This window comes from Bombyx mandarina, chromosome 16 (genome assembly GCF_030267445.1).
Source record: "Bombyx mandarina strain Sakado chromosome 16, ASM3026744v2".
Taxonomy (NCBI): Eukaryota; Metazoa; Arthropoda; class Insecta; order Lepidoptera; family Bombycidae; genus Bombyx; species Bombyx mandarina.
This window is the reverse complement of record NC_143222.1, coordinates 4,292,076-4,436,254: the sequence shown is the minus strand read 5'-3', so window position 1 is coordinate 4,436,254 and position 144,179 is coordinate 4,292,076. Positions and strand designations below refer to the sequence as shown.

The 144,179-nt window shown below is 40.9% G+C and overlaps 4 protein-coding genes across 5 annotated transcripts in view; 2 read left to right on the top strand and 2 right to left on the bottom strand.

The window, feature by feature from the left end:
• Window positions 1-5,816, top strand: part of Orco (odorant receptor co-receptor) — a 12,911-nt gene extending 7,095 nt beyond the window's left edge. Inside the window, exons 9-11 of the mRNA XM_089733955.1 lie at window positions 1,937-2,041; window positions 2,752-2,907; window positions 3,664-5,816. Coding sequence (XP_089590081.1) covers window positions 1,937-2,041; window positions 2,752-2,907; window positions 3,664-3,714 — 312 coding nt within the window. The 3' untranslated portion in view covers window positions 3,715-5,816. The remainder of the gene's footprint in view (window positions 1-1,936; window positions 2,042-2,751; window positions 2,908-3,663) is intronic.
• Window positions 5,817-39,732: 33,916 nt separating this feature from the next.
• On the bottom strand, window positions 39,733-44,329 carry LOC149501241 (uncharacterized). The gene is made up of 2 exons (XM_089733936.1): window positions 43,556-44,329; window positions 39,733-42,468 (listed from the first exon to the last, which is right to left on the bottom strand). Exons 1-2 carry the CDS (start codon window positions 44,327-44,329, stop codon window positions 39,733-39,735), a joined length of 3,510 nt encoding a protein of 1,169 aa, XP_089590062.1.
• Window positions 44,330-60,701: 16,372 nt separating this feature from the next.
• Window positions 60,702-143,598, bottom strand: LOC114252816 (ras-like protein family member 10B). Of its 2 annotated transcripts, XM_028187471.2 has the most exons (4): window positions 143,246-143,598; window positions 138,480-138,557; window positions 76,944-77,092; window positions 60,702-63,966 (listed from the first exon to the last, which is right to left on the bottom strand). In XM_028187471.2, the coding sequence occupies exons 2-4, from the start codon at window positions 138,547-138,549 to the stop codon at window positions 63,340-63,342; spliced, it is 846 nt and encodes a 281-aa protein (XP_028043272.1). In that variant the 5' UTR covers window positions 138,550-138,557; window positions 143,246-143,598; the 3' UTR covers window positions 60,702-63,339. The 2 variants fall into 2 exon arrangements, with proteins under 2 accessions (XP_028043272.1, XP_089589996.1); XM_089733870.1 differs by lacking the exons at window positions 138,480-138,557; window positions 143,246-143,598 and adding an exon at window positions 84,137-84,686.
• On the top strand, window positions 95,208-105,137 carry LOC114252817 (chymotrypsin-2). The gene is made up of 5 exons (XM_089733871.1): window positions 95,208-95,358; window positions 97,237-97,393; window positions 97,919-98,165; window positions 101,278-101,415; window positions 102,617-105,137. The coding sequence occupies exons 1-5, from the start codon at window positions 95,298-95,300 to the stop codon at window positions 102,761-102,763; spliced, it is 750 nt and encodes a 249-aa protein (XP_089589997.1). The 5' UTR covers window positions 95,208-95,297; the 3' UTR covers window positions 102,764-105,137.
• Window positions 143,599-144,179: the final 581 nt, after the last annotated feature.

Here is a 144,179-nt window from a genome sequence, read left to right as displayed (position 1 = left end):
GGGCAGAGCCAAGCCGCTGCCTACCGCTTAATACTCTCCATAAGCCTCGTTTGAAGAAGGACATGTCATAGCGCTCGGGAAACACCGTGGAGGGGAACTCATTCCATAGCCGGATGGTACGTGGCAAAAAAGATCTCTGGAAACGCACTGTGGATGACCGCAGTGGCTCCAGGTAGTATGGATGAACTCTACTCCGGTGGCGGGCGGTGCGATGGTAAAAACGAGATGCTGGTATCATCTCGAACAATTCCTCAGAGCACTCCCCATGGAACATACGGTACAAAATACAGAGGGAACCGAAGTCCCTCCGCAGACCCAGAGCTGCTGTCGTCAGCTGTCGTTCCACGACGACAGCTGACGACGTCCGTGACTACAAAAATTTTGAGTCATTCAAAAGGCCGGAAATAATAAAATGGACCAACGATGGAGTACAAACAAAAAATATACAATTCATTAACGAATATCAGCGACAAGAGTGTCTCTAGGACCCGAAACATCTACAGTAAAAAATCAAAATTATCTACACTCATTCGAAAATAGTTTTTATATTATAGCTTTCAGGATCTTCATCTGCTAATTCAGAGACTAAATTCATTGCACCTAAATGCCTTCTTGTTAACCATCCTCGAATCCACTAACGTATTTTTTTAAATTTATTATATAATTTTTTAACTACATTGAATATAGCAAAATATAGCTTTGATGCTGATGACGCCATGGTTACTGCGATACTGTGGATTTCGCGACACTAATTTTTTAACGAAATTACTTTCGCATGTACCGTATACTTTCGTGAAACTGAGTTCAACATGTATGACACTAATTTCGTAATATAAATTCAGCATTATAAACGCGTAAAATTAGTTTTAATTTTAATTACTTATGAGCTTATGAAACAAATCCTGTGTAAGTGCAATCGCCTAGCAAGGACAATAAAGACACTTTAGACAGCCGATATCCAGGCCCAGATATCTATAGATAAACTACACTATTATTAAATTGCAAGCGGTGCTTTGCAATGGACAATAGTGGATAGAAAAATGATTTAAAATTTCCTGAAGTATGGAAGTACCAAAAATATTTGTCCAGTCCCTCAAACGGTCAGATTAGAAAAAGAAGAACTTAATACTGAAAAATGTTATTCACGCATCGGGGACCTTTAAACAACAAGCGAATATCATTGAAGTTCATAAATCATTCATTAAAATTTAAATAATTATTTATTACTTATTTAATGATTTATTCGAATCGATACCACTTTATATGATAACTAGCGGCACGCTCCGGCTCCGCTCGGCCTTTAACAAAACTTTCAACGATGTTTTATTTTTTTAAATAAAATAACCCTTATTGCGGCATAACTATAATAGTTAGACAAAAATGCTGTCGCGACTCTTTTTGTGAATAATAATGTGTTCTACAAAGTCGTAGTACATTATTTTATTCTATCATTAATATTTTTCGCAGGGCACGCGATGTAAAGAATATTTTAGGTATTTTTTTACTCCTTGGGTTACATTATTGGAGTTTTAGTAAGGATCCCTAATTTTTTCAAAAAAAATTATAGCCTATGTCACTTGGGAATAGTGTAGCTTTCAAACAGTTAATGAACTTTTCAAATCGGTCCAGTAGTTTCGGAGCCTATTCAATACAAACAAACAAACATATCTTTACTCTTTATAATATTAGTATAGATATTTCGCAACAATAGCAAGATAATTTACCAGAGAATATAATTTTCATTATTATGTTGTTACCTAAATGCAAATGTTCAAAGATTTTAATACGATTCTTTATCTATATATCCTGATTCGGTAATAGTAAAGAATGTAGTCATAACTTCATTGAGTCAGTCGACATACCTATTTTTTTATAGATTTTTTATTTATGTCGTATCTGAATAAGATTTAATTTAACCAAACATTTTGATTTACAGATAAACGGTATAAACGTGTATGCATTCAGCACGATCGGATATCTTGTTTATACTCTTGGACAAGTGTTCCATTTCTGCATTTTTGGTAACAGACTTATTGAGGAGGTGAGATTTTATGTTGGTTCTATTCTTATAAACACTTAAAGGACTCATCACTACATAGTATAAAACAAAGTCGCTTTCACTGTCCCTATATCCCTATGTATGCTTAAATGTTTAAAACTACGCAACGGATTTTGATGCGGTTTTTTTAATAGATAGTGTGATTGAAGAGGAAGGTTTATATGTATAATAACATTCATTAAATAGTGGAGAAATCAATAATAAATTACAGTTTCCGAAGTGAAGCGAGGGCGGGTCGCTAGTTCTCTATAAGACAACGTATAACAATTGTCTTACTCTTCAAATCGAAGTGCATGCTTCGTGTCAGAATTAAACAAAGAGAAGACGTTTACAACCTTGCTCAATGAGCTTTTTCAGTAATATAATGACGTATTTGGCTGTAAATGTAGTAATGTGTTTAATAATGTTACATTTTTATGTAATTTTTTTTTCTAATATCATACAATGAACCGCTTGTTTAATACACGCAGTCGGTACCTGTAATTGTTTTAGTATTTAGTGTGAAATCAATGTTTATGTTGCTTGTAATGTTGTGTGCTGACGTATAGTATGTTCGTACTCACTAAATAAAATAAACTGGATAGTGGTGTTTATCTCAGTCTTTTCACAACATTCCATACCACCATTAACCATTGATTGAAGTACCTACTATTTGTAGAGCTGCCATTTATTTAGAGTTCTTTTGATAACAGAGCTCATCGGTTATGGAGGCCGCCTACTCGTGTCAGTGGTACGATGGTTCCGAGGAGGCGAAGACGTTCGTGCAGATCGTTTGCCAACAATGCCAGAAAGCGATGACGATCTCTGGAGCGAAATTCTTCAATGTTTCACTGGATTTGTTCGCTTCGGTAAGGGCTTTATTACCTTTCGCGACGAGCTACGATTCCTGGACACAAGCAAGCCCATTAAGTAGACCATGCTGTAACAGTAAATTTTGTAGAGGGTGGTTCATTCTGGAAGTACTATTGGTCTCATACATCACTGTGTTATCTATTTCGGCCACGAATCAATCATGTTCCCGTTTGATGGGTGGAATATACCTTATCTAAACATCAGCCCGCTGAGTTTCTCGTCGGTTCTTTGTTTTATTTATTGCTTAGATGGGTGGACGAGCTCACAGCCCACCTGGTGTTAAGTGGTTAGTGGAGCCCATAGACATCTACAACGTAAATGCGCCACCCACCCTGAGACATAAGTTCTAAGGTCTCAATATAGTTACAGCGGCTGCCCCATCCTTCAAATCGAAACGCATTCCTGCTTTTGCTGCTAACATGATTCTTATCCACATTTGTTGTCTAGAAGAGATAAAGCATACACTCTCTAGTGGCTTCATTCTTCCCAAATTATATTGTATTATGGAGGGATATATGGATCACAACATTTTAACTGCCACTAACCCGACCCTTTGACTGGTGGTAGATTATATACTTTTTATACCCGGGTTGGTACTACTACTGTACCTGTCTCGGCCGCGAAACATTAATTAATTAAGACAGACTGTAAGAGCATCGAAATTTTTACCTTGTGCCTAGGTAAACGATAATCTATAGGTATGCAAATAAAACATTATGTTGCCTAAATATTATTTTTTTCAATTGTCGCAGGTGCTGGGCGCTGTTGTCACATACTTCATGGTGTTGATCCAACTGAAGTAGACGTAGTCCTTAATTTCTGTTGCTAATCACGAATTCATATTTCAATTCCCACTTATATCGTAACTACCCACTAATTTAGAAACTTTAATCGAAGTTGTAGCGTGGGCGGTATTTTGCTAATCTCGATCAAAAACTGGGCGCGTATCGCTATTCGCCGTCTTCATATTTCCTATGAGAGATTACGATGGTGCCCCTGAATTTTTAAGGTTTGATTATAAGGTTATTATTTAATTAATCATATTCCACAAACAATCAATTAAATCTTTAAAATTTTTTAAATATCCTTTTGTACTCAATTTGATGTCGCAATTATAAAAGTTTAATTTTCTGTTATGTTTTTTTTTTAATAAGCACACAATACTATTTAAAATTCTATTCGATACACGTATTTTCCATTTTCTTCTCTCTAAAAACATTTTTTTGCTTATGTAATTTCATTACAAGGATTCAGTCAACATGTTTCGTTCGTGTTGTGATTTGACAGCGCCTAAAGTGAAACGCGGCTGCGGAGAAATTGGAAGAATAGCTTTTAATAAAACATTCAAGCCATTCTGAATGGAAGAGATAATTAAAAATACGTACGTATAAAATTTAAAAGGTTCTAACCTGGACCGATCTTGCCTTAGTTTTTTCAATTTACTAATTGAGAGGCATAGTTTATATTGATTGGATCGCAATTCATTTGACAAACCAAAGCTCTATGTTAAGCTGTCGGGCTCGCTGTATTTTCCAATCCCAAGCATAGCTTACATTTACTAACATTTTACATATAAGCTTGCTACTAACGACTTTATTTAAGCTCTATGTTCTGAAAAAATAAATCTATTTGAATTTGTTTGTTTGTTGTATTTTCTTCAGTTATTGCGAGTCGTAGATGTAACTAAATAAAAAAAATATATCTACTTTTACGATGGTGACTTCTCACGAATGTTGTCCGTGCCCAAATAACTGTGAAGTATTAGGAACGTCAGAAATTACGTAATGGCTATAAAAAACGCGAGATAATCCGTAAAGGTAGTTCAAATTATGTTTGTAGATTTACGATTTTTTCTCAAAAAATATGTCTCCAATACACTTAAAGGGGTTGAATTTAAAGAAGCAATTTTAGGAACTTCAGAACGATTCAAATTTTAATTCAATTAATTTATTTACGAATATTATCAAAATATGGAAGCATGTTGGTGCTAGAAATAAATATTTTTATGTCTAAATGCTTTGCCTTAGATTGTTTAACATGAAAAACTAGATAATACTTTTTTTCCTACCTATGCTGATAGCCTTGAGAGGCTATTTCAGCTTCTCCTTGACGTGTCGGTGAGCTCACGGGGCTCAAACCGGAATGCTACTAACACTGGCTTTAGCAAGAGCAGTACTTCGCAGAATCTACCACCGGATCGGAAATGCGACACATTGAAAAGATCCGGCGAGAAACTCAGTGGGCTGTATCTATGGGTTAATTTACTCGTCGAGCCCTTTGTCGCAAGCGACGGGATCGGCGAGGACGGTGACTGGTGCTTGAGGTTAGATAATACGTTTGTATGGACCAAACGAAAATGTACTGACTGACCTTACAGAGTACTGACAAAGATTCAAGTTATTTTTTAAACGCTTGGGCGCTTCTTGTAAAAGTATTTTAGAAAACTATTCCTGAGAATTTCTATCTTTGTGAATGATTTTTTTTCCCTACCTATCCTCATAGCCTTAAGAGGCTATTTCAGCTTCACCCTAACATGTGTAGGTGAGCTCACGAGGTTCAAACCGGAGTGTTGCTAAAACCCTAGCAAGAGCAGTGCTTCGCAGAATCTACCACCGCATCGGAAATGCGACCCACTGAGAAGATCCGGCGAGAAACTCAGTGGGCTGTGTCTATGGATTAAAAGTGAATGATACTGTCTGATAAGCGGTGTCAGTTAGCTTGAATTCGACTTCTGCAATTATTATGTCCGCATATTTGTATTCTTGAATTGCTTCTGTAAAATAAGTTTATATTATGTATTATGCACCCTGCAATTTTATTTTAGAATAGCTATGAATTTATTTACTTTTAAATGATAGTTCATAAGCAACTAAACTTTGTTGTATTAAAACATTTTTTAAGAATTTCTCGTTGTTTTATATGATACAATCGGCAACCTGTGTTTTTGTTTAGAATAATAAGAGTAGATCTTACATGTTTGTTACCTTCAACGATAGTTGAGTACTTGAGATAGCCAAAGCGTGTTCGAATTTCACTAGTCTCTAAAAATGAATTGCTGTTCGTTAGTCTCGCTAAAGCTCGAGAATGGCTGGACCGATTTGGCTAATTTTGGTTTAGAATTATTCGTGGAAGTCCAGAGAAGGTTTAAAAGGTAAAAAAAAAACAAAATGTGTGCAATTCACACGTGGTAGAAGTGAAACCTTCCAAAATTAAAATACAATTATCCTAAACGTCTTAAGTATATGTAAAATTTTGTCATTAGTAAATAATTGTAAGGTAGCGCCCTCTGTGAATTGATATTTTAATTTCACGTATAATCCTAAATTAAAATTCACTACAAGAGCTTTTATACACACGTTAGTATTAAAAAATCTCACAGATAGCGCTGTATTAAATAGTATGTATATTTCTGTCTCATTCTTTCATTCTGGCTTCATCCTACACATTTTTGTATTTGTGTCTCTTACCTGTCGTTTTTTCCGTTGCATCCGGTTTGAAATCACAACGATTCTAAAGAAGTTTTCACTTCAAAAATATGAAAATGCTCAGAATTAAATAAAAATAACAATTTTGTTTGTCCTTTGATGTGTCCCCTTGATGTGTCTTTTATTTATCGATTGAGGCACTGCGAAGTCTGCCGGGTCAGCTATTTAAATATAAAACAGAATCCGTTATGTTTGACGTGTTTGTATGAAGTAATAATATGGCTGAGTATTCACAATGATGCTTCAAATCGAAACCTATCATTTACTTCGAGGCCCAAATTCTTCAAGTCGCACACTTTACAGGGACCCCGAATGTTTCTAAGGGTGTGACGTCATCCATACTAACGTCACTATCATCACCGATATGGCGGAATGGAAAAAATCCTTATATTGTTTTAGTAGGCAGACGAGAATATTATCCACTGGATGATCCAATGGTCAGCTTTGCTAATGGACGTCAGCAATACAGCCAAGCCACCACCCACTGCTGGGTACTCGTTTAAAGAATAAGTGTGTGCTTAGTAATTAATACTTTTTTTTTACAGCCCACCTGGTGTTAAGTTGGTTACTGGAGCCCATAGACATCTACAACGTAAATGCGCCACCCACCTTGAGATATAAGCTCTAAGGTCTCAGTGTAGTTACAACGGCTGCCCCACCCTTCAAACCGAAACGCATTACTGCTTCACGGCAGAAATAGGCAGGGTGGTCGTACCCACCCGCGCGGACTCACGAGAGGTCCTACCACCAGTCGAGACGACTACCGGTCAGCGAGACGACTACCGGTCAGCAGCCGTCCTGGTTGTGGCTGCAGTGGCAACTGTGGTAAGACGAATAAAGAGACTCGGCCTCGAGGTGGCCCTCCAAAAATCCGAAGCAGTGTGCTTCCACTCAGCTCGGAAAGGGCCACCTCAAGGCGCGAATCTCGTAGTCGGGGGTGTCACCATTGCTGTCCAGCCGAAGCTCAAGTATTTGGGCCTCGTGCTGGACAGCAAATGGAGATTCGACCACCATTTTAAGGCGCTGGTTCCGAGGCTCATGGGGGCGGCAGGTGCGCTGACCCGTCTTCTTCCCAACGTCGGAGGATGCAGCGCCGGTACTCGGCGACTGTACCTTGGGGTGGTGCGCAGTATGGCCCTGTACGGTGCTCCCGTGTGGTCGCCCGCACTCTCCGCGAGAAACGCGGCTCTGCTGCATAGAGCTCAGCGGGCGCTTGCGGTGAGGGTCATCAGGGGGTACCGCACCATCTCTCAAGATGTGGCCTGCGCTCTCGCCGGATCCCTACCCTGGGACCTCGAGGCCGAAATCTTGGCTGCGGTATATCGGCGTAAGGCGCAGGCCTTGAGTCGGAGGCGGTCGCCCGACCCGTCGGCTGTCGGTCGGTGGAAGCGTGCTGCGCGTCATGTAGCATACGCTAAGTGGAGAGAGCGATTGCTGAAAGAACTTGGCCAAACTTCGGCCACCCGCCGGCGCACCCTCGGGGCCCTGGTGCCCGTGCTGGAGGCATGGTCGGATCGGCGTCACGGCGTACTCTCCTTTCACCTTGCGCAGGTCCTCTCGGGACATGGCTGTTTCGGGAGGTACCTGTGGAAGGTCTGCAGGAGAGAGCCACACCCGGGCTGCCACCAGTGCGGGCACCCGGACGATGACGCGCAGCACGCGCTCGAAACGTGCCCGCGTTGGGAGCACTCGCGGCGAGATCTCGTCGCGGTGCTGGGGAGAAACCTCTCCCTGCGGGCTGTCGTCGCCCGCATGTTAGAGGATCAGGGCTCGTGGGAGGCCATGGCCAGGTTTTGTGACCTGGTAATGGCGTCCCGTGAGGCTGAGGAGCGTGAAAGGGAGTGGGATCCCTCTTCAGCACCTCAGCGCAGAAGGCGGGATGGCCGGCGCGGGCGTGAAGCTCCCGCTCAGCCCCCGTAGGGACTATCAGGTGGCGGGTGCGGGGGCGCCCTGTACTCGACTGTCGGTCCAGTGGTGGGGCGGTGCAAGGTGGCTCCTGTGCGCCGCCCACGGTGTATCTCCCGAAATGACGTCCTTCGGGATTATCCCGGAGATGAAATCCCGTCTTATCATCAGGACGGGTACCGGCGAAGGCAGACTTTCGGCGCGCACTGCGGTACCGTATGTCTGGTGTAGCCGGTGTGGTGGAGCTCGATGGGGTTTAGTCGGTAGTCGTTCTGCGGGGCAAGTGCTTCGCGCGCCTTTTTCAAGGCGTAGTCTCTTGCGAGGAATAACTCTTCCTCTCAGGAGGCGCCGGAGTCCGACATAACACGGTTCGTTACCCCCCCGGACCGGGTATCCGTAAATGGATTCCCCAGCGTTAAAAAAAAAAAAAAAAAAAGGTCCTACCACCAGTAAATGTTAATGGTGGTAGAGCATGTTATGAAAAAATTCAGATAAGCACCACTGTCCAGTTTATTTTATTTAGTGGGTACGAACACACCATACGTCAGCACATTACAAGTAACTTATACATTGATCTCACACTAAATGCTAAAACAATGTATTAAACAAACGGTTTATTGTATGATACTAGACAAATATTAAATGAAAATGTAACATTATTATACATTACTACATTTACTATCAAATACGTTATTATATAACTGAAAAAGCCAATGAGCAAGGTTATACACGTCGCATCTTTCTTTAATTCTCCTTCAAAGCATGCTCTTCGACTTGAGGAGTAAGACAGTTGTTATACGTTGTCTTATAGAGAACTAGCGACCCGTCCTCGCTTCGCTTCGGAAACTGTAATTTATTATTGATTTCTCCACTATTTAATTAATGTTATTATACATATAAACCTTCCTCTTCAATCACTCTATCTATTAAAAAAAACCGCATCAAAATCCGTTGCGTAGTTTTAAACATTTAAGCATACATAGGTATACAGGGACAGAGAAAGCGACTTTGTTTTATACTATGTAGTGATGAGTCCTTTAAGTGTATATAAGAATAGAACCAACATAAAAGCTCACCTCCTCAATAAGTCTGTTACCAAAAATGCAGAAATGGAACACTTGTCCAAGAGTATAAACAAGATATCCGATCGTGCTGAATGCGCGCTATCTACCCGCGCGGACTCACAAGAGGTCCTACCACCAGTGATTACGTAAATTATAATTTTGCGGGTTTGATTTTTATTACACGATGTTATTCCTTCACCGTGGAAGTCAATCGTGAAAATTTGTTGAGTACGTATTTCATTAGAAAAATTGGTGCCCGCCTGCGGGATTCGAACACCGGTGCATCGCTCAACACGAATGCGCAGCGTCTTATCCTTTAGGCCACGACGACATCATATTTCGACGCCGAATATCCGCCCACACATCTTATTTGTGTGTAATCAAGAACACGGCGAAACGAGTCGCGCGTTGATAATAATGTATACGATTAATTACAGCATTACAAAAACTTATTACTTACGTCATCGTGAGCGTACAGTTGCGTTGAAAATTACGACGCAGCTGCGTCGAGATAGTCATCGGTTTAAGCAGTTACCAAAGTTTATTTTTTAATTTATCATAGTCATCCTTGAGATATAAGGTCGAAACTGTAGGCAGCGGCTTGGCTCTGCCCATATCATTGTTGAAGTCCATGGGCGACGGTAACCATTCCACACAAAAAAAAACATGAGTTAGAACTCAGAGTTAGAACTCATGTTTTTTTTTCATCTGAGTTCTATTGTAAAACAGCTGCTTCATCCTTCAAACAGGAACGCATTACTGTTTCCCGGCAGAAATAGGCCACTAGACTCTTAATGACACCCTTGAAGACCGCGACAGGATTTTTTTTTATTCCCTAATCGTTTCAGAAGTTTCTATTTCAGACGTTTCCCGACTATTTTATTTTGAAGGAAGGATTCTGTAATCCTTCCTTGGTGGCCCGAAGGCTTCTCCAGTTTCTCCAGGACAGGTGGGCGAGCAAAGGCGCAGCCAGGAATCCCGACTATTGATGTCGTCGCGCACTTTATAAAAACACTTTGATTTTTCAATAAAAAAAATCGTTCTTCACGAAGTTTTTTTCTAAACTATTGGTATATTATTCAACGTTAGCACACATCTACGCGACTGTACCAGTCGAACTAATGTACTATTTTCAGAATTACAGTAATTAATTGTTATCGGATGCGTAATCGCCGGGTTTCATTCAGAGCCTGGATTTGGTTTAATGTTTTATTTATAACTTGTAATTTGTTATGTTATTAACAGATGGACTGATTAATAACTTTTATTTTGCAGCATCTGTTTAATAGGACTTTCGGTGTAGCGGTCCAATGTGCGCCTAATAATTATGTTTGTAACATAAATTGAGGTGCTCGCAATTATTTATGATTAAGTTATTGAAATAACAATGTATAGTTTAAACGCCATGGCGGTTGCCAAAAGTGGCAATGCCTATGATGGGGTCAGCAACTAATACTATACCCCGTATTTTTCTGCGAAGCAGTAATCCGTCCGATTAAAATAGCAGTTTTTTTTATTGCGCTTGCTGATGTTCAGTGGTTACCGTCGCCCATAGACTTCAGCAATGCCAGGGGTAAAGCCAAGCTGCTGCCTACCAGTAAGTTATACCATAATACAGTACAATGATTTTTTTTTAATTTCTTTGAATGAAAAACCATCTCGAAAAATAGGTTAGCGTATGAAATTGAAATTAAAGTAAAATACCACGTAATATATATTTGAACTTTGTTCTCAAATGTCGTCATAATTGGCGTAATTCTAATAGATACTTTAGCTTATATTTTTGTATACTCTGTGTACGACTCGTTTTTTTTTTTTTCGATTTTATTGATGACCTCAAAACCCTATTCTAATTTCAATGCATGAAGATACTCATGACTTGAGTACTTTATTTATAAATGCGGAGTATAATAATCCGAACATGTTCTCAGAGATACAGATTTACTGGTGGTAGGACCTCTTGTGAGTCCGCACGGGTAGGTACCACCGCCCCGCCTATTTCTGCCGTGAAGCAGTAATGCGTTTCGGTTTGAAGGGTGGGTCAGCCGTTGTGACTATACTGAGACCTTAGAACTATATCTCAAGGTGTGTGGTGCATTTACGTTGTAGATGTCTATGGGCTCCAGTGACCACTTAACACCAGGTGGGCTGTGAGCTCGTCCACACATCTAAGCAATAAAAAAAAAAGATATACCTCAGTTGTAGAAAAACGAGAAATAATTTATTAACTGAACGGGTGACATTGATGAAAGGATGAAAGGAGTAGGTACACAGATTAATTTTTTTTGAGGCAACTGCTCCGTTTTCATTATGCCACTGACGATTTGAACACCTTGAACAGCTATTTTGAATTAATTATTATAAAGCAACTACAATGACTATTTAAAAACATTTAAATTAGTTTCTTAGATTAGTAAAAAAAATTTTAAAAACACAACTTTAATATTATAAATACAGCATTGAAGCTTTGACCTCATGTGTTAATGGGTAGTGCTAATATCACTTTAATATTCTAAGGGTTCCGATAATTATAATTATATACAACAATGCAAATCGTCTAGTGTAAAATCTGGAGATTGAACATTAAAATGTTAACTCTAGTTCAATAATTAGAAGATAAACAAGAATTTCAGCCAATCTAATAGAATTGTTGTCTAAATATTAATTCGTTTTCATACTATAACCGGCCCCGTTTAATTAAGGCAAATCAAAATGGATTCGCGCCCAAACGTAAATTAAACTTTTCGGAGCAATCAATTCGCTTCATTAACCCTCGCTCGAACTGCACAAGACATTTAGAAGTTTAAATTAAAGCAAAGTGGCAATCTTGTTCACGGAACTGAGCCTATTTTAAAATTAAAGTGAGGTAGCTAAAATGAGTCGACTAGTATCAAAGCCGGCAATGTGACTTTTGGACAATGACTGGTAAATCAGAAAAACGAATTATTGACTTTGTATTCCATTGGCAGTCACAAAACTCTTCTGAACGACATCTTAGATAAATAACAGGTTAAGTATTAACCTTTATTTAATGCAGGCTTTGAACCATATTCTTTGAAGGAGACAATTATATTCAAATCAATCTGTATTGACATATCAATAACATTTTTTTGTCCAAATGCACAGATTGCCACCTTTGATAATAGACGACTCAAATATAGGTTTTCTTTAAATCTGTTCTATATGTATATGGAATTCATCCGGGCTCTAAATCGGCCAATAAAATGTAATGTATTTATTTACTGTTCAGTCTATCGCTTAAATACTACAGTCATCTGTTGCGTAAGGGGAGATTTTACCGAAAAATTAACTTTAGAAGAACGAAGGTATCTGATATAGAAGGATTTCAAGATTGAATCGGCAGTAGGCAGGGCACATTGCTCGTAGAATAGATGGTCTTTGGAGCCGAAAAGTTCTCGAATAGCAGCCGCGTACCGGAAAGTGCAGCGTGGGTAGGCCCTCCTATGTAAAGCTTGCGGGGATCTGTTGGATGCAGATTGCGCAAGAACGGTTATTGTGGCAAGCTTTATGTCCAGCAGCGGACATGGCAAAAAAAGTTCAACAATACAGCGCAAAATCATTCAAGACATGCAGCTTAACTTACAGCCAGAACCCGCTGAGTTTCTCGCCGGATCTTCTCAGTGGCTCGCGATTCTAATCCAGTAGTATATTCAGCGAAGCACTGTTCTTGCTAGGGCTAGTGTTAGCAATTTTCTCAGGCTGAACCCTTTGAGCTCGCATGTTGACCGAGAAGCCAGAAGAGTCCCTAAAGGCAGCCATAAAAATGATACCCTTCGAACGCAACCAAATAACTTCAGTCTCTACATCACATCAACAGTGTATCTTCACTCAGTTAGCATCAGTTAACATCAGTTAACATCAGACCATAGTGGACAATTTGTGTCTTTTGAATCTAATATCAATTCTAAAGATAAAAATACTCTTGTGATAAAAAACGAATTGAGAAGTTTAGAAATAATATTAAGCAAGAACATTCAGAAATTATTTATAACCAAAACCCAAATTTGTCATACCAGAATATGTTTGAGAGAATCAATTTGGTCTTTACTGATGTATTTATTCCTAAAATTGTAACATTAAAAAACAAAACAGTGTTCAGCGAGTGGGCTACCACCGGAGTGTACAAAAGTAGAAAAAAGTTATATGATCTGTACTCTGAAAAAGCCTATAATAATGATGAAACATTTCATCAATATGTCAGGAACTATTCAAAAGTATTTAGAAAAGTTTGTTTAGCGGCAAAATCTTTACATTTAAGTGATTTAATAAAAAATGCCCCTGACAAGATAAAGATGACTTGGAACATCATTGGTAGAGAAAGTGGAAAAGTCAGAAATAGCCACCAAGAATTCTCATTAAAAATAGATGATAAATTGGTAACTAGTCATGAAGATGTGGCTAATGCTTTTGAAAAGTTTTTCTCTGACATTCCAGTTTCAACTACCACTTCTCTAAATTCATCCCCCACAGCAGCTGAAATATTATTGCATAACCATGTCAACAAATGTAATGAAATTTTTAAATTTAAGAAAATTAATTCGAGCAATATTCCTATTTATCAGGACGGATACAAACAGTAGATGTGAAAGGTCTTCAGGCACCTTGTTGAAAATGGGTGTACCTCAGGGTTCCATTTTGGGTCCTTTTTTATTTCTAATAATATATATAAACGATTTACCTAGTTTTATTGAATCCCGACACGAGGTCGTATTATTCGCAGATGATACATCTTTATTATTTAAAATTAAACGACAATTACAAGTCTATGACGAAGTGAATGATGCGATTTCGTGTGTGGTTCATTGGTTCCGTATCAATAACCTATTATTGAATAGTAAGAAAACTAAATGTATTAAATTTACTTTAAAATGTATTAAACCATCTTTAAATGTGAGACAAGTGGATAGTGATGTAATTGTTTCTGAGGAATCATTGGAGCTTGTTGAGTCAACCGTATTTCTTGGTATAACAGTGGACTCCAAACTGCAGTGGGGACCTCATATTCATAAATTGGCGAGTAAGCTCAGCTCTGCAGCATACGCAGTAAAAAAAATTAGAATGTCAACAATGTAACAAGAATGTAACAAACGCGGACACGGCTCGTTTAGTTTACTTTAGTTACTTCCACAGTGTCATGTCCTATGGAATTTTGCTATGGGGCAATGCGGCCTATGTAGAAATGATATTTATTCTGCAGAAAAGAGCTATACGTGCTATTTATAACATGCACTCAAGGGAATCCCTGAGGGAGAAATTTAAAGAAATTAAAGTTCTCACTATGCCATCTCAGTACATTTTTGAAAATTTGATGTATGTTCGTAAACATATTGAGGAGTTTCCTAAAAAGTCGGACATACATAATAGAAATACTAGGAACAAACACAAGCTTGTTGTGCCGATGAGTAGGTTACATAAGATACGAAATTCATTCGGGTGTTTGTCTGTGCGCCTGTACAACAAAATCCCAAAGATGTTCAGAACCTACATATACATAGGTTTAAGAATTCAAATTCAAATTCAAAATCATTTATTTCAACTTAGATGTCAGTATGACACACTTGTTGAATGTCAAAATACAAATAACAATGTTAACTCTACCACCGGTTCCAAAAAAAGCCACAGTCCTGAGAAGAACCGGCGAAACAAACTCAGCGGGCTTTTTTTTCTTTTTGTTTTTTCTCAAATATTTTCTTTTTTTTAAATAAATAGAAATATTCACAATAAAAGAAAAAACAAGTCTAAAAAAATAATAATAATAATGAAAAATGAAAAGGCCAGAAGTGAGCGCCTCATTCCCACGTAGTGCCATCTAGTAAGTAATCCTTAACTTTATAATATGCCTTGTTGCACAAACGTTCCTTAACAGTTTTCTTAAATCTATGAACAGGTAGTAGTTGAACGTTTAGTGGGATCTTGTTGCAAAGCTGTACACCCAGCCCCCTAAAAGAGTTGCTTATTTTCTTAATTCGAGCCGCCGGCAACGCAAGCCTATGTTTGTTCCTAGTGTTCACATTGTGCAAATCGCAGACTCTGGGGAATTCTTCAATGTTTTTACGCACGTACAATAAATTTTCAAAAATGTATTGGGACGCTAAAGTTAGAATTTTGATTTCCTTAAACTTGTCCCTCAAGGATTCCCTCGGGTGCATATTATAAATAGCACGAATAGCCCTCTTCTGCAGGATGAAAATCGTTTCGACATCGGCAGCATTGCTATAAAACTATTAAAGAACATCTGTGCAATAAAGCTTACTATAAAGTCAATTATTATCTAGAAGATTGCACAAAGTGGGAATGAGTTACTCGCTCCGGCCATTTCAATATTGCAGTAATTGTTACCTTATAATACTCATTGTAAAAAATTCATATTTAAAAAATAAACTAATATTAAAAAATTAATAAATAATAATTTCTTATTAAAAAAAAAAAAAGACATGCCCGCTGAGTTTCTTGCCAATTCTTCTCAGGACGGAGGCTAGTTCTTGTGAATTGGCGGTAGTTCTTTTGACGTTCAACAAGTATGTACTTTCATTTATGTTGAATAAATTTTTTTTGATTTGATTTGATTTCATTTGACTGCCGACCTTAGCGGCTAACGAATCGTCTCCACACAAGCTATTAATAGCAGTGGTACCAAGCAGACCGGCAACGCAACTTCGAGCAGTCCATCGCAGTTGTCATCACCCCCTTTTTTTAAATTGTCATCGCGCGGTTTGCGCATATGCCACTGACAAAAGCAGGGAAACGTTTATCACGATTTAAAAGGTCATTACTCACGGAATTGGAAAATGATCAGATAGGATTACTATGATAGTATAGATATAAGGATTTATAATTTCAAATTATTATTTAACAGGAAAATCGATAAAGCTGCATATATATCAGAATTAGAACATGAAAGAAGAGATCTGATAAAAGTAAAAAATGGAACACAGATGGAGACAAAATGATTATAAAAGGAAAGAACGTCATTCAAAGGGCAGCCAAGGAAAACATGATTAAGACCACCAACATCCCCACAAAGACACAAATCTAAATCAATTATATTAAACCTGGCCAAATGTACAGGTGTGCACACATGACCCAATCTCATTCGAATAATTGATGAAGTAACTTGTTCACCAAACCTCAGAGATGAAAACCATGGCTTACTAGGATATTAGGTTGCAAAGATTTAAAAAAAATCCCCGGATTTTCCCGCTAGTTTTCCAAGCTTCATCCCAAGTTTCTTTGAGATAGAGCCTAGGCAGCGTAGTCAAATCATAGCAGTAATTAATGTGTAAGGATGAATGTCACCGCACACCACAGCCTCATTAGCCAGACGATCAGCTAAAACATTACCAACAATACCCGCGTGTTCTGGAATCCAGGCAAACATCACGACATATCCTCTTGAAACACAATTATGTAAAGCAGTTCTAATATATCGTCCTTCTTGATTCAGAAGCACGCACGCCATTGTTCTATGTCACCGCTACAGCATTGTCAAAGGCAAGTTTCAACAGGGCCTCTACTATACTACTATGCTCGTGGAGATTATAGAATGGGGATCGCAGCGTATAAAATAAAATTTCCACTGTTCCAAAATCTTCTGTTAAATAATAATAATTAAAAATTAACTACCACTTATTACGCTTTGTTAATTTTTTAACCGTATTTACCATCTTCTTTTTCTCTGTAATTCTCTTTTCCATTTCTTTCCGTTTTGTCTCACTCACATATTAACGCTTCGTTCCACACTATTTTCATATGTTCCGTTCTTACCAGTCCTACACTTGCATTCTCTGCTTGTAATAAAATTAAAATTAATATTGCAACGTTTATACGGAATGACAATTTTTTTTTAATTAATTTATTCTTGTCATCTTAAAAATTGTATTCCGAATAAAAGCTTAAAATACATGGAATATTTGGAGTGAGGCACCAAAATGAGACTTTTATTCTCGCGTTTCGTTTTCCTCGATTCCGAACGAAAAGATTTGTTACAACACAAATTATTATATTCGGAGAATGTTTCTTAAATAAATATGTAGTTTCAACAAAAGTAATATTTTTCGTGCAGTTCTTCCTAGCGTGAAATATAGCAATATTCAATTTTTTCCACAGTAAACATTTATTTTGTTACATTATTATATCGAAAAGAGTAATGAAGATATATTCGTTCGTATTATTAGATTACTTTTCGTATCCGTGTAAGAGTTGCCACGGTAAATACGGCCGTGTTCATTGAGTTGCCATAAGCCAAATCTTAGAGATCGTTCAGTTTTGTAATGTAGTAACATTTTATTTATCTTTTTGTGCTTGATATAATAGTTTTCGTCGTCACGGATGACTATTTATGGTGATGGTGTTATAGGTTGATATTGTGAACACAATGACCAGAGTAACTGTAAATTATTCGGAACGTCAGAAATTATAGAATGCAAATAAAAATGCGGGCACTGGCCTTTCCCATATTCCTGGAGCGGAGACATGGTGCATGAAAAGCCGCGATGGCAAAAAGACCGATGCCTTTGAAATGTGGGTGTGGCGGAGGATGCTTGCTACGAATACCGTGGACTGCCATGAGAACTAACTAGTCCATTCTAAAGCAGCTAAACATCCGAAAAAGGCTCTCTTCCATCTGCCGGGAACGTGTTATGAGCTTCTTCGGACACATCATGCGGTCTCCCAAACATGAATTAGAGAAGCTCATAATTGCGGGTCGCATAGAGGGCAAGCGCGCCGTGGGCAGAACACCAGCCAGATGGTCAGATCTAGTAAGAGAAGCACTTGGTGGTAGTCTGTACCATGCGGCCCATGCCACCCATGATCGAACACTGTGGAGGAACGTCACATATGGTCACGATCCTCAGCAGTGAGCGAACGATATAGAATATAATAACAATACGCCAATAAACCGTAAAAATAGTGTTAATTATGTCTTCGACTTGCGAATACCAGAAAAAATACTCTCTTGATACTTTTAAGTTCGATAAAGATTAATAAACAAACACACCGTCTCTTCAGTTATACAAGATAGAACTTGTGTAATAATATATCGTTTTTTTTAATCTAAATTCACGAAAATAAATAAAATAACGAAAAAAACGTAAAAAGCGTGTTAATATTATCGATAAATAAAAAAATGCGTTTTTTTTTCTTCTTTTTATAAAAAGCTATTTTGTGTGCGGGACCGCATTTGTCAGGTAAGCAGCACGTGACATCCGACAGAGACACATTAGGGAGTGTTCACCGATAAATTTAAGTCACCTTTAGTCAGAAACTGCGAAGGTAGAAAAAAACAGAGTAACGAATGGCCTGTGCGAATTTCGGTCAGCGCGAATTGTGTTTTCATGCCGATTCATTTGTTTTATGAAGCTAGATCGGAACTTTAAATGTTTTAAACATAAATAACAATGGTGTCCATTATACTATTGTAGGTTTGTCAGAGGTTGGATCATAAGTTCTTGTTGTAATTATTACTGTCATTCTGATTACATAAATGCCAGATAATTTTTGTAACTGTACAGATTGGCAGACGAAGACCGCGCGACAATAAACTGTTGTCTCTATCATCAAAATGTCTTTATCAAGTTGAAAAAAAAAAACACTTTTTGTGATTTAAATACAAAGCGTTGCACTTATAATTTTCTACATCAAAGTTAAACTAAAATATTAATACATACCTAGGCGGCACTTCGGCGGCAAAATTTCGGGAATTAACGAAGTGACACAACATTACTATTTAAAAATATATTTATTGCTTTTCGAAGTATTCTCCGCGAAATTTTACACATATTCCATACGATGGAACCAATCAATGAAGCAACCATTCCATTCGGAAGTTGGGGTCTCCAAAATGGCCGTTTTGTAGGCGTCCACAGCTTCTTCAGGTGATGAAAATCTCTGTCCACGCAATTTATTCTTTATTTTAGGGAAAGTATAGAAATCATTAGGGCTTAGGTCGGGGCTGTACGGCGGATGGTCTAATAATTCTATGTTTTCTTGCTCTATAAACTCTTTTGTTCTGTGCGCGGTGTGAGAACTCGCATTGTCGTGATGGAGGATGATGCGGCGGTTGCAGTTCTCTTTACGGAGTTCAGAAACGACCTGTGGCAAACAAATGCTAGCATACCATTCTGCATTAGCCGTTGTTTGTCCCTCAAGAGGAATAGTCGTAACATGGCCGGTTTTGGAGACAAACGTGGCCGACATTTTTTTTGCAACACTCCGGGAACGAACAATTTTTGTTGGCTTTAACTCATTTTCGAACACCCAAACTCGTGACTGGTTTTTTGTTTCGGGTTCGTACGCGTATTTCCAGGATTCGTCACCTGATACAATGTTGTATACAGCATTTGAGGATCCTGCGTGGAATCTTTCGAGAGTTCTGATGCACCAAGTAACGCGAGCCGCTTTTTGCTCTTCACAGAGCGAATGCGGTATCCATCGGGAAAACAACTTTTTTACACCTAATTGTTCATGCAAGATTATTTGTATTTGACTCATGCCAATGTCTAAAGTTTCCTGAATTTCGCGGTATGTCACATGTCGATCTTCCTCAATCAGCTTACGCACAGCATCAACGTTTTCTTGGGTGACTGCAGTTTTTGGACGACCTTGACGGGGATCATCACTGAGCTTGACACGTCCACGTTGAAACTCAGCAAACCAGCGATAAATTGTGGTTTTGGATGGGGCTTCATCACAAAATGCAGAAATCATCCGGTCAACACACTGTTTTTGTGTTAAACCACTTTGAAAGTCATAATAAATCCAATTTCTCAACGACTTTCAATTCCATTTTCTCAACGACTAAACAAGTTTGACAAAACCTCGTGACAAGACCGAGAATCTTTTTTTAAATAAATAAATGGTATTCGATTTTTAAAACCAAGGAGTTTTCAATTAAAAAGATTTTAATATGACAGGAACAGTGGAAATATTCCATTCCCGATACTTTTAGTGCAGCCCTCGTATTTGGATATACAAATTTCGTAAATGTTATCACAATATTAAATGATTGTGTACAAGAAGATCGACATTCAATCAGATTTCGTTAGTTCGAATATAAATAATTTTATTCAGAAACGCTCATGTAAGAAAATAGGGTATTAAATACATATCGACGAAAAGAATTACTAATATATTCTAAAAATCAATAATTGACAAAAACTACCTAAGCTATTGACTAGCAGAAAATGACTTGCTTCAGACACAAAGAGATGTTGATCGATGCTAAACACGTGCCTAGTTTGCCTGTCAGGCACTTTATTTGTAGTGAGACACCGGACTCGTCGAACTCGGCAGAGTTCGACGTGCAACCTAACCCGTACATCAGCCCGCTGAGTTTCTCACCAAATTATCTCAACGGGTCACGATCACGATCGAGTAGTTGATGCATTGGCGAAGCAGCTGCCCATGAGTTGTTAGGTCTCCTTTGGAGGCGCTCGGGCAACTGTTAGCAAATCCCATCCCTCGTGGCTGAGCCTTTGCTCGCCCAACTGTCCTGGTGAAATTGGAAAGGTGTTCGGAAAACCAGTTATCGTACCTCCTTAATAAAAGTGTGACACGTTGTAAGCCCGGATCGGTATGTATACTCTGGTAATTTTTGTCACCAAGCAATGATCATAAACGATTTTAAAGAAGAGGACATGACAGATGTTGTTATTTGCTTGTGTTTCAAAGAGAGCATTGACATTTGCGTTTTGTGATCGGCTAGATATTGAGTCTGGGCTTGTTTTTTATACTGGGCGCCGTTGTTAGCTGTCGGGTATATGCGGGTCACCACTACCAACTTGTGATGTAATATGAAATGCTGAATTTAAATATTTGTATCTGATGATATAATGAAAACCCGTTGTTTTCTGTTACAAGACTTTATTTTATATTTGTACAATAGTTTGTTTAGAGATGTTTAGTTTCGTATTTTTGGTAAATTAAAATGAAGTACATATGTAAAGAAGCAAAAAACTTGTTTGAATTGAATGAAGTAGGTAGGTAAAGTAGCGGGAATTATTCCCTCGTAAAAGTTTTTTAAGAGACAGATTATATTTAAATTACAGAATAGTTAGCTTAATATAGATTATAGACGACACGCAGATACGGCAAAGGCGTTAACAATATTCAACACAAAAAACTATGCGACATGTTGTGTGTTCGCGTCAGCTGTATGTCACGATATAATCCGTACTATACAAATACTTACCTGGCCGAATCAATCCGAAGCAATCATCGTGGAGGGCCTGCGAGCGTTATATTAAACGCCACCCGCACTCGAACGAATGTCATGATCAAACAAACGACTTAATCAAATATTTTGTGCGGTCGTTTGTGTGTGTCCAACCATTAGTGTTTCCATCCCGTTTTAATTAGTGTAACTTTATGGTTTTGACGTACCAGTTTGAAGGACGCGACAGGAGTTTAAACAGGAGTTTAATGTAGGCAGCGGCTTGGCTCTGCCCCTGGCATTGCTGAAGTCCATGGGCGACGGTAACCACTCACCATCAGGTGGGCCGTATACTCGTCTGCCCACAAGGGCAATAAAAAAAAACAATAAAATTGGCAAACAAATACAAGAGACCAATAGACAATGGCCTCTTGCCAATGCCATATCATGACCGACACTAAGTTTAAAATAAATACGAAGAGAGTTTGATTACGAATGATACTAAATTATTATTATTATTTTTTTATTTCTTTCTAGGCAGACCTGCATATGGTCCACTTGAAGGTTAGTGTTTCATGGACATTAGCAATGCCAGGGGCAGAGCTAAGCTGCTGCCTACCGTTTAATACTCTCCACAAGCTTCGCTTGAAGAAGGACATGTCTTTTTCTTCCTACCTATTCTAGTGACTTCGAGGGGTTATTTTAGATTCACCGAACAAGTAGGTGAGCTCACGGGGCTCAAATTGGGAGTGTTGCTAACACTGGTCCTAGCAAGAGCAGTGCTTCGCAGAATATACCACCGGATCGGAAACGCGACCCACTAAGGAGATCCGGCGAGAAACTCAGTGGGCTGTTTCTTTGGGTTAGTTTACTCGTCGAGTTCTTCGTCGCAAGCAACGAGTTTGGCGACACCGTCCGGTGTGGTAAAAGCACTGTTAATGGTTTGGGAGGATCCGTAATCACGTGTTTAGGTCTAAGGACATGTGATAGTGTTCGGAAACAACGTGGAGGGGAGTTCATTCCAAATTCGGATGGTACGTGGCAAAAAAGGTCTCTGAAAACGCACTGCGGATGAACGCAGTGGCTCCAGGTAGGTAAACACGTAAAACAAACAAACAAACCAAAAAAAATAGTAAATTCAGCAACGCAATTCGTTCCAGAACGTAAATCAATAAAAATGAGTATTGAAAAAGAGAAACACGAATACAAATGTATATCGAACAATAATGTTTTGGATTAAAAAAGTTTTTTCATTAAAATATCGGCTGGCCCGAACATGCTCTCAGCAGCAACTGCGTCAATATATTATACGCTAACCGAACTCAATTTCACTGACCGACGTATCGATAAATACTTCATGAACAGATTAAATATTTCGATGTGTAATCAAAATTTAAATTTGATTCACCAGTCCAATGGAATTTATGGACACAGGGACTTTTATTGAAATGTAGATTGTGTTCTCGCATCTTAATAGCTTCTGCTACTCGGCTGCGTCTTTATCATCTACTTTGCTTCACCTCAAGCATCGGTCACCGTCCTCGCCGAACCCGTCGCTTGCGACGAAGGGCTCGACGAGTAAATTAACTCATAGACACAGACCACTGAGTTTCTTGCCGGATCTTCTCAGTGGGTCGTGATTCTGATCCGGTGGCAGATTCTGTGAAGCACTGCTCTTGCTATGGCCAGTGTTAGCAACACTCCCGGTTTGAGCCCCATGAGCTCACTTACACGTCAAGGAGAAGCTGAAATAAACTCTCAAGGCTATCAGCATAGGTAGGGAAAAAAAAACTTTGCTTCACTGCATTTTTATTTTTCATACTCTTCTCTTATTTCCTTTTCTCATTAATTACCTCGAGTATTAATGGTACATTGAGGGGGTTGTGAACTCCTTTGGGTCGGATCCACTATCCTGCCCATATCTGCTTCGATTTTTACGATCTCTATCACACTATGTCCATAATATACTATAACAATAATATGTATTATGTCTTTTATTGTTTTGATTTTATATCTTTTGAAAATTTGTCCTATATGTGTTCCTAAACCGTTGATTCCATTGTGATGAAATTCGGTACGATTCTTTTAGGGACCCTAGGAAAAGTGTTTATCATAGTACCATCAAATAATGGTATGTGGCACACGAGTTGTTTCATAATCATAACGTGACGTGGATTTCACTACTCATGTATTAAAAATATTCTGCATCATGCTATTAATGCGACTAAAATTTTATTTGCCTGACTTTGGAGTCAACGTGATTATCATAGAATGTAAAGAATATTACGTAATAATACCGTACTTATTTTCCAGAAGCATGTTCCTTCAGTAACGAACACAAAGCCAACATAAGCTCAGAAAATATTAACTCTTTACACAGTAATTTAAAGGGTTTCTCAGAGAGGCTCCTACGAAACCTTACGCAGGCTTGGAGCGGAAGGCGTTATTAAATTGGGTCTGGGAATTTACGCTACATTACCTTTAACCAAATAAACTAATCCCTTAGGAGCTAGAAAGGTAAATAAAATGAATAAAGCGCTAAGGTTTGCTTAACGTTTTTGGGCCAAACAAAGTTTCGTAATTATGTTTCTCGTGAAAAATCTCGTTAAGAGTGTTCGGGAATTCATATACTGGTGGTTTCGGTTTGAAGGGTGGAGCAGCTGTCGTAACTATAGTTAAGACCTTAGAACTTATATCTCAAGGTGGGTGGCGCATTTACGTTGTGGATGTCTACCGGCTCCAGTAACCACTTAAAATCAGGTGGGCTGTGAGCTCGTCCACCCATCTAAGCAATAAATAAAAAAAGAAAAGATGGAAGAATGTAGTGCTGAAAGGCAAGAGAAATAGGGAGAGAGATATTAAGATGTTAAACTATTCTATTTAGGCTATTGGCACTCTAATTATTACGTTGATTGGGGTGATATGATAACATAACTAGGGGTATGTGGATATATTATACAATATAGTTATATTTCTATTAATTCAGAACTGTAGCTTCTAGTAGCCTGATATCAGTGTTCCTAATAATAAAAATGAAAGTAAGCTTAATCAAAAATCTACGTCAATACCTGCTATGTTAAGACATTGTAAAATTTGTAAAGCAGAGGGTCTTCTTTGAAATAGAGGATTATTCCCAAAGATGATGTACTTATTTAAAAGCTGATCTCGCAACAAGAAATTCTCATCTGAAGAATCTCTAAATGAAGCAATGGAATCTGAACGATCGCTTTGGGCATGGAAACATACGAATATACAAAATTTTGGTTCTACTACAGAAACACTTGAACTTAAAGCAGTGGCGTACCTAGAACTTTTGCCGCCCGGGGCGATCTCCAGTCTGCCGCTCTTTCTATTATAAGTCAATCAAATAGTGGTTTTTATAAATTAATACACATAAATAAATTATTAAGTTATTTAATCAATATTAATTAATACACAGAGTAAATTTTTTAGACTTATTTGTATGCACTCGTAAACATATTTATATAATATCTACTCTTCTAGCTTTCATACTAGAAAAATAGTGTATAATGCCAAGTCCATCTCAACTGGTAGTTTACACGGGCATATGAGCGGTGCAATTTATCAATCCAAATACAATTCTTCAAAACGGACTGAGAATATTTATCTATTTGCGAGTTCTGAAATTGTAACTTCGTCAGTATTTTTGTTTTGTCTCGTTTAGATTTTGTTGTTTGAAAAAGATAGTTCTTATGCCGGCGCCCTAATGCTTTGCAGACCTAGCAGACCGCCTTCCGCCGGCCCTGCTTTTCAAAAGAAAAGTCGATGAATAAAAAAATATTGATATATTACTTCAAAGTAATCATATAAACTTTTCAAAAGAAATGACATTTATAAACTGATATTAAAAAAATTTAGTAAGGAAAAATTGCCGAACAAAATCGAAAAGATACTTTTACGAATTCAAAGAATTTTGATGAATACAATAAAATCAAATTATTACCTTGTTCTTGAATTCAAAACTTACACTAATATGCATTTATATACATCATCATTATCCTGCCCTTCTCCCAGTCACCTGGGGTCGGCGCAACATGTTTTCTCCTTCCATACTCTTCTATCATATACCATTTCTTCGCTCACTCCCCTCCTACCCATATCGTCTTTCACACAATCCATCCATTTCTTCTTAGGTCTACCTCTTCCTCTAAATCCTTCCACATTCATAGTTAACACTCTCTTAACAACCTCATTTTCATTCCGTCTCATCACATGTCCATACCATCCCAAACGTGCACTCCTCAGCTTCTCTGTCACAAGTGCCACTTTCAGACTTCCTCTAACATATTCATTCCGTATTCTATCCATTCTCGTTACTCCACACATCCATCGCAACATTCGCATCTCTGCTGCATGCAATCGCCTTTCATCCGCCACTTTCGTTGTCCAACAAGCTGATCCATACAAGACGGCAGGCCTTATTAAGGTCTTATATATCTTCCCTTTTAGGGGAAGAGGGATGTGCGAGTCACATATGGTGCCCGTGACCTGCCGCCATTTCATCCATCCTGCGTCAATTCTGTGCCTCACAGTACGATCCAGTTCACCGTCGCTTTGGATAACAGACCCTAGGTATCGGAAGTCTTGACATACTGGCAAAGGTGTTCCGTCGAGGAAAATGGGTGTAAAATTGGAGAGACCATCAAAATCACAGAACAGATGTTCGGTTTTCGATCTGCTGATTTTTAGGCCAACACTCTCCAACTTGCATCGCCATTTCTCCAGTATGTTTTGGACCTCGAGCCCGTTTTCTCCGACGAGCACTATGTCATCGGCAAACAGCATACACCAAGGGGGCTCTTCCTGTATCTCCGATGTCAAGGCATCCATCACAAGCAGGAAGAGATAGGGACTTAGTGCAGACCCTTGGTGTAAGCCCACTGCCACATTGAACTCGTCGGAATTCCCCGCGGCGGTTCGTACATACGTCCTGGCTCGACTGTACATGGCACAGATTAACCTCACATACTTACCAGGTATACCTTTCTCATTCAATGCCCACCACAAAACTGCTCTAGGTACTCGGTCGTACGCTTTTTCTAGATCAACGAATACCATATGCAGATTCCTGTGCACGTCGCGATGTTTTTCGCACACTTGGCGTAGTGCAAATATGGCGTCCGTTGTCCCGCGACCAGGCATGAACCCGAACTGGTTTTGGGTGATCTCACTTTCATCTCGCAATCGCTTTTCTATCACTTTCTCCCAAACTTTCATACTATGAGACATAAGCTTTATTCCCCGATAGCTGCCACAGTCTTGCACATCCCCTTTATTTTTGTATATGGGCACCAGCGTACTGATGCTCCATTCCGTAGGGATCACTTCTTCTTGCAGCAGTTTATTGAAGAATAAAGTCAGCCACTTATACCCGTCTTCTCCCAGTATCTTCCATACTTCCACTGGTATACCGTCTGGTCCTTCCGATTTTCCGCTTTTCATACTTCTCACTGCTTCTCTAACTTCATACATACTAATCTCATTCACAAGTCCGACGTTCTCTGGCTTCCTATTAATCACTCTATTCCAGTCGTTCTCCTCATTCATTAATTTTTCAAAATATATATATAATATGCATTTATATACACCGATGAATAATATTCGAAATCATATAGTTAATCATAATTTATATAAATCAAATATTAAACTTATAATAATCATAATAATCATTTATTATTCAAGAAAGATAATAAAAATAAATATGAAATGAATAAATTGCTTTATACAACTAAAAGTAAATGCTAAAATGCCGCCCCAGGGTAAGTGCCGCCCGGTGCGGACCGCACCCACCGCCCCCCCTTAGGTACGCCACTGACTTAAAGACACATCTAGATGGGAAGACATGGTCGGAAATTTTGTGAACCTCTAGGATAGATTGATTAACTCGTTTTAAAATTTACTTTGTTTAAATCAATATCTAAAAATAGAATGATAACTATTTTTGAAATATACAGCGCAGAACTGGGACGGTTAAAATTTGGAATCATATATTCCTGAGCGCTTTGTTATCGATGCGCACTGCAGTAAAGTTTACTTTTAACCAAATGAAACATTTCTGTTCATATCTTGTATATATTATATAATATCGTGTCATAAAAATTACACCCGCTAAATTATAATTTACGTAATTACTGATGGTAGGACCTCTTGTAAGTCTGCGCGGATAGGTACCGCCTGCCTATTTCTGCCGTGAAGCAGTAATGCGTTTCGGTTTGAAGGGTGAGACAGCCGTTGTACTGTTTAAACTGAGACATTAAGACTCCAGGCCCTCCCGACTAGGCGCGTCAATACCCCCGCCCCCGCCGTTCGCCCGATCACGATGTTCGACCAGCCCATACCGTGGGCCCCGAAGGTCAAATACTTAGGCGTCACCCTCGACAGTAGGATGACATTCCGCCCCCACATTAAGACGGTACGCGACCGTGCCGCCTTCATTCTAGGACGTCTCTACCCGATGATATGTAGGCGAAGTAAAATGTCCCTTAGAAATAAGGTGACACTCTACAAAACTTGCATACGCCCCGTCATGACCTATGCAAGTGTAGTGTTCGCTCACGCGGCCCGTATACACTTAAAATCCTTCCAAATCATTCAATCCCGTTTTTGCAGGATAGCCGTCGGAGCCCCGTGGTTCGTCAGGAACGTCGACCTCCATGACGACCTGGACTTAGAGTCCATCAGTAAGTATCTACAGTCGGCGTCCATGCGCCACTTCGATAAAGCGGCACGACACGAGAACCCTCTCATCGTGGCCGCCGGTAACTACATTCCCGATCCTGCGGACAGAATGGAAAGCAGTCGACGTCGCCCAAAACACGTCATCTCGGATCCTCCCGATCCACTAACGGTGCTTTTAGGTACTTCAAGCACCGGTCACCGTTCTCGTCGAACCCGTCGCTTGCGACGAAGGGCTCGACGAGTAAATTAACTCTCAGACACAGCCCACTGAGTTTCTCGCCGGATCTTCTCAGTGGGTCGCGTTTCCGATCCGGTGGTAGATTCTGCGAAGCACGGCTCTTGCTAGGGTTCGTGTTAGCAACATCGTCAGGTTGAGCCCCGTGAGCTCACCTACTAAAGTTAGGGTTACGCTGACATAGCCTCTCAAGGCTATCAGCTTAGGTAGGAAAAAAAAAAAAAAAAAAAAAAGACTCCAGGTGCGCCGTGAGCGCGTAAAACCATCTAAGCAATAAAACAAAAACAAAAAACAAACTTTTTCGTCTTAAGCTGCAGACTATGTCTGTGTTGAGATAAAACTTTATATAGCACGGTCTCAATTCACCTACTTTTTCCTCACTCGAACTGTATGTTACATGTTTGATGTTGTTGAGATAATAATAAACTAGTTCGGTCATTGCGAAGTTGATCATGTTTTTTTTTTTTTTTTCCGGGCCGGGGGCCGAACCTCCTACGAGGTCCCCGCGCCCAGGGGGCGCGCGGGGTATGTGAGACTCAACGATCTGCAGGTGTTGAGAGCAGAAGTCGACGACTTTTGAAGTCGTCGTGGCCTAAAGGATAAGACGTCCGGTGTATTCGTATCGAGCGATGCACCGGTGTTCGAATCCCGCTGGCGGGTACCAATTTTTCTAATGAAATACGTACTCAGCAAATGTTCACGATTGACTTCCACGGTGAAGGAATAACATCGTGCAATAAAAATCAAACCCGCAAAATTATAATTTGCGTAATTACTGGTGGTAGGACCTCTTGTGAGTCCGCACGGGTAGGTACCACCGCCCCGCCTATTTCTTCCGTGAAGCAGTAATGCATTTCGGTTTGAAGGGTGGGGCAGCCGTTGTGACTATACTGAGACCTTAGAACTATATCTCAAGGTGTGTGGCGCATTTACGTTTGTAGATGTCTATGGGCTCCAGTAACCACTTAACACCAGGTGGGCTAGGAGCTCGTCCACACATCTAAGCAATAAAAAAAAAATGAAAGAAGAAGATCGCGGGCCCAAGGATTTTAGGGCCCACCCACTAAACGACTCCCCTGCACTCTTACACCGGACGTCCAATCTCCGTCCGGAGTCAGAACCCGGTCAGAGTAGGGGGGGTTACCGCGGTCGTCAACACTACAACCAGACACGCGGCGCCACCCCGAGGACGCCCGACCGACGGGTCGTCGAGGCGATAGTCGACGACCGACGACGTCGGTCTCCGCGGTACGGAAGTTGATCAAGTATATCAAATTTAAATTTTTAGACAGGAGTTTTTCTAAGCAGATTAACGAACAAGATTCACATTTTTTACCGCTCATTTGATATTGCTTTTTCTTCGACACTAGTCTAGTTTTCTTTTGAAAATTAGCATGTGTCGTAGATAGAAGTTTGAGGAAGGAATTAGGAATTAGAAAAGTGAAGACCTAACACTATGCAGTCGACACTTACGCGATGTAATTCTTTGATCCAAACGTATATCGAAAATCTGTAGTGCATAAATAAAAATTACACAAAAAAAACACTTTTGTTTCTTTACTATGAACAGGAATTTAATGTGAAGATATTCTCAATATCGCACCAGCTTATGAGGTATGAGACTGTTTGACATTTAGAGGAGGTTCTAATCGACTATTTGGCGGGAACGCGAAGAGTCAAGTTGTGTGATTTGTTTTATTTTGTCTATTTAGTGTTTCTTCAGGCTTAAATGTGTAATAACAGTGGCTTATTAACTGTTTAATATCTGTGAAAGTGTACAAATGTGGGAAAATGAAACAAAGCCGCTGGACATAACTTCTTGGGATCCTCCAAAAAGTCCACTGAAAAAATCTCAGTAATTTTTTTTTTATTGCCCTTGTAGGCAGACGAGCATACGGCCCACCTGATGGTGAGTGGTTACCGTCGCCCATGGACTTCAGCAATACCAGGGGCAGAGCCAAGCCGCTGCCTACCAAATGACTACCATTTTACTGAGATTACATTTCATCTCATATCATCACATCTCATTTCATTTAATTTCATCCCAATTGATTAATGTTTTAAATTAATAAACTTCATTTCATTTTATTTCACCCCATATTATCATTTTTCATAAATATAAGAATTGAAATTAAAATAAGACATGACTTAAAGGTCTTAGTTACCAGGTCATAAAATGCCTTGAAAAAAAAAAGGTTCTAAACGCCGCAGTCTATCGTGAAATATCGGTCCTTATATTCGAGTCGCTCGGATGTCATTAAAATATTTACAGCCGACTGGAGGCGTTTTCTAATGAAATAGCAGATTCATCACTAGATCGGGGATTTTGGAAAATTCGGAACACCTTGCAGAAGTTAGCCATCGATTTATTTGAGAAGTTTTTTTTTGCCTTGATAAGCATGCGGTTTACCAAATGGTGTAATACCTGAGGCATAGCGAAACTACCGACTACCTCATGATCATTATTAAGGAAAGTTCATTAGATAATAGCTCCCCTGCACACTGGACACTAAATATCTTAACGCTATAACGTGTATTCTAATAGTACCGTAGTTAGGATCTCATTAACCATAGAGCCACTTTTCACTGGTTGTAGTACCTCTTGTGAGTCCGCGCGGGTAGGTGAGCAATAAAAAAAATAAGTTGCATGGCTTCTTGGACTTTTTATTATTATTTTTTTATTGCTTAGATGGGTGGACGTGCTCACAGCCCACCTGGTGTTCAGTGGTCACTGGAGCCCATAGACATCTACAACGTAAATGCGCCACCTACCTTGAGATATAAGTTCTAAGGTCTCATGCATAGTTACAACGGCTGCTCGCCCTTCAAACCGAAACGCATTACTGTTTCACGGCAGAAATAGGCAGGGTGGCGGTACCTACCCGTGCGGACTCACAAGAGGCCCTACAACCAGTAATTACGCAATTTATAATTTTGCGGGTTTGATTTTTACTACACGATGTTATTCCTTCACTGTGGAAGTCAATCGTGAACATTTGTTGAGTACGTATTTCATTAGAAAAATTGGTACCCGCCTGCGGGATTCGAACATCGTTGCGTCGCTAGATACGAATGCACCGGACGTCTTATCTTTTAGGCCACGACGACTGATGCTTTAATCGGAGCTTCAACTTTTCAGACGTACCACGGATCAATGACCCTAGAATGATTATGTTAGTTTAGCTTAATGCTCAACATAGTTTGCTAATGTAAAGCTACTAAAGCGTATAGACGCCCCAAAACGAATACAGCTTTGAGACATAAAGTCGAAGATTCAATTTTATTTAACATAAAGTATATAACATTCAACGATAAATATAAATACCCTATAACTTTGATCCTCAAGTAGCCTGTGAAAAAGTTTTATGTGTCATAATAAGTACCGGGTGTATTCGAATAATGATGTTATTATATCGAGGTTCGTATCTTAAGGTAGCTGCTAGTATTTCTAAGTATATATGGGCGTAAACGCCACTATTGACAATGATTAACATGATATATGGTTTGGTTTATTTTATAGTATTATTTATTTATTATTAGTAAGATAACGCAAAACCGCACGGCAGGTCAAAAATGCGGTGGACCGACCAAATTAAAACTACAGTAGAATGTCCTCGAGCAGGCAAAGATGGCGGGACATCGTGAGATGCATCGAGTCTGCCCCTTCCAACTGGTCTAAGAGCCCGTGGGCGGCTACCTGTATGTATCTGACCAGACCTGAATTTTTGTACATTGAGACCCCTACACCTACCATGCATGAGGTGGGGACTCACTAAACTCAAAGTGGTGGACGCGCCGAGCACTCAGGTAAGACTAGTATCGATTTTTTACGAATTTTAAATCCATTTGACCGCGTCTGCCGTTTTGAAATTTTAGAATTTTAAATTGAGAAATTATAAATAGGTAATGTGTGATTACCGATTTTGGGGTGTATTATGTCATGGGTGCTCACGACACAGGCCCGCGTAATGAGCTTCAAAGCTCTCTGAATTGTAATGTAATTGTTGACTGTTTTTTTTTTTTTTTATTACTTTGATGGGTGGACGAGCTCACAGCCCACCTGGTGTTAAGTGGTTACTGGAGCCCATATACATCCACAACGTAAATGCGCCACCCACCTTGAGATACAAGTTCTAAGGTCTCAAGTACCTATATAGTAACGACGGCTGCCCCACCCTTCAAACCGAAACGCATTACTGCTTCACGGCAGAAATAGGCAGAGCGGTGGTACCCACCCGCGCGGACTCATAAGAGGTCCTACCACCAGTAATTACGCAAATTATAATTTTGCGGGTTTCATTTTTATTACACGACTGTTGGAGCGTCTTGTTAGTCCGCATGGATGGGTCCTATTTCTGCTGTGAAATAGGATATTATTCTAATTGGAAGAGTATGACAGCCGTTATATTATGTACTATAGTAGTAAGACGTAGCTAGACTTGTATATATATATTTTACTTAATACCAAGTGTAAAGGCTGTAAATGTGTGCGTTAATTGAATGCGAGCTCGCTAATAGAAACAACTCATAGAATTAATGGATCATTAAGAAACAATTCAATTATCTGTTGAGAAGTTCAAAAGAGGTTTAAAAGACTGTCTGGTCTCCCGGGGGCTTAATCCGATTTCCGAGAAATGAAACTAGCTTTGTATGTATAGCAAATGCACGCTTTTATTTTTATTCGTTAAGTTTTTAATTGAAATTAATGATTTGGTTCTCGATTCGGACCTAATCTATCTATATATATAAAAATGAATTGCTGTTCGTTAGTCTCGCTAAAACTCGAGAACGGCTGGACCGATTTGGCTAATTTTGGTCTTCAATTATTTGTGGAAGCCCAGAGAAGGTTTAAAAGGTAGATATATATGAAAATGCTCGGAATTAAATAAAGTGTACGTCTTTTATTTATCGATTGAGGCACTAAGAAGTCAGCCGGGTCAGCCAGTAATAAATAAATAAATAACTGAGAAAAAACACGTACGGCCATCCAGCCCCAAATTAGGATTCTCTGTGTTACGGGTATCATGGAATATAGTATGTACATGCTTATATATGTATGTTTAAATATATACATAATAATAATAAGCCTTTATTGCTGTTTAAATTACTAATTACTAACTTAATAAATTACTTAATAATAACTTAAATTTAGAACGGAATACTTAATTAATTATAAGTTAATTAAGTATTCCGTTCGGCGTTCGGTGTGGTTTTCAAAACAGCTTGTCTCTCGACAAAGGCCTCCTCTAAGCATTGCCAATATCCTCTATTTTTGGCCATTCGACTCCAACTCTCCGGCTATACTCTATATTTCATCTTCCCTAACGTTTTGGCTGTCTTCCTTTTTTTTCTACAGCCGTCCCGTGGATACTACATAAAATATAAATATTGAGGAAAAATTAAAAAAGAATACAAAATATATTAGATCATAAACACCCAGACAGGGAGCAAAAGAACCTGTTTATCACACGAATGTATTTCCTGATGTGGGAATCGAACCTACGACCCTCGACGCAAACAGTCAGAGGCTTTTTTTTTCTTCTTATTTTTCCTATCTATGCCGATATGATAGCATTGAGAGGCTATTTCAGCTTCACCCTAACATGTAGGTGAGCTCATGGGGCTCAAACCGGAGTGTCGCTAACACTCGCCCTGGCAAGAGCTTCGTAGAATCTACCACCGGATCGGAAACGCGACCCACTAAGAAGATCCGGCGAGAAACTCAGTGGGCTGTGTCTGTGGGTTCATTCGCTCGTCGAGCCCTTCGTCGCAAGCGACGGGTTCTCGAGGACGGTGACCGGTGCTTGTGGTACCTAAAAGCACCGTTAATGGATCGGGAGGATACGTAATGACGTGTTTTGGGCGACGTCGACTATTTACCATTCTGTCTACAGGATCGGGTACGATCAGGGGTACTAATTATTGCAGCACCGAGTCAATCAATTCTGGTCCATCGGTTGGTCCAGTCGATATTCCTTTTAATATTTGATGATCATTCGTGTTATAAGTGTCCTTTGAGCCAGTCCACCAATTTACTGTCGAAAAACCCTAGTTAGAATTATACTGGTAAATATTTCAGATACGCTTCTGTTGAATAATAAACGAAATTATTTTCAGTGAATTTTCGCAATACATTTAAACTTAAAACGTCTAGAGAGAGACAGCTAACTCAATTATATCTGCGACTGTAGCTCTGATGGACGTCTGTAAATCAATTACGAACGTCCGAAAATACAAGTATAAGGACATACGCTTTTTTAAAACTGAAATCCTAGGCAGACGAGCATACTTGGCTTGCAGCGGCTTGGCTCTGCCCCTGGCATTGCTGAAGTCCTGGGCGACGGTAACCACTCACCATCAGGTGGGCCGTATGCTCGTCTGCCTACAAGAGCAATAAAAACGGCCTACCTGATAGTGAGTAGTTACGGTCAGTAAACTTCGAGAACTGAAATCCCTCCGTAGACTTTGAGTTGCTAGGCGATTAGTGAGAACGGGATTATTGACAATTCTTCTGTATGGAGTCAAATGGAAGTAGGGTATTTGGGAACTCTGGCTCTGAAGTGGGAGTAGTGCTTCTTTTTTTATTACTTAGACGGGTGGACGAGCTCACGGCCCACATGATGTTAAGTAGTTACCGAAGCGCGTAGACATCTACAACGTGAATGCCCTCACCTACCTTGAGATATGAGTTCTAAGGTCTTAGTTTTTACAGGACAACGGTTACTTCACTTTTCAAACCAATGCATTACTGCTTCACAGCAGGAATAGGCAGGGCGGTGGTACCTACCCGTGCGGACTCACAAGAGGTCCTACCGCCAGTAATTATGCAAATTATAAATTTGCCGGTCTGATTTTTATTACACGATGTTATTATTGCTTCATCGTGAAAGTCAACCGTGAACATTTGTTAAATGCCCATTTCATTAGAAAAATTGGTACCCACTTGCGGGATTTGAACACCGTTGCATCGCAAGATACGAACGCATTGGACGTCTTATCCATTAGGCCATGATGACTTCACACGAAGCTGGACTTGTGTTTAATAAAACAAAAGACTTTGTCCAGAACTGAAGTACCGCTTCGCCCTGTTGAGGATTCCCAGTATTTTGGATACCAATTTGGCTTTGCCCTCGAAATGACTCCTCCTATATTGGACATTGCTTGATACATCCACCCCAAGTATACCCAATACTCGTGGAAGGTTGCAGGGATACTCTTTGGAATTGGGGCACCGCGAAAAAGTTCGCAGTGAACGCGAAAACTTGTGTCTTCAACGGGTTCAATAAATAAAACATAATTGCGAAGTGTTATTTAATTGGTTTTCCGTCGTGAAACCCTGAATTTTTTTTAATAGGTAACAATAATTCAAACAATAATTTTTTTTCTGTGTGTACATAAATAAATAAATAAAATAAATAAATAAATAATATTTACTATACACACTAATAAGATTAAACAAATTAAAAGTTCACTTTGAATTAACATAGTACTTATAAAACATAAGTTCGGTGCATACAGAGTGAGGAGAATATCTTAAGGATTCCTAAATAAAAATATAAACCTATATTAAATCAATAATAGAACTCGCCACAAATAAAATACGAATTTCGACCGTCAATTATAAAGTTAAAAGTACTTTAACAAAGAATGGGAAATGGAATAAAGAAAAACTGGAGAGACATCGAGTGCATAAGATATTTATTTAAAAGTAGCTTTGAATAATTTGGTATTTGTGTGTTTTTTTGTTAAATATGAAGGTACTTATTTCTAAACCTGATATCGTACATAGATAGGTCTAAAATAATTCAACTAAAACCAAGCAATCATGAGACATATTAGATTTCCATGTTAATGTAATAAATATTATTTACGACTTCTGGAAATTACACGTCCTGGTGAAACGACCTTTGGTTGGACGAGCACCCATTTTCATTCACAGCCTCTGATTGATATTTATTTCTTACTAGCGACCCGCCCTCGCTTCGCTTCGGAAACATTAAAACACACATGAAACCAAAAAAATAAAATAAAAAAAAAATTAAAAAAAGTAGCCTATGTTCATCAGGGACAATGTCGGCTTCTAATGGAAAAATAATTTTTCAAATCGGTCCAGTAGTTTCGGAGCCTATTCGAAACAAACAAACAAACAAATCTTTCCTCTTTATAATATTAGTATAGATTAGTATAGATATTTTAATTATGTTTATTATAACTTTCGAAGGCTTTGTTTTGATTTTGTAACTTTATTAATTGTATCGTCTGCTTATTCTCTAATTGGCATTGTATATTGTAGCGCACAAGAGCTCACGATGCATCTGGTATTTAAGAGACAATTGAAACTAAAAACACTGCGACATGAATAGTACTCTGTGCATTGAGGGATAGGGTTGAAATCTCAATTGTCAAAACGTTATGTTTGTTAAATATCCTTCGGACCATAACGCACCAATGCTTCTGAGCAAAACGGGTAAAGGGTAGTTATTATCTATGTCAGCTGGCACATTGCCCGTAAGTACGAAAATTAACTAGATGTTATTATTCCATCGCTGAAGTCATACGTGAATACGTTTTAGGTACATATGACAACAATACTAATATACGGCAGAATGCAAACCATAGTACAATTTCATGATTACAACCATCACCATTTAGTCCTCAGACGTTTACGATTCTTATAACAAACACCGTTTTGTTCAGCGCTAAGACTTTTGATTATGAAAAACGTAACGTGTAGTTACTGTTCCTATCAAAAGAAAACAGAAGAAAAGAGAAAAGAATAAAGGCGAACAAAGCAAAAAATCTAATACAACTGCGTCGAGAAATCGGTCCAATAAAAGATACAAGCCGCCTTAATAACTGTACGGAAAAATTGTCGCTAAGCTCTCAAGTGGCACCTATTACACTTTTATAGAGAAACGTCCGGTCCCCGAGGCTCGACCTAATTTTGCAATAAGACTTCGGCCTAGATCACGGCTCAAGCTATAAGATCCGGTAGTGATAAACGAAATAAATAATATTTTTGTTGCCTCACAGACGAAACAGGAAAACATCAAGAAAATTTAAAATAAATCAAAACTTTCGTTAAATACTTTGAATAAACGGCTTATTTCAGAAAACTTACATGTTTTTTTGTTTTTTCCACAGGAGAAAATCGCCGGATCCGCGCAGCGGGTGGCGTATGTGGGAATCTTAAAAAAAAACTCCTGATGCTCACAGCCTGCGCCCTACCCCGGACCGGGCCGGAGCCCAGTCGGAGTTATTGAGACGGTGGGACAGGGTTTACGCAGAGCATATTACAGCCATCCCGCCGAGTCAACGGGCCGGGAGCCCGCTTTGATGGCGCCGCGCTGCACCTTCTTCCGGAGCGGTCGGGGGAACGCGGTCTAACATCACCCGGCTTCCTATTACGGGCGGGGTGTACGGTTCCTATCGCCGGTACCCCACCCCACAGAGAACTTACATAACAAAGTTTAACATTTTGTAATTTGAAAACCGAATGTGCTGTCTTTTTGTTCAACTTTCGGAACTTGTTGGTTTTATTGCAGTACGACGAATTGTTGGCCTGCACAGTTTTTCTAGTTCAAACCGGAATTGAGTCTCCCACTCTCCACCGCTCGAAGCACGAGGCAGTCGTTATACAATGCAATTTTATGTTTGTTTCAAAGTAGGAGAAAACCGTCGGCTACGGAGAGCGTTAACAACTTAGCACAAGGTACCTAGGCCATGACATTATTCACCCGCTTCATGCATTGAAAACCTTATATATATCCTTTTGTGCAGATCATCTGCAATTAATTTCAAAACATATTCGTATTATTCGCTTGTAACTTGAACCAAGTCACATAGCTGAAGCCAGGGGCTGGTACGTTATTGGCAATATCGAGGCATCCTGTATCCCCTGGGATTTACCTGTTTATATCATGCGATATGATTAACAGCAGCCTAGTGCGTGAGTTAATGTTTAACCGCACCGCTTAATATTTTATTATTATTATTTGTGTAACCTTATTTATTGCTTTTTGTTTGTTTCAATAATTATTTATAAAAAATGCTGTTTCTATTGTATCCATATACGGATTATAGTACTTAAGTATATAATATAATGTATTATTTTATTTACATCAAAATACAGTTTAGTCTATGTTAGCGACGCGCTCAAATAAAATATATTTTTCCCGGGTTTCGGCACCAACCACTTTGTTGTTTATTGAGGTGGTTCAGCAATAAAATCGAGGAAACAAAGAAAAAGGCGTATATTTTATCGAGAATCACAATGAACAAAATTGCACAGCGCGTTGCGTCCGGTAGGCCGGTACACGTACGAGTCCTTCATTTGACCGTTAAGCGATCACAGCCAATACTAGACATTACGAACATAGACAAAATATATTTTATTTGAGCGCGTCGCTAACACTCCCCACCCCAGTGCTGACACAGCACTCTTCATCTAAAGCGATACGAGCGACGCGTGCCGCGGAGCGCCGCCAAAACCCTGTCTTGGTCTTTACTTCCACTATCCGGATACGACCATCTCTGCCCGGAAATATCTGAGTTATGAGACCCTTTGGCCTCATGTTTCGTGGTGAATCGGGATATACAATTAAGACAAGATCACCAATTTGCAGCGGCTTCTGCTCCTCGTGCCATTTACTCCTCGGTAAGAGATCTGGTAAGATCTCTTTTATCAACCTCCGCCAATACATATCAGCTAACCTCTGAGCTTTACGCCATTGTTTCGTCAAGCAAAGGTCCGAATCATCAAAAACACCGATGATTGGTAGGTTTGACGACGTACCGAGAAGAAAATGATTTGGTGTAAGCGACTAAACATTTCCCGCTTCTACTGAAACGTGCATCAACGGGCGGCTATTTACTATGTTTTCTACTTCTGCCATAAGCGTGTTTAGGACTTCGTCTCTTGGTGCTCGTTCGTTTAAAATAACTTTGAGAGATGTTTTTACACTACGTATTAATCTCTCCCATGCCCCACCCCAATGGGGACTCGCCGGGGGGATGAAAGTCCAATCCATACCATTGTTTATACCTTCATTTTTCAACAGTTCAGTATCCAGTTCCCGCACAGATTTCTGCAGCTCCTTATCAGCGCCTCTTAAATTCGTGCCGTGGTCCGAATATAGTAGGCGCGGCCAACCGCGTCTCGACGCCATTCGTCGTAAGGCCATAATTAAAGAATCTGTAGTAAGAAAATTGACTATCTCGATATGTATGGCGCGAACAGTCATGCATGTGAATAAAACTCCCTATCTTTTCACTCGACGCCTTCCTTCTGCAGCTTCCATAGGACCAAACATGTCCAATCCACAAAACGTGAATGGTCGATTGTGATGAGCCATTCGAGCAAAAGGTAAGTCTCCCATTCTAGGTACCTGCGGTTTACATTTACGTATCCTGCACAGCATACATCGCGACACGACATTTTTCACTGTAGGCCTGAGTTTCAATAGCCAATACTTTTGTTTCAGTTCGTTCACTACAGTTTCTTGATTCGCGTGAGCTGCCTTTACATGGAAATGCCGGACTATCAATTTAGCTACTGGATGTCGGCCGTCTAAAATTACAGGATTTTTCATTTCCAGGTCTACATCGACAGCGGCGTTAATGCACCCGCCTACTCGCAGAATATTGTGTTCGTCCAAGAAAGGTGACAAGGTGAGTAATTTACTTTTTTTAGGTATAGGTTTACCCTGTGTCAGTGCGGTTATCTCATTGTAGAATGATTCTTGAGCACTCTTCAGCAGCAAGCGCTCCGCTCGTTCCATCAAACTACAGTCTAACTCGCCGCGTGAACCTTTACATTTATCAATGAATCTTAGTACCATAGCTGCAGACCTCTTTAGGCGCAGCCAGGAAGAAAAACGTAGTGGATCAGGCACAGGTAAGATCACCGATGGTTCCGTGTGTGTGACTGCTACTAGCTCCTGATAACCTTCAACCACGTCTTCGTTCAGCACATCTTGAGGCCACATAGACATGTCGTCCAATAAAAAGGTTGGCCCTGAAAACCACTCGCCCTTGAAGACAGAGTAGTCATAAAACTCCCGTGTGCCTAAGTCAGCGACATTTAGTTTTGTAGGAACATACTTCCATTCATGTATACGCGTCAAGTCGTCTATCTCGCCTAAGCGATTAGCTTCAAACGTTTTATACTTGCGCGTATTGTTCCGAATCCAGTGAATAACTGTAGTTGAATCACACCAAAAATATCTTGCAGTCGGCGTTAATCTATGTTCTTTAAGTATGTTATCTGCCAATTTTGCTGCTAGACGAGCTGCTTCAAGTTCAGCCTTCGGGACAGTTATAGGTTTAACAGGTAAGACACGACATTTGCTCGCTATAAATGAAACGTATATAATACCGTTGTTATTCCAGCGCCAATATGCGACCGCACACATTGCTTTACTTGAAGCTTCGCAAAACACATGCAATTGTAAGTTTTCGTAGCCGATACTCGACGACGTAGTATTTGTAGACTTTGTTGCGTAGTTCATGTAGCCACTCGTAGCACGGGGCGACGGCACACCGAGTCTGGGAGATGCGGAGGCATCGCGAGGTGCCGAGTTCCCAGCCGGCCGGTTTACACATTCTTGTCCATTTGTCTCGCTCGCTTGCGCTGTCTTCTGCCGCACCTGATAATATCTTGGTATACGTAACTCACTAACGGACGTAAGTAAATCAATCCATTTGCACCATTTGTAGTAAATATCATCTGAAATATAGTTATCCCATCCGATATTAAGGCGCCACGTATCTTGCAGCATAATTCTTCCCTGTATGGTAAACGGAGATAAGAAACCCAAGACATCAAAAATTGACATTATTATCCTTAGCATCAACCGCTTTGTAGGGCGCTCCTTACCATGAATAATATTTTCCGGTATACGCTTTAAAGACACATCAAAACCTAATACGTCGTCTTTGGGATACCATATAAGACCCAGAGTACGCTCACCTTCGTACCGCTGATCAATCTTGAATTTTACAGCAGCAGTACCTAAGGTCGCCTCGGGTACTGCGTTCAAGACGGCAACGCTGTTGCTCGTCCAATTGCAAATCTCAAACCCGCCTGACCGATGTATTTTACTTATATTTTTTACCATTTCTATTGCTGTGACGTCATCGGGTAGGCTATCAATATAGTCATCCATATAGTGCGAATTAAGTATCGCGTTGACAGCATCTGGTAAGGTTGAGACATACCGCTCAGCATTTTTATTCTTGATGAACTGCGCTATAAAGGGCGAACAGTTCGCTCCAAAAATAAGTGATGTCATCACGTACGTCTTGATATCTTCTTGAGAACTGTTTCTCCAAAGGAACCGAAAGGCTTGCTGGTCTTCTTTACGAATTTTGATGCGCAAAAACATGTCTTTGATGTCACCTGTTACTGCTATTTTATTTTCCCTAAAGCGCAGCATTATACCAAATAGCGATGACAACAAATCGGGGCCGGTGAATAAATAATCATTAAGACATGATCCTTTCACCGTGGCCGCAGCATCGAACACTAGTCGAAGTTTTCTTTTGTTTGGGTTGTCCACTCCAAAGTGCGGTAAGTACCAAGTCCGGGGAGTGACCTCGGTGTCTACGAGTTCCGTCGCAAATCCATTGTCCAAGAGATGTTGGACACGTTCTTTGTACCTACTTGCAAAACCCGAATCCTTTTCCATTTTGCTCTCAATGCCTTTGAGTCGTTTCACAGCAGCAGCGTAGGAGTCTGGCATGTTACAGCTTTCATCCTTCCAGGGTAAACCAACACACCAATGATCGTCGATGAGATGCGCAGTACGTTCCAGCTGATCGATGGCGCGAACATCATCGGCATTTTGGCGCGGCTTAGCTAAAATGCCTATTGAGTCTAAGGTAAACGAACGTCTCACCTCCTCATGAAGACTCCGCAAGGCGATCTCGTCAGACGCAGGTCCATCTATGCTCTCGTTTATAATGAGAGTCGTAGCAGCTGATGGTTGGCGCGAGCTCTGCGGCACACGCACACTACCATGAATGCACCAGCCTAAACGGGTAAGTGTAGCAGACGGCTCATTTAAATTACCTAACTTAATTTCTAACGGTAACAATAAATGATAATTATCTTGACCGATTAACATTTCTGGTTTCGAATCAGTGGTACACAAAATATTTTTTAAATCCATTAAGTGGTTATACTTATTACAATTAACAATAGACAATTTTTGCACAGGTAGATTTAACTCATTAATACTACGTGCTCTCACATTATATACCTTATCGTCTAAGCCACTAAGGTTCACATTAACAATTGTAGTATCGCAAACAAGTTCGTTATCAGTCCATGCACCGCGCACGTGCATCGTTTCCCGCCGGCCGCGCAGACCCGCGCGCTCTGCAAGATCGGTACTTATGAACGACACTGTTGATCCATCATCTAGTAACGCACTTGAACTTATTACACCGTTCGGTCCATGTATACGTATAGGAATTACTTTTAGTAACACTTTATGATCACTCCCGTTTATATGCGTAACACTTTCCTTGGTACACGAAGACGGCGGTGATTTTGTTTGCAGCTGTTGTACATTGGTAGCCGTATTATAGATAGGTGTTCTTTGGGCTTGAATGTCGTTACTTTGGTTACTCGTGTTCACGGTATAGTGTAACAGTCGATGATGGGGGCGCAGGGCAGGTATCTCGCTCGTGACGTGATAACAAACATTTGTAACAAAGTCCGTTACGTTTAATATATTGCCACCTTACTTTGCGCAGCGCTTTCTTAAATTGTTTGCAATCTGTTAGTTTGTGAATGAATTTATTACAAAATCGGCATTTAGACTCGTTGTCCTGTAATACGAATGTATGTGAGCGGGTTGTATATTCGTTCTGATTTTTCGTACGGACATGCGGGACATACCGTATGTTGGTGAATACGCTCGCTGTTGTTGATAATTTTACAGCTTCTTCGTGTAAGAATTCGGACATAATCAACAACCTTGCTTTACTGCTTTTTGTGATTAATTCATAGCTGTAATCTGACCATTTTGAAACGAGTAGTGTGGGTATCTTAGATAATATTATTGAGACAATATTTACCCCGTACAAATACTCCGAGCGTCCAACAGCTTGAACGGCTTCCACAAAATTCTGAACTTTCACTGCAAACGTCACAATATCCTTTTGGTAGTCCTGGTGCAGCGGCGGGAGTTTTTTGAGGTCACAAACGATGCGAGATATAATGTAGTCAGGGTTTCCAAAACGTAGCTCCAGTGTCGACATAACCTTTGCAGGCGACGTGGCGCTGATAAATAATGCACTAACTGCTTCCTTCGCTGATCCTCTTAGACACTTACGTAGTCTCCATAAGTTCTCCTTGTCGGTGAAGTTGCACACAAATGTGGACTCGTCGTACGCCTGCTTAAACTGGAGCCATTCCATAGGGTCGCCGTCGAACTCAGGCAAATCTTTCGGAGTAGACATACGGCTCAGTAGATTAGCGTTGGACGTATTGACGGTGGCGTTAGTGAGGTTTTTTATTGCTACAGCAAGCATTTCCACAGTGCTGTTAGATGTGTTGTACGTGGGCGGTACGTGGCCTCGTGACGTGGACGCATGGGCTGCAATTTTCTCTCTGACTACGGGAGCTGGGGGCGCCTCGCATAGCTGGCCCGGTGTTCTACCATGATCGGGGGCGAGCTGGTCCTTCTGTGGTACCTCCTCGAACGTAGTCTGATGTTTCTCGACCCATTTTTCTGCTTGATGATGAGACCTTTGAACATCTTCTCCGGTTTGTGAACTGTATTCCATCAGGTCGGTCTCTTCCTCAAGTTCCGCTAATTTTAGTTCTGTTTCTCGATCGATGAGTGCCATTTGGATTTGTGCTTTTTGTTTATCTGCTTCTAATTGCAATTTTCTTCGCATTATTTCTTTACAATAAGACGATTTGGATGATGCTTGGCTTCTATATGAGGCTGTTGCTTTTGGAAGCGGCTTATCGGAGACGATGCGCGTAGGTTCCGATTTTATTTGGCTACCCTCCATAGTAAATGTGCGACTAAAAGTTTCTGGAATTTTCGTTTTAATTTGAACACCAGGTTGCACACTCACACTTTTGTTAGATGGCCCATCCTTCAGCACACAGTCCACAAGCACTTCTGTGTCGCGATCACCCTTTTGCGATGAACGTTCCTGCTCGCGGAGTTGCTTTCGTGTGTTCACCATTTTTCGCGGCGGCGTGTGGTACATAATATAATTATGAAGTAATCCGGTTCGAAGACCACTTTGTTGTTTATTGAGGTGGTTCAGCAATAAAATCGAGGAAACAAAGAAAAAGGCGTATATTTTATCGAGAATCACAATGAACAAAATTGCACAGCGCGTTGCGTCCGGTAGGCCGGTACACGTACGAGTCCTTCATTTGACCGTTAAGCGATCACAGACAATACTAGACATTACGAACATAGACAAAATATATTTTATTTGAGCGCGTCGCTAACAGTCTAGTAAAACTATAGCACAAATTGAGTTGTTCTAAAAAGAGCATTTAAAATTATTGCTTCACCGCCATTTTTATATTTTTTTATATTTCAATATTCTAAAATGCTTTTATATTTCTAATGTTCCTTCTTCTAATGTTTCAATATTCAAAATTCCATTTATGTCATCTTTATAACATAGGTACTAGCGGACCCGGCAAACTTTGTTCTGCCACACGGTTTGTTTCAAACACATCAACCGGTCAACTTCAAAATTCTACTATAATAATTAACCAAAGAATATATTACGTTTAGCTGTCAGTTGCGTTTTGTTATTGCATATCAGTTGCGTTTTGTTACACCACGTTTTATGACACGTCCCACGGGAATGTGATAAAAAGTATCCTATGTCCTTCTCCTGGTTCTAAATTACCTCCTCGCCAATTTTCAGTCAAATCAGCTCAGCCGTTCTTGAGTTATAAGTAGTGTAACTAACACGACTTTCTTTTATATATATAGATTAACCTCTTTTAAGATAAATCGTATAGAGGTTACATACATACTGGCTATAATCGATTACAACAAAGCGATTTGGAAGCTTTATTTCAATATTTTTCAATCATCGCTTGTGATCAGAAAAGAAGATTTACTAAATGAAACCGTTGGTCTTAAAAATTAGGAACAATTCATATTTGGTTTTTTTTATTTCGTTTTATTGCCCTTGTAGGCAGACGAAGTATACGGCCCACCTGGTTACTGTCGCCCATGGATTTCAGCAATGCCAGGGGCAAAGTCAAGCCGCTGCCCACCGATTTGCGATTTCGTAAATGGATTATGACTTAAGGCCTAGGATAAGTTACTCGAGAACGAGTAGACGTGTAGTACGTGAGAACGAGAGAGGAACACACTCTATTATATTATCGTACTTCAATAGGCGCCCGGCATTTACTGGTAGTAGGGTGTTTTGTAAGCACACACAGATACTAATATCCTGCCCGTTTCTGCCGCAAAGCATTCATATCTTCTAGTCTTAAGGGTGGGACAGTCGGTTTGCAATATAGTTGAGGCTTAGGCAGCATTCATATCTTCTTGTCTTAAGGGTGAGACAGCTGGTTTGCAATATAGTTGAGACCTAGGCTTGTCTATACTTCTATAATCTATAATAATATTATAAAGAGGAAAGATTTGATTGTTTTTTGTATTCAATAGGCTCCGAAACTACTGAACCGATTTGAAAAATTCTTTCACTGTTCGGAAGCTACACTTTCACCCAATGACATAGGCTGTATTCTTTAAAAAAAAAAATAGGTATCCTCACCAAAACTCCAATAATTACATTTTATTACATTATAACAATAATATAAAAAAAATAAAAAAGAGATAAAAAAAATCATTGAAATGAAAATAAAAGTTCATTAAAATAATAATATTCAAACTATCTTTATAATTTTCTTTTTTTAGTAACCTGACGCTAATAGAAGGGTTGATGTGTGTGTATTATAATTGTTAATTTTGAAATTTTTGTTAAAGACCCGAGCGAAGTTGAAGCGGAACACTAGTACATAGATATTTTAGGTTTTTTTTTATTGCCTAGATGGGTGGACGAGCTCACAGCCCACCTGGTGTTAAGTGGTTACTGGAGCACGTAGACATCTACAACGTAAATGCGCCACCCATCTTGAGATATAAGTTCTAAGGTCTCAGTATAGTTACAACGGCTGCCCTACCCTTCGAATCGAAACGCATTACTGCTTCACGGCAGATATAGGCAGGGCGGTGGTACCTACCCACGCGGACTCACAAGAGGTCCTACCACCAGTAATTACGCAAATTATATATATATATATATATATATATATATATAATTTTGCGGGTTTGATTTTTATTACACGATGTTATTGAAGTCAATCGTATGGTAGTGTTCACATATTAACGTCTACAGTCTCGGTAACCACTTAACAGATACGTCGTCAGCATATTCATACGTTTAGTTAATACGAACGTAATTAAAAAAGGTACGATGTCAAAGTCTCAATAATTTTGGAATAACAGCTCTATACATATGTACAATGTTTCAAATTGGAATGCAGAATTAATTCGCGGCTGAAATAAGGACGGTACGTACCCGTGGGGATATAGCGCGGACCCTATGCGGACGTAACGATCAGTAATCTACATCAATATACAAATACAAATTTATCCATTGGTTCATAAAATAAAGGTTTCTTTATTTACAAGTACCCGGAATTACTTTCGGGACTCGAAATTGTCTGCGGGCAATTTTCACCCGAATATTTTGTATTTGACCCGTTGCGTCGATAGAAATAATTACTTGAGTACTTTATTTTTGAAGTGAAAACTTCTTTAGAATCGTTGTGATTTCAAACCGGATGCAACGGAAAAAACGACAGGTAAGAGACACAAATACAAAAATGTGTAGGATGAAGCCAGCAAAGAATGAGACAGAAATATACATACTATTTAATACAGCGCCATCTGTGAGATTTTTTAATACTAACGTGTGTATGAAAGCTCTTGTAGTGAATTTTAATTTAGGATTATACGTGAAATTAAAATATCAATTCACAGAGGGCGCTACCTTACAATTATTTACGAATGACAAAATTTTACATATACTTAAGACGTTTAGGATAATTGTATTTTAATTTTGGAAGGTTTCACTTCTACCATGTGTGAATTGCACACATGTATTTTTTTTTAATTCAGTGTGCTTAGTGCGAGTTTATTAACATTCTCGATAGCGTAAAAGTTAGCTCATTTTTGTATGGAATGGGATCGTTTGCGTACGTTTACCGCTAGGGAGGCTGTTTCAACTGCATACAAAATTGGATTAACTTTTACGCTATCGAGAACGTTAAAAAACTCGCACTAAGTACAGTGCTCACAATGAAAATACGCGCGCGTTTGTGAAGGCTTAGTATTCATTAAATTAATGAAAATGGTTCTAAACGCATGTTCTTATTCGAAAAAAAATACTAGCACAACTTCTGTGAATTAAAATTGTTTCTATAAAACAAAAGGTATGCTATTTTTTAAGGTGAATAAATTTCAAATGTGCGATAAAGTGTTTATAGCTTTTGTTAGCTTAACCTGTTATTATCTAACTAATTAAGTATAATTAGTTAGATAAGTTAGATAGGAACAATTTATTCACCTTAAAAAATAGCATACCTTTTGTTCCTGTGTACCTTAAACTGTTCTTATCTAACTAATTATACCTAATTAGTTAGATAAGAACAGGTTAAGCTAACTTAAAAGTGGTAACTTTTAAATTAATTTACATCAACTTTATGACGTCCGCTTAGCTTGAAATTTAATACATGTTGATACGTAACAAGACCATCTTCTTCTTGTCCTTATCTCACATTATGTGGAGTCGGCGCAGCATGACCTCCAATCATGCAGTACAGGGATTTAATATGACTTTTATGGTTGGCCGCTTGTCTGACGTCAACACTCCAAGGGTGATATCTCCATGTATCTATTGCAGCGTGCCATAGTTAGGAACTTTTAGGGACTTTTGCTGTTTCTGCTTTTGGTATTTCTTTTACTTCATTCCTTTTTGGTTCTATGGTTTGCCTGGTTATTACTATATTCGTTTTCTCTACTTTCGTAATGTCGATACCACAATTTTATTACTTTGTCCTAATATCCTGTGGAAGAACAAACAATAGTTTTAGTTCAGGCCACTGATAAAGTTTTTAAACTTGTTTAACTGTTACAGATGACTACGGTTTTGGAGTTTTTTTGGAATCGCTGTTGTCCAAGAGCCGTTGTGATAACTTTATATGAAGTGATTTTCTAGTAGTTTATCTATAAAGGATCTTGGGGAGGTCTATCTTTCTATCTATATCTATGAATAATGCCATTGAGAATGCAAGACCATTGTATATATATTATACACTTCATTCAATATCTTTGTCAACTTGGCGATGGCATTGAAATCGTGGGTGAGAGTGGCGTGTCATTATTTTTTCCAATAGTCAGGAAAACGACCTTCCTAATGTATTTTGCTTTGACAATGTAAGACTCTTCATGGTTCAATGAACGCAACTAGATTTAGAACGTGATTTGGGTGATACTAACGGAAATGATAGACACGAGTTATTCTGTTTTCAAACAACATTTTTAACATCCTGAGTCCTGTTTTTAGTTTATTGTTAAAGACTTTTTACTGGTGGTAGGACCTCTTGTGAGTCCGCGCGGGTGGGTGGCACCGCCCTGCCTATTTCTGCCGTGAAGCAGTAATGCGTTTCGGTTTGAAGGGTGGGGCAGCCGTTGTAACTATATTGAGACCTTAGAACTTATATCTCAAGGTGGGTGGCGCATTTACGTTGTGGATGTCTATGGGCTCCAGTAACCACTTAACACCAGGTGGGCTGTGAGCTCGTCCACCCATCTAAGCAATAAAAAAAAAAGACTAGTGGAATTTTATTAAAAAGTTTGAAATACGAGCTCTCTTAAATGTGTATGATTCCAGTACCGACGTGTTACATGTCTAAGAGTATATATCTATAGCAATAGTTTATAATCTTCGGGTAGTCGAATGTGATTCGTTTATTTATCACTAGCTAGCTGACCTGGCAGACTTCGTAGTGCCTCAATCGATAAATAAAATACCTAAACTTTTGTATAAAAATAACTTAAAACAAACAAAAGGAATCCGTCCGACGGGGGACACATCAAAGGAAAAACAAAATTGTTATTTTTATTTAATACCGAGCATTTTCATATTTATCTACCTTTGAAGCCTTCTCTAGATTTCCACAAATAATTCAAGACCAAAATTAACTAAATCGGTCCAACCGTTCTCGAGTTTTAGCGAGACTAACGAACAGCAATTCATTTTTATATACCTATATATAGATGATAGATTTTCGACCATAATTGTATGAGATTTTTAATTCGTTTTACTTCATTTCTACTTTGTATTATCAAAAAATTTCATTTGTCACGCGAAATATCAATAAGTAGTAAAATATAAAATATGAAAAGGTTCAAAGATCGACACACAGAAAATACACTCGAAGTTTATTATTTCGAAAGATCAAAAAACAAACTCTCAACATCAATAAAACGTAAGACTCTTGTCAAAGTTTATCTGGTGACCTCATAAAAACGAATATCTGTCAAAGGAAAACAGTCTCTGTTTTCGAAACGGTAAAGTATAAAAGCGTTTTCTTCGTTTTCCCGGTAACCCGAAACGAAATATGATAAGGTTCTGGCAGTTGAGACAGTTCTTGTTCGAATGTCTTTGTTATTTTTGTGAAGAAGCAAAGTTAAAAGTTTAAAGGACCTCCTTAAAGGCTAACATTGTGGTTTTGTTGTTTTAAAAATTCCAAGTTCGATCATTGATTCCGATTTTGAATTCTATAGTATAGTACAGTATAAGTAGTATCTGCAGTAAAGGATTGACAAAAGGTTTTAGACAACCAGTGGACGAAAACAGAAATCATGCTTATGTCTCATAGCGATGCAAATTATAAAACGACTAGCGACCCGCCCTCGCTTCGCTTCGGAAACATTAAAACACACATGAAACAAAAAAAAAAATTATAATAATAATAAAAAAAGTAGCCTATATTCATCAGGGACAATGTCGGCTTCTAATGGAAAAATAATTTTTCAAATCGGTCCAGTAGTTTCAGAGCCTATTCGAAACAAACAAACAAACAAATCTTTCCTCTTTATAATATTAGTATAGATATAGATTAGGTATACATGGTATAAACATAATGTTAATATTCTCAAAACTGAAACGACATACATTGAAATCAAATTTATCTCTCTCTGTCTCTCTTCCTTTTCCTCTTACTCTTCCTAGCTATTTATCCCATATAGTGGTGTGGTCAGCTTTTGTCCTTCAGCACTACATCCTTCCGCTGGACCGGGGAGGTCGAACAGTAGTGCCAAACTTTCGACGCAGTCAGGTGGCTTCCTTTTTACGTGACCATACCATCTCAGCCTACTCCCGAAGCTTCCACGCACGTACTCGTTGCGGATTTTATCGAGCCTGGTCACGCCGCACATCCACCTCAGCATCTTCATTTCAGCAACTTGAATGGTATGCACGTTCCTTTTGGTTGCCGCCTATGTTTCGCTGCCATACATAAGAACAGGCCTGTTTCTGGCTACGATTTCCGTTTTTCAACTGAATTTTAATTGTGTTCCTGCTGAAATATTAGTTCTTTTAGTGCGATTGTACCAGATGGTAGGTGTTAGGCGCATTATAAGCCCGCACGGGTAGGTAGCATCGCCCTACCTATTTCCACAATGCTTTCTAGCAGCAACGCGTTCCGGTTTGTAGGTTTGGCACAGTCGTTAATCACAATTGTGAATTTACTTTGTAATATTTATGGGCTCCAAACTTGCCCCCGGATGGGATATAATGTCCATATCGGTCTGTTCAACATTATTAAACGAAATAAGTAAATGGAAAATCATTGATGAACTCGTCAAACTACACTATAGACAAACTACAATGTAGAACTACCCTCACGTTTTCGTTTTCACGTTAGGTTCAGTCGATCAATTTGCCGATGGCCCGAGCCTCAAAGCTGATCGCGATTTGCATACATAGTAAATCAGGGGCCCCGACTGGCTTCAGAAAGGACAACTTCAGCATTATTTAATCATTGCGTTTGCCCCTTCTATAATTCGGCATATTTTACATGTAGGTATCCGATGCTTGCCTAAGTTATTGTAGAGCACGAAAAAAAATATTTTACGGGTAATATTATTTAGTGCTACATCAACTCACGTGAAAACGGTTTAATTAGTTACAGTCCGTAAAATGAATATGCCTTGAGCCAAATAAATCCAAATAAATTTGAATGCTGTTTTAAAACAACTGACTATTTAGTTCATCTTAACGTATTTTTAAGTGTATAAGACAAAATTTAATTTTAATGTGATATTATTTCACATTTAAATTAAAATTTGTCTTGATTTATGATTTTGATGTACTTATTTTTAAATGGGATGTGATACCACTAAGTCCCAATATTGTAACCCAATTTTACCACTAAAACCTTTTTTATCGAAGAGACAGCTGGTGTCCCGAAGCCTTTTTCAGCTTTCCCATGCAAGAGTATGCGATCAGCCAGGAGGTATAGGGCAGCTGCTACGCGAGTGCGGGAAAATACCATATAACATGTGTTCATGGACAATTTTTTCATTCGCATAGCATCTACTCTTGAGTTGTTAGGTCTCCTTTGGAGGCGCTCGGGTAGCTGGTAGCAGATCCTACCCATCTTGGCTGAGCTCCTGCTCGCTCACCTGCCCTGGTAAAACTGAAAAGGCCTCCGGGTCACCAGTAATCTCTCAAACATAAAAAAAAACAAATTCCCCAATAAAGGAACGTCGTGTAATGAAACTGATATTCGCAAATTCAATTAATTAATTATGGAGGTTGTGCGTGTTGTACGTCTGTATGGGTACAATTGCCTATTCTGCTGTGAAGTAATCATGCATTTGATTTCAATGACATAACATCTGTTAACATAGAACATGTTAACTGACAGGCAGATGACGTGTATGATTGTATGATGACGTGTAATTACAATGGCAGTAATTAGATTGTTATATCTATAGATTCTACTACTCACTCAGTAGCAGGTAAACATTTAACAACGCAAAATCTTAACACGATACAAATTTATTAATGAACATTGGAAGACAAGCTTGAATAAATCCCACATTATTTCTTTTAACGATTTTCTTTTATTTAAGTCAATTAATTTGGAACTGAAAGATAGCAGCCATCGAGTTTGTGTAGGTCTAAGTTATATGAGTAATATTAATTATGAGTTAATATCATTCATCCACTAACAGCAGTAAGATAAAGATATGATAGTAAATTCAGCCGCGGAACAGTAGTGCATTCCTGTTTGATAGGTATGCAATTATAATAGACATAATATAAAATAGATAACTGTACCTCATGTCTGAAAACTGTCTCTTAAGTCTGACTCCAGCATCATTCCTTCTCCCTAGTGAATGTTACGGGGGTCCTGAGGGGCCGAGGCAGAGTTGCACGCTACCAGAACTCTAGCGCTCTGCATCATGGTACTTCTACAGAGCTGCAGTTCTGCGGAGAGGCTGTGGAAGTGCGACCGGTTGGCGGTGTATCCTGTCAAGACTTAACATGTTGATTTTGGTCCGGCGGTATATTCCGGAACACTATTGGCACCAACTGGGTCGGCCTGATGGGCTGCCGTACCGCGACGGCTGAATTAGAATTATGGACTATCGCCTCGATAACTCTGTCAGCTGGGTATCCTTGGGGAGAGTTGCGTGTCTGGCTGTAGTGTTGAGCGTGAAATTTTCTCTACTTGGCCCGGACTGTGTCTCGGGCGGTGATTTGGTGTCGGGTGAGAGTGCAAGGGAGTCGTCTAGTAGATCTAACATGGTGGGCCTTTAAGATGTCCGCTCACCGAGTTCCGACTTACGCTGCGAGTCCCTGACGTACCGGGAGCTTCGATACGAGGAACAGCAATCAGTTCGAAATAAAAAATGGCCCTGTGTTCGTACACCCTTGCATTAAAATTTATCGGTATGCTTCCTCTTAGTTGTCATTTAAAAATACTTTAGTTAAAAATCTTCGCTCTATTGCTGGACGGTGAACTCAACTATAAATAATGAAGGACTTTTCGTCCACTCGGGAGTCGGGGGATCCATTAGTCTCGCCCTCACGTCTAGCTATTGTTCGAGTTTTCTGTTACGAAAGCTCTGTAGATACGGTTTTGATAGGGACTTGTTTTGGACATTTGTTTTGTAGAAAATGTATCGTTTTTTAACTAATGCCAGAAATAAGAGATGTTTAAATTTATGCTGGTAAATTAAAAGTTTAGCATTGAAAATTCTCTCACTGTTCCTGCGTCGAGGTGTCAATAGCTTGGAACAAACAATTAGCATATTACTTAAAACTGTGATGCAGAAACTTAACTGCAGAAATGAATGATTCAGTGCTACCAACCTTGGTTGGCATACAATACGACCTACCACTACTACATCAGAATCAGTGGGAGAGTTATCTGTTAAGATCAAGCGAATATGGTGCTTATTTTACTGGTGATAGAGCGTTTTGTGTGTCCGCATGGGTAGGTACCACCATCCTGCCTCTTTCTGCCGTGAAGCAGCAATGCGTTTCGGTTTGAATAGTAGTGCAGTCGTTATATTGTAAAACCTGAGACTTAGAACTCATGTCTCAGGATGGGTGGCGGCATTGACGTGGTTGATGTCCGGTGACCACTTAACACCAGGTGGGATGTGAACTCGTCCACCTATAAAAAACGGTACGAATCATGACGGATCATAGAGTTGAGACTATCAGTTATTTATCTCGAGATTGGTCGCGACATTCTCAACGTGAAGCATATAAGCTTATTACCTATTAACACCAAGGAACCCGAGAGATTGCTCGTCTATCTAGTAGACAGTAGAAAGTGGGAAGAATCTAGTATGAGGAACGCACGTGCCAACCTTCTATACAATGTGTCCAGACTTCGATGTCGGAGACTTTATGGGGTTAAAATACAATCAATTTCATCGACAAATCAGCCATCAAATATTTTTTATATCCAACTATTAAAAAATGGCAGCCCTTTAAAAACTTTTGTGGCCGAAGCACAGTTGCATGTGTTAATTTAACAATACCTACCCAAGTAGAGGTGATAGAAACACAAAAGAGGTCTCATATGTTAGCTAACAAAGAAGCCAAAAAAATAGATTTAATAACAAGACAAAAAACTTGAGTAAAAGATAAAAAAAAAGTACGAATGTTTTTTTTTCTTCATTTGTTGTGTTTTTTTTCAGATTGTTAACTATAAAGAAAAACAATGTGCTAAACTATCCGTTTTTTATTTATTTTGAATAATACAGGATATTTGCCAAAAATGCACATTAAAATCTTAGCTCTAAGCTAGATAGTTTAGATGCTATGATAGTTTGAATGTGACTCTTCAAAGTGCTTGTAACCCGATATTAGATAATTCAACACATTTCATTGGGTAAAAAGAATTATGTGGACCGATGAGGCTACTTTCACAAGATCAGGGTATACGAACCACCGCAATGAACATCTGTGGCTTCAAAAAAATCCACATGCAATCCGACCAAGTTCTTTTCAGCATCAATTTTCGGTCAATGTTTGGGCAGGACTGATTAACGATGTCCTTGTTGGACCAATCATTTTACCAGAACAATGAATGGTCCAAGGTTCCTGAATTTCCTGGAAACGGACTTTTTTGATGCTCTATTGGAGTTACCATTGGCCTACAGAAACAGAATGATTCTGCAACTGGATGGTGTTCCCGCACATTTTGCACTACTTGTGCGAAATCATTTAAACGCGCAGTATTCGCCGTGGGTTGGGCGCGGTGGAACAATCGCATAGCCGCCACGCTCGCCGGATTTAACGCCCCTCGATTTTTTTCTGTGGGGCACAATGAAATAAAAAGTATACGTAAACGTGCCTAATACAAGAGAAGAGTTAATCGCAAACAGGGAATGAATTAAAAGAAGACAGGGCGATGATCCAGCGCTCTACGCAACATGTCGCAATAAGAGCAACAGCATGTCTGCAGAGGCGAGGAGGTCACTTCGAACAGTTTCTGTAACTTTTTTGCCAAATTAAATGCAATCCTATCAATAATTATTTTTTTATTTAATTTCTCAAGAAAAAAATGCTTTTGAAGTGGCTATGTTTATACTGTCATAGCTCCTAAACTATCTAGCTTAGAGATAAGATTTTAATGTGCATTTTTGGCAAATATCCTGTATTAATAAAAATAAATAAAAAACGGATAGGTTAGCACATTGTTTTTTTTTATAGTTAACAATCTGAAAAAAAAACAATAAATGAAAAAAAAAAAATTTTCGTAATTTTTTTTTTATCTTTTACTCAAGTTTTTTGTCTTGTTATTAAATCTATTTTTTTTGGCTTCTTTGTTAGCTAACATATGAGACCTCTTTTGTGTTTCTAACACCTCTACTTAGATAGGTATTGTTAAATTAACACATGCACCTGTGCTTCGGCTACAAAAGTTTTTAAAGGGCTGCCATTTTTTAATAGTTGGATATAAAAAATATTTGATGGCTAATTTGTCGATGAAATTGATTGTATTTTAACCCCATAAAGTCTCCGACATCGAAGTCCGGACACATTGTATTACAAAACTCACAAATATTTTCTGAAAGATCCACAAATAAGGACGGAAAGATATAAGTGATGTCACTAACGTTACCGAATTACCAAACTCACTAAACATTTTCTGAAAGATCCAAAAATATGCACGGAAAGATATTATAGGTGATGTCACTAACGTTACCGAATTACCAAACTCACGAAAGATTTCTGAAAGATCCAAAAATATGCACGGTAAAGTCATAGGTGATGTCACTAAAGTAAACACAAATAAAAACCTCACAGTAGATAAGGTGGTGTTAACAAAGTGAACCGTGGCGGAACGTCGTCGAGGCGGACACTCACCGGATATTGCGTTGCTCTGAGCAGGAAGTCCGTTCTACTTCGACTGCGTGAAAGAGCGCCTTTAAATTGTACTCGGCTACTTCTAAATACTATTGTGGATGATCGTAGTATAAAGATACTTGACTATTATTTACCATCGGAAAAAGTTCTTACTATCACATTCCTAGTTTGAATTTTATCTAAAATATTATATTGTTGAATTCTAAATTAGTAATTATAAATATAATTTCTAAATTTTTAAATACTAGGTATCTAATTGTTAGTTTGTATTGTAGCAATATATTTTTTATATTTGCAAAATAAAAAAAACACAGGAATTCTTGCATTCTGTCAAAAAAGTATTGGGAATTGTTGTTAGGTTGCCACAGCTCTTTTTCATTTTGGCGGGTAGTTTGAATTGCAGCTGCTGTTTAGATTAAATGCAGTGCTGTTTTTAGTTATATAATATCTAGTGACTCTTGCGAATTTCACACTGGACAAAAACATCAAATGAAGAGATTATCTTAAATCTTAAATTTTTCTGGTAGTATGACGTCTTCTGAGTCCGCACAGGTAGGTAACACCGCCCTGCCTATTTCACGTGAAGCAGTAATGCGTTTCGGTTTGAAGGCCCACCCTTCAAACCGAAACTGTCGTAGCTGTCGTGCAGCTGTCGTAACTAAACTGAGACCTTAGAACTTATATCTCATGGTAGGTTGCGGCATTTACGTGGTAGATGTCTATGGGCCCCGTAACCATTTAACACCAAGTGTGCCGTGAGCTCGTTCACCAACCTAAGCAACAAAAAATTACATCGCAATTGCAATGGAACTTCATGTTCGAACGACTAAACGGCTCAACAACTGAAGTTAAAAATTTAAACAAAAAAACCCTAATCCAAATTTGAGAGAGAGATCCGAACTCCAAATTCAAACTTTCTGTGAGTCACGAGTCAATCCGTACCATTTTAAATAATCACCTGGGCTTGAAACATGTCGCCACTCGGCTACTCCCAAAAGACCTGAATTTTCTCAAACAACTGAATCGAATGAAAGTCGCTAAGAACATGCTAGAATGGGTCAATTCTGATTCTGATAGTGGCGAAACGTGGGCTTACAAGCTTGACATACACATTATGTAGTCAACAAGCGTCAGAGTGGCACTTTTCAACTGAGCCGAAACCGAAAAAACCACACCAAATTCGATCAAAAGTCAAAGTCATGTTGACTGTTTTCTTTAACTATCGCGGTGTTATCACTGAAGTATGAAACCTATCTATGGGTGTTATGTACTCGAAATTCTTGAAGGAAGGTCAAACGGTAAATAAAGAAGATTTGAGCGTTATGCGGCGTTTAAGAGAGCAAATTCTACGATAAAGGCCAGATTTGTGGAGAGATAATTCATTGATTTTGCAACACGATAATGTGCTTTCGCACAAGGCCGTCGTTGTGAAGGAATTTTTGACCAAAAACTTATCAAATACCATCAAGCAACCACGTTATTCACCAGATATGGCTCCAGCCGACTTCATTCTTTGTCCTAAATTGGTACCCGGTTTTATTCGATCCAGACATTAAGGAGAACTCGCGGTAAGAGAACTGAACTCAATTCTGGAAAAAACGTTTCAAAAATATTTTGATGATTGGATTATTCGTTGGCGTAAATATATTTAGATGCTATTTCCAGTAAAAGCTTCATATGTAATAGAATTACTGTCCGCATATGAGTCACGCATACAATTATACAGGAAACAAATGCTGTTTGTAGGATCTGTGTATACACATGTACACCGTCTAAGGCGAGTTCTAATACTAAGTAAATAAGATTAAGTAATACTATACTATTTATGCCATTCCAATATTTAATAAAAAAGATCGGCATGCGTGCGTTATCTTAATAACGAAGATCGCTGGAACTTGCCCCGAAATAACAATAGATTTTCTTTACCGCAGACATGTTTAATACGCCCTTAACGAGTTCCCGGCACCACCGCGAGGGTGTTTCCATGTTCTCGTGTCTCCCGCTACGTAATACATTATGACGTTATTATTATTTCTTCCTTGTAGGCACTTTTTATCACTGTTATTTTTCTGTGCGAAGGTAATTAGTATTTGCCGTCGATGATAATTACTGATTATGCATTGCGGAATTTTTGGTGGCGATGAGCAATAAAACAGCCCACTTTGGTTGGCTATCAAGGTTGTATTATAAAACTGAGATTTAGAACTCATGTCTCAAGGTGAGTAATCACTTAGTACCAGGTGAGTCCTGAAACTGCGCTATCTGGTTGCAGTGTTGACCGCGGTAATCCCCTACCTCATCCGGGTTCTGACCTCGGAGGGGATCGGACGCTTGGGCGAAGAGTGCAGGGGAGTCGTTTAGTGGGTGGGCCCTAAAATTCCTTGGACCCGTGGTCTGCTCCCAACACCTTGCAGATCGTCAAGTCCCACATACTCCGCGCGCCCCCTAGGCGCAGTGACCCTGTAGGAGGTTCGGGCCCAGGCCCGAAAAAAAAAAAGGTGAGTCCTGAAATCGTCAACTCATCTAAGCAGTAAAAAAGCAGTCAAGCGTTCTAGTATTGTAGTATGTTACAATAAAATTGAGATTTAGACCTCATTTCTTATGGTAGGTTGGCATTTAGGTACGTTATGATGTCTACAATCCTCGGCAATCTCTTAATAACTTGGCGGGCCGAGAGATCATTCATCTAGTGCAATGAAATAAAATGTATAACGTGCAATACTGAGCGAGCAGCTTATACTCGTAGTTCCCTTTCCTTTCCTATCTAATTCCCGAAGCTTTGTTTCGTAGAGCTTTGTTTGAAAATTCCTGCTTTGTTGTGTTTAAGTCTACGGTGACCGATTTTCCTTTGTTTCAGCCCAAATCTCTTGAAATGCTTTGAACTTCTTTGTAATTGTCGTTTTTTGTATTACATAGCTTTTACATGATAGTGGGTATATAATTGGAGGACTTTTAACCTACACATATAAAGTCTCTGCTTAGTTATTTGTTATCCTAATCACTCAAAAACTGTCTGACCGATTTCGATGAAACGTTTAAAATGCTGTTAGATTGTCGTAATAGGTAATCCAGTAATTTTGGTAGCGATCGAATAAAATTTAAAGAAATCGTGATTTCACTGATTACCAATGAAACAGTAGGTACTGCCATCAAATTAGAATAGCATTGGCTATATCAAGAGGCCTTGGGACTCCAAATACTCATCTCAGCACTGAAACATTAGCGTAACTCATAAATTTAACAATTTATTTGATGTTAGGTTCTACATTTACAGGACGGGATACAATATGACGTAATAGCTTTCAAGTTGGACATAAAAAAACATGTCATGACACCAAGAATCCTTATGTTTTTCGTCCGACTAATATGGTATTTTCTTCATTTTTCAATAATTAGACTACTTTTTTACACATTTATTTTGTTGAAGTCGTTTTGTCTTTCTGTTACAGTTTTGTATTATTGAAGCTTGAATTTCAATTACACGTTTCAAGTCGTATCACGACGTTCACGCAGCAGTATCCAAGGTGGCCAGCCAAAACACGATTTATTAACGTTAACGCTTTTTGCTAATGACATAAATGCACAGGATTGACATCAGCCCAGGGGGACATTGTCGGGACATGGACCCGCCATTAAGTAATTTCCCCATTTGTGCCCTTCGATTCATTTAGAATAATAGCTATAATGTTAAATAGCATTAGCACCACCGTCCTGCTATTTTTGCCACAAAGCAGTCGTGCGTTCTGGTTTGAAAGGAAAACACCCATATACAATGTTGCGGTATATGAGGGCATCTATTCATCTAGTGCGACGAAGAAATGAGGAGGTTGGGGTCGCAGTCTCGTACCTTTTGACCGGACGTCATTATTCTCTAACCCTTATTCATCTATAGCGGCGTTTCCCAACCTGCAGTACGCGGAGTCCTATTGGGGGACGTAAATATAAAATAGAAAGTGACATAAAAACTGAGAAGTGAAAACGTTTAACTCATATAAATATTATTATATCTACAATATGTAATTTAAAATGAACCTTATAACTAATAAGCTTAATAGAAACCGACCGATTGATAAGTCTTTAGAGAAATGAGACACATTCTCAGTATGTTTGGAATTATCAAGGAAGGGAACTCATAAATGAAAAGTTTTTTAAAGGATATAGGAACGAAAAAAGGTTGGGAAGCACTGATCTACAGCTTTGAATAAAATCCTAAATAACCAGCTTGAAGATGAACTATTATAATAAAACAAAAACATAAAAATTGTCACAACATTTTATTCCACCGTTTAACATTTGTAAAACAAATTCAATAAAGGGTAAAACATAAATAGTTTTTTTATTAACAAACTGTGCATACATTTGGCCACAATTATTAGATTCCCAAATTTTTTGAGTTAATATTCACAATGCAATAGTAATAAATATATTGAGCGAAATTCTGAATTACTCCGAAAAAAATCATTATCGATATAGCGAATCGATGGCTAAGTCCTGAATAATTCAATTCGTCTATAAATAAAAAGAAACACAGTTATATCTTGGGTCTATATTGAGTTACTCTTTGCGATATCTTGAGGATGAAATTGTGAATTTGTGAAATTGTGAATTGATGAAGTGTAAATGCACAGATATATACTAATATCTACAATAAGCAAAACCGTACGAATGTATATTATGAAGGTACTTTTTTCTAAATAATTATTTTCACCTTACTAGTATCGAAACATGCGTTTTTAATATTAACTGTCTTTTTGCCTGAATGGAGCAAAGATCGAAATTTAATATTCGGCCTATCGATGAATTTTAATCTAAGGGAAATATTAAGAATTTTGCACAAGTTTCTCAAAACAACTTTAAGGCTTCGGTTTACGACCAGTACATCTGACGAAAAACACACTCTTCTTCTTCTTCTTGCCCTTATCCCAAGTGATGTGGCATCGGCGCATCATCTTCTCTTATCATGCTGCATAGAGATTTGGCATGAGCTTAAGAAGAAAAACCTAGTAGAAAAACTACTCAGCAATAAATCTAACAAGATCTTTTACATCTGTAAATGTTACAAAAAACAACGCTTAAGGAAGCACTCGTTCTAAAGCACAACTCAGAGTAATAGCTATGTACTAGGGTCTATCTATAGATATTTTTATATGAAATTCCTAATCAAGAGAAATATAAAAACAATTGGATCATAACATTAAACAATTAACACATACGGTTATTGAGGTTAATATTTTCTGCGGAGATATTATTGTGAGACGTGAATATATTAAGCACATAGTTTGTGATGTACAATATTTACTAAAATGGCTCAACCCTATTCGCTTATTAATGATTATCTTTGTCTAAACTAGGCAAAGTCAGAGTTTTGAAATTTAAAAGGAAAAGTGAAATGATCTGTCACAGTAAAGGGTTGCAGAACATGCGAAATTGAACTTGAGTCACTTGAGCAGAAAATTTATACTATGTAGTCCAAATATAACGATACTAATGCCATAGCCATTGCTAGACCATTATATGGTCTATTTATAATGATCCATCAATGGGCTTTACAGTTAGCAGAATAATATGTTATTTCTATAGGAAAAAAAATGGTCTATATGAATTAACTTAATAAAATAGTGATATTAATATAAATAGTGATATAAATAAAATTGTGTTAGCTGACTGAAATAAAAGCAATAATATTTAAACCTCTAACCATGGTAGGGTATAAAATTAGTTTGTATTCTTTATTAACTTATATAAAGTCATATGGCCTGAGAAGATCACTAACAAAGAGCTGTGGAGGATTACTAAGCAGACACCAATGGAGAAGGAGATCCTTACGCGGAAGTGGAATTGGATTGGTCACATTTTGAGAAAGTCCGATACCCACCTGTCAAAGAGAGCACTGACCTGGAAAGTGTCTGGCAAAAGGAAGAGAGGCCGCCCCAGAACAACTTGGCGTCGCTCGGTGGAGCAGGAGCTAGGGGTCTTGGGCATGACGTGGAAGGAGCTAGAACAGACTGCCCAAGACCGATGTAAATGGAAAATTTTGATTAGAGCCCTACACCACAGCAGAGGGTAATAGGAAAGAATGATGATGGTGATTATATAAAGTCATAGGTAGGCATTATTGTTTGGAGAAACAGTTATAAATCTCAATATTAGCATCACCCTTTCCATAATCAATATAGCAACATAATAAATAGCATGTTGTTCTCTTTAATAGGTTCAGAATACCCTGAGAAATCCTTGAAGACCCTTGAAGCAGCTGGGACAACATACTAATAGACCATTACTATTCCAATTATATATGTTTAACGACTTAAGTGCAAATATCATACAAGGCAAGTTGTATAGTCGTAGGAAATTATTTTTTTGGGGTAAAATTTACTAACCGAAAGATCATTTCATTAAAAATGAAAATTTTTTAATTTATACTATAGTGTAATTAATGCAAGAAATTTTAAGATAAAATTGAGTAAGTTACTCAAATAGAAGCGATGACTTTTAATCTGAGCAATGACATTTTTAATGTTCGTTTGGCAGAAAAAAATGTCACCATGCTAATTTTAATGAAAATTTATAAGCGAGAAATTATTATCTTAAAATAATATTATGTTTCTTAAAGTATTCTGGAAAACTTCAGTTAAATCTTATTGCTTGCGACTTTTACAATTATCAGCTCTGTTAATATCGGTATTCCTATAATACATCCTTTCATTAATATTTACAATAAATGTGCACTTAAAACACACTTCTACAAACAACAGCTTAAAGTACAAATTTATTTCACGCCAGAATGCCCATTCTCTCACTAATTCACGAAACTTATATTTGTAATTATTAATTTTAATTTCACGAACTTCCTCTCCTCTCCTAGTTATAATAGTTAGTAAAGTTTACGAATGCTAAGCAACCACACATCTAGTGTCATGCGAACCAGCCCCGCCACTGGCGGATGAATCAGGAGGCGGTTCCGCGTTCCTACCACCGCCGCTCCACTCTAGGGCATCAATCATTTCCATTAACTCCTTGAACACGGCTATCACTCTCCAATTGTATTTCGCCGAACACTCAACGTAACCACACTTCCAATGTTTCCTCACTAAATTCACAATATTACGTCGCTTCTCCCTTGAATCGCCGCAAGCGCTTTCCGCTATTGCCAGCTGTTGCAAACCGCTCGCCGCCGACGGTGTAGTGCTGCAAAGCAAATCCTGTTTATTACCGACAACGAGCACTGGAACATTTCGCATGTCACGACTCTCGACCATTTGATCTCGTAGCGTTCGTATGTACTGAAAAGTTTCGACATTAGACAGATCGAACACGAGAATGTAGGCTGTGGCGTTCCGTAATCCGTAAAATCTGTAGTGAGCCCATTCGTAGTAGGAGTTGATCGGAAAGTACGGGATCACCGGAACGTCGGTTATCTTAACTTCATACAAGTGCTCGTTGATGATCACCGATGGATAGAAGGTGTGCTTTCGATCGGTAGGTATGTATTCTTCCGAGAAGTCGCTCCAGACAAATTGCTGCGAAAAAAAAATACATTGTGAAAAATGTTATTTTATTTAATAGCACCGCTACATTTGTTGTTCGCAGTAGTGTAAAAGGCAACAGAGGCGGAGACTCATTATCATCATTATCTGTGTAAATTAGCGTCCTACTAAGGGCGCCAAAAGATATTTATTGGTATTAAGAGATATTATAAGCTTGTACGTGAAGATATCACAACCCTACCTATATCTGGGCTTCGATAGCCACATGAAATCAGATGGTCCGAGAATTCGTTTACAGATCTAGATACAAAAACATAATACGTACAGCTAAAATATACGTAATTACAAAAGCTTAGTTGACATAGTTGACTTATTAGCTAGTTAGCGAGCTTAGTAGTACGTCCTACAGTCTGGGAGATGTGATTGTTGTGCGGTAGCATGGCAGCATTTACCATTTGGAGGTAATTGTACACCCAGCCCCCAGCAGAACTCTTCTTTTCACTTTCAGAACAATCTTTTATTAGATTGACCCACCTCGGTCTATTTAACGGAATTTTTCAAACGCAATTTTCACGGTTTTCAAAATTAATTAGAAAATTTGCACGACGATAATACAAAAAAAATATTATTTTGTCCCAATATCTTAACAAGGACTATGAGGTAAAAATATTTATTTACTTTCTAGTTCAGCTTGCTTTAACACGCTTCGATGTGTTCTTTTAGCTTCTTAATTATCTTCAATATTATAATATAACTATCATTTTTACTAGCAGGCAATGTTCATTTGTTAGCAGCCATTAGCAGCACAACATAACAGCAAAGACAGAAATAGGCGTTGGAGTATCAGTTCATGTGAGTTCGAAACACGACTTATCTTTAACCATGATATGAATTAAGAACAAAAGATAAATAAGGTTACGGTTGGACGAAGTGGTACTTGCCATTATGAAGCGGCCGTATCTGCTATTAATTGCGCAGACAGAAGTCTGTGTAAAAAGTAAGTCGCTTGAAACTTCTGTTTTGAGATTTTGGATTGATAGAATTAATTCGAACTAGAGGTCCCACAGTAGTCGAAATTCGACTATAATTAATTGGAATTGTAAGTTTGTACCCTATTATGATTGTATTTTATACTTCTATAATCACAAATTTCGCCAAGACTACACTATAAAAAAATATTAACAAAGACAAACAATATTTAATCTATTCTCAATTTGACAACAGACGTTAAGAACAAAAGTTTGACAATAAATAGTATGCATGCGTGTGTGCGTCAAATACATGGTATGTAGTGTGTGTAACGTTTTCTTTATTGATTTAATGTATCTTTTATGTATTATTTAAAAAAAAAATTAGCATTGTGTACTTCTTCTCTATATTCTCTATAAGTGTGGAAAATTTCATAATCAGTAAAAAGGGATACAAAGTTTTTGCTTCACGTATTAATATATAGAAGATACTATCCTCGTCGTTTGTGTTCATGCGTGTAAAGTGTTTTTAACGATTTCAATATTGAAAAAGCTCTGAAAATAAAAACAGAATAACCCTAAATCGTTTTAATTATCTTTCAAAAGTTCGTGTTCTCGTTTCGAAATGTTTTCTTTTAGTAGTACATTACAGCGTTATTCTAACGACCACGTGCCTTCATTAATTAAGAGATAACACGAAATAAGGGTGCCCCACAAACTTGCGACGTAATTTACGATTGCGGTTACATAACATTGTTTGGCAACGATTCAATTCTGTATCTTATTTGTAAACGTACTAAACACGAACGTGTGTTACCTTCATCAAATATTCCATGAATATTTTAGGCAGACACAAAGACTACTCGTTGTTGTGTGTTAACGAATTTACCGTCGTAGTCAGAGATTTTGCATTCGCTCGAACGCGCCGCGCCGTGTCGAGGTAATGAAAATTGATTTACAATAGAATCTGAATAACCGAATGATGTGTTTTTGTTGCTTAAATCTCTTAAACGTTTACTGGTGAGATAGCGTATCTATATATTAATACGTGAAGCAAAGACTTTGTATCCCTTTTTACGAAAATTGCTGGGACTGAGGTGTATGAAATTTTCCACACTTATAGAAAATATAGAGAAGAAGTACACAATACTAATTTTGTTTTTAATTGTGCATAAAAGATACATTAAATCACTAAAGAAAACATTACACACACTACCATGTATTTGACATACACACATATACTCTTTGTTTATTGCAATGAAGTATTGTCAAACTTTTGTTATTGCTTAAAGTCTGTAGTCAACTTGAAAATAGGTTAGTATTGTTTATCTTTAATATTACTAGTATAAGGAATTCAGCAAAAACCTGAATCTTGCTAAAAATTACCAACATTTCTTTGCTACTAGCCCTTCTAAAAGTACGTCTGATTACCGGACTAATAGAAATGCCGAAGTAATTGTTGTCGCTCACCTTGCTACATGAGGTAAAAGTCTCAGTAATATTTTACGTAATACGGGTACCCCATTCCTTAGAACCGAAGTCTACCTAATCTATTTATCTATGTGATTTATACTTCAAATCCGGACTAATATTATAAATGTGAAAGTGAGTTTGTTGGTTTGTTTGTTATGTATCTGTGGACCTACAAATAGACTGGCTTATGAACCAGAGGGGGACGCAGCAACTCTTAAAGCTCGTGAATTTGGAACCTTTTTTGTTCTTTTAGAATTACAAATTTAAAGTAGGTAGAACCGCGGGGCACGTCTAGTCTTGTTTAAATAGTTCTAGTTTCGAAGAAAAACATTTGATCACTCTAAGAGTCGCATGCGATTGAAATTCTCAGTGTTGTTTTTATTGTGTTAAAAGTGCTTTTAATCTTATCTTATCTTAAACTAGCCTTTCCCAAAGTGGGCGATAACGCCCCCTTGTGGGCGCTGCAGACCCATTGGGGGGCGGTAAGAGACCCAGAAAAAAATAGGGGTGTTGTGGCTTGGAAGGCGATTTGTAATTTCATCTAGGAGGACTCTTAGACACCGACTGAGCTCTCGCTATAGTGGTTTTTTAATAGATGAAAAAATGGGGGCGCTAAAAAATAATTTATTCTCAAATTGGGCAGTAGACAAAATAAGTTTGGGAGCCCCTGTCTTAAACGTTATTTTGATTAAATCAACAATTGTTTGTTTTGAGTCCTTTCATACAAAGCTTGCTTAAATAGCTTAATTAGATAGCTTAACATGTCTCTTATTAATGTGACATGAATGACCTTATCAGTTTGACATCACACTGTCGGAAACAAAAAAATAAGAGTCTAGAATCCAATTTAAACATCGACCTTAACGCTCTACAAGATTCTAAACAAAGACCTGAAAATATCCATCCTCATACATTTATGTAACTAAGCATATACAAAGTACAAAATGTATTTAACCGGCAACCCCAATTCGTTTAGCGCGAGCCACGCCACCTGCGCCTTTTAGTGAGCGATGTAATGGAACGAGAAGAAAACTAATTTTTTTACGTTTTACTGGTGGTAGGATCTCTTGTGAGTCCGCGTGGGTAGGTACCACCACCCTGCCTATTTCTGCCGTAAAGCAGTAATGCGTTTCGGTTTGAAGGGTGGGGCAGCCGTTGTAACTGTACTTGAGACCTTAGAACTTATATCTCAAGGTGGGTGGCGCATTTACGTTATAGATGTCTATGGGCTCCAGTAACTACTTAATACTAGGTGGGCTGTAAGCTCGTTCACCCATCTAAGCAATAAAAAAAAAACGTGAATTGTTGATCCCTTTTTAGCATAGTTTTTTTTAATATCCCATATAATTGGATAAGGAGCTATTTATTTCAGCTGTCTCGGACGGGGATGGTAGTAACATTTAGTATTGGAGTATAGTTACCTATATTTATCTGTACTGCCGTTATATTTTGTGGAATTTTTATTATCGAATGCTGACGATCAATGTAGCCTACCAATTAAAACTGTATTTCATTAATCTGTTCATAGGATACTCGTAACGGGCTTACGTGCCTAACGTTAGTTATAATGCCCTTACTTAAAGAGTACGCTGAAACATTTTACCCAAACACAAACGGCTATATAGGTACTTATGTACATACATACATATTATGTCGACTAGAGATGGCGTTTTTGAGAAAATCATCCATGTACACTATTCTATTTTGAGGTTTTGGAACACCAACTCATGACCTGTGAATTATTTAACCTATAAATTTTGAATAAATTTTCTGGGAATTTCCATTTTCACGATCCTATCCTCAAACATAGCATTGTAAATACGAGACAATATGAGAAGGCCAATTTGTAGGAATTTGTAGGAACGCTCGAATTATATCAAGTGGCGGAATAATTGCATGCCTAACATTCATGAGACGAACTTTGACACTGTAGTGGCTTGAATTATGTAAATTGGGTAGTGTGAACATTCCAGGGTAGTTGAGAAGACTCATATTGAATTAGCATTTTCGTGTTTGTTGGATTAGTAAGTAAAATTTGGTTTGTTAATCTGATAATATCGTTCAGCCAAAATGCGTTCACGAGTTCTGACGGTTGGTAGTCTGACAATAATAAGTGATCACTGTTAATGGTATTGGCGATTACTGTTAATTTTTTTATACATTAGACACAATAGCGTTTCTTGAATATGTTCTTATAATTTTATTTGAATGTAAATGTTTGTAGCAATAGTGTGTAACCACGAACACTTGTGAACTTACTGCATGATTCAGAAAACATAATAACCATATTTTTTCAATAAGATTAACACGTTTAAAGTTTTTCCCTCATTTGAAATTTGACCGAGATCAGGGACCATTCGTTATTAAGAGGTAATTGGAATCCAGAGATATCTAAACCAGAATTCCGCAACTCAATTTTAAGTATAAAGCAGAAGTCTTAACTGTATTGTATAACGGTCTGAATAGGTTGGTAACGTTTTGAATATCTGATATTTCAAATAAGAATTCATTATTGCTTCCCGGCAGGAATAGACAGAATGGCGGTACCTACTTTGAAGGGCTTACAATATAGCCATCCATAAACACTGGTTTGCGATTGCAATACGCTGATATATATTCAGTTAATGCTATTACATATTCAATACACACACACACACACACACACACACACATACACTAAATGTACTTCTAGATTTTGAAATAATATTGTATTAATTTGATAAATGTACCTAAAGTTTATATGTTATTGTTCGTTGTGTGTAGGGGTTGGCGTTGTTATCTGCAACACAGTCTATGACTACAGCAGATAGCATCGTTTCAATATTTGTTATTATGATTAAAATTGTATGTTTTTGTAATAAATAAATAAATAAATAAAATGGGGTATCCCCTAATCGCTTTGTGCGCTTCGTCACGCTCTTTCTAAATCACTAGTAGGTAATCAAATTTGACTTATTTACTAACAATCACGTCACGTTAACTGGTCCCGTGATAAGTTCGTAAAGAACTTGTGTTACAAGTACCAGATAACGGATATAAATGTTAGATTTTTATTATACACATACATATATTTAATATACATCCATAACCTTGGAAAAGACATTTGTATTTATCATAAAAAAATATCTTCCCTTGGCGGGATTCGAACCCGCGACCCCCTTGTATAGTGACCATGTCACTTACCACTACACCAGACGGCCGTTAAATTTATATCTTAAAATTCAAGAAATCTGCACTTACAATGGTATTAAATATTTTTGTCCTTGTGAAAACATCCACTAATGACTTAAGTTTATGTAGATCTTGAAATACGAAATTTATGTTAATAGATTACCTGAACTGTGACTTTTAAATCTATTTTTCAATATGGAAATAGCAGTAAAATTATGTATTCAGATCTTGTTAAATACTGCTTATGCATATAAGACGAGCTGATGTTTCTCTCACTATTTCTCTAACTCTCAATCGCACACTGATACTAAGATCCTTTTTTTTTTTTTTTTTTTTTTCGGGTAGAGGGCCGAACCTCCTACGAGGTCCCCGCGCAAAAGGGGCGCGCGGGGTATGTGAGACTCAACGATCTGCATGGTGTTGTGAGCAGACCGCGGGCCCAAGGATTTTAGAGCCCACCCACTAAACGACTCCCCTGCACTCTTACACCCGACGTCCGATCCCCTCCGAGGTCAGAACCCGGATGAGGTAGGGGGGCTACCGCGGTCAACACTACAACCAGACAGCGCGGCTCACCCCAAGGACGCCCAGCCGACGGAGCCTTCGAGGCGAATCGAAGGCTCTGAAACGTCGGCCGTCTCGGTACGGCAGCCCGTCGGGCCGCCCAGACGGTGCCGCTGGTGTCCCGGAATACCCCGCTGGACCAGAACCAGCCTGCCGGGTCGGGACGCGATACACCGTCGACCGGTCGCTCTATTCACTCCACGGCAGCGCGCTAGAGTGCTGGTAGCGCGCCGCGCGGCCTCACCCCCTCAGGTCGCCCCTTGACCTTCACCGGGGGGAGGCCGCCACCTACAGGGGCCGGGACGTACGGGCGTATTCCCGCCTCCGGCCCCCGGCTCGACGGCGACGGATCGGTGCGGAAAGGGAAGAGCTCTCCCTCTCTCGCTCCGCCGCCTCCTTCTGCGAGATGGTGGACTCGCAGAAGTCGAGCATCGCCTTCCAGGACGCGTCGCTGCCGAGCATCGTAGCCACGACGCGCGGCAGCGAGAGGTCCTCTCCTATGACCGCGACGAGGGCGGCGCGTTGCTCGTCGAATCCAGAGCAACGCGCCAGCGTGTGTTCCGCTGTGTCTTCCTCGTCGCGGTCCGCGCAGTGGTGGCACTGCGCCGTCGGTTCCCTTCCGGCTATCTTGTGCAAGTACCGGCCGAAACAACCATGGCCGGTAAGCATCTGCGTTAGCCGGAAGGTGAGGCATCCGCGGTCGCGGCCCACCCAGTCCGCGAGAACCGGGCGGACCGCCTCGACGGTTCGGAGGCCGGCCGACGGGTCCGCCAAGCGGCGAGACCACGCCTCCAGCACGGACCGCCGAGAGTGGAGCCTCCGCGCTCGAACTACACCTTCGCCGGGGCGCCCTTCCCCCCTAGAGCGGAGGTCGCTACGCCACCTGTAATCGGCAGCGAGCGCCTCCGCCTCCAGGTCCCAGGGTGGCGCCCCGGCGAGCAAGCACGCCGCCTCGAAGGAGACGGTGCGGTATCCTCGGATCGCCCTGACCGCGATCGCACGCTGCGGACGTCGCAGAGCCGCGACGTTCTTGCGGGTCAGGGCGCGGCACCATACGGGAGCCCCGTATAGTGCCATCGACCGCACCACCCCCATGTAGAGGCGGCGCGCCACCTGATCGGGACCCCCGACGTTTGGAAGCAGCCGGCTCAGAGAGCCGGCCGTCGCCATCAGTCGAGGGCCCAACTTCTCAAAGTGAGCGCGGAAGTTCCACCGACTATCCAGTTCGAGGCCGAGGTACCGAAGACCGGTCACCCCAACCCCGACGCGGACGCCTCCGATCACGAGGTGGGCACCCACAGGCGGCGCTCGTCCCGGCCCGTGAAAAAGCAGGGCCTGGGTTTTATCGAGCGCCACCTCGAGCCCCAACCGTCGGATCCTAGTGACGACGTGTGCCACGCCTGCGCACGCCAGACGGGCAGACTCCCGGTAGTCCCTCCCCGGAGCCACGACCAACGTGTCGTCGGCGTAACATATTACGCTCAGCCCGGGGAGGGGACCCCGAATGACGCCCCGCAGGACCCAGTCGTAGCCGATGTTCCACAGCAGGGGGCCCAGGACAGACCCCTGCGGAACACCGCGCTCGACGGGGAAGCGGTACATCGTCCCACCGTGTCCGATGCACTGGATCGACCTGCCCTCGAGGTAGGAGCCGATCAGTCGGCGGAGGTATGCGGGGACGCCGTGATACTCCAGCGCCCCCGCGATCACCGACCAGGGCAGGGTGTTGAAGGCGTTCCTTACATCTAAGGATAGCGCCATCGCCACCCCGCCCCGGGATACGGCTTCGTCGGAGAGGGCCCGCACGCGCAGAATTGCGTCGATAGTCGAGCGGCCCTCTCTGAAGCCGTATTGCTCCGCCGAAAGATCGGGACCCGTCTCGGTCAGGTGCCGGACGATGCGGGCGGCGACGATTCTCTCGAGCATCTTGCCCGCTTCGTCCAGCAACACGATGGGGCGATAGCCCGCGGGTGAGTCCGCGGGGCGCCCGTCCTTCCGCAGAAGGACCAGTCTGCCCGTCTTCCATTTCGACGGGAACCGTCCCGACTCGAGGCACGCTTCGAAAAGCCCCCCGAGCCGGTCCCCTAGGGCCTCGAAGGCCAAGCTCCAGACCCGGCCGTGAACGCCGTCAGGGCCGGGGGCCGTGTCCTTCGCTCTCATTTTGGACACGGCCGCATGGATCTCCGCCCCCGTGATAGGGGGAGGGGGCTCCTCGGCAGCGGGAACGCTGGGGCGACGTGGAGGTGTGCCCCACGTGGCGTCCATCTGGGGGGGCTCAAAGTCCCCCCCCGCTGCCGGCGGGAAAAGCGCGGAAACTATCTCCCGCAGCTGCCGAGGCTGGAGCCGCTCGGTCACCGGGAGCGCCCACGGCTGCAGTTTCCTGCGAACCATCTTGTATGGGCGCCCCCAGGGATCTTCGTCGAGCGACTCCAGGAGAGTCTTCATGCTCTGCTTCTTGGCCTCGCCGATGGCCAGCTGCAGCGCCGTCTGCTTTTGACGACAGTCAGCGTGCAGCTGGGCCGCCGTCTCCGCGAACGCAGCGTCGCGACGACGGCGGCGGCGGTGGCGTGCGCTCCGGCGGCGCGCCCTCACGCACTCCTCACGGAGTCTCGCGATCTCGGGCGACCACCAGAACGCACCCCCACGTGGTGCTCGGGGGCCGACCCGGGGCATGGCGGCATCACAAATGTTTGCCATGGTGCCCCGGAACCAGTCGACCTCCGCATCCACGTCCGCGAGCCGCGCGGGTTTTGGCGCCCACGCAGCAACAGCGGCCGCCTCCATCAGCAACTCCTTGTTCATCCGTTTCAAGGCCCACCTGGGGAACGAACGGGGCGCACCTTGCGGGAGCTCCTCCTCGCCGCGGGCGCCCGCGGCTGACGACGACGACAAGGAGGAGGCGGAGAGCTCGAATCGGACGTATCTGTGGTCCGAGAGCGTCTCCGCCCCCTCGAGTACGCGCCAGCCGCGGGTTCGGCATGCGACGGACGGGGACGCGAACGTCACGTCCACATGAGACTGCCCGTTCCACCGCACGCAAGTCGCAACCGAACCTCTGTTTATGAGAAAGAGGCTGGTCGCGATCGCCCACTCCGAAAGGGCCTCGCCTCGCGCATCCGTGCGGGGGGAACCCCAAGCCGTGCACTTGGCATTGAAGTCCCCCGCGACGATGACAGGGCGGGACCCGAGGCGGTGTAAAAGCGCCTCGAGCCCGCCCAGAAACCGTTCGAATTCGGCGAGGCTCCTGTTCGGAGAAAAGTACGCCCCGATCACGACGGTCCCGTCGATCCTAGCCGCAACGTACCCGGGTCCCCTGGCCACCATATCCAAGGGGGGTAACGCCGCGGACTGTCGTAATATAATGGCCACGGAGCCGTCGACGTCCCCGATCCAGCAGTCCTGGTCAGTGGGGACGAAATACGGCTCCGCGGCGACAGCAACATCGATTGACCACTCCGCCATGGTGTGGACGAGGAGATCCTGTGCCCTGGCGGAGTGGTTCAAATTACATTGGAGGAAGCGATGGACGCAACCCATTACGGGGCTACGTCCATCGCTCCCTCGTCTGTCCCGCCCTGCGGCTCTTCTGGTGCCGCGGCGGGAACTGACTCACCGGCTGCCCTTTTTGCAGCCGGCTTCTTTTTCTTTCCGCCCCTCCTCGTTTTTGTAGAGGAGGGGGCGGACTTGCACGCCGGGCCCCCGGCCCGGTGGTCGGCCTTCCTTTTAGCCGCGTCGCACAAGACACAGTGCGGCGCGGCTGCGGTGCAGGAGGCTGCCTTGTGCCCCGGTTGGCCGCAGCGGAAGCACAGGTCACTGCGGTCCACTGTCGAGGGGCACTTGGCGAGGCCGTGGCCGGTGCCGAAGCACCGAAGACAACGCCACGGCCTGCTCTCCTGCAGTTGCACGTGGGCCACTACCCAGCCCACGCGCAGCCATCCTGGGCTGTCCGAAGGCCGACCCTGTGGAGGGGTGGCCAGGAGGTTCGCCGTTGCTACCGGGCAACGCGCCCACGTCGTCCGGGTTCCGGAGTACGTCGCCCGGAGCTCCCCGACTTTGACGTCGGCGAGGGCGCAGTTGCCCTGCGACGCGATGGCCGCGGCGACCTCCTCTTTCGTGGCGCACTCGTCGAGGCCCGTAATCTTCACCTCCGCCATCTTTACGGGCCGCGCGATGCGCACCACCTCGGGGTCCGGCAAGATTTCCCGCAGACGGACCGCCAGTTTTTCTGCCGCGGCGCTGGAATTCGCGCCGGGGCATTCTACCAGGCGGGCCCCGTTGGCCGTCTGCCGAACCTTAAGGCCACCCTCCACGCCGAGGGCGTCCACATTTACGCCGCCGCGCGCCTGAGTCATCACGTCGTGGTACGTGATGCCCCGTTCTTTGGCGGCCGGCAGCAGCTCCACGACTACTGCAGCCGACCGCGGGGCGCGCGGCCTCCTTCGTCCAGTTCGGCCCCTAGGCTCCGCTCGACCCTCTTGACGGGGAGCGGCGGCCGTAGGGGCGGGCTTGGGGCGCGGCACGACAGGCGCCGCAACCTTTTTGGGCCCGCGCCGCACCACCGTCGTCCAGGCCTCGTCCATGTTGGCCGGGGCTGGGGGCAGTGGGCGGGGCTGGGGGGTCGGTGCCGGTTTGGCGGCGTTGGTCCGCCCCTTCTTTTTGTTTCGGCTCCTGCCAGGCCCCGCCTTCGCAGGCTTGGACGGGGCAGGAGCGGACACCGGTTTTGATGCAGGGGCCGTGGGTGCCGGCGCCCCTACAGCCGCGGGTTTAGGTGCAGCCGCAGCGGGAGCTCGCGCGGGTGTAGCCTTCTTCTTCCCGCTGTATGCTTTTACAGCGGGCTGCACACTCCTGCGGGGTGCCGGCACAGGCGTACTTCCGTTAGCCTCGTGAGCGAGGGGCGGTCTCGCGCGCTCCACTTTGGAGCTGCGCGCCTCCTGTATGAGGAGCTGCCGCCTCAACTCGTCCACCTCACTGAGGCCTTCCGCTTCGGGCGGAGGAGGGGCAGGGGCCGAGCTGCGTTGCCGCTCGATGAGGTCGGCAACCATGGTCCTCAACTCGGCCATGTCCACTCGCAGCTGCCCATTCTCCGCCCGAAGTTTGCCATTCTCGTTCGAGAGTTGCTCGAGGCGGGCGTGCTGCAGGGCCACTTCCTGCCGCAAGCCCGCCGTCTCCGTCGTTGTGGTGCGGTCTACCACTTCCCTCAGACGTTCTTCTAGGGTGGCCGCTCCGGATTTTAAGGCCCGCACGCAGTCACCCTTGAGTCCACCGCCGGATGTTGCCACGACTGCGGAAACTAATTTTCCGACCACCTCGAAAGCTCGGAGGGGGTCAGAGGGACCCACCTCCGTTAGGGAGCGCTCTAGGCGCTGAACCACTCCAATCTCAAATTTTTCCCGGGCCTCACGGCAGGCGGCCCTGGACTGCGCCGAGGAGGCAGCGTCCAGTCCGCAAGAGGAACTTTTTTCGAAGCCGGTGGCGGGCGACGCCGCAGCAGTCGCCGGCCCTTCCGCCAACGCCATATATTTGGCGCTGGCAGGCTCACCCTCGGACGAGTCAGACGGAGCAGAGGATGCCGGCTGTCGGGCCGACTTCCGCTTCCGCCGAGTCCGCTGTCGCGTGTCGGTGAACAGCGCCGGTGTCTCCCGCCCACTGGACGCGTCGCCCCTCGCGGAGCTCCGCGCCGAGTAGAGCGAGATAAGGCTCTCGCAGCGCTCGAGGCGCACGGTGGGGACCCTGTCCCTTACGCGACCCGTGCTGTCGCCCCCTTCTGCGTGACAGTGTGTGCCCCCCCAGAAACGGTGGGGCAGCGTGCGGCCGATCGCTCGACCGCACGGAGGGATTCTCCCCCCGCGGAGCGGGAGGTACCCTCCTGGGGTATTACTTTTCTCACAGATGTCATTGTTTCATTTTTCCTTTTTTATTAACCAGGGGTCGGTCCCCTGGGGTCTGGTTGGTACCCTTGGGACTGGACTCCCTCCAGCCATTCATCCCATCGCCGGGCACCAGAGCTTAGGATTGGGGCATTTTTTAAAGAGGTTTACGTCCTCGCGGCCCCGTGCCTCGCGGCAGCGGCCCCCGTCCCCCACGCGGTGAGGATTACGGGTTGGCCGGCGGCCCGCCGAGTGCAACGAGCAACACGACAGACCACCGCCCGACGCTCAAAAGAGCAACAACGACGAAGCCACGCCGGTATACCGGTACCCCCCTCTGGAGGGCGTGCCCCTGTAGCCGAAGCCGGGGACATGGCGACCAGCGGCCGGAAGATGCGTAAGCAACGCCGGCTCACTTCTCCATCGAAAGGCAGGCCAAAAGTGGCCCACCATCACCCATGGGTTACGTCCGAAACGGGTCGGACGTGACCCGAAGAAAAACAAAAAAAAAGGGAAGAAGGGGGAAAAGAGAGGGAGCCCGAGCGTCTCCAGGAGGAACACCCTTCAGCGAGTGAAGGGCGTGGAGAGCCCGCAACTCCCCCTGCTGGTTTTGGTCCGCGTCATCCGATCTCTTTCGTTGCAAAGCCTAACTAGGCTACCCTACACCTACACCTAACCTACCTCCCTAACACCTAAGAATCCTTGCAACGAAAAAGATCGGACGATACCCCTGGGAGTGGGACTGTTCCCAGAGGATCCCGTTATCCGCCACCTACGGACGCGCCCGGTGGAAGTCCAGCAAAACTCCCCCACAGACGGAGCCCCCGGCCACGCAGAGTGCGCGCCGGGGGGCCCGCCCAGGTCCCTCGGGTGATACTAAGATCCTCAGCAACATGTTTTTTTTTTTTGGGAAATTCCGGGATAAATATTTTCCGGGATATTAAGAATACTATTAAAATGTATATACCTGGATAATACTCGTCTTTCCGACTGCTGGAGCACCGAGTAGCACAACTTTGACGAGATCAAGGCTTTCTGGGCTTGGCTCTACGCTTGGAGCTCCGCCCGTCGTCAGTGTTCCTCCACCGCCTCGCTCAAGGTAATCCAAGTCCAATTCTGAAATAGTTAACAGGGTCAAAAACAAAGTCAGGAGATTATTCAGTTCAGAGTACCCCAATGATTTAATATTATCTCGTCTATTCATCAGAAAATATGCGACTCCGACATCCTAAAGCTACTGCGTCTGTAGCAGCAGTTTCCTACAAGACCCTTCTTTAAAAAATAGAAGCTCGTAGTTGCTATCTTGGCTATCTCCTACATATAGAAAAATGAATATTTCTTGCATGTAAATTGGTTAAATTTAAAAACGTAAAGTCGATATTTGAAAAATTTGATCCGACTTTATATCCATGATGTTGAAAAGCGTATTTTTTTACGCACGAAGTATTTTTAGTATATAACCATTCTATTGAAAATGAATCTTTATGAAAGGGACTTTGCGGTTGCTATGACAGACTCGACTGAATAAATGCGAGTTGATGCGTGCAATGTTTCGGGTTTATTTTTTCTTTTAAAGCCCACAATATGATACTTATGGGAGTGATACTTTACGAATAATTAACTATTAAAAGAAAAATCAATTTTTCTTTATTCAGGTAGCTGATGAACTCATAGCCCATAGTTTTAATTAGTCATCGGAGACCAAGACCACGCCAATGCCCGAGCCTACTTTGAGGCATGGGATTGAAGTCTCAAATGTAATGAATGACCTCTATATTCTGACTACATATTCTTGCTCATAATGACTTTTCTTATATTGAGTATCTCGGATAAATGTTTAGATGTATCTGCGTAAAACCGAGGTGTGTTTATTCGTCTTGGGTAATACTATTGTCGTTGCCCTTAGGGCGGAAAACGACACTCCATTTTATGTTCAGATGTTCAGAATTGTTTCGGTCCGCAGCAGTGATGCAGGATCAAGTTTGTTTGAGTGTGTCCCAGAGAGAATCGGCAGTCCACTTCAGCTATACCGTAACTGATCAACAGTTAATTTTTTCTTTTTTCAAAATGAACAGATCTTGTAACCAGAGGACTAGATGTGTGTTTTACATAGGTCTTCATGTGTTTGTCTAACACCATTATTTTAAAATCTGGAATATCCTTGTACTTAGATTTCACTATTGAAAACATCAGCAAGTTCCTAATCTAGTCAATTAACATGTATTCATTCTCTTAATTATTTCCTAAAGTCTTTTACATTTTTTTAACTATTACATTCAATAATCTGGACATAACATATTCTCAGTCGTTCGTCAGATTTCTACTGGAATAATATTGGGTAATAAAAATCCAACCCTCAAAACTTATAAATATAATTATTATTGGTTGGGATATTGTAAGGACCACTCCATTTGATACATCCCGCTAATTTCTGCTGTAAAGCAGGCATGCGTTCTGGTTTGAAACGTTTGACAGCTGTACATTCGTGAATTCGTGAGCAATTGGTCGCCCGAGTACGCTGTATAGTTTAAGTCTGTTAGGCCATCCACATTCGAGTATTTTTTGAGTTTGATTTTGCTCATATATCGCCTATTTCACCAGAAAGAATGAAACCTACGTCTCTGTTTTATCACGTTACCGAAGTAAAGTTCATCAGTTCTACTTAAAACCACATGATTCTTCTATTTTATAATGTATTGCGGTGTTTTTATGCCCATATACTATTATATTGGCTAACCTATTTAAATCTGATGGGCCGCATGTAACCCATAAAACATGTTCTCTTAATAAACCCCCAATTAGGCTATTAGATTTTGCGGTAGTGTGCCGCCTCGACATGTGCGTGGTGCTGTGCATGGCCCTTTAAGGGGCGACGGTTCGGTGCCGTACCCTGACACGCAAAAGTGCTCGACTTCTGCGAGTCCACCATCTCGCAGAAGGGGGCAGCGGAACCAGAGAGGGAGAGCTCTTCCTTATCCGTACTGATCCATCGCCGTCGAGTCGGAGTGTGAGCGTACGTCCCTGCCCCTGTAGGCGACAGCCTCTCCCCGGTGAAGATCACGGGGCGACCTGAGGGGGTCGAGGTATGCAGCGCGTTACCAGCTCTCTAGCACGCCGGCATGGAGTACCGTATCGGATCAACGTAAGAGCGACTAATTGGCGATGTATCGCATCCTAACCTGATAGGCTGGCCCAGGGGGTATTCTGGGACACCTGCGGCATCGTCTGGGCCGCCTAACGAGCAGCTGTACCGAGACGGCCAACGTCCAGAGCTTTCGATTCCATCGACCGGGTGTCGCCCGGGTGTTCTTGGGGTGAGCTGTGCGCCTGGCTGCAGTGTTACCCCGGTAACCCTCTTATCCCACCCGGGTCCGGGTTTCGGGGGGGATCGGATGCTTGAGCGAAGGTGCACGGGAGGTCAGCCCCCTCCCAAAAAAAAGGTTAGATTGGCTCACTGGCATAGCCGATTTCAAGGCCGAGACACAGTGACCCCTTAACATTTTTGGACATTTGTTCGTTTACCCTCGATGGTAGTTTAAAAAAAGTTATACCTAATAATTTAAAAAGGATCGCCTTACATAAAATTGCCTAATAATGTTATTTTTCCTTACATAGATATTAAACGCATAGTAAATATAGAGATTTAAAGCTACGTATTTTCGAACGTAATTCCGTTTCACTGCCAAAATTTTTGGGATGGATAATTATAATTAGGTTTATCAGTGAAATCTGAGATCATTGTAGGTACATAACATGTAATTATTGTAGAAACCATTCATTAATTCAATTTTCCTGCTTCGTAAAAAATAGAAAAGAGAAAAGATTCCATTAGTGTTATCTAAGCCACTTAATTTCTGACATTAGATTCTCGGCACAAAAGGAACTCAGTAATGGAGTTTGATACAAAAGCGGTAGATTAATGTAGGTATTTAAATTGAACATTAATTATATACTTTTGTCATATATTATTTTAATGTACAATATTTTTATATAAGAGTTTTGATATAAATGGGTAATGAGCATACTATTCACATGTTTTTGTGTAGTTACGAGAGTCCATGGACATCACCATGTGAATGCTACCACTAACTTTATGACACAGCGTGAAGAGCACGATAGCCGTTATTTCAAGGACACTGAGAAAGACGTAATGTTTCTATCTATGATAATATAAACGTAATAGTAATATCATAATGAAGACTATGCGTATAAGACTATGCCTTCAATCTGCGCGGCCAGTCGTCTATCGCAGCACGAACGAGATCCATGTCAATATCGGCGGCTGCCTTAATCAAGGATGTCTTAAGTGACTCCAAATTGGGATGAGCTTTGAGCACGCCTTTTCGTCCAAGTCTTGCTATATCTTGTAATCTAACGGATTCAAATCTGGACTGGAGGAGGGCCAGTCTTCGTGCCGGATGAAGTCGATTTCACGCGCCGCCAGTCAGTCTTGTGTGCTCTTCGCTCTATGAGCTGGCGCTGAATCTTGTTCCTATATGAACTTATAATATACAATACTAGCTTTTGCCCGCGACTCCGTCCGCGTGGAATAGTTACTTTGGCATAACGCTAAATTCTCGCCCCACTTCATTTACGTAGAAATTGATAATATTTTTGAATTATAGAATGTTAAGGAGCTAGTTAAACCTTTATTTTGAAACATTATTTATTGGTGCTCCACTTGTTGGGCCTTGCCGTGATGTTATAACATAGCCCATAGCCTTCCTTAATAAATTGTTCAAATCGAAACAGTACTTCCTGAGATTAGCGCGTTCAAACAAACAAACTCTCCAGTTTTATAATGTTAGTATAGATATAACATAATACATTCCCCGGAAATAAAAGGTACGTATTTATTTGAATACACCGCGCTCGGGCAGCCTATTATGGGTTCAGAAAACTTTCAATCTACCGAAAATTAAAATTAATTATGGCCAGTACTTTATCGCATTACTTCCCTGACTAATAAATATTCGTAGTATACGTAACAAAATCGATATCATATTTATTTGCAATGCTAGCCTCACTTAAAGATCCATGATCCACACTCAATTGTACTTACGAATAGATATAACTTAATTTAAATTCGATTACGTTAAGTGTTTCGCTTTAATTTCGTTAGTTTACTTTAGTTTTTAGATCAATTAGTTTTTTGTTCATTTGCAAATATATATTTTTAATATGTTAGTTCTTATTATTATTATTTTTACAACAATGCAGTTTTTTTTGTCTCTATCGGACATAACATAACTGAGTAATACATATCGTTATATAAGTTGTGTTCACACCTAGAAAGACAATTTCAATATTGTACTCGATTTTTTATATATTGAAATTGAATGTTAATGTGAGTAGATTTTATCAGGTTGAGTGAGTCCTGAAAAAAATGCTCATTTCCCCAATGAAAAAACCTTTCGTTAAAGTTTTCCGATACGTAAAACCAGAATACATTGAATTCGTTTTCTTTTATTAAATATAACTAGAGGTCCCGCAGTAGTCGAAATTCGACTATAATTAATTGGAATTAAGGCTACACTATTAAAAAATATTAATAAAGACCAACAATATTTAATCTATTCTCAAATTGACCACAGACGTCAAGAACAAAAGTTTGACAATAAATAGTAGGTATGCATGTGTGTGTGCGTCAAATACATGGTATGTAGTGTGTGTAATGTTTTCTTTATTGATTTAATGTATCTTTTATGCATTATTTAAAAAAAATATTAGCATTGTGCACTTCTTCTCTATATTCTCTATAAGTGTGGAAAATTTCATACTCCTCCGTCCGCGCAATTTTCGTAAAAAGGGATACAAAGTTTTTACTTCACGTATTAATATATAGATTTTTACAATAATATAGTTTTTTTGTCTCTAACCAACATAACACAACTGAGTAATACATATCGTTATATAAGTCGTGTTCACACCTAGAAAGACAATTTCAATATTGTACTCATTTTTTTATATATTGAAATGGAATGTTAATGTGAGTAGATTTTATCAGGTTGAGTGAGTCCTGAAAAAAAATCTCATTTCCTCAATTTAAACTAACTAGAGGTCCCGCAGTAGTCGAAATTCGACTATAATTAACTGGAATTGTAAGTTTGTACACTATTATGATTGTATTTTCAAAGACTATTATACTCAAATTTCATCAAGACTACACTATAGATAAATATTAATAAAGACAAACAATATTTAATCTATTCTCAATTTGACAACAGACGTCAAGAACAAAAGTTTGACAGTAAAGAGTATGCATGCGTGTGTGCGTCAAATACATGGTAGTGTGTGTAATGTTTTCTTTATTGATTTAATGTAACCTTTGATGTATTATTTTAAAAAAATATTAGCATTGTGCACTTCTTCTCTATATTCTCTATAAGTGTGGAAAATTTCATACTCCTCCGTCCGCGCAAATTTCGTAAAAAGGGATACAAAGTTTTTACTTCACGTATTAATATATAGATTTTTACAATAATATAGTTTTTTTGTCTCTAACCAACATAACACAACTGAGTAATACATATCGTTATACAGGTCGTGTTCACACGTAGAAAGATTATTTCAATATTGTACTCATTTTTTTATATATTGAAATTGAATGTTAATATGAGTAGATTTTATCAGGTTGAGTGAGTCCAGAAAAAAAAACTCATTTTCCCCAATTTAAACTAATGACAAAATCTTTCATTAAAGTTTTCCAATACGTAAAACCAGAACACCTTGAATACGTTTTCTTTTATATAAATCTTTCTTTTATATTTATATATATAGAAATAAAAGAACACAAAGTAAGCGCGAATAGATTTTTAATTTGAGCAATAAAAGTTGTGTTATGAAGAATTCAAAGAATTTTTTTTGAAGCGCTGAAATAAAATGTGATAAAGCAATGCTTTGAAAGTTGGCTCTCTCCTTATTTCCCTTTAACGTTATTGAATGTAGTTGGAGCGGAATAAAAATTTCATCAGAAACATCAACTTATTTTAGTCCTGATAGTTTTGTATAAAAATGTGTAGAAAAACCTTTATTTAGCAAATGTTAAAATTTTATGTGAAGTGGAAAAATAAGCTTTAAATAATTTGCGTGAAGGATTGTTTTGCTTGTTACATAGTACACGGTACAACGATATAGATCTTGGCTCGCCGGATCTTCTCAGCGGGTCGCGATTCCGATCCGGTAGTAGATTCATTCGCGAAGCGGCTACTCTTGAGCTGTTGGGTCTCCTTCGGAGGCGCTCGGGTAGCTGTTAGCAAATCCCACCCCTCCTGGCTGAGCCTTTGCTCGCCCACCTGTCCTGGTGAAACTGGAAAGGCCTCGGGGCCACCAGAAAACAAAAAACAAAAAAAGATCTAAGCACGAAAAGAACAAAATGTAGTATCTTATTTATAGATCGGATGGATCGAGATGACAAAATTATTTAATTTATTTTTTTATTTAGTAAACAATTATTTTTCATACCAAAGAAATATGTTGCATAAAACTTCAATTCGGTTGACTACGAGATCAGTTTAGTTTCCGTTGAGCTAATAATTATAATAGGGGTGATAAGGTATAATAGTAACTAAGAATTTGTTCTTAGTGATTTGTCACGCACGGTCATCCGGCCCCAAATTAGTATTCCTTGGGTTATAGGTACCAGAGACGAACATAGATACTTACGTACGATTAAATATGCACATAGACACCCAGAAAAATAGCAAACAAACCTGTTCATCACACGAATGTATGGTGAGCAGACAAAAAAAAACCTTTTAAACTTCGGCACGTTTAGTTTGCCAGTTGATATTTTCGCAATTACTAGTACGTTATTTGCTCTTTATAAGACCTCCCCCCGTCACAGTCCTTATCAAACCCGTCGCTTGCGACGAAGGGCTCGACGAGCGAACTAACCCATAGACAAAGCCCACTGAGTTTCTCGCCGAATCTTCTCAGTGAGTCGCGTTTCCGATCCAGTGGTAAATTCTGCGAAGCACTGCTCTCGCTAGGGTCAGTGTTAGCAACACTTCCGGCTTGAGCCTCGTGAGCTCGCCTACACGTTAGGGTGAAGCTGAAATAGCCTCTCAGGCTATCAGCATAGGTAGGGAAAAAAAAAAGCCCGTATATGGAGGGCATACAAAGATTGTGGCTGTCATTATCAAATACATTAATACTCACCCAATATTTTGTTCGGCTTCGTACAGTTTGCTCTGTCATTTTCGTCGTCTTTATCGTGTATAGAAAGCTTATCGAAACGGTTCATTTCAATTTATCAATGAACTTTATGTTTATCAGCCATTATACTTTGAGCTTTTGTACCTATCACATATCTGCACTTAAACGAATTTTCCCTAACAAACACTAGCCACGTTGAAGTTGCGATTTAAAGATTTGATCATAAAAGCCCTTGTTTGGCCGCCCTAAACGTCGCTTATTTAGGGCACTAATTTATTATACAATTTTAGGAGTGAGTCAGTCTTCAAATCCCGTTTAAAAAGTTTGCTCTCAAAAGACGAATTTTAGCAATAAATTTTACTATTGAAATAACTTGGATTCACTCATTTCTTTGTTTTGTGATCAAAATTTTTCGCGTACAAATAAATTATTTTCTTCGTATATTCGCGGTAATCCGTTGCTGACGTGTACACAGCCACCCCGATCGAGAGGCTGCGAGCAACTGACGTATCTGGAGTGTGCTCGGTCGTGTTAAGGGTGGCTAAGGGTAGTGATACTCTTATCGTAAAGTCGTGCGGTTTGTTTTCGGAGTACTCGCTCCTTTGATGATGCGTGTTACTCAACTTTCTGTTCTTTTTATTGTAATCTAAAGGTATACATTGTTTTGATTCGATGAGATGTTGTTTTTGGTTTCGGTTAGGTTAAAAGGTTAGAGGTTAGCTAAAAGAAGTGATGCGACTCACATCCGAATATAATATAATACAATAATACAATACATCGCTTCTCTCTGCATTTTGTACCGCATGTTCCATGGGGAGTGCTCTGAGGAATTATTTGATCATCTCGTTTTTACTATCGCACCGCCCGCCAACGGAGTAGTGTTCATCCATACTACCTGGAGCCACTGCGTTCATCCACAGTGCGTTTCCAGAGATCTTTTTGCCACGTACCATCCGGCTTTGGAATGAGCTCCCCTCCACGGTGTTTCCCGAGCGCTATGACTTGTCCTTCTTCAAACGAGGCTTGTGGAGAGTACTCAACGGTAGGCAGCGGCTTGGCTCTGCCCCTGGCATTGCTGAAGTCCATGGCCGACGGTAACCACTCACCATCAGGTGAGCCGTATGCTCGTCTGCCTACAAGGGCAATAAAATAAAAAAACTAAGGATGCTCGTACCGAGCGGGCGATGCCTATTCTCAGTGGGTCATGATTTCGATCTGCTATTGCTATGTCTAGTGTTAACAAGTTCTCTCAGGTTGAGCCTCGTGAGCTCACCAACCCGACCGCGCGTAGTTGGAATAGCACTTTAGGCTAACAACGATTAGATAGGGAAAATTAAAAAGTCACTCAATTTTATAAAAGCGCAGTTGCTTTTCGAATTAGTATTAATCGCATACGCATTTTTTTTTGTATTTTCTTGTATTTACGGATATCTGGTAGATTCGGTTGCTATTCGGTTTGAAGGGCGGGGCAGCCGTTGTAGCTATACTTGAGACCTTAGAACTTATATCTCAAGGTGGGCGGCGGCATTTACGTTGTAGATATCTATGGGCTCTATTAACCACTTAACACCAGGTTGGCTGTGAGCTCCTCCACCCACCTAAGTAATAAAAAAATCGGTTGTCTGTAAAGTCGGTTTATTGACGATAGTTGAACGTGACGTCATAAGAAAATACTGATGGAATGGTTTCAATTATTATCATTTTTCAATTATCGCAATTATCGTTTCTATAAACAGTTGACACCACATTCACTTTTCACTGAACTTCTTACTTGACGAAAACATGTAAATAAATGTATTATTGTATAGCAGCTGTCCACGCGGATGCATCGTTCACTCAAGTAGGAGAGAGACAGATGTCGAACGATGCCGAGCGCGGAGGCCGATTATGCCTCTTTGTCGGTCGTTGCGCGCTCTCGCTTGCACTTCAAACTTTAAATGGAACGCTTCAGAGCGAGGTAACGCCGCATGAGTCATGTTTTTTCGTGCGTGCAGCCGGCTCCATCGAATTATAAGATGTTTTCACGTCAAAAAAAAGATTAATATTCAATAGACGTTATTTTCAGTAAAAGTGTCCTCCTTAAGAAAGTTTCAAGAGATTTTTAAGGACCGGTAGTGGTATGTTGTTGAAACCACCTTCCGTGCCCTGATGACCTGTAAGTAATCATTTACCTTCATTCTTCACAACATATATATATCTTTTATTATTGCTTACACGGACAAAACTTTTGCCAAAAGAGTTCACAGCCAACCTTTTGTTAAGCAGTTACCGGATTTCATAAACATCACTACGTCAACGCCTCCACCGACGTTGAGACTTGAAGTCTGAATATCAATATTACAAATATAAGGACTGTCTCACCTTTCGAATCAAAATACATTATTGCTTCGCGGCATAAATGGGTAAAGTAGTGGTACCCGTGCGGGCTTCCAAGATGTCCTACCACCAGTAAGATATTCACATTTCCAATACCTACTTATCAAAGTGTCCCAATTTGTCTTTTCTTCTTTCATAATGAATGTATTAGAAAAGCGTACAAAGTTCTCTACTAACTCCAACGTTTTAACTTTTATGTTGAATTGTGAATTAAACTTTTTTTATTTCCTTGCATAGATTACAAATAAATACACAACGTAAAAATCACTTGATTTTCGAAGCAATAGAGATGAAATATGACTTCCTAATGTTACGTTGTCAAACGGAAGAAAGAAGTGATATTTCACTTGTTTTGTTCGCTTTATTATTGAAGTTTCATTTAAATATATCTAGCTACGAGTACGAGGGCTGCACTAAAAGTATCGGGAATGGAATATTTCCACTGTTCCTGTCATATTAAAATCTTTTTAATTGAAAACTCCTTGGATTTAAAAATCGAATACCATTTATTTATTTAGAAAAAGATTCTCGGCCTTGTCACGAGGTTTTGTCAAACTTGTTTAGTCGTTGAGAAAATGGAATTGACTCGAGAAAATTCAAGAGCGATGATTTATTATGACTTTCGAAGTGGTTTAACACAAAAACAGTGTGTTGACCGGATGATTTCTGCATTTGGTGATGAAGCCCCATCCAAAACCACAATTTATCGCTGGTTTGCTGAGTTTCAACGTGGACGTGTCAAACTCAGTGAAACTCATGGTCGTCCAAAAACTGCAGTCACCCAAGAAAACGTTGATGCTGTGCGTAAGCTGATTGAGGAAGATCGACATGTGACATACCGCGAAATTCAGGCAACTTTAGACATTGGCATGAGTCAAATACAAATAATCTTGCATGAACAATTAGGTGTAAAAAAGTTGTTTTCCCGATGGATACCGCATTCGCTCTGTGAAGAGCAAAAAGCGGCTCGCGTTACTTGGTGCGTCAGAACTCTCGAAAGATTCCACGCAGGATCCTCAAATGCTGTATACAACATTGTATCAGGTGACGAATTCTGGATATACGCGTACGAACCCGAAACAAAAAACCAGTCACGAGTTTGGGTGTTCGAAAATGAGTTAAAGCCAACAAAAATTGTTCGTTCACGGAGTGTTGCAAAAAAAATTGTGGTCACGTTTGTCTCCAAAACCGGCCATGTTACGACTATTCCTCTTGAGGGACAAAGAACGGTTAATGCAGAATGGTATGCTAGCATTTGTTTGCCACAGGTCGTTTCTGAACTCCGTAAAGAGAACTGCAACCGCCGCATCATCCTCCATCACGACAATGCGAGTTCTCACACCGCGCACAGAACAAAAGAGTTTTTAGAGCAAGAAAACATAGAATTATTAGACCATCCGCCGTACAGCCCCGACCTAAGCCCTAATGATTTCTATACTTTCCCTAAAATAAAGAATAAATTGCGTGGACAGAGATTTTCATCACCTGAAGAAGCTGTGGACGCCTACAAAACGGCCATTTTGGAGACCCCATCTTCCGAATGGAATGGTTGCTTCAATGATTGGTTCCATCGTATGGAAAAATGTGTCAAATTTCGCGGAGAATACTTCGAAAAGCAATAAATACATTTTTAAATAGTAATGTTGTGTCACTTCGTTAATTCCCGAAATTTTCAGTACCGCCTAGGTATTTGAGCGTTTATCTATATATTAATACGTGAATGAAAAACTTTGTATCCCTTTTTACGAAAATTGCGCGGACGGAGGAGTATGAAATTTCCCACACTTATAGAGAATATAGAGAAGGAGTGAAGAATGTTAATATTTTTTTAAATTATGCCATAAAAATACATTAAATCAATAAAAAAAAAACATTACACACACCACCATGTATTTGACGCACACACGCATGCATACTATTTGTTTATTGTCAAACTTTTCTTTGCAGTCTGTCAGTTATATGTAGTCTGTAAAATTGAGAATAGATTAAATATTGTTTTCTCTTTATTAATATTTTTCTAAAGTTTAGTTTTAACGAAATCTGTGATTAAAGAAGTACGAGTATATAATAAATAGTATTTACAATAGAATCATAATATTGTACAAACTTATAACTTCCCTTAGTTATAGTCGAATTTCGACTACCAGGGGACCACTAGTTCTTTTTAATTTGTTTTAATAATTTTAGTAACCCTAAATATGTTATTACTTTATTATCTATACTAATATTATAAAGAGGAAAGATTTGTTTGTTTGTTTGTTTCGAATAGGCTCCGAAACTACTGGACCGATTTGAAAAATTCTTTTTCCATTAGAAGCCCCGACATTGTCCCTGATGAACATAGGCTACTTTTGAAAAAAATTTTTTTTTTTTTTTTGTTTCATGTGTGTTTTAATGTTTCCGAAGCGAAGCGAGGGCGGGTCGCTAGTTACTTAATAAACGCATTCGATTGTCGGCTGTTTAAGCGTAATAGTAATCCAAACACCTAAAAAAAGTTGCGTTGCCAATGCCGTTAGCAATGTTAGCGAACCCTTGATGACCGTAATAAAAATCGTTTAACGAAACCCCATTTTTCTTTTCAACATTTCCACACAAGCTTTTACGTATTAAAATTGGCTTTTGAATTTCCAATAAGGTCCTTTGAGCGCCTAACCTCGTTCAGCTATGTCACGAATACATTTAATGGGTATTTTAAGAGTATCGAATCTCTTAAGTAGAGCGTAAACGCCCACGAGGTAAGTAAAAGATCTTTAGAATTGTGATGGTAAATTATGATTTTAATGAGGCTTTATCTGAAGGATACTTTAGCAGACTTGTATCTCGCGTTTTCATTGTTTTTTTCTTTATTGCTTGGTTGGGTGGACGAGCTCACAGCCCACCTGGTGTTAAGTGGTTACTGGATCCCATAGACATCCACAACATAAATGCGCCAACCACCTTGAGATATAAGTTCTAAAGTCTGAGTATAGTTACAAGGGCTGGCCCGCCCTTCACACCGAAACGCATTACTGCTTTACGGCATGAATAGGCGGGGTGGTGGTACCTACCCGTGCGAACTCACAAGTCCTACCACCAATAATGTATGTTCATTGTTGGACAACAAAGCGATAGTATGAAACAATAAAATTAAATGTCATCGCTGAACTCACCATAAATCTGTGACGTTAATAATTAATAGCACCGGTGCTAATCAGAAATATTATTTGACCGAAAATAAAAGTTGTATTCCGAGAAATATATAATGAAATCCAAATTTTACGTAATTAGCTTCGCGGGCTCCTTAAGCTTGAAGGTCGGGTTTACGGATAGAAATCAAACACCAATTACCGTAATTACCTGTCATTAATAGCCGCCTAAACAGCGAATTCGGTTTAGTTCTGATTTCATGATTAAAACGGCCGTTCAAAATATTAGATTCATAAATGTATTTTTTTTGTCCAGTGATTTGATTGAAGATGCTCCGCGTTCTGAGTTTGCAGGAACATCGAAGTTAGGAAAAAAAACATACTGTTGATAAGCAAGTATTGTTATGTTATTGTATGTAGTATTATTATTATTTGTCGTCGTGGCCTAAAGGATAAGACGTCCGGTGCATTCGTATCTATACGATGCAAGGGTGTTCGAATCCCACAGGCGGATACCAATTTTCGTAATGAAATACTTACTTGTCAAATGTTCACGATTGACTTCCGCGGTGAAGGAATATTATCGTGTAATAAAAATCAAACCCGCAAAAATATAATTTGCGTAATTACTGGTGGTAGGACCTCTTGTGAGTCCGCATAGGTAGGTACCACCATCCCGCCTATTTCTGCCGTGAAGCAACAATGCAATCGCAACAATGCGATCGCAACAATGCGATCGCAACAATGCATCATATTCGATGTTGTGTTTTTATTGCTTAGATGGGTGGACGAGCTCACAGCCCACCTGGTGTTGAGTGGTAACTGGAGCCTATAGACATCACGCAAATGCGCCACCCACCTTGGGATATAAGTTCTAAGGTCTCAAGTGTAGTTACAACGGCTGCCCCACCCTTCAAACCGAAACGCGTTACTGCTTCACGGCAGAAATAGGCAGGGTGGTGGTACCCACCCGCGCGGACTCACAAGAGGTCCTACCACCAGTATTCTAGGTCTATTAAAATAATTTCAATCCTACAGCTAGTTTCGTTAAAATAGATTTTTTTTTAGGTATTTCAACTTTAAATTAGTCTACTGTAAAGTTCACGCATTGTCGCTTAGTCACGTTTGCCTTTCAAGCGTCGATATGTATTTTTAATTTAAAAAAAACATTTATCGTGTATAAAACAAACCAAATGAATGAACATAATGTGCAGCAGCATTTGGCACGTTTCCAGATCAAACACAGCAACAAAGCCATAGAGTACGTACATACGTAGGCAATAACTATTGTACGACACATGTTATATTCTTTGTCGAACCTACGTGTTTTTTGAAATAAAATAATTTTAAATTTGTTGTTCATTTATTTATTATTAGAACTAGCTGACCTGGCAGACTTCGTAATGCCTCAATCGATAAATAAAAGACCTAAACTTTTGTATAAAATAAACTTAAAACAAACAAAAGGAATCCGTCCGACGGGAGACACATCAAAGGAACAACAAAATTGTTATTTTTATTTAATTCCGAGCATTTTCATATTTATAGTGGTAGGCAGCGGCTTGGCTCTGCCCTTGGCATTGCTGAAGTCCATGGGCGACGGTAACCACTCACCATCAGGTGGGCCGTATGCTCGTCTGCCTACAAAGGCAATAAAAAAAATATCTACCTTTTAAGCCTTCTCTGGACTTCCACAAATAATTCAAGACCAAAATTGGCCAAATCGGTCCAGCCATTCCCGAGTTTTAGCAAGAGTAACGAACAGCAATTCATTTTTATATATATAGATTACAATTATTATGATTACGATACGACATAACTTCATTGACAATCAACGTAAATACTTAGTAATAAACAATGAGATGAAATTTTTGGGGATGACCAATTGCCATCAGTCAGGCCGTACAGCCAAAAAATCATTGATATTAAAACATTGTATATAAAACCATATTTTCATTTTAATAGCAATTTATAATTTAAAAAAAAATGTCGCCATGCATGTGACTTACTGTGTTATTAAAGATTAAAGTTTTGGTGCTCACCCAACGTAACCCAGTTTGTCAGTTATTATGCAATGACTTTTGTACAAGATTTCAGTTTCACTCTTTGAGGAAAACTGAACTACTCTGATCTGGAAACTGATCTGTTTCTTTTGTCTATAGGAGTCTTAGTACCTGAATTTGGCACAACGTCAGGCTTATGCCAGTTTGAATAGAGATCTGGTATTAAACATCCGTTAAACAACTAACAAGAGATAGGAAACATTTGTCTTCTCTTTATGGGTTACTAGCGGCCCGCTCCGGCTCCGCTCGGGTCTTTAACAAAAATTTCAACTATATTTGCCGTTGTTTTATTTTTTTAAATAAAAGAACACCGATTGCGGCATAACTATAATAGTTAGACATATGCTGTCGCGACATTTTTTGTAAATAATGTGTTCTACAAAGTCATAGTACATTATTTTATTCTATCATCAATAAATAGTTTTAGCAGGGCACACGATGTAAAGAATATTTTAGGTATTTTTTTACACCTTGGGTTAAATTATTGGAGTTTTAGTAAGGATATCTAATTTAAAAAATAAATAAATATTGCCTATGTCACTCGGGAATAGTGTAGCTTCCAAATAGTGAAGGAATTTTTCAAATCGGTTCAGTAATTTCGGAGCCTATTAAACAAACAAACAAATCTTTCATCTTTATAATCTATATCTATCTATATAAGTATATAAAAATAAAATTGCTGTTCGTTAGTCTCGCTAAAACTCGAGAACGGCTGGACCGATTTGGCTAATTTTGGTCTTGAATTATTTGTGGCAGTCCAAATACTCGGAATCAAATAAAAATAACAATTTTGTTTTGGCTTTGATGTGTCCCCCGTCGGACGGATTCCTTTTGTTTGTTTTAAGTTTATTTGATACAAAAATTTGGGTCTTTTATTTATCGATTGAGGCACTACGAACTTTGCGGGGTCAGCTAATATTACGAGGGCTGCACTAAAAGTATCGGGAATGGAATATTTCCACTGTTTCTGTCATATTAAAATCTTTTTAATTGAAAACTCCTTGGTTTTAAAAATCGAATATCATTTATTTATTAAAAAAAAGATTCTCGGTCTTGTCACGAGGTTTTGTCAAACTTGTTTAGTCGTTGAGAAAATGGAATTGACTCGAGAAAATTCAAGAGCGATGATTTATTATGACTTTCGAAGTGGTTTAACACAAAAACAGTGTGTTGACCGGATGATTTCTGCATTTGGTGATGAAGTCCCATCCAAAACCACAATTTATCCCTGGTTTGCTGAGTTTCAACGTGGACGTGTCAAGCTCAGTGATGATCCCCGTCAGGGTCGTTCAAAAACTGCAGTCACCCAAGAAAACGTTGATGCTGTGCGTAAGCTGATTGAGGAAGATCGACATGTGACATACCGCGAAATTCAGGCAACTTTAGACATTGGCATGAGTCAAATACAAATAATCTTGCATGAACAAACCGTATTCGCTCTGTGAAGAGCAAAAAGCGGCTCGCGTTACTTGGTTGGTCAGAACTCTCGAAAGATTCCACGCAGGATCCTCAAATGGTGTATACAACATTGTATCAGGTGACGAATCCTGGATATACGTGTACGAACCCGAAACAAAAAACCAGTCACGAGTTTGGGTGTTCGAAAATGAGTTAAAGCCAACAAAAATTGTTCGTTCACGGAGTGTTGCAAAAAAAATTGTGGCCACGTTTGTCTCCAAAACCGGCCATGTTACGACTATTCCTCTTGAGGGACAAAGAACGGTTAATGCAGAATGGTATGCTAGCATTTGTTTGCCACAGGTCGTTTCTGAACTCCGTAAAGAGAACTGCAACCGCCGCATCATCCTCCATCACGACAATGCGAGCTCTCACACCGCGCACAGAACAAAAGAGTTTTTAGAGCAAGAAAACATAGAATTATTAGACCATCCGCCGTACAGCCCCGACCTAAGCCCTAATGATTTCTATACTTTCCCTAAAATAAAGAATAAATTGCGTGGACAGAGATTTTCATCACCTGAAGAAGCTGTGGACGCCTACAAAACGACCATTTTGGAGACCCCAACTTCCGAATGGAATGGTTGCTTCAATGATTGGTTCCATCGTATGGAAAAATGTGCCAAATTTTGCGGAGAATACTTCGAAAAGCAATAAATACATTTTTAAATATGTAGTAATGTTGTGTCACTTCGTTAATTCCCGAAATTTTCAGTGCCGCCTATGTAGTATAGATTATTAAAAGAAGTAGTAGTTGTAATTGTAACTACTTTTACAGTTTAATCTCCCATTTTAAATGTCACTTTATTTCCTCCGTTTAGAATGCTTTATGGTTTTCGTGGTCACAGACGAAAGGCAGTCGTGAGTCAGTCAGTAGTTCTAATTATGTCCATACAACGATTCGCGAAAACTAAAGAAAGAAAAAAGAGTAGTCTTTGCCATTTGTCTTATAAGACATTGACATCCTAATGAAAAGCTGTATTAATGAGAGCTGGGCAGAATTTTCATAACAAAATAAGATAGTGGGACCATTTGTCTTTTTGTACTCGTTGCCTTTTATCAAAACCCTTTAGAAATACTGAAGACATGTTGGATGACAGATATAACGTTTTTTAAGCCAAACACTTTATTCTTACTAGATGCCCTCAAAGTACAAGCAATACTTAAAAACGTCAGTTTTACATAAAACATTACCTTATCAACCGTCGTTTTACCCTGAACTTTACAGAAACACCTATTTGACAGTTTGACAGATGCTTATTATTCATTCATGAAACATGAGCCCCTAAATCTTTGAAGTTTTCTACTGTTACAAAGACGTAGCTTCCTTATTGTTTACGTAATCTAACAAAACATATTTATTTTGGATGTCTTTACATGTAATATAACCTGAATTGAGTTGGAAACCTTTAAATTACTTAAATTTACTGGAGATAGGGCATCTTGTGCACCCGTAGGTACGGGTAGGTACTACCACCCTGCCTATTGCTGCCGTAATACGTTTCGGTTTGAGGACTGGGGTAGTCGTTGTACTGTAAAAACTGGGACTTAGAACTCATTTGTCAAGGTGGTTGACGGAATTTACGTTGTTGATGGCGGTGATCACTTAGCATTAGGTTGGCCGTAAGCTCGTCCACCTATCCAAGTAAGAAATTAAAACAACACATAGATATTCAGCAGTTTTGGCGTATAGATATCACACAATTTCAATTCGGCGTCTATCTTGAATCGAAAATAGAGGAATAACTACTTATCACTTCGAATTACATACAAACATATACCTGTACATACCTACATATATATGCACCATAGATATGTATGCATATACATACATATGTATGCATATATATTCTTGGCGGGTTTAAATTTTGATTCCAATAGCCTTAAATTATAAATTCGGTAAAAGTAGACGAGCTTCACAGATTTAAATCAGAGCGTATTGGTCATTTTTAACGCAGAGCTGTTATTAGACTTCCTTAATTAAAATTAAAACTCATTAATTAAAAAGGCAATTATTTTTTTAATAATCTACATTGATCAATTTGGTATTGGCATATTTTTCCTCTACGTTAATAAACGGACAACAAATGCTACCACATAAAAATAATAAATCATTTCAAAATTACATTGCAAACCAAAATCATGTGTGTGCTGTTGTTATTTTATTCTACATTTTTTATCATTAACCATGTGTCCTCTCATAGTAAGTTTAAAACTATTTTCAATTTAAAGTTATATACCTGGCATTGTTTATCGTGATTTATGTGACTATTTGGATGAAATATGATATTACTACCGATGAATCTCACAATTTAACAACGGGCGTTATTAATTCATCATGATTTTGCGTTTACGAAAAGGGGCGGTTTGAATTAATAATATTATTTAAGAAACAGTGTATTTTTATTAACAAAGTTTGTTTAAAAAATTGTTCGATGAATGAATTATGTTTTGTAGACATTATTGTGTAAATTGTAAAAAAAATGGTTAAAATTTCTTTATTGCTTAGATGTGTGGACGAGCTCACAGCCCACCTGGTGTTAAGTGTTAAGAGCCCATAGAATTCTACAACGTAAATGCGCCACCCACCTTGAGATATAATTTCTAAGGTCTCAAGTATAGTTACAACGGCTGCCCCACCCTTCAAACCGAAACGCATTACTGCTTCACGGCAGAAATAGGCAGGTTGGTGGTGCCTACCCGCGCGGATTCACAAGATGTCCTACTACCAGTAATTACGCAAATTATAATTTTGCGGGTTTGTGCTGTACTTGAGGCATTATTTCAGCTTGAATTGCTGCTTCAATCTCGGCGTGCCGTGCTCGAGGCGTGGTCTCGCCGCCTGGCGGACCCCGCCTACGGGCGACGGACCGTCGAGGCGATCCGCCCGGTCCTCTCGGACTGGGTGAATCGCGACCGAGGACGTCTCACCTTCCGAGCGACGCAGGTGCTCAAGGGACACGGCTGTTTCGGTCGCTACCTGCACCTCGTCGCCCGGAGGGAGCCGACGCCGAAGTGCCACCACTGCAGTGGCTGCAACGAGGACACGGCGGAGCACACGCTCGCGTACTGCCCCGCTTTCGCGGAGCAGCGCCGCGTCCTCGTTGCAAAAATAGGACCGGACTTGTCGCTTCCGACCGTCGTGGCTACGATGCTCGGCAGCGACGAGTCCTGGCAGGCGATGCTCGACTTCTGCGAGTCCACCATCTCGCAGAAGGAGGCGGCGGAACGGGAGAGGGAGAGCTCTTCTTCCCTCTCGGCGCCGTGCCGCCGCCGTCGGGCCGGGGGTCGGAGGAGGGCGTTTGTCCAGCTCCAGCCCCTATGAGGAGGCAGTCTCCTCCCGGTGATGGTCACGGGGCGACCTAAGGGGGTTGAGGCTGCGCCGCACGCTACCGTCACTCTAGCGCGCTGGCACCAGGAGGACGGGACGGCGCGTCGGCGGCTGCGGACTGCGATGCGGTCCGCATTTTCGTCGTCGCTGTCGTCGCCGAACATACTGTTGAAGAGCAACCCGGTCGGCGGTGTATCGCGTTCCGACCCGGCAGGCTGGTTCTGGCCCAGCGGGGTATCCCGGAACACCAGCGGCACCGCCCGGGCGGCCTGGCAGGGCCGCAGTACCGCGGAGACCGACGTCGTTGGTCGTCGACTATCGCCTCGACGACCCGTCGGTCGGGCGTCCTCGGGGTGGCGCCGCGTGTCTGGTTGTAGTGTTGACCGCGGGAACCCCCCTACTCTGAACGGGTTCTGACCCCGGACGGAGATCGGACGTCGGGTGTAAGAGTGCAGGGGAGTCGTTTAGTGGGTGGGCCCTAAAATCCTTGGGCCCGCGATCTGCTCTCAACACCTGCAGATCGTTGAGTCTCACATATCCCGCGCGCCCCCTAGGCGCGGGGACCTCGTAGGAGGTTCGGCGCCAGGCCCGAAAAAAAAAAAAAAAATTTTTATTTCAGCATCTCTTTTAAAGAACGGCCGTCTTGCGCTTCGATCTATACATGAGTACCTTGACAAATGATACCCAGAAATGATGTACCTAGCAATTTTAGCTTGAACCTTAATGAGTTCAGTTCTCTTTTTGTTTCAGACAATCATTCTAATGTTGAGATCATAGGAGGCGAAGACATTCCCATTCATAAAGCACCGTACATGGCATCTTTGCGTTACAACCGAACTCTGCACTATTGCGGTGCCTCTATAATACACAAAAGATTCCTGATCACAGCCGCTCATTGTATATTGCCGTAAGTATAGTAAATGTAGAGCTCTCAACACATAAAAGGTGCATGCTAAGCTTTAGGTGTCTACATGCCTCTTCTATTTCTTGACAAATTATTACTAAAATTAAATTAATTAATTCTGTTGTATTTAATTGTATTGAATAGGTCTTGTGGCGGTAGCCATCATACAACGCAAGATATTTGACAGATGTCTGAATCTCGCTTACGACATTTTCAAGATAAGCTTGCATATATACAAGTTCCAAGCAACAACATTTGGACCGTCGGTCTACCGAGCAATATCACCCGCTCGGTGGAAGATCTTCCCTTTGTCATTCAGCCTTCCAAACTCTCTCTCTGTTTTGTGGTGAAAATACTATTATATATCCTTTTAAATGCAATGTGCTATAGCGTGCTGTGAGATTTAGCATAGTCAAAGTTTAAATTGATAAAATATGTTACGAATAATCTAATTAACATATTATATGCATACTTATTCTTTTGGTCCATATAATACATAAACGCTTCTGTTTCTGTTTTCTATTTCAGTAATATCACGTACAATATATTAGTAGGTACTTCTCTATTGGACCGAGGCGGGATAGTTTACGACATCGAAAAATTTATAGTCCACGAAGCTTATTCAAAGATCACTAAAGACTTTGATATAAGTCTTATAAAATTGAAAAGACCTCTGGAGTATGGGCCGAATATTGCCGAAGTGCCTCTCGCTGATAGCAGATTGAAACTTAGAAGCGGCAATATGTTTAGTGTGACAGGCTGGGGCGTGACCGATGTAAGTTGAATTAGTTTTATTGGTTATTGTTGACATGTGAAAAGTGACCACAAATAATAAATAAAAATGTCTGAATAATTCCACGGGTCCCAGTGACGGTCCAGTAATCTGCACTACGTTAGAATGTTAGTTACGGCGTCACGCAAAGATTTCTACACTGATTTGATGGAAATTTCGCATGAAGTTATTTTATGTGGAAAGACCGATAAACTTGCTACCAAAAAAAAAAACGACAGTATTCACTGGTTCGTGATTCGTAGCGACCGATCTGCAAATCGACTGTTTTACCGACCAGAGACGGGCAACTCTTTATCCCGGGAAAAAACAAGGTGTATTTTCCTAAAGGTAAGGTGTATTATTCTTACTGGATCACAAATTTAATGAAAACTAGCGATCTGCCCTCGCTTCGCTTTAGAAACATTTAATTTTATTATTGATAAGCGAGTCCCGCCATGTTGCGCGCGGTACGACAATAACTGCGGGTGACGCCGCGGAGCGAAGCTGGTCTAAAAAAGTAGCCTAAGTTACTCCTTATATTATGAGCTACCTATTAGTGAAAGTTTCATCAAAATCGGTCCAGCCATTCCAGAGATTAGCTGGAACAAAAAAACAGACAGACAGACAGACAAAAATTGTAAAAAATGTTATTTTGGTGTATGTTCCGTATATATATTGATATGCATGTAGTAAAAAGCGGTTATTTCAATATTACAAACAGACACTCTAATTTTATTTATATGTATAGATAAAGCTGCAAGATACGACTAGTATTATATAAACTTCACAAATTCACACTTCTATTGCTATGGTACTATGCCCGAAGCATTTTTGAAACATTCTTCATTCTTCATCATTAACAACTAGTAATTCAGTATCGATGTCTATTTTAATAGTTGTTTAAGTTTTAATCTTTTGACTATGTATGTTTATTTTTATTTTTATTACTTTTATTATTTGTTTTTATTGTTATAAGTACATGTCTTTTGCTTGATATCGAAAGCTAACGAACATACGATTTTCCTGATTTTAAACTTTCATTGGAGATACGAGGGCGGCACTGAAAATTTCGGGAATTAACGAAGTGACACAACATTACTATTTAAAAATGTATTTATTGCTTTTCGAAGTATTCTCCGCGAAATTTGACACATTTTCCCATACGATGGAACCAATCATTGAAGCAACCATTCCATTCGGAAGTTGGGGTCTCCAAAATGGCCGTTTTGTAGGCGTCCACAGCTTCTTCAGGCGATGACAATCTCTGTCCACGCAGTTTATTCTTTATTTTAGGGAAAGTATGGAAATCATTAGGGCTTAGGTCGGGGCTGTACGGCGGATGGTCTAATAATTCTATGTTTTCTTGCTCTAAAAACTCTTTTGTTCTGTGCGCGGTATGAGAACTCGCATTATCGTGATGAAGGATGATGCGGCGGTTGCAGTTCTCTTCACGGAGTTCAGAAACGACCTGTGGCAAACAAATGCTAGCATACCATTCTGCATTAACCGTTCTTTGTCCCTCAAGAGGAATAGTCGTAACATGGCCGGTTTTGGAGACAAACGTGGCCACCATTTTTTTTGCAACACTCCGTGAACGAACAATTTTTGTTGGCTTTAACTCATTTTCGAACACCCAAACTCGTGACTGGTTTTTTGTTTCGGGTTCGTACGCGTATATCCAGGATTCGTCACCTGATACAATGTTGTATACAGCATTTGAGGATCCTGCGTGGTATCTTTCGAGAGTTCTGACGCACCAAGTAATGCGAGCCGTTTTTTGCTCTTCGCAGAGCGAATGCGGTATCCATCGGGAAAACAACTTTTTTACACCTAATTGTTCATGCAAGATTATTTGTATTTGACTCATGCCAATGTCTAAAGTTGCCTGAATTTCGCGGTATGTCACATGTCGATCTTCCTCAATCAGCTTACGCACAGCATCAACGTCTTCTTGGGTGACTGCAGTTTTTGGACGACCTTGACGGGGATCATCACTGAGCTTGACACGTCCACGTTGAAACTCAGCAAACCAGCGATAAATTGTGGTTTTGGATGGAGCTTCATCACCAAATGCAGAAATCATCCGGTCAACACACTGTTTTTGTGTTAAACCACTTCGAAAGTCATAATAAATCATCTCTCTTGAATTTTCTCGAGTCAATTCCATTTTCTCAACGACTAAACAAGTTTGACAAAACCTCGTGACAAGACTGAGAATATTTTTTTAAATAAATAAATGGTATTCGATTTTTAAAACCAAGGAGTTTTCAATTAAAAAGATTTTAATATGACAGGAACAATGAAAATAATTCATTCCCGATACTTTTAGTGCGGCCCTCGTATCACGGCGCCAATGCCAACTATCTTGAAACTTTCACTGAAGTGAATTTTTTATTCTCTTATATTCGAATAAGTGTATGCGAAAATTTAACGTTTTTTTTATCACTGGTAACCTAAGAGGCTATTCCAGCTACACCCGGACGGATAGTTGAGATCACGGGCTCAACCTGAAAGAATTTGCTAACACTAGCCCTAGCAAGAGCAGAGCTTCGCAGAATCTACCACCGGATCGGAATCGCGACCCACTGAGAAGATCCGGCGAGAAACTCAGTAGACCTAAGCGTATTCTTGCATAGTATTGACTATGAGTGCAATTTCTTCGAGATAATACAGTAATGGAGATATAAACTAAATGAGATGTCTTCTGGAATAGCGGTTCTTCAACACTGTGTCGCGACACATTGATGCGTTGCAACCCCTTGTCAAATATGTGAGATTTAACAACAGGCAGCGGCTTAGCTCGGCCTCTGGCATTGCTGATGTCAATCGGCGACGATAACCACTCATCTTTAGGTGGGACATATGCTCGTCTGCCTAAAAGGACACAAAAAATATTCAAATATAATATTGTTATCTAGGGCTACCCGGGCAAATTGTGTATCTGGGGAAATTGCGTTTTATGCTATAAAAAGTTATGCATTGTTAAATAAAAAATGTAGAGACCTGCTATCATATCGTGATAATAATACAAAGTGCTCGCGTATAATACGATCATACTGTATAGCAATTTTAATACGAATACTCGGAGAAACTCAGCATCATCATCATGTTCTAGGGTGGAGCTTTTCCGTTAAATTTACGACAAGCTAAAGTGGCTATGGTGTCGAGAAACAAATGTCAAATTCAGTATTGGTCAATTCACCTCACATCTAGAATGATTTGTGCTGGAGGTGTTCACGCCGATGCTTGTCAGGTACGATAAGGGGTTTACAGGGAAAAAATATTTGTATAATAAATTTTCAATTATTACTCTATACTGGTGGTAGGACCTCTTGTGAGTCCGCATGGGTAGGTACCACCGCCCTGGCTATTTCTGCCGTGAAGCCGTTTCGGTTTGTAGGGTGGGGCAGCCGTTGTAACTAATTGAGACCTTTACAACTCATATCTCCAGGTGGGTGGCGGCATTTACGTTGTAGATGTCTATGGGCTCCAGTTACCACTTAATACAAGGTGGACGTGAGCTCGTCCATCCATCTTAACAATAAATAAAACATATATAAAAATATGTTTATATTATTTTACTACTTATTTAAATACATTTTTATATAACGTATTGTGATGGAAAACACTCCGTTTTCAAACCAATTATTAGAAAAAAAAATCCTTTGAAAAGTTTATATTATTTTGTTGTATTAATTGATTCAGAGTGATTTGACATTGCTTATTTTTAAAACCTGTCGACGCATAATATGAAAATTCTTAATTTTTTTGTATTAGTAACGGGAAATTTTCTGTATTGTAATTGAGACTTTAATCTCACGTGTCACAGAGCGTGCCCTTGCTTAGTTGACGTCTATGGGATGTGTTAGCCTGTTTATCTTAAGAAAAATGGTAAATGTATAATATAAATGGATATATGGTATATAATAATGGTAAATGGAAAAATGGTGATAACCATCCTAAGAAAAATGGTACGTTCTTGAGGGGAAAATTTATAGTACAATACAATTTCCTTGGGCTTTCACCAGTCATAGACATAATTAAAACAAAATTTACGGCTTAATTTCGCGTTTGATGCGCGAATGAAATACGTAATTTACAAATGTTCACGAATGACTTCCGCGATGAAGGAATAAAATCGTGTAATTTAAATCAAAGCCGCAAAAATTTTAATTTCCGTAATTACTGGTGGTAGGGCGTCTTGTGAGCCCTCACGGGTAGCTATCACCACCACCCTGCCTTTATCTGTTGTACTGTCAACCTGAGACTCAGAACTCATGTATCAAGGTGCGTGGCATAATTTCTGTCGTTATCTATGGGTTTCGGTATCCTACTTAACACCAGATTGGTGAACTCTTCCATTCATCTAAGCAACGAAAATATCTTTAAGCAGCCATACTGTCAAAATTCATATTTGATACATTTTTCGTAACAATGTGTTGTTCACGTAACAGGGTGACAGTGGGGGACCATTAACGTACAAGAACATTCAAGTCGGAATATCTTCTTTCGGCCACGGATGTGGTATTCTACCGGGAGTCTATACAAAGATATCTCCCCTACTTCCTTGGATCGAGAAGAATATAGCACGTAACTTATAAATGAGTCGACCATTATCAAAGCCGGCAATGTGACTTTTGAACAATTATTGGTAAATCAGAGAAACGAATTATTGACTTTGTATTTCATTGGAAGTCACAGAACTCTTCTGAACGGCATCTTAGATAAATAACAGGTTAAGTTAATACTTTATTTAATGCAGGTTTTGAACCGTATTCTTTGAAGGAGACGATTATATTCAAATCAATCTGTATTGCCATATCAATAACATTTTTTTGTCCAAATGCACAGATTGCCACCTTTGATAATAGACGACTCAAATAACATAAAATGCATTGTTGTATTATACTTGCAATGTTAGCTAGATTAGTGTCAGCTAGTCACCATAGTTGGCAAAGTAAATGTACTTTTTTATAGACTATATAAAACAAAGAATCTATTTAAAACCATATATATTTGAAAGGAAAAGTTTGATAATGATGTTTAGTTTCGTTAATATTTATGATTCACATATAATTTTTATATTTAACGTGTTTCTATTACTTGTATAATGAGTACTATTGTTTAAAAAAACTTTTTAGTAGTACATAAGCGGCACTGAAAATTTCGGGAATTAACGAAGTGACACAACATTACTATTTAAAAATGTATTTATTGCTTTTCGAAGTATTCTACGCGAAATTTGACACATTTTTCCATACGATGGAACCAATCATTGAAGCAACCATTCCATTCGGAAGTTGGGGTCTCCAAAATGGCCGTTTTGTAGGCGTCCACAGCTTCTTCAGGTGATGAAAATCTCTGTCCACGCAATTTATTCTTTATTTTAGGGAAAGTATGGAAATCATTAGGGCTTAGGTCGGGGCTGTACGGCGGATGGTCTAATAATTCTATGTTTTCTTGCTCTAAAAACTCTTTTGTTCTGTGCACGGTGTGAGAACTCGCATTATCGTGATGGAGGATGATGCGGCGGTTGCAGTTCTCTTCACGGAGTTCAGAAACGACCTGTGGCAAACAAATGCTAGCATACCATTCTGCATTAACCGTTCTTTGTCCCTCAAGAGGAATAGTCGTAACATGGCCGGTTTTGGAGACAAACGTGGCCACAATTTTTTTTGCAACACTCCGTGAACGAACAATTTTTGTTGGCTTTAACTCATTTTCGAACACCCAAACTCGTGACTGGTTTTTATTTCGGGTTCGTACGCGTATATCCAGGATTCGTCACCTGATACAATGTTGTATACAGCATTTGAGGATCCTGCGTGGAATCTTTCGAGAGTTCTGACGCACCAAGTAACGCGAGCCGCTTTTTGCTCTTCACATAGCTAATGCGGTATCCATCGGGAAAACAACTTTTTTACACCTAATTGTTCATGCAAGATTATTTGTATTTAACTCATGCCAATGTCTAAAGTTGCCTGAATTTCGCGGTCTGTCACATGTCGATCTTCCTCAATCAGCTTACGCACAGCATCAACGTTTTCTTGGATGACTGCAGTTTTTGGACGACCTTGACGGGGATCATCACTGAGCTTGACACGTCCACGTTGAAACTCAGCAAACCAGCGATAAATTGTGGTTTTGGATGGGGCTTCATCACCAAATGCAGAAATCATCCGGTCAACACACTGTTTTTGTGTTAAACCACTTCGAAAGTCATAATAAATCATCGCTCTTGAATTTTCTCGAGTCAATTCCATTTTCTCAACGACTAAACAAGTTTGACAAAACCTCGTGACAAGACCGAGAATCTTTTTTTAAATAAATAAATGGTATTCGATTTTTAAAACCAAGGAGTTTTTAATTAAAAAGATTTTAATATGACAGGAACAGTGGAAATATTCCATTCCCGAAACTTTTAGTGCAGCACTCGTAATCATATTATGTACATGTAATCAAAATCAACGCTCTTTAGTCGTTTATTTCCATGTGTTCTTGTTATGTTTGGTTCGGCAACTCGTATATCAATTTCATAATGTCTATTTTCCTTCAATGTGTATTTTCCTATTATATATTACTGTTCAAAATTTTAGGGGCTACAAAAATGTATGTATGTTGATATTTGAGTGTTTGTTATGCGATAGTGTGCTATTTTGTTTCCCGAATCACTCAATGTAATGTAACTCAAAATATTTAAATCTAGCAATACAAACAGAAGGAGCATTTTCCTTGCCTTTTGTCAAGGAATTTTCTTTTTTTATTGTGTACTTAATAACCAGTAGACGACGGTTTATGATTTCATAAGTGGCTTAACAACGCCATCTGCTGCAATAGCTTTAGTGTTATTGTGTCTTTAAAGCAGTTAGTTGAAATTATGAAAAATAGTATTATTATTCGCCAATAGATGGCGGGAAGATATCAATAAAGTTGATTATTGAAAACACGAATAAAACAACATTTTCTGAAAATAAATCGTAGCTAGATCGATTTATCGCCCCCGAAATCCCCTGTATACCTACTAAATTTTATGAAAATCCTTGGAGCCGTTTCCGAGATTCAGATTATATTGCACAAGAATTGCTCGTTTAAAGGTATAAGATTAACTAGTTTTAGTGTAATCAATATAAGTTTAGAAAAATGCTAATAAAAAAAGACAACCGCGTCTCGTAAGCGTTAGCGTAAATAACAAGCTCACTTGCTATTAATCGGCACCAGGAGTTCTTGGGCAGCCAAAGTCTTTGTCTCAATTATATTTCCTTACTCTTACGCATAATCAAAAGTACTTTTACGACTTAATCGTGCGCTTGTTATTTTAAATTAATAATTTTTGAATTTATTTTACATAACCTTGTTGCTTCTGCATATCGTCATATTATTATGTAAATAAATAATAGTTTAAAAAACTAACAAAATACGCTTTTATAGAAAATCCGACTAAAAAAGAGAAAATAAATTTTACATTTTCTATAAAAGCGTATTTTGGTAGTTTTTTAAACAATTAATTATTTTTCATTTTTTAGTTGAATTTAAATTTTTTCAAAATATTTTTTTCAATTCTTTTTTTAATATTGAATTGTCATCGGTCCTTAATAAGTATACCAAATTTCGAGTTAATTCGACGTTTTAAAGGGGGTCAAAATCATGTTCAAAGATTCCGTTACAAACATACATACGTCTGAAGCTAATAAAAGCGTATTAAAAAAATGCAGCTCGAGTTTAAGCCCGGTAAAGGCAGTTTTAGATAAATCTCACTTGCACTCCTAATTAGACTATTTATTTCTCTGTATAGCTGATGCAGAGCCGCAGTTACCGAAATCGACAGACATTGAAATCATGTCATTATGCTGAAAGCCTCAGCTTTATTGTTTAAGGGCTGCCCAACCGTAGATTTTATTTTCGATCGGGGCCGAAGCTCTTACAACAATCCTGCGCCTAAGAGAAACGCAACTATGTAGTAATCCGTTGTCGAAAATGTTAAAGGCAGGAGCCAACGATGTTAAAGGGTTACTCACAAAACGACTCGTCTACATTCTCACACGATACCTGAGAATTAATCTAGGTAAGCTAGGGGCTAGATAGTAAGATATAATAGTAGATATAAGCTTTAAAAGATAAATATAATTTCGGCGCGCACTGCGGTACCGTAGGTCTGGTGTAGCCGGTGTGGTGGAGCTCGATGGGGTTTAGTCGGTAGTCGTTCTGCGGGGCAAGTGCTTCGCGCGCCTTTTTTAAGGCGTAGTCTCTTGCGAGGAATTCGGGGAGGTGGAGGACCTTCTCGTCCCCCTCTTCCGCTCAGGAGGCGCGGGAGTCCGACATAACCCGGTTCGTTACCCCCCCGGACAGGGTATCCGTAAATCCCTAGCGTTAAAAAAAAAAAAAAAAAAAACTGGATATGAGTACTAATCTGGACTCACAATGCGCACTACGCCGAAGTTATCACGCTAACTTAAAATTTTTGCAGGTGTAATTTTTATTATAACCATGTAAATCCTTCATAGTGAAAGTCGTTCGTGGAAATATGTTGGATAAGAATTTTCTTGGCAATATTTGTGCCTAGACGCAGCATTTGAAGATTCCAATTAAGGATACGGACAAAACAAAGATAACTAGCTCAAAAAATTGCATCTTTCGAAATAGAATGCTTGATTAATTCGCCTCAAAGATAGACAGGAAAATGCTTACTGCGAGCTAAAATAAAAATTGTTCTGAGGTGTAAAGTATATGGATCATCATTTATTTTAACCAACGTACCTTTCAAAAATTGAATACAGATCACAACTTTGATCTAGTTCATTCATCTTTAATATAATGCTTGCTCTATATATTGTCCGCACTCTCCTCTGGCTTTTGAGGTCATAAAAAACCCTTTCAATTTTTTTATTTATTTCCATTTTATTATTTGTATTGAAGATTGAAGAAACTGGTGCTATCTACAAAAACCGAGAAATGAAAAATTACGAAACTTGGGAAGATATCGCCAATTTTCTTTATGATGAAATTTTTTTAGCAGAGAAATTTTTTTTCAGCCCCTCTACGAAGAATTTGGCAAATTCACGCAAGGAATGTTATAATGAAAAGTATAATATATTGTATTATAAATTCCTTAACGAATTCTTTGTATAGAAACAGGCTAATGCTCGTATTCAAATTGAGAAATGAATTATTTTTATTACATAGGAATAGTACTTATAATTGTTTGTAATAATTATTTTAGATGCCTTTTGCCTCCAGCGTCGTTGGTTATTTTGTCAAAAGTTAACAAATCAATATTTGTCCCTCTAAAATGTATTTGTATTTATACATTTTCGGTAATAAACTTAAAGGTTAAACGACTCAAATTGTAATTAATTATGATAACTAGCGAACATCTCAGAAAAAAATATTTCTTTAAATAATTTAGCTGAAAATCTTCATCCAGAGACATCAAAAGCAATTGATCTTCGAGACTTAGAATTTCCATGTCGAACTACATTGGCAGAATTGTAAAGTGGTCCACACGACCCATTCGATGTTGGGAAAGAAATGTACATTTGGCCACTTTAGGAGCGATCTATTCTGATTGTACACAAAATAAAACACTTCTCAATACAAAGCCTTCGTGTCGTTGAAATTTAACTTTACTGGTGGTAACTTTACTTTTTTACTGGTGGTAGGACCTCTTGTGAGTCCGCACGGGTGGGTACCACCGCCCTGCCTGTTTCTGCCGTGAAGCAGTAATGCGTTTCGGTTTGAAGGGTGGGGCAGCCGTTGTAACTATACTGAGACCTTAGAATTTGTATCTCAAGGTGGGTGGCGCATTTACGTTGTAGATATCTATTGGCTCCAGTAACCACTTAACACCAGGTGGGTTGTGAGCTCAGCAACCCATCTAAGCAATAAAAAAAAAATTAAGAACGCCACGATGTTGTCGTTTGTCCGGGGTCTTCTCCTTGCGTAGCGGGACTAAACTTTTTCTTAATTTAGATAATGAAACCGAGATAAACAGACCGAAAGCTTCGCAACGTTAATTTACAACTTCTGTCGGTCGGCCTCCGCCTCTCCAGCTCAAATACATTAATTAATTATATTAGACAGGTTGGTCTCCGTTTAGTTTTGATAAAATCAATTTTAGATCACTCATTTATTTAGAAGTATTTTGTATTTACTGATTTATTTGGAATATTGATATTAAGGTTTGTATTTTATTTCTAATCGCGACTTAACTGTCTCCACGTAGAAGGATAATGTAGAAGGTAATGCATTCGTATCAAGCGATACACCGGTGTTCGAATCCCGCAGGCGGGTACCAATTTTTCTAATAAATACATACTTAACAAATGTTTACGATTGACTTCCACGGTGAAGGAATAACATCGTGCAATAAAAATCAAACCCGCAAAATTATAATTTGCGTAATTACTGGTGGTAGGACCTCTTGTGAGTCCGCACGGGTAGGTACCACCGCCCCGCCTATTTCTGCCGTGAAGCAGTAATGCGTTTCGGTTTGAAGGGTGGGGCAGCCGTTGTGACTATACTGAGACCTTAGAACTATATTTCAAGGTGTGTGGCGCATTTACGTTGTAGATGTCTATGGGCTCCAGTAACCACTTAACACCAGGTGGGCTGTGAGCTCGTCCACATATCAAAGCAATAAAAAGAAAGAAAAAAAAACCCGCATTTATAATGTAATTATTGGCGGGTTCAAAGAATGCCCCTTAATTGAATGCGCCAAAGTCTGTCACTCAGTACTTTTTAAAGTAAATGGAATAGAATAACCCTTATTCCAATACGATTATGACTTCAAACGGACTCGAGGTGGACTAAGACGATCACTTTGTACTATTTGTGTACTCCGACTATTGTCAAACACCAGGTTGAAGATACAGCAGATATGCTCGGAAAAAAATCTGACGATTTACTTAATGGACAAGGACAAGGACAAGGTGACCATACTTGAGACCTTAGAACTTATATCTCAAGGTGGGTGGCACATTTACGTCGTAGATGTCTATGGGCTCCAGTAACCACTTAACACCAGGTGGGCTGTGAGCTCGTCCACCCATCTAAGCAATAAAAAAAGGCAGTTTTTCGCCCACGGTATCTTCCTTATTTCTTAGAGCCACTCTCGTAATATTAAGGTTATGGGTCATTAACTATGGCAAGTCACATTTAGGACGTCGTTTCCGCCCATCAACGCCGAAAAAAGTGATCAAGTCAATTACGCTGTCACGTTACGAAAACATAGCCGACGCTGTTTATGAAACAATTTCTTTTAATAAAACAGGAAGAGGGAACGATCTTACAAAGTTCCTACGTGCTTGGATTTGTAACGATAGCTCTGACTTTTGTTCGTGACGTTATTCTTAGAAATTGGCCAACTAAAAGAAAAATATCAGTTTTTCTACCTTTTATAGGCTGCAACCAAGACTTACTCTTCTACTACATACTTCATTCTACCTGGAGCCACTGCGGTCATCCACAGTGCGTTTCCAGAGGTCTTTTTTGCAACGTACCATCCGTCTATGGAATGAGCTCCCCTCCAAGGTGTTTCCCGAGCGTTATAACAGGTCCTTCTTCAAACGAGACTTGTGGAGAGTATTGAGCGTTAGGCAGCGGCTTGGCTCTGCCCCTGGCATTGCTGAAGTCCATGGGCGACGGTAACCACTCATCACAGGTAGGCCGTGCGCTCGTATACCTACAAGGGTAATAAAAAAAAAGCTGTTCCGAGCCTGATCGATTCCACACCAAATTTAGCGCTAAATTGCAAGATTGATCTCAATTTGATGCAATGATTTATTTCATAATGAAAAAATTTTTTCTTAACTTCGCTCTAATATACTTACTTACCAGTATCAAAAGAAGAAAAAGAGAGATGAAAATTTTTTTTAGATCAGTATTTGTTATTCAAGCGTGTTTTTCAGTATTTAAACTACATAGGTATATATAGTTATATTTTATTTGTACAGATGATGAATTTTTATTATTTGCAATATATTTATTCAAATCTTTACAAGAGTTTTCTACCGTATTCAATTGTTTTGTTTAATGTTCTGTAATCCAGTGATGAATGGCTTTTTCGTTCATTAATATTTAATTGTTCATGTCGGAGCCTGAGCGAATCATTGATCAATTTGATTAACAATCGACGCTGCAATCCTGTTGGAATGTCGTCAGCTTTTGTTGATTTTTATAAAATATCGCACTCAAGATATTTGCAAAGGTTGTGGAAAGCTTGACTTGTTGAAAAAAGAACACCCGCTTCGCAATCATTATGTGCGATCGACATGAGATTTCAATTATTGTATTATATAACGGCTCTGTTCTATCCGTGAAAAGCACGACTGATTCACTAACAGAAGCAGAACTAATCATAGTAGCGGTAGGTACTTACCGTACACTCACACCCTAAACAAATCCCACTAATCTGAGTAACTGTAGCGATATATTGTGAGCACCTAGGAGTATAGGTACTGTTATCCTATCGAATTCTGTGCTGTGGCAAATCCAAGTCACCTCAGATTCCATCCAGCCCAGTCCAGATTATATTTTTGGTAGGAGGAAATCGCCGGACTTCCGCCCTCCACTAGGGACGGAGGGCGGGGAATGTTGGAGTCGAACTGACTAAAATCTCCTGTTGCTCAATAACCCACGTCCGAACCTCGCATGACACAGAAAAGGCAAAGGGGGGAAAGTGAAGCGTTTAGTGCGGAGCACATCTCCCCCATCAACCTCCCCTAACTATACTTAGTCTGGCCATAAATACTGTTACAATTAAAGATAAACAAAATATTACATTTGAATTTGGAATCTGTCATTTTTATATGATTGCTCATTGAGTTTTCTCATTTTGGCGCCAATACATTGTACAATATTTTGCGATATTAAAATGGAGTGGGGTGATAAAGAGAACCGAATCGCTGTGATTGCATTACACAAAGTAGGTATGGAGCCAAATGCAATTTTTAAAACTCTCCATACGCTTGGTATTAGTAAAATGTTTGTGTACCGGGCTATTAATAGGTGCAATGAGACCTCCTCTGTTTGTGACAGAAAAAGATCTGGCCGTCCACGTAGTGTTCGTACGAAAAATGTGGTCAAAGCAGTAAGGGAAAGAATTCGAAGAAATCATGTCCGAAAGCAAAGATTTTATCTCGGGAGATGAAGATAGCACCTAGAACCATGTCGCGTATTTTAAAAGATGACTTAGGACTTGTAGCCTATAACGTACTGGTCATTTCTTCACTGATAATTTAAAAGAGAATAGATAGGGTGGTAAAATCGAAATAACTACTGAAGCGGTACGCAAAGGGAGGTAATTTTTTTTTTTTTTTTTTTTTTAACAGGAGAAAAAGGTGGGGTATGTGGGAGTTGAACCTCACTAAAAACTCCTGCCGCTCACAACCGGCGCCCTACCTCGTACCGGGCCGGAGCCCAGTCGGGGCTATTGAAACGGCGGGACAGGGTTGACGCAGAGCACATTACATCCACCCCACCGTCCCACGGACGCCGGACCGGTGGCCGCCAGCGACACGACCACCGGTTCCCTCGTTCAGCGGGCCGAGAGCCCGCTTTGATGGCGCCGCGTTACACCTTCCCCCAGAGCGGTCGGGGGAACGCGGTCTACCATCACCCGGCTTCCTATTGCGGGTGAGCGTGCAGAGCACGCCACCCCACGTCTGGGTCCCTCCCCGCACAAACGGGTGGGACCCCTAGCTCTTAGGGGGCCAGGTCACGGATACGACCCCGGTCCCGACCCCCTGCTCGGCGGCGGCGGGTTTCTGCGTAGTGAGGAGAGCTTTCCCTCACTCGCCCCGCCGCCTCCTTCTGCGAGATGGTGCACTCGCAGAAGTCGAGCATAGTCTTCCATGACTCATCGCTGCCAAGCATCGACGCCACGACGCCAGGCAGCGTCAAGTCAGGTCCTATCTTTGCGACCAGGACACGGCGCTGCACCTCCCAAGCGGGGCAGACAGCGAGCGTATGCTCCGCCGTGTCCAGGTCGTGTCCACAATGGTGACACCTCGTCGTCGGCTCAGCCCCTATCAGGCGCAGGTACTTCCCGAAGCATCCGTGCCCGGTCAGCACCTGCACCAGACGAAAGGTGAGACGTCCTTCGCCACGATTCACCCAGTCATCAAAGACCGGGTAAACCGCCTCGACGGTCCGTAGCCCCCACGTGGGGTTGGCCAATCGCCTCGACCACGACTCGAGCACGGACCGCCGAGAATGGGCCTTCCGCGCCCGCAGCTCACTTTCGGGGAGACGCGCCACGCCCCGAGCACGAAGCTCGCTGCGCCACCGATAGTCGGCAGCGAGCGACTCCGCCTCCAGCTCCCATGGCGGCGTCCCAGCCAAAACACACGCCGCCTCGAAGGAGACGGTGCGATATCCGCGAATGACCCTGATGGCAACGGTGCGCTGCGGCCGGCGCAGGAACCGAGCCATAGTGGCCCGGTTGCGCGGCTCAGCCCACACAGGTGCACCGTACAGGGCCATCGATCGCACCACCCCCGCGTAGAGGCGGCGCACAACCTGATCCGGTCCCCCAATATTCGGGAGCAGCCGGCTCAAAGAACCGGCCGTCCCCATCAATCGGGGGACCAGCTCCGCAAAGTGAGCACGAAAAGCCCACCGGCTGTCCAACACGAGGCCGAGGTACTTCAACTGCACCCCGACCCCTATCCGGACGCCTCCAACCACGATGTGGGTGTCAACTGGTGGCGCCCTCCGCGGCCCGTGAAACCACAGAGCCTCGGATTTACTGAGCGCCACGTCGAGACCCAGCCTCCTTATCCTTCCGACGACGAGGGCCACTCCCGCTGTGGCGAGACGGGCAGACTCCCTAAAATCATCCCCCCGGGCCACGACCAACGTGTCGTCCGCGTAACAAATAACGCGGAGGCCCGGGAGGAGGGCGCCCCTCAGCACCCAGTCGTACCCGATATTCCACAAGAGGGGGCCGAGAACCGACCCCTGTGGAACACCACGCACGACCGGAAAACGATGAAGGGTCCCACCGTACCCGGTACATATGACCGACCTGGCCCCCAAATAGGACCCAACCAGCCGGCGGAGGTAGAGGGGCACTCCATGCCTCTCCAGTGCCCCCCCTATCACGGTCCAGGGCAGAGTGTTAAATGCGTTGGCGATGTCAAGAGACACCGCCAGCGCCACCCCACCCCGAGAAACGGCCTCGTCCGAGAGGGACCGCACGCGAAGAATTGCATCCACGGTCGAACGGCCCTCCCGGAAGCCGTACTGCTCCGCCGACAGGTCAGGCCCCACCCCGACCAGGTGCCGAACGATGCGGGCAGCCAGAATACGTTCCAGCAATTTTCCCGCCTCGTCCAGCAGCACGATAGGACGATACCCGGCGGCTGTATCCACCGGGCGCCCCTCCTTCCTCAACAACACAAGTCTACCCGTCCGCCAGAGCGACGGAAACCGTCCCGACTCCAAGCAGCCATTATATAGCTCAAGGAGCCGGTCCCAAAGGGCACCGAGGGCCAAGGCCAATACCCGGCCGTGGACTCCGTCCGGGCCGGGGGCCGTGTCTTTCGCAGTCATCTTGACAACGGCCACCCGGAGCTCTGCCTCGGTAATACGGGGCACCTCAGCAGGAGCTTGGCCGTCGACGGTGTCAGACGGCCCGCCCATAGCGGGAGGGACAAAACCCTCCCGCTCCTGCGGGAACAACGCCGAAACGATGTCCCGCAGCTGCTGGGGCTGGAGACGCTCAGTCATAGAGGGGGCCCACGGGCGCAACTTGCCGCGTACCAATTTGTATGGGCTCCCCCACGGATCCGCTTCGAGCGCCTCCAAGAGTCTCTCCATGTTCTGCTCCTTGGCCCGCCTGATGGCCAGCCGCAGGGCGTCCTTCGCAGCGCGATATTCGCGGTGCAGCCGAGCTTCCTCCTCCGCGAACGCGACGGGCTCGTCGCGCCGCAGGCGGCGGCGACGGCGGTGTCTAGTGCACCGGCGGCTCGCCCGAATGGAGACCGCACGCAGTCTTGCAATTTCGGGTGACCACCAGGGCGACTGTCGCCGTCCAGAGTGCCGAGAGCCGACCCGGGGCATCGAGGCATCACATATGCGGTGCATCGCGCCCCGGAACCATTCGGCCTCGGTTTCCACATCGACAGGTTGTGGGCGCTTGGGCGCCCACGCCGCCACCATAGAGGCCTCCACCAGGAGCTCCCTGTTCAGGAGCTTCAGTGCCCACCTAGGGAATGACCGGGATGCACTCTGCGGGGGGTCAACCCCGCGGGTACCTGCAGCCGGCGTCGGCGCAGGGGCAGAAAGATCGTACCGGATATACCGGTGATCGGACAACGATTCCGCCCCACCACCACTCTCCAGCCGAGGATGCGCCGTGCGACGGGCGAGCTCGCGAACGTCAAGTCCACGATAGACTCGCCCGTCCACCGCACGCAAGTCGCGATCGAGCCCCTATTAACGATACAGAGACCGACCGCGACCGCCCACTCCTCCAGCAGCCTACCACGAGCAAAGGGAGGTCATAGAAAAAATTTGTTTACGGATGAGAAAATTTTTACAATTGAGCAACATTTTAACAAACAAAATGACCGTATTTATGCTCAAAGCTCTAAGGAAGCTTCCCAATTAGTCGACAGAGTGTAACGTGGGCACTATCCGACTTCAGTGATGGTTTGGTGGGGTATTAGCTATGAAGGAGTGACTGAGCCATACTTTTGTGAAAAAGGTATCAAAACATCGGCACAAGTGTATCAAGATACCATTCTTGAGAAGGTAGTGAAGCCCCTTAACAACACCATGTTCAATAATCAAGAATGGTCCTTCCAGCAAGACTCGGCGCCAGGTCATAAAGCTCGGTCTACGCAGTCTTGGTTGGAAACGAACGTTTCGGACTTCATCAGAGCTGAAGACTGGCCGTCGTCTAGTCCCGATCTTAGTCCGCTGGATTATGATTTATGATCAGTTTTAGAGAGTACGGCTTGCTCTAAACGCCATGATAATTTGGAGTCCCTAAAAAAATCCGTACGATTGGCAATGAAAAATTTTCCATGGAAAGAGTGCGTGCTTCTATTGATAACTGGCCTCAACGTTTAAAGGATTGTATTGCAGCCAATGGAGACCACTTCGAATAAGCTTTTTATACTTTAAATTGTTTTATATTTATGTATTAAACTAACACACTGTAAAAGTAATAAATGTTATTTGCAATAGTTTTTTTATTATTTTTTATTGTAACAGTATTTATGGCCAGACTAAGTATATAAACTTAGGTATGAATTGAGGCAGTCTGCATTACGTACACGTATTAATTCAATACAAACAGAGCACAAAGAGCAAACAAATAATTTTATATACATTTTGCTTAATTCCCTGAACGAAAATGAAACGAGAATGAAGGATATATATTATTGCTAACCGCATCCATTAACCTCATCACGCTTGCGGTTTTTTGGCTTCATGAAACAGAAACATATACACGTATATCACACGTAAAGGGTTGATACATTTATTATACCCGGCATAAAGTCGTCCTGGGAGCCCTTAGACATCAGAACCGAAGGTGACTACTTTACCGTTGTGGGCTTACCACACCCGCATTTTTTTTCTACCTATTCTGATAGCCTTGAGAGGCTATTTCAGCTTCTCCTTGATGTGTAGGTGAGCTCATGGGGCTCAAACCGGGAGTGTTGTTAACACTGGCCCCAGTACGAGTAGTGCTTCGCAGAATCTACCACCGGATTGGAAACGCGACCCACTGAGAAGATCCGGCGAGAAACTCAGTGGACTGAGTCTATGAGTTAATTCACTCGTCGAGCCTTTCGTCACAAGCGACGGGTTTGACGAAGACGGTGACCGTTGCTTATGGTACCTAAAAGCACCGTTAATGGATCGGGAGGATCCGTAATGACGTATGCACGCCCGCAATTACTGAAGTACATTCTGAATCTTTGCTTTTGAAAGTTTTCCGGTTTCCTACTCATGTGATCATACCATCGCTGCCGTCTTCCTACATCAGACATTTACTGGTGGTACGGCGTTTTATTATCAGGCACGGGTATTTGGTACCACTGCTCTGCCTGTTTCTGCTGTGAAGCAGTAATGCGTTTCGGTTTGAAGGGCGAGGCAGCCGTTGTGCTGTAAAACTGAGACTTTAGACCTCATGTCTGAAGGTTGTTGATGACTACTCATTGATTTGGTAGTAGAAAGTATTTAACTATCACATTAGAAGATTGAGAAATTTTGATAACAGTTTTCAGTTAAAAGGGACTTTAAATACGTTTTCCAGTGGCGCTTGTGTTGTGCACAGTATTAGAAGGACTGATCTTGGTTGGATAATTTAGATAAATTAGGGGCGAACATTCATTGGCCCTGATTTTCAGACAGATTAACAAACAAAACCAATAAAGAAACCAAATTATGCCTTACGCAATACCTAAATATCTCACTAAATATTGTCACCAAGGCACATGGATCTCATAAGCGTAATGTCGCGACGCACCTCGATTTAAAAAATAATGAAGCATCTTACGTCATGCTTTTATAGCTTAGATGGGTGGACGAGCTTACAACCCACCTGGTGCTACGTGTGATTGGTGCCCATAGATGCGCCACCCACCCTGAGATATAAGTTCTAAGATCTCAGTATAGTTACAACGGCTGCCCCACCCTCCAAACCGAAACGCATTACTGCTTCACGGCAGAAATAGGCAGGGTGGTGGTACCTACCCGCGCGGACTCACAAGAGTTCCTACCACCAGTAATTACACAAATTATAATTTTGCGGGTTTGATTTTTATTACACGTTGTTATTTATTCCTTCACCGTGGAAGTCGATCGTGAACGTATACGAGTAATGTAAATATTGAGACTATTTCTTCATCGGAGAACATTACATTCATTTTCTGTATTCTGAGATTCAGTTTATCTGAATTCGTACACCGGTTCAAAAAGAGACGGAGCGGTAAAAAATATATTAAAATTGCAACACTAAGTGAGTGATTTGACACTAAGTGATTAAAAAATAAAAGCCTTTTAAGCTCAGTGGATATTTTTGACGTGACCTAAATATCGAACGCGAATTTTATACATCTCTATCAGCTGTATTGTTTGTACGGACTAAGATTCGAACCTACTGAATCAAATCTTTGTGAAGCACTCATTGGGAGATAGTGACTTTTTCATAGACTTTTCTATATCACCTTTTGTTCCAAAAACGTGATGTTTTTAATAACGGAAACCGTTGAAAAATAAATTAATTGACAGCGTTCTATGATATTGTTACGCGCTAGAGTTCGGTATAAATAAAAATTCTACCGGAGTACAACTTAAAAACTGTATTCAACACTTAGAACGCTTTAAACACTTCACAAACACTTTAAAATTTTCAATTCGCCTCTTCTGCTTCGCTTTAGGTGATTCGTTCGCTGTTTCGCTTCGAGTAGTTCCGATTACTGATTGACCTCGTGCCATCTCTGCAACGCTTTTATAGTCGAGACGAAATCCCTAGAGTCGTCGAGAACATTCCACGAAAGTCGAGTATCGTGGGTTTGTGATATCTGACAATAGATGGCGTTGTAATCCTCAAACGTTATAGATGCTACTAAGTCCTTCGATATTCGTTCGGCTATTCGGCGATAGATGTCGTTACTCTCACCGGCGTAACAATATTAAGAAGCGACTATTTCGTTGACATGCTAATCGAATCCCATTAATCCCACGTATGGCACCTGTGAGATAGGTGTGTGCAGAGTTTTGCATGTTTTATTACAAACTAACGACCCGCCCTCGTTTCGCTTCGGAAACTGTAATTTATTATTGATTTCTTCACTATTTAATGGATGTTATGATACATATAAACCTTCCTCTTCAACCACTCTATCTATTAAAAAAAACCGCATCAAAATCCGTTGCGTAGTTTTAAAGATTTAAGCATACATAGGGACAGACAGATATAGGGACAGAGAAAACGACTTTGTTTTATACTATGTAGTGATTTAACATCCGTGTAACAGCAGGTCTCACCCAACCTTTAATAAACGCGAAACTCTGCAAAGCTCGAAGTGTTTAATTGCATTCGCCGCACACCCGAATACGATGAAAATTGCATTAAACATTTCAATGCAAATTGCGGTACGGTGCAGTAAAACGTACAATAAAAATGCAATGGCGATATAATTGCGGCTCTCTCCCGGACAATTAAGAGTTCATCTCGACAACGGGAACGGTTGAGAAACGGAAATTACTTTTGTGGAATCCTTGAAATTACTATCGGAATAGATTCGTTAGTTTTTTTTTAATCTATGTTATGATGTTTGTTTTTTTGATACATAAAAAAGAATAATGAAAAATACATTTCAAAAATTTTTATGGTTCAAATTATCATTTCACGATTGAGATAGTGGCAAACGATTACCGGCGCCCGTGCGGATCACAACCCTAATGCCGCCCCACCTAATTTGAGATATGACGTCAGACTCGGCTATATATTTAATTTTATAACTAGTGGTCGCCCGGTAGTCGAAATTCGACTATAATTAATTGAAATTATAAGTTCGTACACTATTATGATTTTATTTTCAAATACTATTATACTTATATAATCACAAATTCCGCCAAGACTACACTATAGAAAAATATTAATAAAGACAAACAATATTAAACCTTTTTTTTATATTTTTTTATTCTCAATTTGACCACAGACGTCAAGAACAAAAGTTTGACAATAAATAAACAGTATGTATGCATGTGTGCGTCAAATACATGGTAGTGTGTGTAATGTTTTTATTATTGATTTAATGTATTTTTTAGGAATAATTTAAACAAATATTAGCATTCTGCACTCCTTCTTTAATTACTCTATAAGTGTGTGAAATTTCATACTCCTCCGTCCGCGCAATTTTCGTAAAAAGGGATACAAAGTTTTTCCTTCACGTATTAATTTAAAGATATAACGACGGACTCCTTATGTCCACGAATGATTTTGTGGCGACTCACTTATTCGCCACTACTTGGGCAACCGCTTTACAATTCAACAAAATCGCTGTCGCCTATGAATTCAGGCAATCATCTATTATTGTTGTTCAACACTTCGGCAGTCTTGAAAACTGCGGGCAGTACACATCGATATTTGCTGTGCTACCCATCGTTCGTGTCAGTGCTTTACTACTCCTATATGTTATTTCTTTATCGTACCACTCCTGTTATAGTTTGTTTGTGTACATACTTATCTTCAATAAACTATTCAAAGCAGTACTTATTTATACTCAGTGTGTAAACCATCCTTCGTGTCAACGCCTACCTAATACAGTTAGAAGCAGAACTAATACAACTACTTCTACAATTTAATGAATAAATACTTCGCGGCAGAAATAGGCCGAACATTGTTACCTGTGCTGACTCACAAAACGCCCTGCTCCTAATAAAAAACTCAAATACAGCCAGCTTATACTATTATGCTAAAGGGAAAAGGAAAGTAAATTTAACGTAACTAATTTCGAACTAAGCCACTTCTGCCTGTATTGGGCTCCCTTCACTCAGCCCTTACGAAGTTTTATTAAAAAGTTACCAAAAAAAAAGCAGCGTAAAACGATGGAAGTTTTAACTTAGTTCTGAAGAAACAGACTTGTTTACTTACACTCGATCGAGTGCTTTTATTCGGAAAATCCTTCGTCTTGACGTGTTCAAACGGAATTCGGCTCGGAAAAATATTAAACATCTGTACTAACTAAATGAAGTTTTTCAGAATGAAGTTTTGACAAGTTTTTAATTGTCGGTTAATTAAACGAAAAATTCATAATTTTTTAAATTTTAACTATTATTTAATTTAATATAAATTAAAATTAACCTGTTTATGTTATAAATTAATTAATTAATGTTTTTTAGTTTAATTTAAAACGTTTTAATGCTTGATTTTTTATAAGTCTTTGATCGATCTATTATTGATTTATTAAATTAGTAAATGTATATGAATCAACGAAATCGGTTCCGTTTTGGCGGAACGATTCGTGTAATTATTTAGCCCACTGAGTTTCTCGCTGGATCTTCTCAGTGGGTCGCGTTTCCGACCCGGTGGTAGATTCTGCGAAGCACTGCTCTTACTAGGGCCAGTGTTAGCAACTCCGGTTTGAGCCCCGTGAGCTCACCTACACGTTAGGGCGAAGCTGATATAGCCTCTCAAGGCTATCAGCATAGGTAAGAAAAAAAAGTAATTATTGACTAAGAGTGTTTTAAGCTCACACGGGTCGGTAGCAATGTCCTGCCGGTTCCGGCAACGAAGCCATGCTCGAATGTTCCTGTTTGAAATATTTTTCCATTATTATGTCAATGAAACTTCAACCTCATGATCGTTAGAGCATATTTTGGTTGGCAAATTGGAATTCTCGGCACCGCAGTACGCCGTAATCTGTATTTTAAACTACCAATTTCAAACTCCCAGAATAAATTTTAAAATATCTCGCAGCTGACCTTTGTGAATCGTGATCTTGGTAACAAATTTCAATTTAGTGTAGCGGAAACTTGGCAGAGTCTGTGCACTCGTCGGAATTGCTTACTTTGCTATAGTACGATTCTGTGCGATCTTTTTAGGGATCCGCATGCTTATGACTGAAATGCTACTATGATTTTTTTGATATCCCCCCACTGAGTTTCTCGCTGGATCTTCTCAGTGGGTCGCGTTTCCGACCAGGTGGTAGATTCTGCGAAGCACTGCTCTTGCTAGGGTGAGTTTTAGCAACACTCCGGTTTGAGCCCCGTGAGCTCACCTACACACGTTAGGGTGAAGCTGAAATAGCCTCTCAAGGATACCAGCATAGTTAGGAAAAAAAAAATGAAGATCACCGTCGAAGGCTACGGCCTATTGTAGTCTACCGCCAATTATTTTGTTCAAATTTCGTTTGAAGGATATGTGCTGAGGAAAGAAGAAGGAAGATTACGAGAGCCGAAGGGTATTTAAGGAATATCAGATAAATAATGGCATATGCCGTCGCACTGACAATCGGTGGGGCGCAAAAGTACTGGACGTCGTAACCTGGCCCAAACAGTACTGGACGTCGTAGCCTCGTGGGCCCACAGCCAACGAGGTGGACCGAGGACCTGGTCAAAGTGGTTGGTAGGGACTGAATGCGAAAGGTAAGAGACCGAAGAGAATGGGGTGCATTCGAAGAGACCTACACTCAGCAGAAGAGAAGGCAGTGCTTCCATGTAGAAGGATAGGAGAATATAATATATTTAAGACTTCGAACTCACATGCCGAACTCAAGGTAGAATTCGGGTTGTGATGTCTATGAACTATCATACAGCTTACTAAAAGGTGGACCAAGAACTGTTATACTCATCGAAGGTAAAAGGGGTGAACACTACCTGTAAAAAGGAGATATTGTGATCGCCCGAAATAATTTTCTGTCGGGTTCTCTATCGATAAAAAAATTTAAATCACTAAATACATCATCATACAGTATGAAATAGATAATTTGTTTCATTATTTGTACGGAACCTTTTTTCTTTATTTTACGAATTAATATTACTTACATCGGATTGCAGAGGTTCCTCGCGGGGGTATTACATAAAAATTAATTTGCCCGTGAACACACATTTTATTTCACATATAGAAAACCTCAATTGATCAAGTGTTTTCTTTGGTATTCGCCAGTCCTTAGATATAATTAAAACTAATTTTACGGTTTAGTCTCGCGTTTTTTGCTGTTACTATGTTTTTTTCTGAGATTTCGAACACTTTCAGTTTTCGTCGTCATCGTCGTAGTCGTAATGACTACAAAATATGCGAGATTAAGCTGTAAAAATAGTTTTAATTATGTTCATAAATTACTTTGAAATACAAATCAAGTACACAAGTTTTATTTGTTATGAAAACTATGATTGATGTTATTAATTTACGTTTAAAGCAGCATATTTAGATTGGATTAGAAACTTTTTTATGTATTCACAGGCACGTATGCATTTTGAAAAGTTTTGTATCACAAGTTTTTCTAATTGGCTATGTGAGAAACTATCGTGGAATAAGAAATTATTGGTATGCTATAAACAATACTGTATTTTTTCCCGAACGCCATAATTTAAGATGGAAGCCCGCCGTATTTCAGTGGCTAACTGCCGACATAGTTTCAGAGTATATTTACGATGTTTTTATATGTTGTTCGAGCTAGTTTTTTGTTATTTCCATTCTCATTGGAACACAAAAGTATTAGTCTAGTATAGTATTTACTGAGCGGATTTTTTATTATTGCTTAGCTGGGACAACGATAGTGACAGATACAAGAATGTGGTAGTTTACGTAGTGGCGCGTTCTTCAGCCAAAAATAACTACGAATTAGTGATAGAAAATTTGCATTCCGATAGAGGCACCCGTCACGTGCGGACGTGCTCATCGTCCACTCGATCGCCCGGTCTTTGTTCGCCCGGCTTTTATTAGCCCGGCCATTGTTCGCGCGGCCTGTGTTCGTGATACATCTGCCGACCAATTGTGTTTCCTGGAAGCTTTTATTTGTTTTGTTTTAGTTATTTTTGTGTTCGTGGAACATTTGCCGACAAAGTGTTTTCCTGCAAGTATTTATTTGTTTTGCTTCTTTTTGTAATTTCTGTTTTGTTGTGCTTTTTCTTTGTCCTGTAGTAATCGCGCCGCATTGCCACCTGTGTTCAATAGAACCGCTCAGGTCCGAGAAGTTGGGGCCTCGCCGCAAGGCGAGTGTTTTCAAGACCCGGGGCCGCCCCACCTGGGTACTCAGCGATCATGGACGCTGTATTCGTGGAATTCCTCCGACTTCGTCACCCACAGCTCGCCTCAGAGTTTCTGGCTTTCAAGGCCCATCACACTGCGAGCTCTCTCGAAGACTCCGCCGTGCTCGCTGCTCCTGCGTCGCCTGTACCTGCGTGCAAAGCGTCTACATCGAGCACCGCAGCCTCCGTCGTGCCTGCCGTTCCCGCGTCGCCTATACTGGCGAGTAAAACTACTGCGTCGTCCGCCGTGGCCACCGTTCCAGCAGCGCGATCATCCGCGGCCTCCGTCGCGCCCTCCAAAACTCCTGCTTGTAGGTCACCTGCGCCCGCCTCCTCGTCCTCCGACTCTGACTCGGAGATGGAGGTCGACCTCGCCCCCGCCTCATCAACGGATGGATTCACCCTGGTACAAAAGGGTAAGAAGCGTGCCGCGGAGTCTCGAGCTCTCGCGGCCGCTAAAATTAGCAAAGCCGCGAACGCGTCGCGCCCCCGCCCTCAGACTCCCGTTGCGCCTCCAGCCCGTGCCACTCCGTCGCCGCGATCGGTGGCGCAATCTAAAACTCAGACCCCTCCCCCGGTTATCCTTCAAGAGAAGGCAGCTTGGGACCGAGTTTCCCTGGCCCTTAAGGCCAAAAATATTAATTTTGCCAGCGCCCGTAATCTCGCCAACGGGATTCAAATAAAAGTAACGACACCCGACGACCATAGGGCCCTCTCAAGTTACCTCCGAAAGGAGCGTATAAGTTTCCACACTTATACGCTCCAGGAGGAGCGCGAACTCCGCGTTGTCATACGTGGAATCCCGAAGGAGCTAGATGCCGATCTCGTCAAGGCAGATCTGATAGAACAAGGCCTACCAGTAAATTCCGTGCACCGCATGCACACCGGCCGCGGTAGGGAGCCATACAATATGGTTTTAGTCGCCCTCCAGCCTACCCCCGAGGGTAAGCAAATTTTTAACATTCGGACCGTCTGTAGGCTCTCCGGTATTGCCGTCGAAGTCCCCCATAAAAAAGGCACTCCTAGTCAGTGCCATAACTGCCAACTGTACGGGCACTCTTCCCGTAACTGTCACGCGCGCCCCCGATGTGTTAAGTGTTTGGGCGATCACGCCACGGCCCTCTGCGCTCGCGACCAAAAAACCGCGACGGAACCGCCTAGCTGTGTCCTGTGCCGAACACAAGGTCACCCCGCGAACTACCGTGGATGCCCCCGAGCTCCAAAAATAAATCGCCGCGTCGCCCGTCAAAACCGCCTCCGAGCTTCCGGCCCAGACATCAAAGCCACGGTACCCTCTGTGCCGAAGGCTAAGCCTGCTTTCGTGCCGGCGTCGGTGCCCAGCGTCTCGGCTTGGGCTAAACCGTTGCCGTACACGAACACGGCTACAACTCTCTCCCCCGCGACTCGTCCCACCCCCGCGATACGTCCCTCCCCCGCGACCTGCCCTCCGACCGCGTCCGAAAATCTCGCTCTAGCGATCGACTTTTTTCAGTCGATCAACTTTGAGCGTGTTAACGCTTTGGGTGACGCCATTCGCGCCGCCTCCACTGCACAACATTTCATCGCCGTTGTGCAAGAATACGCTGACGTATACGCGTCGTTAAATACGTACGTCCTCCCCTCACTCCGCCGGTAATCAATGGCGTACATTAGTAGAATAAAACCCTTATCCGTAACAATAGGATTTTTCAACGCTTACGGTCTCGCAAATCAACGTGATCAGGTTTGTGATTTTTTGCGTGACCATCAAATTGACATTTTCACTAGTGCAGGAGACCCTACTTAAGCCCGCGCGCCGTGACCCTAAAATCGCGAACTATAACATGGTCAGGAACGACAGGCTCTCTGCCCGTGGTGGTGGTACCGTTATTTACTATAGAAGAGCCCTGCATTGCGTCCCGCTCGATCCTCCCGCGCTCGCTAATATCGAAGCATCAGTGTGCCGAATCTCACTGACGGGACACGCGCCCATCGTTACCGCGTCCGTTTATCTTCCACCGGATAAGATCGTTCTAAGCAGCGATATTGAGGCGCTGCTCGGTATGGGGAGCTCTGTCATTCTGGCGGGCGACTTAAATTGTAAACACATCAGGTGGAACTCACACACCACAACCCCGAATGGCAGGCGGCTTGACGCGTTAGTCGATGATCTCGCCTTCGATATCGTCGCTCCGTTAACCCCGACTCACTACCCGCTAAATATCGCGCATCGCCCGGATATACTCGACATAGCGTTATTAAAAAACGTAACTCTGCGCTTACACTCGATCGAAGTAGTTTCAGAGTTAGATTCAGACCACCGTCCCGTCGTCATGAAGCTCGGTCGCGCTCCCGATTCCGTTCCCGTCACGAGGACTGTGGTGGATTGGCACACGCTGGGCATCAGCCTGGCTGAATCTGATCCACCATCGCTCCCGTTTAACCCGGACTCTACCCCGTCTCCTCAGGATACCGCTGAAGCCATAGACATCTTAACATCACACATCACCTCGACATTAGATAGGTCATCGAAACAAGTTGTAGCGGAGGACTTCCTTCACCGCTTCAAATTGTCCGACGATATTAGGGAACTCCTTAGAGCTAAGAACGCCTCGATACGCGCCTACGACAGGTATCCTACCGCGGAAAATCGTATTCGAATGCGTGCCCTACAACGCGACGTAAAGTCTCGCATCGCCGAAGTCCGAGATGCCAGATGGTCTGATTTCTTAGAAGGACTCGCGCCCTCCCAAAGGTCTTACTACCGCTTAGCTCGTACTCTCAAATCGGATACGGTAGTAACTATGCCCCCCCTCGTAGGCCCCTCAGGCCAACTCGCGGCCTTTGATGATGACGAAAAAGCAGAGCTGCTGGCCGATACATTGCAAACCCAGTGCACGCCCAGCACTCAATCCGTGGACCCTGTTCATGTAGAATTAGTAGACAGTGAGGTAGAACGCAGAGCCTCCTTGCCACCCTCGGATGCGTTACCACCCGTCACCCCGATGGAAGTTAAAGACTTGATCAAAGACCTACGTCCTCGCAAGGCTCCCGGTTCCGACGGTATATCTAACCGCGTTATTAAACTTCTACCCGTCCAACTCATCGTGATGTTGGCATCTATTTTCAATGCCGCTATGGCGAACTGTATCTTTCCCGCGGTGTGGAAAGAAGCGGACGTTATCGGCATACATAAACCCGGTAAACCAAAAAATCATCCGACGAGCTACCGCCCGATTAGCCTCCTCATGTCTCTAGGCAAACTGTATGAGCGTCTGCTCTACAAGCGCCTCAGAGATTTCGTCTCATCCAAGGGCATTCTCATCGATGAACAATTCGGATTCCGTACAAATCACTCATGCGTTCAACAGGTGCACCGCCTCACGGAGCACATTCTTGTGGGGCTTAATCGACCAAAACCGTTATACACGGGAGCTCTCTTCTTCGACGTCGCAAAAGCGTTCGACAAAGTCTGGCACAACGGTTTGATTTTCAAACTATTCAACATGGGCGTGCCGGATAGTCTCGTGCTCATCATACGGGACTTCTTGTCGAACCGCTCTTTTCGATATCGAGTCGAGGGAACCCGCTCCTCCTCACGACCTCTCACAGCTGGAGTCCCGCAAGGCTCTGTCCTCTCACCCCTCCTATTTAGCTTATTCGTCAACGATATTCCCCGGTCGCCGCCGACCCATTTAGCTTTATTCGCTGACGACACGACTGTTTACTATTCTAGTAGAAATAAGTCCCTAATCGCGAAGAAGCTTCAGAGCGCAGCCCTAGCCCTAGGACAGTGGTTCCGAAAATGGCGCATAGACATCAACCCAGCGAAAAGTACTGCGGTGCTATTTCAGAGGGGAAGCTCCACACGGATTTCCTCCCGGATTAGGAGGAGGAATCTCACACCCCCGATTACTCTCTTTAGACAACCCATACCCTGGGCCAGGAAGGTCAAGTACCTGGGCGTTACCCTGGATGCATCGATGACATTCCGCCCGCATATAAAATCAGTCCGTGACCGTGCCGCGTTTATTCTCGGTAGACTCTACCCCATGATCTGTAAGCGGAGTAAAATGTCCCTTCGGAACAAGGTGACACTTTACAAAACTTGCATAAGGCCCGTCATGACTTACGCGAGTGTGGTGTTCGCTCACGCGGCCCGCACACACATAGACACCCTCCAATCCCTACAATCCCGCTTTTGCAGGTTAGCTGTCGGCGCTCCGTGGTTCGTGAGGAACGTTGACCTACACGACGACCTGGGCCTCGAATCAATTCGGAAATACATGAAGTCAGCGTCGGAACGATACTTCGATAAGGCTATGCGTCATGATAATCGCCTTATCGTTGCCGCCGCTGACTACTCTCCGAATCCTGATCATGCAGGAGCCAGTCACCGTCGACGCCCTAGACACGTCCTTACGGATCCATCAGATCCAATCACCTTTGCATTAGATGCCTTCAGCTCTAATACTAGGGGCAGGCTTAGGGACCCCGGTAACCGTACTCGTCGAACTCGACAAAGAGGTCGACGTGCAACCTAACCCATGCATCAGCCCGCTGAGTTTCTCGCCGGATCTTCTCAGCGGGTCGCGATTCCGATCCGGTAGTAGATTCATTCGCGAAGCAGCTACTCTTGAGTTGTTAGGTCTCCTTCGGAGGCGCTCGGGTAGCTGTTAGCAAATCCCACCCCTCCTGGCTGAGCCTTTGCTCGCCCACCTGTCCTGGTGAAACTGGAAAGGCCTTCGGGCCACCAGTAAACTTCCAACCATAAAAAAAAAAAAATAAAAAAAAAAAAAAAAAAGAAAATTTGCAAAATTGTGTTGGTCTGTTTTATAGAACGTATTTATTGTAAGACCGCAAATAAATTAGGGAGCTTTTGGGTCAAATTGGCTATTTAGTAAGGATAAAGTGAGCTATGAGATTGTTTACCTTCGATGACATTTTAATTAATTTGTTTTAATTATTATTAACTAAAAACACTATTTTAATAACCCGGAGAAAAATGTACAAATTTTCAAGGCAATTTACTGTCTAAATTACATTGAAAGATTCCTCACTAAAAATAAACTTATAAACTAAACCATCCCTTGGTAATAAAATGGCATTTTAGAAAATTTGTCTACACGGTCTACACTAAATCATGACCTATGCAAGTGTAGTGTTCGCTCAGACGGCCTACGGCCATTTATGAAGTGTATTTGGATGCCAAAGCTTGAATTTTGTTTTTTTTAGATTAGCCGCTAGAGCATATGGTGCGTTACGAATCTTCACAACGATCTAGATCTCGAACCTATTTGCAAGTATACGAAGGCAGGGTTAGAACACTTCTTCATGGCAGCAATGCGACATGACCAACCCTTCTCGTAACTATTGTGCGGGTATTTTTTTTTTTTTTTTTTATTGCTTAGCTGTGTGTACGAGCTCACAGCCCACCTGATGTTAAGTGGTTACTGGAGCCCATAGACATCTACAACGTAAATGCGCCACACACCTTGAGATATAGTTCTAAGGTCTCAGTATAGTCACAACGGCTGCCCCACCCTTCAAACCGAAACGCATTACTGCTTCACGGCAGAAATAGGCGGGGTGGTGGTACCTACCCGCGCGGCCTCACAAGAGTGTCCTACCACCAGTAATTACGCAAATAATAATTTTGCGGGTTTCATTTTTATCACATGATGTTATTCCTTTACCGTGGAAGTCAATCGTGAACAATTGTTGAGTACGTATTTCATTAGAAAAATTGGTATCCCCCGCCTGAGATTCGAACACCGGTGCATCGCTCAACACGTATGCACGGAACGCCTTATCCTTTAGGCCACGACGACTTCAAACCACGACACTTCTTCATAGCAGCAATGTGACATGATCAACCCTTCTCGTAATTGTTGTGAGGTATCCTGGTTCCAGTAACTTCACATGAGCATCGCCTAGGGCTGATCCAATCGTCTAGTGCAATAAAAAATACTTTCATATTCACTAACGTTTACCATAACTCTCTCGAGTGGTTCCTTTTAAAAACTTCCTAAAATGAATTTTAAGTATTTTACGAAACCCTTCAAAATCTAAAAACTTATTCAACGTATTAATTAAAACTTCTCCCTTTATTTCTAACAAAGCCTTATTGAGGATCAACTTTGACAATGTCTCAAAACTGTGTGAACTTTTGTCTGAAGAACTTCGCTAAGCAATCGAAATTAATATTTACTGGATAAACTTGAGTTTGCAGGCGTCGTGTTTCTTTGTGATTCTTTGAGGTTGAAATTTCTGAAGTAACAAGAGACGTATCAAGGTTCCGTTCTGTTTATTCCGATGGTTTTGTTCGGTAAATATCACTACATAGCATAAAACAAAGTCGCCTTCTCTGTCCCTATATCTGTCTGTCCCTATGTATGCTTAAATCTTTAAAACTACGCAACGAATTTTGATGCGATTTTTTTTTAATAGATAGAATGATTGAAGAGGAAAGTTTATATGCATAATAACATCCATTAAATAGTGGAGAAATCAATAATAAATTACAGTTTCCGAAGCGAAGCGAGGGCGGATCGTTAGTCGGTTATAAAGAAATCATTCTCGAAATATCTCTCGAGACGGTAGCATTTATAATCGTGACTACTAAGTTATTGTATTTAAATATTGTTTTCTGTTTATTTTAAAATAGAACAAAGCTCAGGTTTTCTCCTTTATATAATGGTCTTGGGTGGAATATTTTATAAAGTACCCTAGAATATATACCCTTTCGCGGGTAGGTGTGGAAAAGAATACAAGCGTTCTCAAGTCGAAAAGTGAATTTTATTCAATTTAATAATATTTTTGACATTTTTTTTAACAATTCTTTAAAACTAAACATAAGAAGACCACACAAATGTTTGTGACAGTTTTTATGGAAGCTAAGTTTTAATAATTAGCTACCTGCCAGTTTCTGCACACTCATAAGTTGTGAGGTTGGAATTGAAGGATTAAGCAACATGTCACAGCTGGCTACAATAGAAGCAGCACAAGCTACTCTCGAAGAATGCTTCTCAAGAAGAATGGCTGACCTTGAAGCACAACTCAACAATACTGCCCCTGCAAAGGAAACTATTTCAAAAATTTCTGAAGAATTTAGGACATTCAGAGAGCTAGTTTTCTCAATGCTTCATCTTCTCCGGCAACAAATCAATGAATGTTCCCAAATGGTAGATATTATTGAGACCAGACACAGAAGAAAAGCTATCATCTTTATGGGCATTCCAGAAGTCGAAAAAGAAGACTGTAATAAAATTGTTCTAGATATTACACATAAGCAGTTGGAACTGAAAGGTATTTCTGCTTCAGATATAAATGTATGTCATAGGATCGGCTCACAAAATAAAGATCATCATCGTCCAATCCTGGTAAGGTTTTCCAGTTTAGATACCAAGATAGGTGTGTGGAGGGCTAAATCTAAATTAAAAGGTTCACCCATCTCAGTCAAGGAGTTTTTGACCAAAACCAGGCAGGTGGTTTTTAGCAAAGGTCGGCAACATTTTGGAATGCATGCTTGCTGGACTCAAGATGCTAAAATCATAATCAAGTTACCCGATGGAAGTAGGCAGAAACTTACTACGATGGACGACTTGAATCACCTAGTTTCCAGATACCCCAAAATTATAAAAGAACCTTCGGCAGCTAAAAGCATTGAGAGCGATACAGTGAAAACAAAGAGCACAACCACAAGGCTTCGAAAGCATTAGTGTATTTGTTATAGTATGTGTGAAAGTGTCTATCCCACTGTACCTACATACATTGTTATTTTTTTAATGTGTTGGTCAGTTATTGTAATGCCATTATTTCGTAACGATCGAAATTTAAATTGCATTTTTCAATTTTATTTTAATTTGTAATTATTATTTTTATTGCTTCTTCCTTCAATTTTTGCCTTACCCACCATACAGTTTGTTTTTAGTTTTCAATCATATGCAAATTAATAATTAATGTAATCACTGATTTGCGGTGCATTGGTTGTGTACTTAGTGTTTTAATTTATAATCATCATTATTGTTATTGTTATTAATATTATATATAAACTACTATTTTTAATAACAACATCATTTTTGTAATAATGCATAGCTAAGCACTGACGTCTGATCATGTCGTCAGATTGGCGTCTGACACCTAGTCTGTCAAATTGACATTGATGCAGCTTAGTGAATCACAGAGTAAATATTAATGTAACTTAATTTGCATTCCATTTTACTCAAAGTTCTAAGTTTTCTTTTGTTTTTTTTTTTATTCTAATATTTTCTTGGTTTATTTTGTACATATCATTGTTGTTATAGTTTGTTATAATTTTTTTTTTGTTTTGATTTTGTGTGCTGAAAATAATCTGTATTGTTATTTTTATTGTTATTTTTATTATGTATACGGTGTGTATTGGCTGGCGGGTGGTGCAGAGATATCAGCTTTTTGTTTTTTGTTTTTGAACTCATTGCATTTGCTTTAAGTTATCAATAACTTTTATAAAATTTGTTTTCTATATAGGATAATAGTATATATATTTAAATTGTGCATTGTATTTGTATTGCATTGATTAATTTATGAGTAATTCATGTGACGACCTTTATCTTTCTGCCAATGAATCTCTTTCTCCTGTTTCTTCGTTAAATGAGGATAGTTTTTGTTCAGTAACTGGTACTCTTGGTGACTGTGTACGACGATGTTTTAGCAAAAATTCGGGCCTACTAAATTTATGTCACATTAATGCGCAAAGTGTGCCCAGTCATTATAGTGAAATTCTGGAAAGTTTTGATAATACTGACGTTCATGCTGTGCTGATATCCGAGAGCTGGCTAAAGCCTCATCTTCTTTCCACTAGTTATCCTCTTCCTGGTTTCGATTTGATTCGGAATGATCGTGTTGATAGGAGAGGCGGCGGCGTTGCTATCTACCTTCGCAGTGTTTTTTCTTATAAAATCCTCGACTGTTCTCCACCAAACTGTTCAACCTCTGCTGAGTTTCTTTTTTTGGAAGTTTCCGTTAAGGGAGTTAAATTAGTGCTGGGTGTTGTTTATTGTCCTCCCACTGTAGATTACTTCTCCAGTCTCGAACCAATTCTGGAATCCTTAGGCTCAAAATATTCACATCACGTCATTATGGGTGATTTCAACACCGACCTTGCAGTTCATTCACCTCGATCCTGTAAACTCTTGGCTATCGTCGAATCTGCTAATCTTCAAGTCCTGCCTCTACAAGCCACTCATTGGAACAGTGATGGGAATGACACCTGGCTTGATCTAATTCTTACTTCCTCTCCCACCCTTGTATCATCTCATGGTCAATATCCCGCACCTGGCTTCTCTCATCATGACCTCATTTTCCTCTCTTACTCCTTAAGTCCTCCGAAGTCCCAACCTAGGCTTATGAGCATACGTAGTTTCAAACGCTTAAATTTAGATCAGTTGCAAAAGGATGCGTCAGAATTAAAATGGGATGATTTCATGGCCACACCTTCTGTAGATGATAAAGTGCGTATTTTTAATGAAACTATCCTTAACTTGTATGATATCCATGCGCCTGTTAGGAAGGTGAAGATGAAGCGTCCTCCAGCTCCATGGATAACGAGAGGTGTGCGTATGTGTATGCGGCGTAGAGATAGAGCTTTTCGTAAATTCCGGAGGGACCGATGCGATGACAATTGGGCTTCTTATAAAATTGCGAGAAACCGGTGTAACCAGGTGATACGAAATGCTAAACGCCGCTACTTTCTACATAATATATCGTCTTCTTCAGTTGCTAATATCTGGAAGTTCCTCGGAACTCTAGGTATTGGCAAACAACGTCAATACAGCTTTCAGTCGGCAATTGGACTGGATGATATCAATGTGCACTTTACTACAAGTATCCCGTTGGATCACCAGTCTACGCGCCGTACTGTGGAGTTTCTGGAAGGACTATCCCCTCCAAATATCGACCCCTTTAAATTTTCCACGGTATCTATGGGTGAGATCAAAGAGATAATCCTCTCTATAAGATCCAATGCTGTGGGTCACGACGGAGTGAGCCGCCAGATGATAGTGCTGATTCTCGATTGTCTTCTTCCATCGTTACAACATTTAATCAATTCATCTTTGTCCTCTGGTACTTTTCCTGTACAGTGGCGCAAAGCATTTGTGATTCCCTTACCCAAAGTCTCTAATCCGACTCTTCCTACTCATTTCCGTCCCATATCGATTCTCCCTTTTCTGTCCAAGGTGTTGGAGGCCTGTGTACATAGCCAACTGTCCCAGTTTGTTCATAAGTATGGTTTAATAAACTCTCTACAGTCTGGCTTCAGACCAGGCCACAGCACCATCTCCGCTCTCCTCAAAGTGACAGGCGATGTTAGGGCTGGAATGGAGGATACTAAAGTCACATTGTTGGCTTTGGTCGACTTCTCTAATGCCTTTAATACCGTCAGTCACGAAATCCTTTTATCTATCCTGTCCTATCTTATGATTTCGCCTGAGGTGCTGAAATGGTTTACATCATATCTTCGAGGGTGCCAGCAATCGGTCCGCATTGATGAGTCTTCGTCTTCATGGCGTGATCTAGATACTGGTGTCCCTCAAGGCGGAATTCTCTCCCCTTTGCTTTTCTCTCTATTTATCAATCTCATAACTCAGTCCCTTCAGTGTTCGTATCACCTGTACGCTGACGACCTACAGCTGTACTCGCAGGCTACTGTGGACTGTGTGTCTGAAGCGGTTCGCAGAGTGAATGGGGATCTAGAGGCTATATGCGATTGGTCTGGTAGATTTGGTTTGACGGTCAATCCAACCAAATGTCAGGCGATTATTATTGGTAGTCCCCGTTTGTTGGGACGATTAGATTTTAGCTCACTCCCACCCGTAACTTATAATGGAGCAATTATACCTTTGAGCCCATCAGTCAAAAACCTTGGACTGTATATGGATTCTAGACTTGATTGGGCGGTACAGGTGTTGAATGTTAGTCGGAAGGTTACTGGATCTCTGCGTGCCCTTTATCGCTTCAAGAACTTTCTCCCTTTCAAGATAAAGTTGATGCTTGTTCAAGCTTTAATCCTGCCCATAATTGACTATGGCGATGTATGCTATCTTGACCTGAATGCAGACCTTTTGAACAAACTCGACCGCCTTCTCAACAACTGCATTCGTTTCATTTTTAATCTTCGCAAGTATGACCACGTGTCTACTTACCGCTCCGAAATAAATTTTCTTCCTATACGCGAGCGCCGCAATCTACATGCTCTTACTGCGCTTCATTCTATACTAACATGCCCAACTCCTCCCTCCTATCTGACTCAGTACTTTAAATATTTACATTCTTCGCACGATAAGGACTTGCGTTCCTCTAATAATTTACTCCTTCACTGTCCCACGCACAACTCTAGTTTAGTCCGTTCGTCTTTCGTAGTTCAATCTGTTCAACTTTGGAATTCACTTCCTCTTAATGTTAGGATGATCACTGATCGCCTAACTTTCAAAATAAAGGTACGCCAACTTTTTCTGGAGAAACTTAAAAACTTAACAATTTGACTTGCAATGTGTGTTCTGTGCAATATACTATTTTCTTGTACTGTATGTATATGTATATGTGGTTCTATTTCTTTGTTATATTTTTAAGTTGTGTTTAAGTGTGTATATGAATATGTATGTGAATATGTGAGTATATGATAGAGATTACATATAGATATATGTGTAAATTTTATATTATTATCATGATATAAAATTGTGTACGTTGTTTGTGTGATTATATATATATATACCGTGTATGTGTTTATATATTGTATAATGTAGTTTGGTTGTTTCACATTAAGTTATGCACCTACCACAAGATTCTCTACACCACCCTTGGTTGACTGGTAGAGAATGCCTCAGGCATTAAGTCCGCCATTGTACTTATGTGCATTAAGTTGAATAAATAAATAAATATATACCTAACCAACCCCCTATGTTTGTACATTGTATAACAAACATTGTAGGGCGTTTTGTAGGCTTTACTTGAAAAATTAGAAGTCGTCGTGGCCTAACGGATAAGACGTCCGATGCATTCGTGTTGAGCGATGCACCGGTGTTCGAATCTCAGGCGGGTACCAATTTTTCTAATGAAATACGTATTTTCAACAAATGTTCACGATTGACTTCCACGGTGAAGGAATAACATCGTGTGATTAAAAATGAAACCCGCAAAATTATAATTTGCGTAATTACTGATGGTAGGACCTCTTGTGAGTCCGCGCGAGTGGGTACCACCATCCTGCCTTTTTCTGCCGTGAAGTAGTAATGCGTTTCGGTTTGAAGGGTGGGGCAGCCGTTGTAACTATACTGAGACCTTAGAACTTATATCTCAAGGTGGGTGGCGCATTTACGTTGTGGATGTCTATGGGCTCCAGTAACCACTTAACACCAGGTGGGCTCGTCCACCCATCTAAGCAATAAAAAAAAAAAAGTTTCACTTTTCGTTTTAAATAAAGTTGTTTTGATTTTCATTACAATTGTCCGATTGCTGTTATTTATTAATTAACCACATTTTTTAAATACGTATCTATAAGACTTCTCCGCATCCGCTTTTCCACTTAAAAACTCTGATACACATCCCACATAGCCACATCCCGAGCGCTATGACATGTCCTTCTTCAAACGAGGCTTGTGGAGAGTATTAAGCGGTAGGCAGCGGCTTGGCTCTGCCCCTGGCATTGCTGAAGTCTATGGGCGACGGTGACCACTCACCATCAGGTGGGCCGTGTGCTCGTCTGCCTAGAAGGGCAATAAAAAAAATACTAATAGGATTTGCGAAGTCGTCCATAATAAAACCCCCCTAAAAACCAATTACATCACGTAACCGTTACTTTTAACGATTTGCAGAAAAGTCTTATTAAAATAATACTGCGATTTCTTGCTCATGTATCGCTTGTGCCGTGTTTTTGGACGCCCAACTGTCTGGATCTCGAAATTGGCTGGAACCCAGAACGTGTTACGACTCGCCGGAACTCGATTCCTTGCGACTGTAGATGTTTGTAAATAAATCTTTGAGTGCAATCGAATATTTTCCGAGCCCATCGTGGAAAAAATTGAAGAAAAATAAAATAAAATCTAAAATATCCTTTTTATTACGCACTAATAAAACCTGCTGTCCTCAAACTATATCGGTGATTGCATTAAAGATAATTTTAGTATTTACTTCGGTTTTCGCGAGTAGTAGACATAATAAAGTACTTTTACGGCTTAATCTCACATTTTTTAATTGTCATTATGTCACTTCTCATGTCGTCTTTTCACTACCTTCTGGTAAAATTAGTTTTAATAACATCATTTTAATAACATCCATCTCATTTTTTTTTATTGCCCTTGTAGGCAGTCGAGCATACGGCCCACCTGATGGTGAGTGGTTACCGTCGCCCATGGACTTCAGCAATGCCAGGGGCAGAGCCAAGCCGCTGCCTACCGACCAAGCCGCTGCCTACCGACCAAGCCGCTGCCTACCGACCAAGCCGCTGCCTACCGGCCAAGCCGCTGCCTACCGACCAAGCCGCTGCCTACCGCCTATGTTGACGGTACTACGCTAAAACTGTTCCTGAAGGAGTCAACGGGGCAAATTTTCATCTCATTTGGATGAAAGACATGCGAGTGGCGAGCTCAAGAACAATTGCATTACATAAAATGTATTTAAAAAAAAAAAAACTTACGACTTTGGCGTCTTTACTATAAATTTTCAAATATTTCATATAAATATATGTTATTGTCGGATTTAAAAAAAAAGTTATAATATATAACATCACTTCCACAAAACCGACTTATTTGGTCATAGCGGTTATTCGTAGCGTTTATGCGTTTATTCACGTGTAAAAGATTTCAATTTAAAACCTTCAATAAAAAAATCAACTGTACAAAAAAAATCTGCCTATGCTGATAGCCTTGAGAGGCTATATCAGCTTCTCCTTGATGAGTAGGTGAGCTCATGGGGCTCAAGCCGGGTGTGTTGTTAACACTGGCCCTAGCAAGAGCAGTGCTTCGTAGAATCTACCACCGCATCGGAAACGCGACCCACTGAGAAGATCCGGCGAGAAACTCAGTGGGCTACTACAAATTCAAATAAATAATGTTAGAATGTGGTTTTTTTGTGTAAGAAAAGTTTTTCTTTTATATCGACTCCGAAATTAAAATTTTACATTAAGCATCACAAAAATCAGTACTTTTATCACCTATTGATTTTTTACAGATTTTTTTAAAATCGGTTTTTCGGTGTTCTTAAATCTCGTCTCATTTAAGATTAGTGCATCGTGATCTGCGTTCGTAAAAATGAAAAAATCTACTTTCTAACATTTCACTGTGTTATAACAACAACGCAATATCTCGCGTGCTGTATTTTAACGTAACTGTGTTTTGAAACCGAGTCAGGGTATGTAACGCTGCTTCTTTTGCTGGTATATCACGCAATTAACTGGTTGGGCAAGATGATGTGGTCGGTGGCATTTGTGTCGGACAATTGCTGAAACCTTGGTTTTGTAGATCAACTCACCGTATCTAATTATCTGGCATTGTTTAATTGTATTCAATTAAGAATATTGTGGTGCGTATTTTTTCATTTAGTACCGTTGTTGGGCCCTTCATTAAATGTATTGCAGGCAAACCTAATACATATATATATATATATATATATATATATATATATATATATATATATATATATATATATATATATATATATATATAACCGTGAACGTGAGTCAATACAAGAACGCTTCCGATTCAATCGTAGATTCATTCGCGAAGCGGCTGCTCCTGAATTGTTAAGTCTCTTTCGGAGGCGCTCAGGCATCTGTTAGCTAATCCTACCCATACTGGGGTAGCCTTTGCTCGCCCACCTGTCCTGGTGAAACTGGAAAGGCCTCCGGGCCACCATTAATCCTTCAATAATAAAAAAAAATACAAGAACATGTTTTTTTTCTTATTGCCCTTGTAGGCAGACGAGCATACGGCCCACCTGATGGTGAGTGGTTACCGTTGCTCATGGACTTCAGTTATGCCAGGGGTAGAGCCAAGCCGCTGCCTACCGAAATACCTACCTACCTACATGTTTCCGAAGTTTTTATTATATAGCATATCAGTTGTCCCACGTTTTAAATTCAAATGCGAGGCAGGCTTCGTAGCAAAAATATATACTATAGAGGTATCTCCCCGGGTCCATAATACAGGAAGTATTATGGACCCGGGGATCATCAGGAATTACCACCTTAAGATACGCGATATTTCTTGACAGCTCCCGTTGAGAGCTTCACACCAAGCGAATATTAATTATTTTCATTTTAATTATTACATTTATAAAAATATTAATTGGTGTTAATATTTTCTGATAAAGATGATGACTCCGAGGAAAAAAAAAAGACAAACATACTATGTCATTCTATCATTAAGAATTTGATGTACTAAATTCATTATATTGTCCCTCCGTTTTTGTCTCTTCCAGCGACGGTAAATTTCGTACTGACTAAATTCGTCCCCGATTGCTCGCGCGTAGGTACGCTCTTTCTGGGCGAAACGGTCGCGCGTTATACGCACTAGAGAATCGCGGCGAATTCGCCCTTTCTGGACCAGGGCTTAGCCGCATCTATTAAAAATATAGAGAGCAAGCTATACTTACGGATCGTGTACTTCTTGTCTGTATGTCGCGAGGTTCTATTCGTCTGCGACGTTCTCCTCTTGCAACGCATAACGATACCTGCAAGAATAAATTATTATTTGAATTCGAAGTACTTTCTGGAATGTTCGCGAACCGTGTGAATAGTTGAAAATGTTTATACGTAATGTGGCATCGATTTATAACTTTGATTAGTGCATAAGGCGACGCATCTATTTTACGAATTGCTTTGTTATGCGGAGAGATGGATGATATTCGGGCGTAGCATTATTACTGGTGGTAGGACCTCTTGTGAGTCCGCGCGGTTAGGTACCACCACCCCGCCTATTTCTGCAGTGGTGAAGCAGTAATGTGTTTCGGTTTGAAGGGCGGGGCAGCCGTTGTAACTATACTTGAGACCTTAGAACTTATATTTCAAGGTGGGTGGTGCATTTACGTTGTAGATGTCTATGGGCTCCAGTAACCACTTAACAGCAGGTGGGCTGTGAGCTCGTCTACCCATCTAAGCAATAAATAAAAAAATAGCACCCCTTGTCTTCTCCTTGGGCGTTGTAACAGTTGAAGGTTTCAGCAAAATACATCAGAATTAAAACGTTTATTTAAGCAGACCTTCACTGGTGCTTTTAAACCGTACTGTACCACCGATTCGGAATGCAGTTTCACCATTGAGAGGGATCCGCATGAAAATCAGGGCTGGCACTTTTCCAGATATTATTATTACGTGTTTTACTAGTGATAGAGCGTATTGTACTTGTAATAGACGCCTGTTTTGCTTAGTTCAATTCTTTATTTTATGTATCGTTAAATCGGTCACAACGTTACCCATTTAAATTCATTTTGAACACAGCATGAGTGCCGCTGTCTGCCTTGGAAAATGAGGTTTTAGTCTCAATAAAATATATCACTTGTATTCTTTAATAAAGTAACGAATAAAAATTTAATATTCAAGAAATAAACTAAATAAATAAAATCGATGATTATTTTGGGAAAAAATGTTTTGATAATATTTTAAAGTTCAAATTATAATTGTAAGTAATTTAGATTTCAATTTCAAAAGAAGTTTTGAAACGAACTTCTTGAAATAGAAATCTATATATTAATACGTGAAGCAAAAACTTTGTATCCCTTTTTACGAAAATTGCGCGGACGGAGGAGTATGAAATTTTCCACACTTATAGAGAATATAGAGAAGAAGTGCACAATGCTAATATTTTTTTAAAATAATGCATAAAAGATAGATAAAATCAATAAAGAAAACATAACACACACTACATACCATGTATTTGACGCACACACGCATGCATACTATTTATTGTCAAACTTTTGTTCTTGACCTCTGTGGTCAAATTGAGAATAGATTAAATATTGTTTGTCTTTATTAATATTTTTGTATAGCGTAGCCTTGGCGAAATTTGTGATTATAGAAGTATAAAATACAATCATAATAGTGTATAAACTTACAATTTCAATTAATTATAGTCGAATTTCGACTACTGCGGGACCTCTAGTTTAAATTAATAATCCGTTTTGATTATTGTTTTGATTCAGTCGATCGACATGAGTGCAAGTAAAAAAATGACAATTTTAACAATAACGTCCTTAAATTCTAAATGTTTTCGCGTTAAAAATTGCGGGTACACACCTCTCACGTAAAAATACTCTCAAATAGCCGTCAGCTTCGATAAATCTATTTTATGTTTCGTAGATTAATGCCTACAACCTTTTCTTCAAGGCTTTTTCTTATCGTGGCGCTAGTAAAGGGTGAAAGCAAGGACGGTGTCGCGCATTCTAGTGTTTGAAATGCTCTTGACTATTAACTACTTACTATGAAAAGTTTTTTAACACCTTTTCATTCTTTTTGCAATCGAAATCTTAGAGATTGCAATGTCCTCTTTAACCCCTTAAAAATGTGGCATAACAAAGATCCCTTGAACGCTAGTTATTTTAATTATTTTATATAAATTATAAATATAGGCACTTTCAAATATTCATATATTTATCATCGAGTGCAGTATCACTTCAGGGCATGTATGTACATAGTTTCAGATATATTTATAGCATCCATCAGATTTTATACAATAAGCCTGCATCCACAGTGCGTTTCCAGAGATCTTTTTTGTCACGTACCATCCGGCTATGGAATGAGCTCCCCTCCACGGTGTTTCCCGAGCGCTGTGACATGTCCTTCTTCAAACGAGGCTTGTGGAGAGTATTAAGCGGTAGGCAGCGGCTTGGCTCTGCCCCTGGCATTGCTGAAGTCCATGGGCGACGGTAACCACTCACCATCAGGGGGGCCGTATGCTCGTCTGCCTACAAGGGCAATAAAAAAAAAAAGAACTAGCATCTACATAACTGACCATTGACTGCTTAGTACTGTTGCAGCATGTGTCACTGGAGTGTAAAAACATACTTTATGAAACAGTAAAAAGGTCGCTATCTCTATATATAAAAATGAGTTGCTGTTCGTGAGCCTCGCTAAAACTCGAGAACGGCTTTTTTTTTATTGCTTAGATGAGTGGACGAGCTCACAGCCCACCTGGCGTTAAGTGGTTACTGGAGCCCATAGACATCTACAACGTAGACGCGCCACCCACCTTGAGATACAATTTCTAAAGTCTCAGTATAGTTACAACGGCTGCCCCACCCTTCAAACCGAAACGCATTACTGCTTCACGGCAGAAATAGGCAGGGCGGTGGTACCTATCCGCGCGGACTCACAAGTGGTCCTACCACCAGTAATTACGCAAATTATAATTTTGTGGGTTTGATTTTTATTTCACGATGCTATTCCTTCACCGTGGAAGTCAATCGTGAACATTTGTTGAGTACGTATTTCATTAGAAAAATTGGTACCCGCCTGAGATTCGAACACCGGTGCATCGCTTCAACATGAATGCATCGGACGTCTTATCCTTTAGTTTTGGTCTTGAATTATTTGTGGAAGTCCAGAGAAGGTTTAAAAGGTAGATAAATATTAAAATGCTCGGAATTAATTAAAAATAACAATTTTGTTTTTCCTTTGATGTGTCCCCTGTCGGTCTTTTATTTATCGATTGAGGCACTACGAAGTCTGCCGGGTCAGCTAGTTATTAATAATGTTTAGATTATCACGGAAATAACATCGAATGGACGTATTCGTTGTGACAGCTCATGGCTTCTCTAAGATTTCTTTTTCTGGCCGGGGGCCGATCGTTATAGGTACAAGGAGTTTAAAGAACTTGACGATCTGCAGAACTTAGGAGCAGACCGTCACTAATATGTTAAGATTATCTATCCGATTTTTTTATAGATATAAAATAGACGCTTTCGAAACTTTGTTGGCACACGTTGAGCAGATGAACTGAAGTAGTTTCTAGAGCTCAGAGACGTTACAATGCAAATTCGGCACATCTTCTGTTATAACTTTAAATGAGAACGCACATGAGAAATTTACTTCACGAAATATTTAGAGTCGTGGTACCCGTTTTTCTAAGCATTTTTTTTTCTACCTAAGCTGATAGCCTTGAGAGGCTATATCAGCGTAACCTTAACTAGCAGGTGAGCTCAAGGGGCTCAAACCTGACGACGTTGCTAACACGAACCCTAGCAAGAGCCGTGCTTCGCAGAATCTACCACCGGATCGGTGGGCTGTGTCTGAGGGTTAATTTACTTGTCAAGCCCTTTGTTGCAAGCGACGGGTTCGACGAGAACGATGACCGGTGCTTGAGGCACCTAGAAGCACCGTTAGTGGATCGGGAGGATCCGATATGACGTGTTTGGAGCGACGTCGACTGCTTTCCATTCTGTCCGCAGGATCGGGAATGTAGTTACCGGCGGCCACGATGAGAGGGTTCTCGTGTCGTGCCGCTTTATCGAAGCGGTTCTAAGCATACAATACGCTCTTTAAAAGGAACTAGGGGTTTACGAATTAGAGCAACAGCTTCTTGTTATTATGAACGTAAAATATGAAAGTTGACTACTTTCGCAGCTTGAATAGACCGAGGTCATATGTTTTCTGATTAATAGTTGTATAGACGATTGACATTATTATCTTCTGATTTTATTATTGTATGGGCTTTTGGACCTCATTGCGAGGGTCCAGCCTTATGCTTCCTTCCGATTTGCTTTATATCGCGCTCGATACATCATTGTACGAGGCATTTTGCGTCATCGAAAACTGAGGGTAATGGTGGCATACGACTCCTGGAAAAGGACTATTACGCTTTTCATATTTTTTTAAAATACCGCAGAGTACACTGTGCTCTGGGTATCTTTGTTCCTTCCCACCCTTCCTTCCTATCAGTGGGAAGCTCGACGGTGACACATTTTAGCAGCAAAGCGCTTTAATAAGCTAAGTAAACTTCCATTTGAATGCGATGACTCTTAATTATTATTACATAGTATATTATACCTGTATTATACCTAAAGGATTTGAAGAATGCATTCCTAAATAATATATCATGTAAATTTTTATTATATAACCATCTATTAAAATTATATCAAACTAGCGACCCGCCCTCGCTTCGCTTCGGAAACATTAAAACACACTGAAACCAAAAAAATAAAATAAAAAAAATTTAAAAAAAAGCAGCCTATGTTCATCAGGGACAATGTCGGCTTCTAATGGAAAAATAATTTTTCAAATCGGTCCAGTAGTTTCGGAGCCTATTCGAAACAAACAAACAAACAAATCTTTCCTCTTTATAATATTATTAGTATTAGTATTAGTATAGAAGATATTATAATAATTAAATGTTTTTACTCAACTCTTTATTACATACAAAACTTACCTTTCACAGTCAACGAAGTTTTTTCAACTATTAGTAACACAACCTAGTAATAAAAAATTACACAATCAAACATAAACTCGTAAGCTACGCGGAAGACAATATTACATCAATACAATAACACTTAAACATCAACAACATCAAAAAAATTCACGCCAAATGAAACGCGCGGGCATTTTGTTGAGCTACTTTCGTTTTCGCGTGTGTTTTGACACGAATATAACGCAATCGTAAAATTTATGATATTCTACAAGTATTTTAATTTAATATAAGCTCGATTTCATTCATGATATTGTCGAAAATTTATTGAAAAATTTTAATCGAGAGCGCTCAACAATTTGCGGTCATGATTTTGACATTTGTTTCAGTGTTACCATACCTATTTTTTTACAGTTAAAGATTGAACTTCCTAGAAATTAATCAAATTTTATTGAAGATATTTTACTAGTAAATAAGTTGTGCTTTGACTTTGAATATCTTGTCTTATTTGAAGAAGTAATTAATTTGAGAAAAAAAGTATATTTGTTGTTTTGCTAAATGAAACACTAATTAAAAGTAATTTCATTCCATAATTAAAGTTTCAGTGACTAATTATGAGGTACGTACGATTTTTTGATACTACAGATTTTACCGATATCCATGTAAATTTTCTCATTAAAGTATGGCAGCACCGTGACCTACGCTTGCGCGGGAAAGGCTCGGTTCGCGGCAGATGTTAGCGCGAGTTTTCGTAGTTTTATTGATCTGCCTGTAAGACGTAATGTGAGTCTCATTGCCTGTCATAGATCGCACACACATGAGCGGAGGTGCTCTGTTCGTTGACCTCTTAAGAAACTGGCACGACCTATTGTGCCAGTATTTTTTTAAACGAATTTATTTATAAAACCATGAATTGATAAATCGCAAATTATTTTGCATTAACTAACATAGTAAGCAC

Bases quoted from the DNA above. Each gene is read 5' to 3' on its own strand.
- LOC149501241 (XM_089733936.1), bottom strand. From the start codon at position 44,329: ATGGCACTCATCGATCGAGAAACAGAACTAAAATTAGCGGAACTTGAG. The intron at 42,469-43,555 runs GTAAATATTGTC...CGTGTGCCGCAG, and splicing joins GCTCGGAGTATTTGTACGGG to AGCTCGCGCCAACCATCAGC.
- LOC114252816 (XM_089733870.1), bottom strand. From the start codon at position 84,221: ATGAACCGTTTCGATAAGCTTTCTATACACGATAAAGACGACGAAAAT. The intron at 77,093-84,136 runs GTGAGTATTAAT...TAACTATTTCAG, and splicing joins GAAGCCGAACAAAATATTGG to AATTGGACTTGGATTACCTT. The intron at 63,967-76,943 runs GTATATACATTT...TTTTTTTCGCAG, and splicing joins GAAAGACGAGTATTATCCAG to CAATTTGTCTGGAGCGACTT.
- LOC114252817 (XM_089733871.1), top strand. From the start codon at position 95,298: ATGTGTGTGCTGTTGTTATTTTATTCTACATTTTTTATCATTAACCAT. The intron at 97,394-97,918 runs GTAAGTATAGTA...TTTCTATTTCAG, and splicing joins GCCGCTCATTGTATATTGCC to TAATATCACGTACAATATAT. The intron at 98,166-101,277 runs GTAAGTTGAATT...ATCATGTTCTAG, and splicing joins CAGGCTGGGGCGTGACCGAT to GGTGGAGCTTTTCCGTTAAA.